At 38.0% G+C, this 106,405-nt stretch overlaps 1 protein-coding gene across 6 annotated transcripts; it reads right to left on the bottom strand.

Annotated features, from left to right (window-relative positions):
* Positions 1 to 233: 233 nt before the first annotated feature.
* On the bottom strand, positions 234 to 74,411 carry ARHGAP29 (Rho GTPase activating protein 29). Of its 6 annotated transcripts, none has more exons than XM_030825025.1 (23): positions 74,214 to 74,411; positions 60,016 to 60,252; positions 49,325 to 49,459; positions 37,691 to 37,787; positions 37,269 to 37,341; positions 34,058 to 34,106; positions 33,497 to 33,634; positions 32,381 to 32,445; positions 31,552 to 31,662; positions 31,371 to 31,451; positions 30,998 to 31,186; positions 30,143 to 30,280; positions 18,386 to 18,543; positions 17,664 to 17,800; positions 17,285 to 17,389; positions 14,935 to 15,033; positions 13,777 to 13,916; positions 13,307 to 13,495; positions 12,584 to 12,721; positions 8,194 to 8,426; positions 6,321 to 6,648; positions 6,081 to 6,189; positions 234 to 3,216 (listed from the first exon to the last, which is right to left on the bottom strand). In XM_030825025.1, the coding sequence occupies exons 2-23, from the start codon at positions 60,218 to 60,220 to the stop codon at positions 2,336 to 2,338; spliced, it is 3,798 nt and encodes a 1,265-aa protein (XP_030680885.1). In that variant the 5' UTR covers positions 60,221 to 60,252; positions 74,214 to 74,411; the 3' UTR covers positions 234 to 2,335. The 6 variants fall into 6 exon arrangements, with proteins under 6 accessions (XP_030680885.1, XP_012355777.1, XP_030680886.1 ...); XM_012500323.2 differs by lacking the exon at positions 74,214 to 74,411 and adding an exon at positions 66,036 to 66,368; XM_030825026.1 differs by lacking the exon at positions 74,214 to 74,411 and adding an exon at positions 66,036 to 66,368 and having other exon boundaries at positions 18,386 to 18,516.
* Positions 74,412 to 106,405: the final 31,994 nt, after the last annotated feature.

Below are 106,405 nucleotides of genomic sequence, written 5' to 3'. Positions count from 1 at the left end.
CTTTCCATGTCGCAAAAAACAACTTCTGGATAAATGATTTCCACCACATTATTAGATAGCACAACACAGTGCACACTGTGGATACTCTAGAAATAGCAACCTCTTCTCAAGAGATACTTGCCTCAGGGCCCCAGGAAACTAGAAAGCATCTAGAGGCTTAAGGCTCTAAGCTGGACGAAGTGCCAGGGAGCCCTAAAGGCAGAAAGGACCCAAAAGTGAAATTCTCATTTTTGAGCTGTGAGGGAAAACAGAGAAATGAGTTTATTACATGATATAACCTTTGTGTGGGCTCCCTCTATTAAAAGAAAACTGAAGAAGTTTAAAAGTACATTTTCTAAGTTTTAGTATAGGATGATGATAATGTTTTGGAGATGAATAGGTACTCATGGTTGCAAAACAATGTGAATATACTTAATGCCACTGAACTATATGCTTAAAAATGGTTCAAACAATATACTTAAAAATGGTAAATGTTATGTGTATTTCACCATAATAAAAAATTTTTAAAGTTGCATTTTCTATTGTTAAAAACTACCAGATATTATTTAGTAATCACCAGTCATTAACAGCACTAACCATCAACATCTGACAGCCCTATGTTTGAGATTTGACTCCACCTGTTACACCTGTGGAACATTGAAGCAAGTCATTTAACTAAGCCTTAGTTTCCTTATCTGTAACACAGAAATAATAACATGCTTACCCACCCATTATAGGTTGCTGCGAACTTGAAATAAAATAATTTATGTAGCAACTTGGCAAAGTTCCTGGCATACAGAGAAGGCTCAATACACATGGGCTCTAATTTTCTTTTTAGGTATTCATAGCAATATGATTATTTTATATTTTGTACAATGAGGACTAAAAACAAGGCTTCAGAAAAAAAAGGGCTGGTTATTGCTCCCTAGACCTTGATGTCACATAGAACTATAAAACAAGTTTCCATAAAATTCATTCCACATTGTAGTCAAGGGATGTATGATCCCAGGTGTTGACTTCTAAGCCAACGGTTAATAACCTTAAGCTCTCGTACTGTAATAGGCAACAATTGAAAAGAAGCCACGAGAACGTGAAATAATTTAACAAGTTGATATATATATATTATCAAGTATAACACAGTCATACAAAAACATTTAGTAGAAATATAATTCACACATAAAAAGTCTACTTATTTTTTGTCCCTTTTATATCCTATTTTAGACAAAATGATAAAACCCAGAAAATAACAGGAATGTACTAGTCCTAAAAACTGGACATTTTATAAATGAAACAGATCCGATCACCTATATCTTCTCTCAAATTCCAAATAATGAGGCTTACTGACCTGTACTCTCAGAATCAACTTAAATAAATTTTAGCTTGATTTGGATGGAATATATACTTTCAGTTGTTGACAATCCAGGTAGAACAAGTACATAAAATGATTCATAAGTCAAAACATTTCATACAAAAGGAATGGTTTTAACCCAGACAAATCAAGAGGAAATGTACTGAATTTAAAAACTTCTGAAACAGGCATTTTTTGGACCATTTATAAAATACTAAAAAGTTCAGAACTGCTGAAAAACAAAAGTTTATATAAAATAAAGCCAAGGGGTGAAAAACTATCAAATGTATTAAAACCATCTAAAGCCAAATACAATAAAACTGAATATGTAATTTAGAAACAGGTTTAAGTGCATTTTCTTTGCACAATTGACTATCACATGTAAAAACTGGCAATTAATTAAAATGCAATTAAATACAGATTTGCAAGCCTTCTGGCCATTATGTAAACATTTAAAAATTAAGTGAATTGCCAATTGAAAAATAAGAGCTTACATATGTATCTTAAAAAAGCACAAATGGTAAAAGATGCACTATAAAATTGTGTGAAAAAACATATTCACACCAACAAAGATCTTTTTAGGCACTTGCATTCAGAAACATTCCTTTTATAAATAAGCACTTATAATAGTTTCACTCCAAAAAATAAACCTGATTTTCCCAAATTGCACCTATTAGTTGAGAACTAGATCATATATTAGGGATGCATTCAAATGGACCATTTGGTAGGGAAAGTCAACTGTACTTTAAAAAATATGAATCCACCTATCTTATTCACAACTTCAAAAATACAGAATTTAAAGATAATTCCAGTGAAGCACAAATGTGACCCTATCAAAACATTCTACCATTCAGTATTACCAACAGAGGATAATACAACAACAAAAGGCAAAACCCATGATTTGGCAGTCCTATACAAAGGGGCCCTGTCAAAACATTCTTTCACAAAACAAGCACAATACCACAAAATAACACAACAACAACAACAAAACCCTGAAATTTGACAACCCTACACAAATTGTGGAATTTCATCTTCGAGGTCTTCAAACTGTTGCATTCGTTTTAGCTTTGGTCTCTGACACGTTGGATTCCCATCAGGCAAACCAAGCTCCTCAGAGTCTTCTTTAGGTTGACCAGTTGCTTGCCCAGGACAAGCTGATGCTTTGTCTGGGTCTGGCATTGACTTCACCCTAAGACCCTGGGGATCATGAGCTGTGCCAGGAGGCACTGCTGCTGAGGGTGAAACTGGCTTCTCCTCATTCCCTCTGATACTGATGGTGGGAGCATGTGGTTTATAAAATGTTGTCCAATGTTGAGGCTGCAGTGTTCTGGGTGCTCTGACAGGAGCGAGAGGGTAGGAATCCGAGGACCGTCTCTCAGATGCCTCTCTCACTGACCTGACTGGCTCTGCATATGGCTTACTGGTTTGAGTGGCATTGATAGGATGGTCCCAACTAATCTGGAGGCTTGTTGTCACTCCTTTTTCCTGGAGTGCACTGGGCATGATCATTGTAGTCTTGGCAGTTAGGCTGTTTTGTTCATACTGTTTGTCCTGAATTTTCTGTAGAGTTTGCTGGTCAAAGCCATTAAATTTGGAACAAACAGTAGTAGCAGTGTCTTTTCTATTAACTCCTTCAAAGGCAGGATTCTTGCAAAACTTTTCTAAATTTACATTTCCCATATTTCTGCCATTTCTCTCATTAGAAGGACTTGCAAGAAGTAGTCTATCTACAGGCAAACTTACAGGTCTAATCTTGGTCCTTGGAGTATGCCTCTCCACATTGTTTGTTGACCTATCAGATTTCAGAGAAAGTGGCTTAGGGGTTTTACCATCTTCTATCTTTTGGAATGCTGATTCAATCTCTTGGTCTAGAAGCAACTGTGCTTTGTCTGAAAATGAAAGAAATCTATTTAAGTTCATGGCACATGGTTAATAAGAGAGTCTGAATGAGTTAGAGATGAACACTCTATCAAGACAATATGAGTCTTACATATTTTTTCCAAAATAATATTTTCAGTTATCTATGTGGAAGAGTTAAACATTTGCACAGTATTAAAGGCATATATTGAATTTAAAAGTTCAAATTTTTTACTCATTTAAATCAATATGAACAGCTACAAAAAACAAAAAAAAAACACTTGCTGAGTAACTTCCTTTTAAGTGCTGTGCATGAACAAGTACTTTCTGGGTCAAAAGACTATCACAATTTCAATAGGCAGACATTGGAAAATTAACCTCAGAAAAGTGACACTGATTTACATACCAACCAGATGTAACTGTGCCCTGAATCCCGAGGATTTTGCCAACTCACTCAATCTGCTTTTCAGTTACACTCAACCCAGTGAGAGCATATCATATTAGATGCCTTTGATGCTCTCCATATCTGATCAACTAATAAAACATAACATCCATTCTGTCAAATGAAGGCTGAATGCTTTTGAGTTAAAAAGTGCCATTTTCCCCATCTGCTCCCAGATTTTCTTTCTTCTATAGTCTGAACCCACAGTCCATGTTTCCTCACTTAGAAGCTTCAGTTCCTGCATCTATCCTAAAAAATTCCAATTCCAGGAATGTTCTAGCCCTCCACTCTTCTGCTTTGCTGTTCACTGCCGAAACACATCCATCAACTCCGTGCCTTGACACCATCCTGACTTTGAGCTACAGCCAGCCCCAAGCACGGCATGCAATCCTTTCTCTGCCACCCAGTCCTTCACCCACATCTCTTAGGCAGTGGTTTGCAGACAGGTGCCCACCAGAGTCACTTTTTGGTCGTCGTCTCATCTGACCTTCTTCCACACCTGGGACTGCTGGCCTCTCTTCCCTGGGTTCCAAGCCTCTTTTTTTGTTCTGTTTTGTTTTTGTTTTTTTGAGACAGAGTCTCACTCTGTCACCCAGGCTGGAGTGCAGTGGCATTATCTTGGCTCACTGCAACCTCTGCCTCCTGGGTTCAGGTGATTCTCTTGCCTCACCCTCCTGAGTAGCTGAGATTACAGGTGCCTGCCACCATGCCCAGAAAATTTTTGTATTTTTAATAGAGACAGGGTTTCACCATGTTGGCCAGGCTGGTCCTGAACTCCTGGCTTCAAGATCCACACACCCCGGCCTCCCAAAGTGCCAGGATTACAGGTGTGAGCCACCACACCTGGCCCAAGGCTCTTTTGATTTGCTTTCCCGGGTCCTCCACACATTTATAGAGCATTCTAAGGGACCTGGTTCCTTGCAATTGGACTCTAAGCACCAACATATATTCTTAAATTTCTGAGGGAAAAACTTCGAGCATAATGGAGAAGAGCACAGACTCTGAAGCACAGTTGCCTGGGTCCTGGCTCAGCCCTGCCTGCCACTTTTGCACTGGGCTAGGCAATCTCACTGTCCTATGTGTCTTCATCTGTGAAATAAGACTCCTGTGTGTATCTATGTTGCTGTGTGATCTAAATGATCTACTAGGAAAAGTGCTTAAAATTATCTTGTATGTAATAAACACTGGAAAGTGACATTTATTATTATTACTGTTCCTAAGAGCTTCATGGGATAGTGAAAAAGGTTAGGTTTAGTAATCAGAACAGGGTTCAAATGTATTAAGAGAACAACCTTTGGCATTACTTAGTCTCTTTCAGATGGTTATGGGCTGAATGAGGATAATGCTATTTACTTTATAGCACAGAACTATTATGAAGATCAAATAGAATCAAACAAATAAGCACAGTGCTTAGCACAGAACAGGCAGGTACCTGGTGAATGTTAGTTCCTTTCTTTTTTTTTTTTTGAGACGGAGTTTCACTTGTCACCCTGGCTGGAGTGCAATGGCACATTCTTGGCTCACTGCAGCCTCTGCCTCTCGGCTTCAAGTGATTCTCCTGCCTCAGCCTCCCGAGTAGCTGGGATTACAGGCGCCCACCACCATGCCTGGCTAATTTTTTGTACTTTTAGTAGACAGGGTTTCACCATGTTGGCCAAGCTGGTCTCAAACTCCTGACCTCAGGTGATCTGCCCACCTCAGCCTCCCAAAGTGCTGGGATTACAGGCATAAGCCACCATGCCCGGCCCTCCTTTCCTTTTTTAGACCCTATGATCACTGATAACTTGATTACACGTTAAATTTAACATATATGTCCGCAATGTAAAAAACTGGAATTTAGCTATAACGATGTAGAAATGACAATACAAATGGAAGCTTTTCCACCAGCTTAACAACTAGCAATGACAGTAACTAATATTATAAAGAGAAAGTAAGTGAATAAAATGACCATAGTCGAGGAAATAAAAAAGACATACACATCTCTGCATTTAATGGGTTAAATGTAGGTCACAGGTAAAAAGCATGTAAAAAAAAAAGTAGGACTCTAAAGTTTTTGAATTTCAGGAGTCTAGTTTGACTCCGTATGAGCAGTTAGTTCAATGCACTGAACTATGGAACCGGAAGATACTAATGAATATCACGTTGCTCAACACATTTCTACCTTGATTCTAGCTGATGGCAAAATGGAAAAACAAAAACAAAATTCAGAAGGAACACAAAAAACATTATAAACTCCAAGATGTCTTATTATAAGAAAGACTTTTACGAAGAATGACATTCATTTAAATGAAAGATACACTAAAAGGCAACTTTCTCAAAGGCTAGCCAAGATTTGTTAACTAATAAAGCTTCATTCTCTGGCTTCCCTCGTCGCCCCTCACCTTGGTTTTAATCATGGTTCTACTGGCAAAGTTTTAAGTCAGCAAACATATTTTTTTTTACATGGCTACTCACCACTGAGACATGCATCACATTTTTCTAACACATTTTGCTTGCGTTCTGATTCCTCAAATGATGTAGCTCGTTCAAAAATTTTGCTTTCACTCTCTGAAGTATGGATATCCTGTTCATGCAAGATAATTTTTAAAATGGAAGAAGTAAAACATAACCTCAAAATAAACAGTTCAAAGATTTTTAACTTATTAACATAAATATTACAAAGTTCTAATATAATTCCATAAAGGTCAAACTCACTTCCTTTGAAGAAAAAAATAATGACTTCACGGAACGTTCAATTTCTCTTTCTTCTGGTGATAACAGAGGCTTTGGAAAACAGCCTTGATCAACCTGAGGTGAAACAACACCTATGCCACACATAACATCTTGTGGTTGTAGGGACCCATCGAAGATCTTCTGTGAGTAAGTAATGAGGAACTCTACCAAGCGTGCTTGATTTGAATACTCTGCAAGGGAGGAGATGGTGATGGGAGCAGTTGTGGGCCTTGGCCTAATGAGACTTGGTCCAAATATCACCCCCAAGTTTTTAGAGTTCATCTTGTTTTCTTCTGCATGATCTACTACCCTGCAAAGCAGAACACATAAAGTTGTATGAGATTTGCCTATTAGAGTTCCTTGACTGTAGTTTACTATGGAATAGAGAGGGTGGAGGGAAAATGAGCTGCACAAAAATACTAGGGGGAAAAAGTCTAGGAAAAGATTATATTTATTTGATTAAAATATTGACCACATGCCAAATAGAGTTTCACAGTTTCACAGTATTGGAATAAATTTCAAGTAAGTAGAAGGAACTACTACAGTTTTACCAGCAGAAAGAAAAAATACCCCTAAAAACTGCTCCCATCTCAGTATATGGTATATCCTCCCAAGTCCTTATACTGGGAACCTAAACATCATTGTCAGTTCTCTCACTACCCATCTCCAGTCTTCAAGTCTAGATGATTCTCCCTTCTGAAGATCTCAGTTCCAACACCATCCCCACTCCTCTGGCCTCACTTCAAGCTCTTACCACCTTTTATTTCTATGATTGTTCAAGGAGATCTGAATTGTAATAAAGGCCTCCTCTCCAACCTAGTTTCCATATTGCTGCCAGAAATATCTAAAAGGCAAATCTGAGCCTGTCAAATTCCTAGCTCAAAATTCTTTAGTGGGTACCGAAGTAAGATGGTCAGCACACCTGCCAGGCATGCAAGACTTTATCTGGCCTCTGCCTGGCTCAGTTTCTGCTACTGCTTGCTGTATTGCAGCCTAACCAATTCACTTATATTTCTCAGATGCACAATGCGCTCGTGTCTCCATGTCTGTGACTTTGTGCCTGGAATGCTCTTCTGTGTAATTTTGCCCACCAAGATGCTACTTTGTTCTGTAAGTCTGATTCAAGGGCTATCTCCTCTGATTTATGCCTCCACCACACAATCTTCCTCTGCATGCTGTACATAGCTGTTAGAACAATGATGCTGTACTCTGTTTGTCTGCAGATCTGTCCCCACAGCTGATGAGATCAACAGATGGCTGAAACCCTATGTTTTCATCCTTGTTTAGCCAGCCAGAGCCTGGCACACAGGAGACATCTGAGGGAACTATGTTGGCTACATGTACATGTATCTTCAATGTCTCCCTTTCCCTTACACAGATTGGAAATGAAATGTTCATAAGTAACACTGCAACAATATGAACACACTTAACACTTAAGAATGGCTAAGAAGTGCCAGGCGCGGTGGCTCATGCCTGTAATCCCAGCACTTTGGGAGCTGAGGCGGGCGGATCATGAGGTCAGGAGTTCGAGACCAGTCTGGCCAATATGTTGAAACCCTGTCTCTACTAAAAATACAAAAATTAGCTGGGTATGGTGGCATGCACCTGTACTCCCAGCTACTCAGGAGGCTGAGGCAGAAGAATCGCTTGAACCCAGGAGGCGAGGTTGCAGTGAGCTGAGATTGTGCCACTGCACTCCAGCCTGGGCAACAGAGCAAGACTCCATCTCAAAAAAAAAAAAAAAAAAAAAAAAGGCTAAGAAGGTAAATTTTGTTATGTGGATTTTACTACAATTAAAAGCAAAAAACAAATCAATTGCCCGTTAATAAATGTTCTAGTTATATAAAATTCTTACCGTTTTAGATGTACTATAAGGAAATGAAGACTGTTAAAATTTGATGCTGGCAATTGTCTTAGAAGGTCTTTGCTTTTTAGAAGAATTCGGTTTATTTCTATACACATATTTGGCCATTTTTTGTCTTCAAGACTATCCTTTTTTGTCTCTTGTTCTTCATTTACATGTTGGATCTCTTTTGCAAGGTCTATAAATTCCTTGTACAATCGAAATAAAATAAATGGTTCTGGGAGCTAAAGAAATAAAATTACATTGGGGTGAGCATTCTATTTTTTTCTGTTAATAATCAACTATTACTAACAGTTACAGAGTGATTTGGCATGTCCCTTTACATTAAGATTTAAAGTCAATCCACATTTAGTAACGCAAATGTTTGCTACAGATGTGGTCTATAAAGTAAACCTAGAATCATCATCATAAATTGTATCTGTATTAAAAACGACTTAACTGATCATCAGTAAAACTAAACCTAAAGCTGCATGATGGAATTTTACAAGTCTGATATATATCCTATAGCAATTACATTCACGACTCCCCCAAAGTTAGTATGATCTTCAACTCTTTTATTGAAATAAAACCCAAGATAATGCACAAAGTAAGTCAAATTAGTTAAAAAAGGTGAATAAACTGAATTTTCTTGATATGAGAGAAACAGCAAGAAGATACTGTCAACATTTTATTTATCTAATTTTTTAATACACCTTGAATTGCCATAAATAGGTCAAAAGAAAAAGTACCTTCTCAAACTAACAAAGGGCATGCCATTTTGATCTGCCCAGTGTCATAAATTAGAATTTCAATGTTTCTACTTGCTCTGTGATGAAACACAGGGTACCTCTGACTACTACCTGAGGTCCTATTTTATTGAGTTAGGAGGTAGGTGCCCCTTTCTCTGGTTTCCTCTGCTGGTCCTAGAGAGGGGCAGCCTTGAGATCAATTTCTACCTACACCACTCTGGGATCTGAAGGAAGTCACTTAACCTCTTGGAGCTGCAGATTTCCTACACAATAAATGAGTAGCATGAAGGCTACTCTCTAACATTGTTTTAAGAATGGAACATGGTTTCCCACATGAAAGTCTTGGTCACATAATATTCCTGAGACAGAATGAGAGCTGATAGTATTGGACCCTATTCATTTCCTCTCCTTGCCTGGCTAGAAGAGATAAAGGATGATTCACTATGAGATTTATAGTCATTCAAAGGTATTTGGCCTCCATTTTTCAGCTGAGAGTCCTGTAAAATGTGATTAAAGATATACCAGTAGTTTCCTGGGCTAACATGGTAGATCCAACAATTATACCCAATTTCTTTTCCTGCAATCCCACTAAAATACAGTAAGACCACAGGACTGCGAGAATAGGAGAGGAGACAAAAACATTACTTCATAAGCTGAAGAGATGAAGAGCAAATGAACAAGTACTGACTTAGCAGCTCTGAGAAAGCTGAAATCTCAAACTGTGAACCAACATGACTGACAGAATCCTAAGGAGACTCAGGGACTGTCAGCACTAGGTCTTCTGATTCTGCTGGAGCGTGGGCTATCTGAGAAGGCTTAGATCTGTAGATCCCTGTTGCCACTTCACGCTTCTGAGCAGCCTCTTCCCGAGAAGTCTCAAGGTTTCTTCTCCGGGCAGTATAAAACAGAGAGTCTCTGGATGGGCAATGTCAAACACAAAGGACAGATGGGCAACTATCTGAAAATGGGGATTTAGTGACTACACATGCCATTCTAAATGTAGAGATCCTGAGGCCTTCTTAGCCAACTTGGCTCTTACAGGACTGGTACCACACTCTAGGCAAGGAAAGACCCTTCTCTGGAGTATCAGACTACCCCAAGAACAGAAACCTATAGAGATAGAGACATCAAGCATTTCCCAAACAGCCCACCTAGATCACCCTACAATAAAGCTCAAAGTCTTCGAAGACTTCATGTGTTCAAGAGCTTCGAAAGAGATTCAATTTTCAACTCTTCCATTTTAAGCAGACAATCATGGAGACAGAAATCAAAATGAGTAGAAAAAAAAAACCATAAAGGTCTAGGACTGTGCGATTAATATGGTGGCCACAAGCCACATGTGGCTACTGAGCCCTGGAAATGTGGCTGGTCTAAACTGAGATGTACTTTAAATGAACAAAACATAGCAGATTTTAAAGACTCAGTAACAAAATGAGGTAAAATTATTTCATTAATAATTTAAAAATACTGATTAAATGTTCAAATGATATTTTTAGTTTAAGTAAAATATTAAACTAATTTCACCTGTTTATGTGGCTACTAGAAAATTTAATATTGTATATGTGGCTCACATTATATTTCTATTGGACAAGGCTAGAGAATAAGCCAAGAAAAGAATCTTAAAAAAAAAAACTAGAAATATCCTCAGATACGGCAGTCATTAAAAAAGGAAGAAAGCTGCAAAAAGAACAAAAACTACAATTCTGGGAAGTTGAAACATGATACCAGGAATGAAATAGTTAATAGCAAGGAAGAAAGATAAAGCTGAGGAAATCTCTTAGAAAGTGTTGTAAGAAAACAAACAAAAAAAAGAAATGAATGATAGAGAAAAGATAAGGGAACTACAGAACCTGTCCAGGTTGTCAAGTATCCAAATAAGAGTTCCAGATGGAAAGCAAAGAGAAAATAAAGGGGAGGAAATGAGCAGCAAAATGGGAAGTTCCAAAGGACTAACCAGGACTGGCAGCGCTCATGGAGTGCCCTGAATAGTGGATAAAATATACCCACATCAAAACACATACTTATAAAATTTTAGGATAATGGGAAAAAAAGATTCTACAAGCTTTCAGAGACAAAATCATAGGCCACATACAAGGAGTTAGAAATGAGAAGGATTTCAGGCTTCAAAGAGAACAAAAAAACACCTTTGAATTTCTGAAGAAAAATAATTTTCAGCCCAGAATATTAGAACCATCCATATTATCAACATTATGACATTTCCATTCAAGAGAGTAGAATATAAAGACATTCATGGATAAACAAAGTTTTAAATATTTACTCCTATTCTACCTTGCTCAAGTAGGGGCATGACCAAAACAGGAGAATACAACAAAACAAAACAAAACAAAACAAAAAAGGGAAGACATGACAGGCATTTCCTCATAAAAGAGGAGAAGGTGGAAAAGATATATCCCAGGATGGCAGCTAGTTACCATTTTTTTAAAAATCCAGTACAAAATTATAGCTAGATAAGGAGGAGTAAGTTCTGGTGTTTTATACCACTGTAAGATGATTGTAGTTAACAATAATATATTGCATACTTTCAAATAACTAAAAGGAGGGTGCTGAATGTTCCCAACACAAAGAAATGATGTTTGAGATGATGGATGGGCTAATTACCCTGATCTGATCATTATGCATTATATATATCAAAACATCACTGTGTACTCTATAAATGTGTACAATTATTATGTCAATTTAAAAAATATTTTTTTTTAAAAAAGGATCCAGTTGGAAGCAACAGAACTGCAGAGATTGATATGTTGAGGACTATAATCGCTATTCTCTCTGACATTATCTCTTCATTTTCACCTGAGGACAGAATAGCAGCTAAGCTTGGCTCAGGTCTTTTTTTGTACTTGTCTCATGACAATGTGCTGATTAAGTTCTTGCAGTTCCTCCATGAGCTGCTGCTTGATGCTACTAGAGCCATTTATTTCATCCCACTGAGTAGGTCTTTGGACCTACTCCTGCAAACTATAGGTTTAACAGCGAGAAAAAAAAAAGGGAGAGCAGTCTACTCCCATATTCCTACTAGAATGTGCAGTACCCAGCTTATAGGACAGTCCTTCCAGATGTTCCAAATGTAGTACATTACGTGTTCCCAGGACGCATTCATCATCTTGGCCACTAACCTATCACAATGGCTATTTTAAAATATCAATGAAGGCAAAGCCAGCCTACGATCCAGGCACTGTTTTATTTACTTCATATAACTGTGTGGATACTGGGATTTCCTTACACAGCTAGATTTATGCTTTCAAGTCAATTTTCCAAAGCTTAACAATACACTGTTTAGGAATAAATAGCAAGTATTAAAACTATTAAGAGAAGAGAGACAGTTATGATTATTAAAGACCTCCTTGGTGGAGTTAGAGGGATGTAACTTGGAAGAAGAACATGGGAGTTTTTTTATAAGGTAGAGTAATACTCTATTTTCTTAAGGTGGGTGATGGGAGATGAGTTTGTTTTTATTTTTCTTTAAAGTGTACATGTATTTCATATACTCTTTGACCTATGCACTAACAATTAGCAAGATATCCATACCGTCTATGCCAATGAAAAAACATGTGTAGCAAATGTTATCAGCAAAATACAAATCATATTTTTGCTGTTTTTAATTTAATGGTGGGTTTCAAGGGTAAAAATTTTACCTGACGAAGGTATAATTTCAAGACGTCACAGATATCATGTGAACTAAATTCTGAAATGTCTACCAAGTGCATTCCATTTTCCAAAGCTTGACACAGTTTTTCAGTTTTTATTTTGTTTCCAGACACACGATAAATTCCCTTCAATAGAAAAGAAAAAAATTTTGCAAAATTCTTCTTCAGTACGAGTGGCTAAATGCAGGTATCTACATATATTTGATTTTCAATCTTTTCACTCTATTTCAAATTTTATTATTATTTTAGAAAAAAACTATTCAAGGCCAAATGAGGTAACATTTCCTATAGAAATCTGAAAAAGATTCAGACTGAAAAAGACTGTGCATTGGCCAGGTGCCTGGGAGGTGGAGGCGGGAAGATCACCTGAGCCTAGAGTTCAAGACCAGCCTGGGCAACCAGGAGACCACATCTCTACAGAAAAAAAAATTTTTTTTTTAATTAGCCAGGCGTGGTAGCACGTGCCTGTGGTTCCAGCTACTTAGGAGGCTGAAGAGCGTGGGTTGCTTGAGCCTGGGAGGTCAAGGCTGCAGTGAGTGATCATGCCACTGTACTCCAGCCTGGGCAACAGAGTGAGACCCTGTCTCAGAAACAAAACAAAACAAAACAAAACAAAACCCCTGAGCATTATGTTCCTTTAAAGTCTCCTTTTCATTAGAATAGGTTACACAGGCATTTATCCTTTTTAAAATTTTAAGAGTTATAACGTACCTGTAGACACAAAGCTCTATTTTCAATCTCTGAGGCACATATTTTGAGTATAAAAGGGATACCATCTGGTTCCTTTTTTGCAACTTGTGTGAATTCTGCTCCAAATAAGTGTACTTTTCCTGGAAGTTTCTGATGACCACAAATAATGACTAAATTTTCCAAACACTTTCGATGACAAACAAGGAGACACTACAAGAAAATGATAGTTTGAAACTAGTTAACTTTAAAACTATTCACAACTGGGCAAACTGAAGGTGGAAGATAACACAGCAAAAATGAGTTTAAGAGGTATTACTTGCGCTATTTGAAATAGATTTAACAACAAAACAAAATATAAAATTATAGAAGGCATACTGTAGTACAATTTATTAAACATATATTTGCAAAAGATCCTAAAAAGCAAAATTAAAAACAAAAAAGTATAAAACAAAAAGCATAAAAGGGTCAACACAATTCCACAAAGATCTTACCTCTTCACATTCAACACCTTGGAACACTACAATGCCTTCACAATCCCTACATTTCGTGGGGGATCTCAATTTGCGAAACTTGTGTGTGAGAGCTGCCTTTGACATCAATGTTTTCTTAAATGTTCCAAGGGAATTGGGTCCTTGAAAGAGAAATAGTTTATAAAAATTGTAAAATTATAGAAAAATTATACCATGTGATATCATATTTTGAATAATCTTTAAACCCTGTAATCATTCATATATTATAAGAAGCTCTGAATCTCTAATACCAAAATAGCTGCTTAGCATCCAATTTATAGGTCCAATTTATAGATCTCTTAAAAGGCACATTTATCAAGCATTTTAGCTATGAGTAAAAATCGTCACCAAGTCACTGCTATGAATAATAACATGACATAACGTTTTCAGAATCAGCATATTTACACTGTTATTAATATGCTCTTTCATAGAGTTGGGAAGTGTGTTCATAGGTGGCATTAGAAAAAGCCCCTCTAAACAAAGAAAAATAGCTGTATGAGGTTAGAGTGTGAGCATTATCTGCATTACAGATAAAGCTATTCTTAATTCACTATAAAATTATAGTTAATGTTAGCTAGTTACATATTAATATTATACTGGAGGTCACATATTCCATTAATTTAGGAAATTGATGCCAAACCAGGTATCTGTAGGCATTAAACACAAAACGAATTTATATGAATCTAATTCAAGTCGTTAAGGTAACTGATTTAACTTTATCCTTCAACATCCACAACTTTCTTGTCCTCAAGAAGTACACTTACTTAGTTTTCTTGCATTGTTTCTTTTGAAGGAGCTTTTTAAAATTTCTTATGCACCACAATCCTTTTAACACTAAGTCACAGTATTAGGTTTATGAAAATGCACAATATCTAGCCTGTTATTTTAGCACCATGCCAATACACTTTACATCCAGTAGTTTTGCTGCCTATTCTTATATTTGTATTTGTAACATTTGATTAATACATTATCAACCCATACTTATACATAATTGTTGGGATATATTTAAGTCATGGTGAATTTTTTTTGTTTAATACACAACAAAGTATTGATTCTTTAAAATTATACTATTTATCTAATATCATGCAGTGCTACTGATTGAGCTGGTTTAGTGGGACTTAATTCAGGTAAATACAATACCAGTTTCTGAAGGGGAAGGTGGCTCTCTTTCATCTAGATCATCTGCAGAGGACATAGTTCCACTGGACGGTGTTCGTGGAAGTTTTCGATGAAAGTCTCCTAGAAGAAAATTGTGGATACAATTACCTGACTATTCATTGTAGAATCTTTGAAACAGGAAATGACAACACTTTTGAAATAACATATGTCATACTATTTTATTAGCTTCAATGTAAAACTTTGCTTCTATTCTCATACTCTGGGTAACCTGGAATTTTGATACTCATTCCTGGGAACAAAAAGAAATTTAACCAAGTCTGACTTTCCCAAACAAATGTAAAACTGAGGCTCACGTAGTCCAATAACACTTTACTGCCAACTTCTGATGGTAAGTATTAGAGATTGTAAACTCCACAAGTATAGCTGATATTTTCCATTCATGTATAATACCTAATATGTGACAGAGTAGCTGGCACAACAGTAAAGTTGTCATTAAATGTTTGCTGAATTAAGTTATAAATGTATACAATTAAACCAAAAGCTTTCTACAATATACAAAAACCTTTGAATATAACAACCCAACAGTAACATCACATTTATGTTACTGGCAAGACTGCCGACTGGGAACCAGGAACAACAGCCCAGTGATACTGGCAGGGAGCTGAGACCACAGGATACAAGCTATGTCAACAAAGGACACTGCCATATGTATCAAAGCATGTTTGGAAGGAGCTCAACTGGGAATGAGGTTTATTTACTCCCTCTGCACAGGCCTATATCTAAGTGGAAGAATTCACCTTAACATAAGGCCTTAAAAGTTTCCAATTCAGAGTTAGAAAAGCCTTTACAAATGATTTTAAAGAACATCCTCTTCAACAAAGGATTTTTCTTCACAATATGCTTAAAGGTAGCTATCTAGTTTTCACTTTGAATGTGCCCCCAATGACTGATAAATCACAAGGTTGTATTGCTCCATTTTATAACTATTCTAATTGTAAAATGCATTTCTTATATTACTGAACAGAAATCTGCCTCCCTATAAATCCCAGCCTTGGTCATATTTTTCCCAAATGGAGGAAACAAGCACTTTAACTTTAATCCCTTTTCACTTCCAGTATTTGAGGACAGCTGACAGGTCTCCAATTTTCCTTTTTCCCAGGCAAGGCATTCCCAAGTTTTCACCCATTTATCAGGTGATGTGGTTTCTAAAATTTTGCCTTTACCACATGAAGTCTTATGGGATCCTAAATAATTTGGGGCTTGCTCTAGATTGGGTCATAATTTCTGGAGCTACCTAGAACCAGTTTGTTGTTACAAAGCTAATTACAAATATTCAGCTCAATATCAGGCTCACACTTCCAGAATTTTCCTTGAACAGTGCTAGTTTTAAAGAAGGCAGCAAAGTGGCAGGTGATAATCAGCCTACAGACCCAGTGCTGCATGAAAATAGTTTCCTAACTTTAAATATAAGAGATTTATCTAAATGAGTAACACTTCTGCAATATGTAAAAGAAGAAAAAGGCCTTGGAATCTGAGATGGCTTAAATCCTATAATCTATTAAGATCCTAGAAGAAAGAAACGTTGCCAGAAAGAACGGGCCTGAAGCAGTCTTTGGTAGAGGTGTAAAGAAAGAATGTTGGATGTAAGAATCTCATGGGTTCAATCGCTACCTTCTTCTCCTGCTAGCTGTATAACCTAGGCAAGTTACTCTCTTAGAAGCCACTAAGGGAGAATTCAAATCGCTTACTCTATTTCTCTCTGGGGATCATGAGATAATCTATATTAAAGTATCTTAAAGCACATTTGTAAAAAATTAACAAGAATAAGTAGTTGCAGGCACAGAAATAGCAAAATGACATTGTTTACTATAGCAATTAAGTACCAAACAGTCCAAAAGATGATAGTTATATTCACAGAATATACAGCAGTGAAAATAAAGACGGCTACCTACATTCACATAGATCTTAAAAAAAAAATACATGCATGAAGTCACAATAGCATAATTCAATTTGTATAACATTCAGAAGAGAGCAAAACTTCACCAGATATAGGTACTAGAAACATTTAAAATAGCTAGGGAATGTTTTTAAAACACTTCAGGATAATGGTTTATCTTGGTGGGAGATAGGGCAATGTTACCAAGGAGGTGTACACAGGGGGCTTCTAATATACTGATAATGATCTATTTCTTAGGCTGGGTGGCGAATATATGAGGGGTTTTTAAAAACTATTTTTTAAACTGTACACTTTCCTCTCTATTATGTGTGAAAGTTCACTATAAAAACAAGGTAGTTAAAAAATACCTAAAAAAGGACTGATCTTTCAAATGAGTTTTCATCGCTAGACTTCTATATTTAAATATAGATGTACCTGGACTTATAGATTCTGAATCCAGAGATCTAGATTCGCTGCTCCCTCCAGTACTCTCAGAGTCACTAAACATCCCAAATGTCCATGATCTTATAAAGGAAGGACCTTTAATAAAAAGAATAAAGTCAAAACTTGGCTACAGGTGGGTTTCATAAGGTAAAATACTGACATTCTATCAAGTGAGACAATTCAAATTTCCTTAACAATAACCAGTTATCAACATTAAGACAGGCACCATGGTAACAACTGTGAATAAGATCTCATAAATTTACAATCTAAGGCCTGATTTTTAAATTCCAGAGCACCAATTAATTTAACAATCACATTCGAACAATCTGACCTTTTATAAATTAGCACTCTCTTTAGTGTGGAAAACTACCTGTTGTATCTGCACTGTTAGAACATCTGTCCTCTTCAATTTTATTAGAACTGTCAGGAAGGCGTACAACATCCTCTAAAGAGTTGGCAGGTCCAAATCCTGAAGTTTGGGAACTATTTAAATGTTTATTTACATTTCTGAAACAACAACAATGACAAAAAACAAAACTCAACACTCCAAAGAATAACTAATAATCAATCTATTTCATTCTATGTTTAGAAAAATCTATTAATTTAACAATCACAGAAGAATTAAACTAAATATTAAAAACAAACCATACTACATTGTTCAGCTTCTTATAGGAGATGTAAATACTTTTTAATTATTTGTGCTTATTACTCTGAAAACATGGGGAGTGAGTAGCAAAAGCATAGTTAATAATTCATGTCATGGCTAAACTTTTCTAGCATGACCTCTGTGAAAAACATAGGTTAAATTTTGTGGACCTACAAAACATGTATGGCCATCATATGCCATTCCCAGAGGATTTTTAATTCTTAAATAAAAGAAGTCTGTGTCAAAATGGAAAGGCTTACTGTTAGTGAATTACATCTATTCTTTAAATAGATCTACTTTGATATCATAAAATAATATTTAAAGAACTCAGAAATTTTTTAAGTTAATTTTGTCAGTTAGAAAAGACACCTCCTTGTACTAGACAGAAGCTTAACAATTAAGTGTTTTATATTTTGAAATAATTTTGCCTGTACATTAATTCTCACCCATCAACCTTTTCTTCTTCAGTTGAATTTGTGGCCTTGACAAATTCACTGTACTCTTGGCCTGGGTCATAGAGTTTGGCACTATCACAGAGAGACTGTAAACTGTCTGCAAGGGAAGCAGCCTGAAGATGCTGCATGTGGAAGAGGTTAACTGTTACCTATGGACACAGAGACAAAAGGCAGAGTAACTCATGACATACAGAATGCTATACAAACATACATTTATTTCAATGACTGCACCAATAAAAATGCCATACAGTGAAGCATACAACACTTAATATCACTCTGAACATACTATGATGCCTGATTTTGCATAATGTCTAGATTGGGGAGAAAAGTAGTTTGAATCTAATATCTAGGAGCAATCATTTCCAGCAAAACTGGCTTTTAGCTGAAAAGTTCAAAAGTAACTTCAAAACTCCATGCCCCAACTGGATCATAATTTTAGGAGATGGATGTGTTTCTGAGGATCCTCATCTCTATATCCTGATGGTCTGATCACAACTGCCTAAACTCTTCAGAGAAAAACATGGGGAAAACACTTCCAATCAAAGAACTGTTATTTAGACTGTTTTCACTTTTTCAATCCTATAAAAACAGAAATGCTTAACTACAGTACTCAGTTCTTAGATATTACCTTGAATCTATTCAAAATACATTATTTCATTGAGTTTCACAAATGCCTAAACATATTATCACTATCATCACTTGTACTAACAACAATAGCAGCAGCTGACAAGTGTGTACAATATGTCATACCCATTCTCAGAGTCTTACATGAATACACTAATCTGACGTTCACAAAAACCTAGGCTTTGGGTATATTACAGCAAACCGATGAGATACTGACCCCCACGGACCTTTACGTTCTCCTGAGGGTGGTATGCAAGAGAAGCAACAAATTATGTAAATAAAATACTTTCTGGTACTGAAAAATGCTATAAATACTACATAAGAATGTCAAATTATGCAGTATGACCAGGTACGTGTTTGTGAAAGGGTATTTCCAACATAGTAAATTAGGGAAGGCATACCTCTCTGAGGAGGTAACATTTGAACTGTGGGCCGACGTACGAAAAGCTTCATGGAGATCAATCCAAACGAAAGGAGGAGGTAGTGCAAATGTGAATGGGAAAGAGCTTGTCATGCTCAAGAAACAGATGAAAGGTCAATATGGTTGAAGCATATGGAAAGAGCTGGAGCTCTGATTTAAGATAAAGCTAAAAAAAGAAGTCGTCGTCTAAACTATGGCAAGGTGTCTGAATTTAAGTGCAACAGGAAGCTGGTGGAGCATTTTACACAAAGCTATAACACGATCTGATTTATTCTTTAAAATGACACTCTGGCTTCTTTGTGGGGAAGGTATTTAAGGGAAGCAATCTGAATAAATGCTAAATTTCGATTAGCTTAATGTCATTTCAAAGACTGCCATGTTTCCTCTTCATCTCTCTTGAAATACCAGATGATAGGATAATTAGCCTCTAAGTCCTTTTCAACGTAGACAGGCATTTCCCTAAGGATACTTGACTCTGCATACATAGTATTTGAAAAGTACAGATAACAGAATAAATAGCTTATTTGTGCCCTAACTCCTTCAAGAAACAAAGAAAATTCAAACTGCATAAGGTACAGTTTAATTCTAGCAACTGGTGTATTAGAGCATTCTCCAGCTAAAGGTAAACTGCTTAATCTCTTGATCCTAAAGGTAACTTGCATGCTAGGTGAGCTTCATCAAGTTATTTATAACTTATTTAAACCAGTGCATTGAAAAAGTTAATGTGCAAATGAATCACCTTGGGGATCTTGTCCAAATGCAGATTATGGTTCTAAGGATCTGTGTTGAAATCCAAGATTCTGCATTCCTCATAGGCTCTCAAAGTAATGGCAATACGACTGGTCAAAGGACCGCATCTTGAGAAGGCTTTCTAAACTTTAATTTTCTCATCAGTAAAATGGAGCTAAAAACTTGATAGGATCTTTGTGAGAATTAAATGAATTAATGTAGACCATGAGCTTAATACACTGGCAGGTACACAGTCAATCTTAGCTATCATTAGCTATTGTTTGAGGTGAAAAGAATTTGTCAAAGGTAAATGGCCTAAATGACTTCTAAGGTAATTTCAAATCCTGGATTTTATAATTCTTTTTTTTTTTTTTTTTTTTTTTTTTCTGACAGAGTCTCGCTCTGTCGCCCAGGCTGGAGTGCAGTGGCGCGATCTCGGCTCACTGCAAGCTCCGCCTCCCCGGTTCATGCCATTCTCCTGCCTCAGCCTCCGGAGTAGCTGGGACTACAGGCGCCCGCCACCATGCCCGGCTAATTTTTTGTATTTTTAGTAGAGACGGGGTTTCACCGTGGTCTCGATCTCCTGACCTCGTGATCCACCCGCCTCGGCCTCCCAAAGTGCTGAGATTACAGGCGTGAGCCACCGCGCCCAGCCAGATTTTATAATTCTTTTAAATCCTTTCATGATTCTTTAAGTAAATAATATATTAATTAATCAAAATTTGGAAAATAAATGAGATACAATTTTAAATACTCAAAAACATTTTAAGGAAGTTTTCTGGTTCAGATGCAGTAAGCTAACTCCCCTGTCTCCCACTGAATTCACCTAAAAATCTGAACAGAATGCACAAATCAAGACTCTGAAAAGTAAATGGAAATAAACTACAATTCAAGGTATGACCAATCCAGTGATAGGTCTACTCCTGCCCTCTTTTCCAGCCCATGCTCAGCTCCTACCCAATTCTCCAATTCCCAAAGTACAAACTGAGTGCAGACAGAAGGAGCTCCAAGAGAGGTCCTTTCTGGCCCAAGGAACAAAAGCGGGGAGGGGTGATGGGAGATGTAACTAAAACAGTAGCAGAAAACTCCCTGGTTTCTTTTGTATATTTATTTTCTCTCCTGCCCCAGACCCCAAGCAAGTCCAAATCCCTAAGACACAATCCTGTGGGAGCAGGAATGATGGTAGTAGCAGCTGCAGAGATGCCAAAACTCTGATGGAAATCCTCGTTTATGACCAGATGAACTGTAGCCTAGAGTGAGAGGGGTCTGAAAATTCTGTTACTTTTTTCTCTTTATCCTCCCCACACTTGGCCCTGGAGAAGAGCGGAATAGGCAGACCTAAGCCCCCAGCCAGAAGATTGGGAACGGAGTCATGCAGAAGCTGGAAAATGAACCTAACTGTATCAAATGGATGCTAAAATTGAAAAAAAAAAATTAATGTTCAATATAGGTTATAAACAGGACCCAGAGTCAATAAAGTAATAGTGAAAATGTCTAAGATATCATTCAAAATTACTTGTCACACAAAGAACCGGGAAAATCTCAACAACTTGCAAGACAAAAGACAATAAAAAGACACCAACCCTGATATGGCTCAGATTTGGGATGATCAGATGAAAACTCTAAAACAACTATTACAAAGGTTTCAAAAAAGTAGAGCAAACAATCTTGAAACATGGAAAAACAGAAGAAGTCTCAGCAAAGAAATGTAAGATATAAAGAAACAAAAGGAAAACTTATTGCTGAAAAATAAAATATCCAGAACAAAAAATTTACTGGACGAACTGTATGAGAGAATGGGGATAACGAAAGGAAAAGAGACTGTGAACTTGAAGACAGATCAACAGAACACTATAAACAATCAAGAGGAAAAAGCTTTGGGGAAAAAATAGAGGACCTCCAGAACTGCGGAAAATTAACAAAAGCTCTAGTGTTTGAGTCACTGTGTGTCAGAGAAAGAGGAAAAAGAATACTACCAAAAAAAAAAAAAAAAATTGAAGAAACAATAGTTGAAAACTCAAATTTTTCAAGAGTCAAACTTGTAGATTCAAGAAGTTCAACCAATCCAAAACAGGAAAAACAGCAAAAACCAGGTCTAGATACGTCTTAAACAGATGAAAACCAAAGACAAAAAAAATCTGACAAAAACAGCCAAAGAAAAACACATGCCACAATTGGGGAATGATAATTCAAATGATTACTGGTATCTCATGAGAAACTGTGGATGCCATAAGGCAGTGGAACAATATTTTTAAAGCAGTGAAAGAACTGATTTCTGTATTTAGAATTCTATATCCAGTGAAAGTGTCCTTCAGAAATGAAGATGAAATAAAGACATTCTCATATGAAACACAACCAAGTGAATCTATTACCAGCAGACCTGCTATAAAATAGTGGTAAAGGAAGTTCTGTATACAAAGTGTTACCAGAGGAAAGATGGAACCACTAGAATACAAGAAGAATGAATAGAAATAGTAAATAATAGACTACTTTTTTCCTCTTAACCTCTTTATAATATGCATGACTTTTAAAAGCAAAAATTATGAGAGTCTGGTGAGGTTTTCAACGTATATGGATGTAATTTACATATATCAAATACAACCCAGATTAGGTAAAGGAACTTCTATGGTGGTGATGCTTCTGTGTTCCACTTGAAGTGGTAAAAAACTAGTTCTAAGTAGACTGTAAAAAAATTAAGCGTATGTATAAATATAGATAAGTGTGCAACCATTTTTATAAACTTGGCTATTTATAGAATAATCTATTTTAGGCTGAATTGTCCCAGTACATGTTTTAATGCATCTAGCATTTTCATATAACTCTGGAAGCCACATTAAATGCTCGGCTTCTTCAACAGTTTTTCACAGTTCATTACTACTTTTTCAGGTAACTAGTAATCTTAGAACTTCTATTTCTGTTCCATGAAAGAGATAATTTTTTTTACCAGAATGCTTATTTTGTATCTTAATGACACAATATCCATTTTCATATATGACAGAATCCATATATGTACTACTACATCTGTATGTTCTTAGTCACATCAGGCTGCTACAACAAAAATACCATAGACAGAGTGACTTAACAAAGATTTATTTCTCACAGTTGTAGAGATTGAGAGATCAAGACCAAGGCACTATCAGATTCAGGGTCTGGTGTGGGCCTCAATTCCTGATGCGTAGACTGTTCTTTTCTCTCTGTGTCCTCACATGATAGAAGGGGAAGGGTTATGAGGGCTCCACCTAGTCACCTCCCAAAGGCCCTACCCTTCAAATATCATCACATCATCACACTGGGGATTAGGAACTCAACATGCTAATTTTGCAGGGGGTGATAAACAGTCCATAGCAACTCAGTTCAATCAAGTCTTAGATAAAAACCAAAGATTCAACCAAGATTGTGAGGTTCTAATGAGAATTTACAATGTTAAATGATCTCAAAAACCATTATGTTTTGATACATGCTGCTTAACTGGTTGACTCTATATGACATAAACAACCAAACACATTTTTTCACTGGTCAAGCGATGTAGTTTTACATTTAGCTTCACTGAGAGTAAATGCAGACAAAAGTAAAAAGTAATAATAGAAGTCTACATGCAACCATTGTGGTTATCAAGGCAATGCAAGTTTCTAAATGATAATTAGAGGGAGATTTTCTCGGGTTATATAAAAAGATAAAAATTCAATTTCCTAACTGCAAGCTGGCCAGGAGTGGTTTGTAACTGCTATATTCTCTTGAAAAAGACACTGTAGTCATTAGAACAAGAGAAGGGAAGGGAAAGAGTTCTACCAAACAAAATCTCAGTTTTGGCTCATTTATTAAACTTTTTTCTCATTTTATAAGAACAAAGGGGAAAAAAACCATTCTGGTGATTGGACCCATGGGCCAGGCAACCCAATATTCAATTGACAGTGAATCCAAGACATTGCAAGCAATATTCCATTTATGACAGTGGTGCCAGGGGAGGTGTTATGAGTATCCACACTATTTTTTCCTTCACAATGTTTTCTTCAGAAAACATTTAGAAGTTAGGAATATAACCTGAGCTACTACAGCTTCTTAATAACACAGATGTGTGCAACCAATTTTTTAAAAAAGGTATATGAAGATACATAATAAAAAACCCAGTAGACAAATTAAAATATATGTCTAGAAAATTATCAATTCATCCAAAAGAAGGCAGCAAAAGGGAAACAGATTAAGGAAAATATCATAAGGCATAAACAAAAAAGAAATAAAATGATAAAACTAAATCTGAACATATATTTACCTTAAATATAAATGGTCTAAACACTCCACTTATAAGATAGTGCCAAAATAGATTTAAAAAAAAATCAAGATAGAAGTATATGCTCTCTATAAGCTATATAAGAAACTCACTTTAAATATGATAAAATTAAAAGAATGATAAAAGACATGCTACACTCAATCGAAAGAAAACTGGAATAACATATCAATATTACATAAAGTAGAATAAAAAGCAAGGGAATTTATCAGTATAAAAAGAGACACATTTCTAGGGATAAAAGGATCAATATACCAAGATCATATAATAACTGTTACTGTGTAAGCAATGGAGCTTCAAAATACATAAAACAAAAACTGATAGAACTAAAAACACACAATATGTTGGAGACTTCAAAACTCCTTTCTCAGTAATTGATAAAAGTAGCAAAAGGTAAATCATCAAGAATACAGAAGAAACAAATTACATCTTAAAACAACAGGAACCAATTGATATTTATAAAACACTCCAGTCAACAGAACACACATGCTTTTCAAGTGTACACATGGAAAATTCATCACTGATCTTTTCAAAGAAACAGCTTTTAGTTTTGATTTTTCCCTATTTTTCTTTTTAAATTTTATTGATTTCTTTTTATTGATTTCTGCTTGTTCATGACTCACATCCTGGGTCATAAAATAAACTACATAACAAATTTAAGAGAAATGTAATCATAACCAGTATTTCTCCCACCATAATATAATTAAACTAAAAATCAGTATCAGGAAGATATCCAGAAAATCCTCAAATACTTGGAAATTAAACAACAGACTTCTACATTATCCACAGATCAAATATGAAGTCTCAAGGGAAATTAGAAAATATTTTGAAATGAATATAAATGAAAATACAAATTTCAAAATTTGTGGGATATACATAAGCAATGCTTAAAGCGGAAAATTTAAAGAATTAAATGTATCAGAAAAGCACAGGAAGGTCTCAATAAACAACATAAGCTTGTGCTTTAAGAAACTTTTTTAAAAAAGCAAAATAAACCCAAAGAAAGTAGAAATAAAGAATAAAATGCAGAAATCAGTAAAACGAAGAAAAAGAAAAACTGATGAAACTAAATGCTATTTCTTTTTTAAAAAGATAATAAGACTTATAAACCTCTTGCCAGATTGACCAAAGAGAGAGAAAGAGAAAAAAGATGCAAATTACCAGTATCGGGGATGAAAGAGAGGTTATTACTACAGCTCACTGAGATATTAAAAGGTAAGAGAATACTACAAGACACACTATGCACATAAATTCAACAACCTAGATAAAAAGGACCAATTCCATGAAAGCCACAAGCTACCAAAAATCACCTAACAAGAAATAATTAACTTGAATAGGCCTATATGAAAATACACTGAATATGCAGTAAAAAAAAATCTTCCAAAAGAGAAAATCCCAAGCCTAGACACTTTCACCGGAGGAATGTTATCAAACTTTTAAAGAAGAAATAACACAAATTTGAAACAGTCTTTTCCAGAAAACAAAATAGGAGGAAGCACTTCCCAATTCATTTTATGAAGCCAGAATCACCCTGACACTTTCAAAACCAAACAAGAACAGTTTTTTTAGACATATCAATCTTTCACTGAGAGAAAAAGAAAAAATACTCAACAAAGTAGCAAACTGAATCCAGCAATATATAAAAGAAAACAATTCCTCATGACCAAGAGGGGCTTATTCCAGGGATGCAAAGCTAGGTCCACACTCATATATTAACATAATCTACTATATTTACAGGCTAAAACAAAACTACATGTATCAAATAATGCAGAAAAACATTTGATAAAATCTAACCTTTATTCATGATAAAACTCTCAGCAAACTAGAAAAAAGAAATTTCTTAACCAGATAAAAGGCATCTTCAAAGAACCTACAGCTATCACCATATTGTATGATGAAAGACTGAGTGCTTTTCCCTTAAGATGGACAATTAGGCCAGGATGTCTTCTCTCACCACCCCTATTTAACAGTGTACTAGAAGCCTTAGTTAGGACAATAAGAAAAAGAAATAAAAGGAATACAGATTGGAAAGGAAGATATAAAACTGTCCCTATTTGCAGGTAACATAATTTTCTATGTACAGAATCCCAAAGGATCTACAAAAAGCTCCCAAAACAAGTAAGTGAGTTTAGCAAGGCTGCAAAATATAAAACCAACATACAAAATAGAGTATATTTCTAAATATTAACAATTAAAACAGACAGCCACAGTGGCTCACGCCTGTAATCCCAGCACTCTGGGGAGCCAAGGTGGGTGGATTCCTTGAGCCCAGGAATTCGACACCAGGCTGGGCAAACATGGCAAAACCCAGTCTCTACAAAAAATACAAAAATTAGCTGGGCATGGTGGCATGCACGTGTAGTCTTAGCTACCTGGGAGGCTGAGGATTGCTTGAGCCCAGGAGGGTGAGGCTGCAGTGAGCTATGATCACGCCACTGCACTCTAGCCTGAGTGATAGAGTAAAACCCTGTCTCAAAAAACAAAAACAAACAAAAAACCCCCCAAACCAACTAACGATGGGAATTTTAAATAAAGGAAATCTATACATATGCACTTATGTGTACATATAGACCATTCACAATACCCCCCCAAATAAACACACACATATATAGGATTAAATCTAACACAACTTATTAAAGGTATGTTGAAAACTACAAAATGCTGATTTTTTTTTTTAATAAAAGACCTAAGTAGTTGGAGAGACATAATATGTTCATGTGTTGGCAACTTTATATTGCTAAGATGCTACATATACAGTCAATGCTCCCCAGTCTGATCTAAAATTTAATATCAATTCCAACCAAAATGTTGGCAAGAGTTTTTTGGAGATATGGACAAGCTGATTGTAACATTTTTATGGAAGGTCAAAGGACCTTAAATACTCAAACAATTCTATAAAAGAATAAAGCTGGAAGACCCACACTATGCACCTGATTTTAAGACTTGCTGTAAAGCAAAAATAACCAAGACACTGGGGCTTTATAAAACGGACAGCGAGAATCAAACACTGCATGCTCTCAATCATAGATGGGAACTGAACAACGAGATCACTTGGACACAGGGCGGGGAACATCACACACTGGGGCCTGTCGGGGCGCTGGGCACTGGGGGAAGGATAGCATCAGGAGAAATACCTAATGTAAATGATGAGTTGATGGGTGCAGCGAACCAACATGGCACATGTATACCTATGTGACAAACCTGCACGTTGTGCACATGTATCCTAGAACTTGAGGTATTAAGAAAAAAAAAAAGACAGCAAGTACTTCAGTGCAACAAAACAGAAAATACAGAAGTAGATAGCTACAAATATGGCCAACTGATTTTTACCAAGATGCAGAGGCAATTTAATGAAAATGGCATAGTATTTTCAACAAATGGTATCAAGACAAGTGGATATCTGCATTTACCATGTTTTTTATTTTCTCTATTTTATGCAGTTTTGACATCTTAAAAAGCATGCTGGCCAGTGAGAGGCTGACTCTCCCTGGGCTAGCTAATTCCTAAAGATAGCCAAGGGCACAGCTAGGATCACAGCTTTCATGTGCAAAGCAACAAGTCTCAAGTCTATAGATCCAGCCACCTCCTTCTCTAACTCTTACACACAAAGCCAATTATTTTCTCTATCCTAAATCACCCCGGGGCCAGGTACCAAACAACTAGAGACCATCCCTACACTCCAAAGTCCATGGAAATTCATACTAGCCAATCCTAAACAGTTTACCTTGCCTTTCCTGAGGAAACCCGAATAAAAACTCTACTCAGCTTTCTTTCATCCTTGCTTATGCTTGCCAAACCTGGTATTTCCCTTGTGGCCCTGTGTGGAATGACGTGTCCCCTTCTCTTGGGAAATTTAAATCCTAAGTTTTTCTTTCAATGGCACTGACCTCTTTGTCTCTTTGTGTCACTCCGATAAAGTAAAATCCTGTGGGTATAATTTTATTATAACATCCATAAGCTAAAAATGAACCTCAATCTGTACCTTAAACCTTACACAAAAATTAACCCCAAATGGATCATATATCTATACGTAAAACTATTGAAATTTTGGTAGAAATCATAGGACAAATCTTTATGATCTTGGGTTAGGTGAAGCACTCTTAGATATAACCAAAAGCATGACCCATAAAAGAAAAAACTGATAAATCGGATTCCAACAAAATTAAAACCTCTTGCTCCCCAAAAGACACTGCTAAAAGAATAAAAAGAGAAGCTCCAGAATGAGAGAAAATATATGCAAGCTCAACAATAAGAAAATAAACAACTCAATTTTTAAAATAGCTAAAACATAGATTGTCAATAAGCCTTTGAAAAGATGCTTAATATTGTTAATCATTTTTAGAAACACAAATTAAAACCACAATTAGATAACACAACTATTGGAACAGCTAACGTTTAAAAACAATGACTGATACATGTCAAGGACACAGAACAACTAAAACTCTCATATACTGCTGGTTAGAATGAAAAATATTACAGCCACTCTGGAAAACAGTTTGGCAGTTTCTTATAAAGGTAACTACACATTTAGCACACCAGCCAGTAATCCCACTCCTGGTATTGACTTGAGAAACAAGAAAACTTATGTTCAACAAGAATGTATAAGAAAATATTCTGTAGCTCTACTCATAATCACCCCAAACTGGTAACAACACAAATGTGCAACTAGTGAATGGATAAATACTGTAGCACAGTCATACAATGGAATTCTGCAATAAAAAGAAACAAACTATTGATACATGCATAACACTGATGAATCTCAAAGGCATTATGCTGAGTAAAATAAACCAGTCAAAAAGTTATATACTATATGATTTCATTTATATGACAATCTGGAAAAGACCAAACTAATAAGAACAGATCAGTACTTGCCAAGGGTTAGGAGTGGGCACAGAGTTGGACTACAAAATAAGTAGCATGAAGGAATCATTTTTAAGTGATAGTATTGTTCTGAATCCTGATTGTGGTGGTACTTAAACAAATCTGTAACTGTTAAAACTTGTGGACTATACATGAAAAAAAGGTTTTGCATGTAATTAATTTTATGAAAAACATTTTAAAGAGTAAATAAAAATACTTCAGGGCAGAATGCTTTGTCTCCAAACAAATAATTTGGTTCAATTTTAATATTTAATTTACTCCAATTCTGAAGAATATATCTCAGAGCACTGGCAGAAGTTTCAAGTGTCAAATCAATTATGTCAGCAAAGCCAAGAAAACTGGTGGCTTAGAGGCAATTTTAAACTCAGCTTTCAATTTTAACCAAACAAATCATCAATCCAGAGAACATGGGGAAAGGCAGATCAAAAGAAATTCAACTGTATATCACTATGAAAAACTGAAAATCAATTTGCAAACTCAACACATTTCATTAATCTCAGAATCTAGATCCCATAAGAACTGTAACTTATGAGGCATACCTTCCCCTTCTGCAGATACAGAGACTTCTCTTTCTTTTCCATCCCTCCTTTCCTTCCTCCCTCCCTTCTTTCCTTCCTTCTCTCTTTCTCGATCACCCACTCTAGAGTGGGTAATCATAATCATAGCTCACTGTAACCTCAAACTTTTGGGCTCAAGTGATCCTCCCACCTCAGCCTCCCAAAGTGCTGGGATTACAGGTGTGAGCCACCAAGCCTTGCCTGATGGTCTTTTCTTCTTGCCTTCAAAATATTGAAGAAAAATTACTTACAGCTTTAAGGGTAAGATCACACTGGAAAACAAGTGTCCGGAGTTGTGTTAAAATTTCTCTTTTGGTATTTTCTAGATCATTTCTTCTTTCTTCAACATTTGTCACACAAACTTTGTAAAGTTCATTTGCTTCTTCTACCTTTACAAATATCACAGAAAAAAAAAACACTAGAATTTATATTTTAAACAAATATTTACTATAGTAAAGCTAAGTTGAAATAACTGAAAATTCTGAAATATTCTGTTTTCAAAATAATACTTCTAAAGTTAATCTGTTCTGGTCAGTGATTCAAAGGCACTTGATTTTAATGGACAGCCATGTACAATTTATAATTAGTACATTGCTTGTCTATAAAATATTTGCTTCCATTTGAAATAGCAATTTTGTATTTATATTTACTATATTCCATATAATCTTACAGAATTTGTTCGTAAAATTACATTTCGTCAATAATACAAAGCTTTTGCCTATCCTTGCTATCAGGTGCCTGAATTAGTACACATATACACACACATTTGCCTAAAAGGTGAAATTTCTTGTCAAGTAAAATATATATTAAACTACTGCCTTCTCTAAGACACTCTTTCACAAACTCCAAAATTCAGGTCTCGGCATAGTGGTTCTCAAAATGTGGATCCTCACCAACAGCATCAGCACGACCTGAGAGCCTGTTAAAAAATGTAACCTGCCTGGGCCCCTCTGTTGACCTACTGAATGAGAAACTCTGGGGGATGGGCTTAGCCATGTTTTAACACGCCTTTCTAGGCAGTCTTGGCAGACACAGAACTTTGACATCAAACTCCTGGCAGATTACTGCTAATTCAACTTGCAAATAAAAAAGAAAAAGATTATTACTTTTTGGAGAGCCTCCTCTTCCAATCTTCGCTTTTTTTCTAGTTGCTTGTTGAGATTTTTTGCTAATCCGCCACTTGAAGACAGATGCTCCTCTTCTGCACGAAACATGGAAGACTTTGCTTTCTCATATTCATCTTGACGTTGCATGCATAATAATTTTGCCTTTTTGAGAGCATTCTCTGCTTCAAGCTACACCGAAAAGAGTATTAAACACAGAATATGAAAGAAATCCTACTGAACAAGTGTCTTTAGCATATTCAGCAAGATAGTTAAGATATATTTAAGAAAAATGAGAGCAAGGAAGGTCAGTATATACTGCAGATTATTTTAAATGTTCACAAATAGGTACATGAAACTCCATTTTAATACTAACCATTTTATTTTGCTCCTGTTTCCAAAGTTCTTTTATTTCTTTCCTTTGTTTTTCCATTTCATTTTTCCTCCCAAGTAGAGGCTGTGAAGGGTATTTAAAATGGAAAAAGAAAAAAGCAATTTTCTAATGGCATGCCATTGTTTTAAAAAAAAGTGTATTATACATATAAATTAATCTTTACCTGCACAAATTTGTTAGCTTGGAGAGCTGCAATTGTTTGTTGTAAAAGGTGACTGCTCTCTATATCATTAAGAAGAGCATTAGTAAACAGAGACTGCAGTGGCATGAACTCCTAAAATTTAAAATTGAAAAGTAAATTTTACAATAGAAATGGCACTAGAATTCCAAACACATCACTACCCTTCTTCAAAAAAGGAAACTAAGTTTAGACCTTTGCCCCCAGAAAAATGACTAGTCATAAACATGACTATGAGAAAAATATAGAAGAAAATTAATTATAATTAATCATAAAACTGGTTAGCAAAAGTAGTAAGCTATCAAGACAATCAGTATTTGTATAAAATTGTAAATTTCTGGCTGGGAATAGTGACTCATGCCTGTAATCCCAACACTCTGGGAGGCCAAGGTGGGTGGATTACTTGAGTTCAGGAGTTTGAGACCAGCCTAGGCAACATGGTGAAACCCCATCTCTACAAAAACATGCAAAAATTAGCCAGGGTATGGTGGGCACCTATAGTCCCAGGTCATCAGGAGGCTGTGGTGGGAGGATCGCTTGAACCTGGGGAGACAGGTTGCAGTGAGCCGAGATCACGCCACTGCATTCCAGCCTGGGTTACAGAGTGAGACCCCATCTTAAGATGAAAAAAAAAGTATATTTCCTAGATTTTTTCATAATGGACATCCATCTAAACTTAAAATAATTTTGTCAATAAAAAGATCAGCATTTAAGTGCTTTCCCATATTAACTGAAATATTCTGATTTTGCAAATTATTGGGAGTTCATGAGTAGTTTCTTATCATAGAACCCCCGAAGTTCACAGAACACTTACCTGAATTCCAATGTTAGTTCTAGTTGCCTCTGCCAACTTGACCATATTTCTAGTGGACTCCAATTCTGAAAAGTTCAAAGAGGGTATCAGAAGGTAAAATCAATTTATTTTTCCCCCTGTATACTCTAAAATTACTTGTAGTAATTCCACAATTAAGAAGTGATCACAAATACTAGTGTGTATCAAGATATAATACAGCAATACCTCTTTCTTCTTCTTCTTTTTTTTTTTTTTTAAAAGAGACATGGTCTCACTATGTTGCCCAGGCTGGTCTCGAACTCCCAGGCTCAAGTGATCTTTCAGCCTCAGCCGCAGGAATAGCTGGGATTACAGGCGTAAGCCACCATGTACAGCTCTTAATGCAGCATTTCTTAATCGTGAGTGCTCATCAGAATCAACTGGGAAACTCTTTTGGAATGTATTTGCCTCCATTTCACCTCTCTGAAGGATAGGACCTAGGCTTGTGTCCTGACCCTCTACAAGACTATTCAGGTGATTCTGATTAGCATTCTCTATTATAAGCAAATAATATAGTAGAAAGAGCACAGGCTTTGGGTAGATTCTATATTTTTCCAGTTATGCTATACGACTTTAAGCAAATCTGCTATATGACCTTAGGAAATCTCCTGTCTTGTCTCTCTCAGCTGTAAAATAGGAAAAACAATTCTTGTCTTGCCTACTTCTCAGAGTTTTTATAAGAAGTAAATAAGATAATGACTATGAAAACATTTTGACAACTGTAAAACACTGGGGAAATATTAGCTATTAAAACGTTTCTTCTCTGCTTCCATTGCTTTCTACTCATACATCTACTGTTGCTATTATCTCCTGACCATATTATCTGACTGCATTTCTTTTTACCCACTAGAGTATGACTTCTTTGAAGGCAGAGACAGTATTCTATTTGTCTTTGTGTCCCTAGGTCTAGTAGTTGGTCCACAGCAAATATTCAATAATTACATCTAGTGTAAGAAGAGTCTTTTCCGGATAATGGTTTTATTCATTATAATGAAACAGGTACTAATTTGGAATTCTATTACTCATAATCTATAAAAAATGAATTAGAAACAATTTAATTATTATACTCTAAATCAGATGCTTTAAAAGGCAACTCACCCAAGTTAAGCTTTTTTTCAACCCATGAAACTATGTTCTTAGTATATTTTGACCAAGTTTTAGCATATGACAAAGCCAGCTCGATAGAGTCAGTGTTCTTTAACAGCACGTTGTCTAGTTCCAAAGGGGAAAAATTTCCTGAAAACAAAAATATCAAGGCAAGTATATGTTAAATGTGATCACATCATAACTCTAAACAAAGAAGCACTCAGATCCTAAGATATTAGTCAATAAAAACTGGTTTTTTAAAAAAATACAAGTGACAAATTTACAATTAAAAGGCCAGAGTTTAAACTTAAAATGGTTTCAAACTATAATGTATTTTTATCTGAAAATATGTTCCTATTATTCATCAAGTTAAAAGCTTTACTGTCTATATCTCATATTATCTATCTATTCTAGCAGGTTATTTCCCTTAAGCTTTATATGTAAAACTTTATATATCATTTTGCATTGAAAATGAATACACTAGGTTACTAAGCAAGAAGAGATTAATCCAGGACATTTATAGAAAGTAACTACAAGAAGTTTGTGAAAAGTTATAAATACCTTGAGCATTACCTTTTTCACTGGATGAGTCCACTGATTCCACAGAAACATTTTCAAATGACTTACAACATGGAAAAAGATAAATTTAAAATTAGAGAACAACACAAATCTTTGCTTCAGAATTTTTTTGCCCCAATTTGTTACTCTGACATAATTCCTGCTAAAGAATTTCAAGTATTTAAAACTTAAAGGGCCTTCGAAGTCTGTTTAAGTGCCAGAACACTTCATCAGAATTTCATAGCTTTTTACAACAGGAGTTCCCAAGATTCAAGAATGAACAACCTCACTATTGTTACTAACAGCATTAGTTAACATTAATGAATCCATTCAAAACTTTAAGTTTTGCAGATAACAAAAATATTAGTCAAGAAGTTAGAGAAGCAATGCAAACATATTGCTACCTAAACAGAACACATAGATCTGTCTCTTCCAGTCATCTTTCATCATTTTACTATATGATAAGCATGTCTCTGAAAGTCTATTAGATAGCTTAGCACAAAACTTTCTATGATGATGGAAGTGTTTTATATCTGTACTGTCCAATAAAGTAGCTAATAGCTCCATGTAGCTACTTGAACATTTAATAAGTGGCCAGTGCGACTAGGAAGTGAATTTTTAATTTAACTATCATCATTAAATTTAAAGAACTACATGTGGCTCGTGCTACTTTACTGCATTGTGCTGGAAAACATCATTTACCAAAATTCTGAGATCTTAAACAATTTAATTGATTTAAGTTGGGCAATACAGGGTATAAAGGGATTCAATGCAAAAATGATCGAGGAGACCTGGGTCTGAAGTCCAGCTCTATTATTACCTGTATGACACTGGGCTACATATTTTAAGTTCGCTAACTTTGTAAGTCCTTCTGTAAAAGAGGGATAAGAACACTACTTTCGAAAGACTGTTTTAAGAATTAAGATGATGTAGGCCTAGCGCAGGGCATGGTACATAGTAACCACTATTAAACATATTGCAACAGGCCAGGTGTGGTGGCTCATACCTGTAATCCCAGAACTTTGGGAGGCTGAGGTGGACGGATCACCTGAGGTCAGGAGCTCGAGGCCAGCCTGGCCAACATGGAGAAACCCCCCATCTCTACTAAAATACAAAAATTAGCCAGGTGTGGTAGCACATGTCTGTGGTCCCAGCTACTTGGGAGGCTGCGGCACAAGAAGTGCTTGAAATCAGAAGATGGAGGTTGCAGTGAGCCGAGATCACACCACTACACTCCAGCCCAGGTGAAGGAGTTCTCACTCTCTCTCAAAAAATATATATGTATTTAATATTTTATATATATAATATATAGTTGCAATATATATATTCAAATGAGGCAAATATATATATACATATATATACATATATATATATAGAGAGAGAGAGCAACTTTTATATATTTATTTATTTATGTATTTTTGAGACAGAGTCTCACTCTGTCACCCAGGGTGGAGTGCAGTGCCACGATCTTGGCTCACTGCAACCTCCACCTTCAGGGTTCAAGTGATTCTCGTACCTCAGCCTCCCAAGTAGCGGGGACTACAGATGCACATCACCCTTCCTGGCTAATATTTGTATTTTTAGTAGAGACTGGGTTTCGCCACGTTGGCCAGGCTGGTCTTGAACTCCTGGCCTCAGGTGATCTGCCCACTTTGCCCTCCCAAAGTAGAGATTACAGGTATCAGCCACCGTGCCCAGGCTGCAGCTATGATTTTTAAAGGGTATTTTTCAAAACCGTTGATCAAAGTAACTTTATTATTAGGATTATATATCATCACAGTTTTTTTATTCCAATCTCTAAAACAAATTAAAACCTTCAAAAAAAAAGTACAAAAGAAAAAAAAAGTATTTTTTCCCGTTAAGAATTAGTATAATATGTATGCACAATAGAGGTACAGAAACAGGAAATATGATTCATACCTAAAATTTAAATTGTTCAGTGTCTTGCCACACAGATAAAATGTGTTATCTTCTGAAGTAGTAGCAACAGTTTGAAAAGATAAAATTTAGGAATAATCATGAATAATAGCAAAATATTTAAACATCTTACAACCTTTCATCATTCTCCTTCATTTGTCAATAGATGGCTTCAGTAACAGTCATAATTTTTGGTAATATTGTAATACATATAACAAATGCCTTAAAGAGTCATTTTTTTTATATAATTTTAAGAAGGACCTGAAGTTTTTATAATAATGTAAGTCCCTGGCACATTTCCAAATATTTATGATTTTTTTTGTTTTTTTGTGTGTGTGTTTTTTTAGAGACAGAGTCGCACTGGCTAGAGAGGAATGACACAATAACAGCTCACTGTAGCCTTGAACTCCTGGGCTCAAGTGAATCCCCCCTCTCAGCTTCCCTTTCAAGTAGCTGGGACTACAGACTTGTGCCACCATGTCTGGCTAATTTTTTGTAGGGACAGGGCCTCAATCATGTTAACCAGGCTGGTCCTGAACTCCTGTCCTCAAGTGATCCTCTCACCATGACCTCTTAAAGTGCTGGGACTATAGGTGTGTGCTACTACACCTGGCTAATTTTTTGTAGGAACAGGGTCTCAATCATGTTAACCAGGATGGTCTTGAACTCCTAGCTTCAAGTGATCCTCCCACCTTGGCCTCTTAATGTGCTGGAACTATAGGCATGAGTCACTATACCTGGTCCCAAATATCTGTTGAAATCCTTTTTAGATTTGATCATCCTTAACAGAAAATGATCAACATAGGTCCCTGATGCAGTTTTTTAAATGTATTTTGTTTGCATTCAGCAAAAATGTTTAGTCAATTAAAAACATTGTTACCATAAACCTTTAAAGAAATATTATCCATACATTCCTCATATTCTGTTATTTCATAGCAATTTTTCTTTTTTATTGGAGACAGAGTTTCACTCTGTCACCTAGGCTGGAGTGCAGTGGTGTGATCTCGACTCACTGCAACCTCCGCCTCCCAGGTTCAAGCAATTCTCCTGCCTCAGCCTCCTGAGTAGCTGGGATTACAGGTGCCCATCACCATGCCCAGCTAATTTTTGTATTATTAGTAGAGACGGGGTTTCACCATGTTGGCCAGGCTGGTCTCAAACTCCTGACCTCAGACAATCCGCCCATCTCGGCCTCCCAAAGTGCTGGGATTACAGGTGTGAGCCACCACCCCCGGCCTAAGATTAGGCAATAGTTGAAATATGAGGTTAAAAACATTAAAGACTTTGCTTTCACACAAACTTAGCTTACCTTAGTTTCTCGAGAAACAGGCAGTCGCAATAATGAATCATTGCCTACATCTCCCATAAGGAAGTTTGTAAGGCTATCCAGAGAGGTTAAAAAAAGAAAGACGAGTCATTACACTTCTTTGTGACAGGGTTTACATTCAACATGTTATCTAAAATAATTTTTTAAAAATAAGAACCTTAGAAATAAACCCCTAGGAATCTGTTCACGTAAACCACAGTCACTTGCAAATGGATGTTGCTTCTAAATAGCTATAAAAATATCTTCGAATATAGTAATAAGGCCATACAGAAGGTAGTTTTTCCAAAGTTGTGATATTTAATACCATTTAATACTTCATTTCCCATGTATCTTACTGGATAATGAAACATACTCTCACTAAGACACCTAAGACCAGTTGCTTTAAATGACAGTTATCTGCTTACATATTTCCAAAGGTAAATGCCAAAGTTTCAATAGAAGAAAACACTTCCTGGAAGAGATCGTTTTTGTTTTCTTCATTAACTTCTGTGAAGTTCACAGCTGTAAGGAAAAGTTGGTTACAATAAGGAAAAACATACTTTAAACTAGATTTATACAGAATCATTTAATCCTTTAAAACTTCATCATTAGTTCAAGAAGCATTAGAAGATTCAGAAATTGAAAAGTCTAACATACAAAATAGACATGATGTTCACATTCTTCATTATGAAATTCATATAAAAGAATCAGTTTGCATAAAAGCAGTCAGCATTCCAAACTGACTACTCCATGGATTACATAATTTGACACATCTAAAAACTGACTCAATGTGAAATCCATCAGTGCTGGAGTCATACAGTCCATGCTACACCACACCTCTCAATTACTAACAGTGTTCTGTACTATTTTTCTCTTCCTTACTGCTTTCTGGCATTTTAAAAAACAGCTAAACACACTGTAGCTCACTGAAGGCAATATGAGGTACATTTTTTAGTATGAATTACCAATAATTAAAGTCATATATATATACACATATACATATATTTGACACAGCATAAAACCTGTAACAAAGCACATCACATTAAAAAAAAAACACCCAGTGATTTGGAAAATTAAAATTCCTATTTACTTATAGCCTTATTTCTTATAACAGGCTCTTGGGCTCTGAGGTCCATGTTAATTGACATACAGCTAGCTGCCTTTTGTTTACAACAGAGATATTCTAATATTTTGCATTTTGTTAAAGCAAATTATGAAACAAAACTGAAAAAGATTTATTTTAACTTCTGTATGCACTCTTGTTAAAAGTCCAAACACGGTTTACCAAGACAAAGTCTGAAAGTGGAACTGGTAATTTTTTTAAAGTAACTGGTGCTACTTGGGCCGGGTATAAAGAGTAACTGGTTCCCTATATGACCCCTCCCTAATATTCTTACCAATAAAGGGAAGGAAAAGAAACCTTTTGAAGAAGTCATCCTCTACTTTAAAACAGACTTGTCTTTAATCTTGGCTGCACATTAGAATTACCTGGGGAGTTTTATTAATAAAAACAAAGTCTGGGTCCCACTAATCAAAGATTCAGATTTCATAGGTATGTGGTGAAGAATATATTTTGGCGCAAGCTCTCTCATGTGATTCTAATATACAACGAGAGTTGGAAAGCAAGAATTCCTAGGTAGGAGTGAATTAAACTTCAAGCCTATAAATCCCATGAAATTGCAACCAAAATTTTATATGCATAAGCCTCTGTAGATTGGCAGGGGGGAGGCTAAGATCCATAACCTTCATCAGATTCTTCTAAATATCACTGATACAAACAAAAAGAAAAAGTTACCATTGCGAATATGGTTCTTAAATAATGGGCATTTAAAAAATATTCTCAGACTTCTGCTCTGGCCACGATGGAGAAACAGATTATACTTCTACCTGAAACAACTAAAAGATACTCAAATAAAATATAAGAAACAGACTGGGTGTGGTGGCTCATGCCTGTAATTCCAGGGCTTTGGGAGGCCAAGGCAGGAGGATCACTTGTGGCCAAGAGTTCAAGACTGCAGTTAGTTATAATTGCACCACTGCACTCCAGCCTGACGGAGCAAAACTCTGTTTCTTATTTAAAAGAAAAAAAAAAGATTTATATACAAAGGACATTACCAGGGATAAAAAGAGTCATTTATACTTATGAAAGAGTCGATTCATCAAAAGGACATAACAGCCAGGCGCGGTGGCTCATGCCTGTAATCCCAGCACTTTGGGAGGCTGAGGTGGGCAGATTGTCTGAGCTCAGAAGTTCAAGCCCAGCCTGGGCAACATGGCAAAACCCCATCTCTACTAAAAATACAAAAAATTAGCCAGGCAATGGTGATGCGTGCTTGTAATCCCAGCTACTGGGGAGGCTGAGGCATGAGAATCACTTGAACCCAGGAGGCAGAGGTTGCAGTAAGCTGAAATCATACCACTGCACTCCAGCCCTCCAGCCTGGGCGACAGAGCAAGGCTCTGTCTCCAAAAAAAAAAAAAAAAAAAAAAAGACACAACAATTCCATATATTTATGTACCTAATGAACAGAGCTTTAAAATACTGAAAAACTGCAACAGAAAAAAACACATAAATTCACAGTTAAAACTGGTGATTTCAATAACCCTTCGCAATAACTGACAGAACGTGTAGATGGAAAATAAGTAAGCATAGGGAAGATGAGAACAACACTATCTGCCACCTTGACAAGACATTTATATGACACCCTACCTGACAAAGCAAAACACATGTTCTTTTCAAATGCACACTGAATATTGTTACCAAGATAGACTACATTATGGGCCATAAAACAAGTCTTGATGAGTTTAAAAGGATTCAAATGAGGCAAAATATTTTTGTGATAACATGAAATTAAATTAGAAACAACAGAAGGATCTCTGGAAAATCTCCAAATATTTAGAAACTAAATAACACACTTTTAAATAACCCAGGTGTCAAAGAAGAAAAAAGGAAATTAAAAAGTATTCTGACCCAGCACTTTGGGAGACTGAGGCGGGAAGATCACCTGAGGTCAGGAGTTCGAGACCAGCCTGGCCAACATGGCGAAACCCCGTCTCTAGTAAAAGTACAAAAATTAGCTGGTGGTAGTGACGCACTCCTGTAATCAATCCCACCTACTCAGGAGGCTGAGGCAGGAGACTGCGGTGGGTTGAGATCACACCACTGCACACCAGCCTGGGTGACAAAGCGAAACTCCATCTCAAAAAATTAAAAAAAGGGATTTTGCAGAATAAAAATGAAAAAACAACATATCAAGATTTGTGAAAGGGGGGACCAAGAGATACAGGTAGAATGATGACAATGTCACGGGAGTATGATGCATATGTCAGAACTTTCAAATTGCACCATTGTTTATTATACAATCATACCTCAATAAAGCTGTTTATAAAAATACATTGTAAAGTAGACTTTAAATAGTAATTTATAATATATACCATCAAAAATGTAAATCCTACTTGTATTTCCTAACTTTAAGCTGTTAAAAAATAGTTTATAACCCTATCCAAAATTATATAATTATTCTTACTAATTTTTTTATCACACTAAACATGACTGGGAGATTAAAAAATAATAATTGTAACAACTGTTGAGTAGTGAAAAGAATAATTGTTGAATCAATTCAACATTTGAACCATCTTATCTTCATCTCTACTTGAGCGAAGTTATAGCCATCTAATGAAAATTCCTATTCCTAATGCCTTTGCCTGACTTCAAAACAGCCCTATATTTCTAATATCTAATATAATTCTCTTTTTTGCTCCTGCTCAGTGTTTCAAAGAAAAGTCTTTGGCTCCTTTCCAATAATAAATATACCTACTCTTTCCTACGTTCTCCAAAACCCTATACCAACTTTACTCCTCCCTCACAGCTTCATTATCTCCTATTCAATTGACATTTTTTCTTATGTTACTAACATACTCAAATCTTTCCTATGTGAAAAAAAATGTTCATTTTACCATATTTCTCATTAAAGCTACCATTCAATCCATTTACCATTTCTTCACTACTGAACTTCTATAAATAGGTCATGCCATGGCCTATATTGCCTTCCTTCCCAAGTTAACCATAAATTCAAGATTTGGCTTTTCACCCACTTTAACGGTTATCAGAGGCTGGAAAACTTTTTCTTTTCTTTTTTCTTGAGACAGAGTCTCGCTCTGTGGCCCAGGCTGGAGTGCAGTGGCGCGATCTTGGCTGACTGCAAGCTCCGCCTCCCGGGTTCACACCATTCTCCTGCCTCAGCCTCCCGAGTAGCTGAGACTACAGGCGCCCGCCACCACGCCCGGCCAATTTTTTTTGTATTTTTTAGTAGAGACGGGGTTTCACCGTGTTAGCCAGGATGGTCTTGATCTCCGGACCTCGTGATCTGCCCGCCTTGGCCTGCCAAAGTGCTAGGATTACAGGCGTGAGCCACCGCACTCGGCCTGGAAAACTTTCTATAAAGGACCAGGTAGTAAATATTTTACACTTTCCAGGCCATACAGTCTGTTACAACTACTCAATTCTGTTGAAAGGGGCCATAGATGATACATAAATGAATAAGACTGTGTTCCAATAAACCTTTATTTACAAAAACAGGCAGCTGGCCAGATTTGGCCCACCAGCCTGTGTGCCAACCCCTGGTAAAGAGGATGGGTTCCGAAGTCAGACTTCTGCCTAAGTTAAATCCTAACTCTCTCTCTTACAATGTTACATAACTTCACTCCTCTGTAACTCAGTTTCCTCATTTATAAAATAGGGATAATTACGTACTTTGAGAACTGTTGCGAAGATTAAATGAACTTAGAACAGAGCCTGTTACATAGAAGATGTTCAAAAATGTTAGCTATTATTATCATATAATAACACAAAACACTGTCAACAATAACCTGTCAGTCAAAATTAGATGTCTTTTTTCTTCTAAGTCTTCAAACTACTAAACCTTTTTGCAAGTTTCAACAACACTACCACTTAATATGTATGTTGGACGAACTTCTCTCTATGCCTCAGTTTCCATATCTGCAAAATGAGAGGTGATATAACAGTAATATATACTGATAAAAGGCTTTGGAGTTCCAGCCCTGAGTTCAAATCTGGTCTCTACTACTTTGTGTGTTAGTCTGGACACATTACCTAACTTCAATTTCCTCATAAGCAAAACAGCATATTATTGAGAGGAATGACTGAGAAAACAAATGTGAAGCACCCAGAGTACAGTGCTTGGATTCAGTAAACACAAGCTCTGTTCCTCTGTTCAATATCTATCTGTACACAATCTGTACTTCATAGAGCTTTCTCCACTTAGCCTCTAAAGCTCTCAACCTTGGCTTTCTTTATATACAGTATCCCTACAGAATCTCATCCACTTCCATACCTTTGAGGGAACAAATTCCTAAACTACCTGTCTAGTTTTAACCTCCGAGCTCCAGATTCACATTTCTAATAGGCTGATATATTTCTTCTCCTACTTTCCACCTGCTATTTTCCATACAATCCTTAGCTCATTGGCTTCACTTTCAAAAATGCCTCTAAAATATTTTTTCTTCCTTTCCATCCCCATTGCCATTGATTTAATTCAAAAGCCCACGTTTTACCTCTAGTCTGAACTATTTAACAACCTAACTGGTGTCTCTGTCTCCACTCCATCCCCTCTAAAATAGTTCTTCAAAAGCTCATTAAATGCTGCTTAAGGTTTAAATAATTGCCTCCCTTGGGTTCCCTATTAAATAACAATACCAAGTCCTAAGACACGTTTAGTATCTCTTCAAGCTACTCATCTGACAAAGGGCTAATATCCAGAATCTACAATGAACTCAAACAAATTTACAAGAAAAAAACAAACAACCCCATCAAAAAGTGGGCAAAGGACATGAACAGACACTTCTCAAAAGAAGACATTTATGCAGCCAAAAAACACATGAAGAAATGCTCATCATCACTGGCCATCAGAGAAATGCAAATCAAAACCACAGTGAGATACCATCTCACACCAGTTAGAATGGCCATCATTAAAAAAGCAGGAAACAACAGGTGCTGGAGAGGATGTGGAGAAATAGGAACACTTTTACACTGTTGGTGGGACTGTAAACTAGTTCAACCATTGTGGAAGTCAGTGTGGCGATTCCTCAGGGATCTAGAACTAGAAATACCATTTGACCCAGCCATCCCATTACTGGGTATATACCCAAAGGACTATAAATCATGCTGCTATAAAGACACATGCACACGTATGTTTATTGCGGCACTATTCACAATAGCAAAGAGTTGGAACCAACCCAAATGTCCAACAACGATAGACTGGATTAAGAAAATGTGGCACATATACACCATGGAATACTATGCAGCCATAAAAAATGATGAGTTCGTGTCCTTTGTAGGGACATGGATGAAACTGGAAAACATCATTCTCAGTAAACTATCACAAGGACAAAAAACCAAACACCGCATGTTCTCACTCATAGGTGGGAATTGAACAATGAGAACTCATGGACACAGGAAGGGGAACATCACATTCCGGGGACTGTTGTGGGGTAGGGGGAGGGGGGAGGGACAGCATTAGGAGATACACCTAATGCTAAATGACGAGTTAATGGGTGCAGGGAAATCAACATGGCACATGGATACATATGTAACAAACCTGCACATTGTGCACATGTACCCTAAAACCTAAAGTATAATAAAAAAAAAAAAAATCACCTGAATAGGTTTCATTCATACAACCTATTAGACCAGTAACTTTCAAATGTTTTTGACCACAACCTCGGGAAAAAATACATATTGCATCATGACTGAGTATTCTATACACACATAATAGTTATATAACACCTATAAAATTTCTGACACACACTTGAGTTTTATATAATGAGTGTTGCTTCTGATTTTTCTTTTCTATTCTCTTTCATTTTTAAAAAATGCTGGTCACAATCCACCAACTTGATGTCATGAGTCAGAGCTCACAGTTCAAAAACCATTCAATTAAAAGATGCAATGGAAGAAAAGCATGAAAAGGAAAGAAAAAAAAAGAAAAGAATAAAATACATAGGGAAAAAAACCAAAAAAGCTACAAGACCTACCTAATGAAAACTTTCAGTTGCTTCTGAGGAACACAAAAGACAACTTCAAGAAACAAAGTACATATTATATTCTTGGATAGAAATACTAAATATGTATATTTTCCTTAATTTAATCTATAAATTTAACTCAAATCATCAAAAAAAAAAAAAAAAAAAACCAGTAGATATTTTTTAGAACCAAACAGCCAATTCAAAAATCTTCATGGAAAAAATAAAATTCTAAACAAGCTATCCCTACCAGATACTAAAATGCCATAAAAACTATAATAAAAACAGTGTGGTCTGGGCATACAACTAAACAAATCAATGGAACAGAATAAGGTCCATAAATAGATACATGTGAGAATGTAGTGTATTTATGATAAAGGTGACATCTCAAATTAGTGGCAAAAAGATGAATTACCTGATAAATTTACTAGACACTTAGATACTTTACAATGTTTCTGAAGACTTAAATTCAACAAATGAAACCATGAAACAACAGAAGAAAAAACATTCAAGAATTCTATTATAATCTCAGAGCAGAGAAGCCTTTCCTAATACTCAAAACCCAGAAACCATAAAAAAGACTGAAAAATGTTAATGCAAAAATAAAAGACAAAAAATGAAGTAAAAAAATTTTTCAACATTAATCAAAGACTAAAGGCTAATTTTACTTATACACAGTTTCTACAAATCGATACTAAAAGAAGACCTACCAGCAAAAGAAAAACAGATAAAAGGTCAATTAACATAAAAGGATGTAAAAACGGTATTGAAACAAATGAAAAGATATTCAACTGTACTCAAAATGAGGGAAATGCAAATCAAACCTAGACTGATAACACTTTTCACTATCACACTGGATAACAGAGTTCTGTTGGCAAAGGTGCAGGAAATCAGCCTCTTCAGCACTGCTATCAGAAGGGCAGAACCTATACTGAGGGCATCTGGTAATATCAAAAAATATAAACACACATGCTTGCTGATTCAGCAATTATTCATCTAGGAATTTGCATGACTATTTATTGAAGCATTGTTTGTAATAGGAAAAAAACTGGAAATGATCCAAACGTCTATTAGTAGTTAACTGATTAAATAAATTATAGTACATCAATATAAGTGATAATCATACAGCTTTGAAAAAACAAATAATAACAAAAGAATGAGGAAACCCTTTATGTGCAGGTAACTCAGGACAATGAGCAAGGAGCAGAACGCTACCATCTGTGCAAAAAAGGTTGTTGCTTATCTAGGTAAAGGAATGAGTGACTAATGGTAAAAGCAACACAGAAACTTCATCATTCAATACACTTTTATACCATTTGGATTCTGTGTGAACTGCCTATTAATAAAATTTAAGTTTTCAAAACAAATACAAGGCTTCTACAATCTTGGAGGCATAATTAAGACTTATTTTTCTTTTTTGTTTACCAATTTTTAAATATAGGGTAAAATGCAGAACATAAAAAACTTAAATTAAGGGTTATTTTCATTTATATTAGAAATAAGATTGACCAAAATAACTGAAAATAATGAAAACAAATAGTACATAATAAATTACTGAGTTCTGAAGATACCTTTATCTCCTTTAAAAATAGGCTGTATCTCTCTTACCATATTGCAAATATTTTGTCAGACTGAATTTCCTGCTTGGAAACAGGAGAACACACAGGAAATACAAATCACTACTAGAATGAATAGGAAAAAAACTAAAGATTTTTCTTTTAAAGTTATTAAAAGATAAACTCCACATTTAAAATAAAAAATATGGGTAAAGATTCTAATTTCTCACTACTTATACAGAGGAAGCAGACACGCTTCATGCATTCAAACCTGTGGTAATACAAATAAGATTACACATCCCTGATTCTAAAGTCATTCTGTGTTTTTTTTTCTACTGTTTGGTAGATTTGAAAAAATGCATTTCATACTTAATGTCTCCAAAGTAAGTCATATACCTAGGTCACTGCTGTTTTTTAAACACAGTCAGAGTTAAAATTAAATGATGGGGCCGGGCGCGGTGGCTCATGCCTGTAATCCCAGCACTTTGGAAGGCCGAGGCAGGCAGATCACTTGAGGTCAAGGTGTTTGAGACTTGCCTGGTCAATATGGTAAAATCTCATCTCTACTAAAAATACAAAAATTAGCTGGGCGTGGTGGCACGTACCTATAATCCTAGCTAGTCAGGAGGTGGAGGCAGGAGAATTGCTTGAACCCAGGAAGTGGAGGCTGCAGTGAGCCGAGATCATGCCACTCCACTCCAGCCTGTGTGACAGAGACACCATCTCAAAAAAAAACACTCAATGATGGACTAGGTGTGGTGGCTCATGCCTGTAATCCCAGCATTTTAGAGGCCAAGGTGGGAGGACTGCTTGAGGCCAGGAGTTCAGGATCAGCCTGGGCAACATAGCAAGACCCTGTCCCTATGAAAAATTTTAGAAATTTAAAAATCAGCTGGGAGAGTAACAGCTCACATCTGTAGCCCCAGCTACTTGAGATGCTGAGGTGGGAGGACTGCTTGTATTCAGGAGTTTAAGATTACAGTGAGCTATGAACATGCTACTGCACTGCAGCCTGGGCAACAGAGTGAGACCCCATCTCTTAAAAAAAAAAAACAAAACTGAAACCTTAAATAATATAAAGGATCTCCATATTCCAGACATCTTTCTGTCCCAGAAACTTTTCCTTTCTGAAATAGCTACTACTGTACATTTACAGGTTTTAAAGCACTTAGACTGGCTGGCACTGAACAGATACTCAAAATGGTTTTTACTTACCCTCTGCCTTTCCAGGTTTTGAAAACTAAATTACTATTAAATGAAATCATTAATTAAGTTGATTTGACCTCAATTTTTCAAGTTGCTGAATATTTTTCAATTGGGGTATCAATATTTTTAAATGGCCTCAAAAGTGAGAGTTGGGGCAGGGAAAGGGGTTTTATTATAAACCATATAAACGTAACACAAAGAAAACACAATATTTAAAGTGTTCTAGTCTCATGGAGTTCTACTGAAACAGAGGAAGTTTCCCAACAACAAAATAATCTTCCCCTTTTAAATGTCATCCAGCACAAAAGTAAAACAGTAACAATAATCCCAAGTGTAAAGATAGTAATAGTGGAAAATAATATTCAGAAGATTGCTTTTCCTCAAAGACAAAAAGATCTTCAAGGTATCTGAGAGAGCACTCTCTTCAAGTTTGTTTCTGGAATGTGGACACCAACTATACACAGGCGCACTCCTTCCCCAGGACATCCTGACTGCACACAATAGCTACTGACAACAATTGAACTAGGTCGCTATTTCCAAGCATGGAAATTTTACTATCTATAGACACAAATTTCCCTATCTAAGTAAAGTTAAATGGTACTTGTAAACAATCTATTTAGAAACAAATTTGGTTACTAAGCACATTTTTAAAAGTCAGGACAGAAGAAGCTATCTATGTTTCCTATTTAAAAATCATCTACATTTTTTTCAGTGTTTGAAATACAGAAAAAAGGAAACCACACAAACATGATAAATCTATGTCAAAAAGTGCTGGCAGGGGTGGTTTCCTTAAGTATATGAACTATATTTTGTAGACAAGGTTTTTATTTTCTTTTCCTGCTTCATCCCTTGACACATGCCCTTTAGCCTCTCCAAATATGATCCTGTTCACCAATTTCATCATGTTCTTCTCACCCAGAGTTTTTGTATCACAGCCCCATCCCCACCCAACCCAGCCCAGTTAATGCCTACTTGACCTTTGCGACTCAGGACCGGTAATCCCTCTCCCCAAAGAAGAGCTTCCTTTCCTCATTCGGCCTAGAGTGAGTTCCTCACTCTGTGCTCCCATGGTGCCTAGGCATACTTCTATCACAGAATGGATCACAGTATTGGTGTTACCTTGTCTGTCTCTGATTGCTACATCACTGCTCCCTAAAGGTCACTTACTGTAGTTTTATTACTTTGAATCCATTTACCTTATCGGTGGCATTTAACACTGATAATCACTTCTTAAAACCCTGCACTTTTAAAATTCCACGTCACCTCCTTGCAGGTCCATCTCCCTACCTGTTAGGTGTTTCTCCAATTCCTCTGTATCTTCTCTCTGTCCCTGGGATCTCACATCAGTCCTCTACTTACTCTGCACACTCAGTTGATGTCATCCTTTTCCACTACCTATACATCAACAATTCCCAAGTCCACACATCTTCAACACTGAACTTCTCCATAACCACTAACATTCAACCGGTGTCGTTCTGTCAAACTGACATCCATTCCTTCTTATATAACATCGCATTCTACCACTACCACACCCCAGCTTCTGCTCATTTAAGCCCTCAGCTTCAACCCTCATCTAGCCCATTATTCCTAACAATCTCCTAATTTCCCTGCCTCCTGTCTCATTTCTTCTCAATTACTCACTTCACTCTCAATCCTTCTTTTATATACTGCAACCCAGAATAATTTTCACAACTTTGAGTGGCAAGTCATTTCATCAGAGGATAATGGTCCAATTCTTCATGCTAAGTTTTAGCACATATATGTTATAGATACACACACACACCCATACATATATATGATAAACTTATTTTACAATTTTAATTTCATTTTCACATTTAAAATAAGGTCCCAATTAAGCCTTCTTTTTCTCCATTTGATGCCCTGTTTTAAGTAGTCACTACAGATTACCACTCTCCAACATCAATTTGTCCTCACATAACAAAGACTTCTTGTACACCAATCACCTCGAAAGAGCATGCGCTCATTCATAAAAAAACTCAAATTTTAAACATCAGTTGTTTGGTTAAAGTTAAGTCTTTTTAAAGTATTTGCTGCCAAATAAAATTAGTTTTTAAAAGGAAGAAAGCTTTAGGTGTGACTTAGTGGGAATATTTCAATATCAAAGTATATAACTCCTTATTAACATACATCACACAAATGCAATGAGAGGAATTGGCTATATATTCACTATAGACCAAAATATGTCACTTGGCTCCTTTTTGCCCACAGCAACCCACTTTTACTATATCTTCCTTACCTTTCACTTTTGCAGTGAGCATTTCTGCAGCATTTTGAAGATCAATAGAATTGAGGTTCTGATGTTTATTCATTACAGACTTTAAAACACAGAGCAGTTCCTCTAGACGTATATGAATAACTTCTTTAAAACAGTCTTTAAAAAGAAAAAAAAAATTATTTATTTCCAGAGCAAAGTTCCACAAATCTAAACTACAAAACATCATCTGAAGCACATTTCAAGTCGAAGCATTGGTTACACAACTTTTGCCTACTACACGTTCATTTCTATCTTCACTGTTGCAATTACATACAATTTAAAAAGCCTTCAGAAAATCCTTAGTCATTTTAATTCATTAAGGATTTCAAAGGCTCTCACAGTTACGGTCAATTTAAGTACTTCATTTTTCAGTTTTCTCAGTCTTAATATGTGCTCCAGACTTCCCTTGAGCCAACTTTATAGGTAAGTTTTTCTTGCCTTATAGTTTTACTATCATATATTTTTTTAACATATCCAGTAACTCTTAGGCATATAAAGATCATCATTTAACCGATACATTTTAAAAATTATGATATAATTTACCTATGATAAAATGTACATAGCTTTAATGAGTTGTGCTTTTTAGAAAAACTGAATTAGTTGTCAGTGATGAAAAATTGAGGGATCATTACACATAGTCTAGATTTTGCCTACTCCTGAAAAATCAAAATCTTTTACACTCAGGGCCACATTCCTCCTTGGCCACAGTAGCTGGAACAGAGCAGTGCTGCTCTCTTAGATAGATGAGTTTCTTCTCAGTGCTCATTCATTTTTCTCCCAGCCTACTCCACTCATTTACATCATCCTAGGTCAGAGCGATGCAGTTTTATTACCCCTTAAATAAGATGACTATATAATTTATCATTCAAACCAAAATACTTTTGCCAGTGGAAAGGGGGATGCTACTCACAGTCATGCTAGCACAACAAACACATTCTAGGATCTTCATTCCAAGTAAATCAGAAAGTATAATCACCCTACCTTTAAAACCCCTGAAGTAATCCTCAAAAGTCTGACAAGACAACCACTTTAAGTACAGTACTCTTATATAATCTTCCTTTCTGTAAACTTACACAGCATTGGTGTTTAATAAGAGTTAATATCTATTAAGCACTTACTATGTGCTAGGCACTATTAAAAACAAAAGGATATTATTTCATTCAATGTGATACTGAATACTGTGATGGGTCATACTCATTCAGTATGACCCATGTATGTATATACACATATTTCTGTATGCAGTCATCTATATTATTTATATAAGTATATATTTTTATACACATTTACATATTTTATACACATTTCTATATGACTACATATAGAAATATTCGTGTATATATTTAAATATATATACATATGTATATATACATACAAATGTATGTGCACATATGTATATATGTATATATAAATATATTCATGAAAATGTACACATAAAATATGTATGTCTATATAAATATCTATATGTAAAAATATACATACATATATATATATTTCTTTGCTTTGTTAGCTGAGAGGGCCTAAAAGAAATGACAGACAGTAGCAACAAGCACACCTAGCATCCAGATCTTGGTTTCTAATACTATCCTTCAATGAAAGTAATCAGGTCTCCTTAGAGAAACAGCTGATTCTAGGACTGGGGCAGAAATGTTCAAGATAAGTAACAAGCATCTTGTAATGCCAGAAAGGAAGGAAGAACTTTAAAAAAAAAAAAAAAAACTAAAACAAACAACAAAAAACACCCCACAGTGAGGAGGGCATGTCAAAGGTGCACAGGAACCAACTGAAAGTTTCCAATGGCCAAAGCTGGAACGATGTGAGCAACAAATAAAGTAGTATTGGATTATAACCTAAAGTATACAACAAATGTCCATGAGTCTATACTGACATAAATGATTGAATACATTAGTAAACAAGGGAAAAGAAACAAATCTCTTGCGTAAAAGAACTGTAAAAAATGTGTGCAAATACTTTGCTCTCAAGAAGGTGAAACATAACTCTCTTACATATGACCTATGCAGACTAACTTCTTCCAAAGAGTGTAGTATGGAAGGGAGGACAAAAAGAGTAACTTGACAGTGGAGAAACTTGACAAACACTACTGAAGACAGGTGACCGAGGTCAACATCAACAGTGACAAATCATGTTCAAGGTAAATATCCTTGATATAAAGTGATGAAAACAACACTTTACATCTGTAATTTTCCTCCCAATATCCCATAACCCCGGTCTAATGAGGAGAAAAACGTCAGGCAAATTCTAATCAAGCGCCATCCTACAGAATACCTAATCAATATTCCTTAAAATAAGAATGAGGAAAGTTTGAGAAGCTTACAGCCAAGGAAGACCTAAGGAGAAAAAACTAAATGTAATATGATAGGATCCTGGAAGATAATAAAAGAATATTAGAGGAAATCTATGGAAATCTGAATACAGACACTAGTTAATAATAATGCATCATTATTACTGATTATCAAACACTGGCTCACTAACTCTAAGAGATGTAAGATGTTAATACAGTGTATAGCACTATATGGGAACTTTGTATTATCTCAATTTTTCTGTAAATCTAAAACTGTTCTAAAAAATAAAGTCTATTTTTAAAATGAAACACAAGTAGGTAAAAGATTTTAGGAATTTTATGTGCTGTTGAAATTTTCCCCATAAACATTATTTTTTTTGTTTGTTTTTTGAGACAGCGTCTCGCTCCGTCGTCCAGGCTGGGGTGCAGTGGCGCGATCTCGGCTCACTACAAGCTCCACCTCCTGGGTTCACGCCATTCTCCTGCCTCAGCCTCCCAAGCAGCTGGGACTACAGGTGCCCGCCACCACGCCCAGCTAATTTTTTTGTATTTTTAGTAGCGACGGGGTTTCACTGTGTTAGCCAGGATGGTCTCGATCTCCTGAACTCGTGATCCACCCGCCTCGGCCTCCCAAAGTGCCAGGATTACAGGCGTGAGCCACCGCGCCCGGACCATAAACATAATTTTAAAACTTCATTTACAATTTTTATAATTCTTAGGGAAAATGTGAATATGCAGTTTAAATACCTGTCTTAATTTAGTAAGTATCACTATCTTTTTTTTTTTTTTTTTTGACGGAGTCTGGTTCTGTCCCCCAGGCTGGAGTGCAATGGCGCGATCTCTCGGCTCACTGCAAGCTCCGCCTCCCCGGTTCACGCCATTCTCCTGCCTCAGCCTCCCGAGTAGCCGGACCACAGGCACCCGCCAGCATGCCCGGCTAATTGTTTGTATTTTTAGTAGAGACGGGGTTTCACCGTGTTAGCCAGGATGGTCTCGATCTCCTGACCATGGAGACCACCCGCCTTGGCCTCCTAAAGTGCTGGGATTACAGGCATGAGCCACCGCGCCCGGCCTATTTTATCTTTTTTATAACTGGTAATGTTAGTTTGGTAGGTTTACTTAGTTGAGGCAATACAGTATAGTGGTTGAAAAGAATAGTCTCTGAAACCAGACTGCCTGACTTTGAATTCTAACTCCATGGCTGAGAAACCTTGGGTGAGTTACTTAGCCCCTCTGTGCCTCAGTTTCCTCAGCTATAAAAAGAAGATAAGGTAGCTAGTTCACAGGGTTGTTGGATTAAATGAATTAAAACACATAAAGAACTTAAAACAGTGGCTGGAACACAGTAGGCTCTTCATAAATGTTTGCAGCTATTTTTAGTTGGTGCAAAAGTAAGTAATTGCAGATTTGGCCACTAAAAAAAATTATATATATACATACATATATTTACATATATATGTATGTATATAGCCAAAACCTCAATTACTTTTGCACAAACATAATACTTTATGCACTAGTAGAAATAGGTTAATTATATAGGTTAGCTCTGAAATGAAATCTAGTAGAAATGAAATAAAGGAAACTTCTGGGAAAATAATATAATTTGAATAGGTGTAAAAAAATTATAAAACCTTCCTTTTTTTTTTTTTCTTTTTGAGTTGGAGTCTTGCTCTGTCACCTGGGCTAGAGTGCCACGGTGCAATCTCGGCTCAATGCAACCTCCGCCTCCTGGGTTCAAGCAATTCTGCCTCAGCCTCCCAGGTAGCTGGGATTACAGGTGCCCGCCACCACACCCGTCTGTTTTTTTTTTTTTTTTCATTTAGTAGAGACAAGGTTTCACTATGTTGGTCAGGCTGGTCTCGAACTCCTGACCTCAGGTGATCCACCCAAAGTGCTGGGATTACAGGTGTGAGCCACCGTGCCCAGCCTATAAAACCTTCCTGATGTGCTATTTTTTTCCCCAGTTTTGTACAGTCATATCTCTTATTTGGCACATATATAACTAAATAAAGCTGGTATATGCTAGTACTTCTGCTGACTTAACCAAAACCAAGGTGGAGTGATTATCATCACAGAGAGTTACATTGCCCTCTTTTTGAAACCTAATAAACGTTAGTCTTAGAAAAGAAAGTTATTTCTATCCCCTATTCTAATGTTTTACAATAAAATCTTCAGGTATTAATAGACTTAGGAAACATTAAATCTCAGGCCAAAAGAGCTTGATTTTCAGAGTGCCAATGACAACCATCAATATTCAAAATTAGTGTTGGGCAAAAACTACAAAATACTAGTGGCCTAAATGCCTACACAAACCAAAGTAATATTGTGGTCTTCTCAGAGTCAAGGAAATTAAACATGTAGAAATCCATATATTTCTAAAATTATTAAATGCTTTTCAATTTTCTCAGTTTTAATTTCTAATAGATACAACCCACATAAAAACTCTTTGGGATCCTCAGTAATTTTTTTTAACAGGGTGAAAAGGTCCTGGGAGTCCCTGCTATAGTTTTTATTAAGAATCACTATATCCAATCTGTCCCTGGATTTCAAGAAAAATAAAAGAAAAAAAAAATCACTGCAACTGCAAAACACTCCAATAACTGGTGGCAGCTCAAGTGGTCTACGAACTTGCAATTCCTTTTTTTCCTACAAGGTAGCCCTAATAAACAGATCTTGAAGTTGTCCCCAACTAACATACTAAAAAAATAGCATCAGAATTATTTTAGTAAGAAGTTTCAGAAGCTCCTTAAGTTGCACTATAAAGAGTTCCAATTCCTGAAATTGAATACACTTCTGAAGCCCACAAATCAAAAGAAATGAACATGATGACCAAATAAAGAAAATGCTAATCACAAAGGTTCATAAACTTTCCTATATATTTGGGCAGAAGGGTAAACTACTAGGTCATGAGCATGTTCTAATAGTATTTCAGTTGGAACTTCATAAATTAGCAAGCCCTCAACTAGTTGTGTCATAAATGGTTTTAAAAAGTTCCATTTTTACCAAAACTGAAGAAAGTTAAGTGGCTGCTTGATGCAGTAAAAAACAATAGATTTAGATAGAGAAACCTGGGTTCCAACCCTTGATCAGCTACTTCCTTGAAATGAACACATACAAAACTCTTAGCTTCTCTGATCTCAGATTCATCCTCAGTAAAAACACAATTGATAATACATGTTTTACCTACCTTATAAGGTTATTGTGAATATCAAATAAGTAGAAATAAAGCTACTTTACAGTCTTAATATACATAAGTGGCAATTATTACTAGTAATTCTGTAAGCCATTCAAACTACTTTTGAAAACAGATTTGCCTCACAATCATGTTCAATAACAAATACATTTATAGCTAGATCCCACAATGTTTTGACTAAGGAAGAAAAGACATTTAAGTTTCAATTTCATTTGCTGTGTAAAATCTAAATTGGTGAATTATCTGAAAATGAAAGTCATTCAGGATATGTTTTATTAAAAATTTCTATACCACTCAAGTTATAGTACTTAATTTAGTCATATAACTAAATACAAGATAATTTTTAAATACCATAGTGGCCATGTTGTAAATGTAATGAAATTTAATTTATACTACAAAGTTATTATAGATGTGAATATAATAAAATTCAACCAAAGTCTTAATATTAGTTATCTAGAATAGTAAAACTCCTGTATCCCAATGTTTGCTTGTTTATCTACTCTCTCTGTAATACAGTAATCTCAATTTTAATTTATTGTTTAACCCATCTGAGCCATTTATTTTCTCCTTCATTCCACTTATCAAGTGAAGACAGATTAGCCAGCTCCACTTTTTGTTCTCATGCATTAACAAAATCCCACAGTGTTTATATTGCCAACACTTCATGGAAATGCCTAAGTAAATAAATGAAAAAACCATGATGTTTTCTTTCATTAAAAAAAAAACCTGACAATAATTTGAAAATCAATCTTGTTAATTCAGCTTAACCTCTTTAGGGAAAGCAATGAAAATAAGGAGAAAAAATGTTTCAGAACTTATCACTAGGAAACTCCTAATTTTTGCTGTAATGGCTTTTGAAGTTACAGGATAAAAGTGAAGCCTGAGAAACAGCAACTTACTTTATTCAGCTACCAGGGATTATGAAAATAATATCAACTGACATTTGAAAATGCTTATTCTAAGAGCTTTACATACATAAACTCATTTAATTGTCACAAAAACCCCATTATCTCCTTTTAATAGACACAGAAACAAGTATAAAGGAAGAAGATAAATAACTTGCCCAGGGCTACAAACAACTAGCAAGTGGGAGAATGAGGATTCCACCTCAGGTATCCTGGGTCTAGAATTTGTGCTCCTAATCACTATGATATATTGCCACATGGTTGAAGAAATTAAGCTTAATGACAAGTACTCTGCGATCTGCAATTTAACAGGCTTTAACTTCCAATGAATATGCTAGTTACTACTATAAACATTGTTAAATGATATAAACCATTCTAAGCAAATGCAGAAAAAGAATCGAATACACCAAGAACTGGTACAGGTGTAATAAATGAGCTACTTGTATTTCATACTTCATTTCTCAAAGATTCATTTCATACCTTCCAGTCACTAAACCATAATCTATTAACATTCACATTAACTTCTAAGTGATATCCATTAGAAATCACTTCTAAAAAGATTTATTTCTAGGATAAGACAGAGCAGTACACATATGAGGCTAGCAGCTTAATGTTTCTAATATTTCACAAAATTTCTGGCACACTGTAAAGTTAAGTAAGAGGCATCAATGGTTAAAGTAGCAATGCAATTTGTCTGAAAAAGAAATTTACACATCCTCCTGTACATTCTCCCTGGGAAAAGAACTGAGTTAATCCACAAGACAGGATTTCAATGAAGACTTTGCAAATTTATGCAGAACCTCTCATAACAGAATATATTATTTAATGGTATTAAACTTTTCATTTTAATGAAAAGTTCAATAAAAACTTTTTATTCAACCTAACTGTTCAATAAAATTTGTTTTAGAAAGTTAACATACCACTTCTGACTATAGTCCTGTAAAAACAATTCATCAGAAGCTATCACTTATGAGGTCAGCATTATTTTCTTTATATATAATATAAGGGTGATACACTCTTAAATTAGAAAGCATCTTTTAAAAATAAGAGAACTTGACTAGTTCATCTGAAATTGGTCATACATTTTTATCTTCCTTTCCAACCTATTTAAAAACCAAACCAAAAAAAAAAAGAAAAAAAGAAAAACAAGGCACCATAGTCACAAACCAAAATATCCATTTTAAAATAGTACTATATAATGAAAAAGCTATAAGAAATTATTAGACTATTGATTTTCCCTCAAATATATTTTTAAATGGCAGTTAATATTTCTAAGCACTGAGTAGCAGAACAATTAGATATTTTATACTATTCTTTCTAGCCCAATTAAAAAGCCTTTACATTTTCCACATTCCCAGATTTTGAGCTTGAGTGATATCCCACATGAAAATGGGGAGGTATGTCACAATGGCAGACTTTAAAAATTATTATATAAACTTGAAAAGCACTTATGAATCTGTTATTTAGAATTTAGAACACATTATTCCATGGGGAGGAAACCATAAACCTGAATTGGTACTTACACTGCACATATATTAATCTACAGTGTTATAATTAAACACAACATGCATATGCATAACTGAGTGCCTTCAGCATTTTCATATAAGATAGAACATTTACTTTGTAATTACTCCTAATGTACCTTAATGACACTGGATAGAGATCTAAAACTTCAAATTCCACATCTGCTACTTGTATAAGACTACAAGGTTACCTCCTCCTGGAGGTTAAGTAATGGAAAGAGAATTACCAAACTCTGTCACTTAACTTACCCCTCAAGAATAGAATATTTTCAGTCCTCTAATCTTCCACATTAAGCTCTCTATTTTAATTTGTAAATTTGAAAATCAGAGATAAACTGTATACATATCTTAACCCTGTTGGGAGTACAGAGCTCTTTGGCAGACATTTATATTTTTTCTAATCAGTTCCTCAATGACGATTACAATATGAGCTTCATATTCTCACTTGGGAAATGTTCATTAAATTTTCGTTAATTTGTTTTCATATAATTTGAAAACAAATACTTGCTGTCTTCTTAGGAATAAACTGCCAACATTCAGAACAATGTATAATCTCCAACTCTAATCAAATTTTGAATCGCAGATTTGTAAAACTGATAGCATCTGGCACAAGTGCCTCATTCTTAACAAAAAAGTAAATGAATTAAGCCACATTCCAAAGCTAGTCAGTAGAACTAGGCCTAGAACCTAAATTCTGATTCTCTTTTCAGAGCTTTTGCTGCCATCCTTCACTACCAGTTTAACCAAACCGTATGCTGGCCATTATTTATCACCAGTAAGATGTTGATGAAATCACATGAGTTATACATACATCTCATCTGTGAAACGGAGCTAAAGGTACCTGCCTTTGAGGGGACTGGGTGATTAAACTTGTTTGTATGACAAAGTACTCTGTAAAATGAAAAGTGCCATATACAATTATATATCATTTCTAACTATTTGGGGAAAGTAAAATGTGGCCATAAACCAATCATGAAGCTGTTTATCTAAGACTAGCCTCAACCTATGATTAAACATCAGAGACAAAAGTCAAGTGACTGCACATTAGTGCTTCAGAACAGATAAAAGTTATTACAGAGAAAATGGTATTCTGATTAAACCAAAAGATGATTTAATTGTATATCTACATTTTTTATTTTTAAGAGCTGCCTTTTCAGCTTAACAATTAACAAACGTGAATTAAAAGGTAATAAACAATGCCAAAAATATGGCATCTTCCTCTTATGTACTGCCTCATTATGTAAAATGAAGATTTTTAAGAGATATAAATCTTTTAAGGAAAATAACTAAAAACAAATAGAAATCCCAACTAGAAATCTTATTTATACTAATAAAAATGCATTTAAATTGATGCATTAAATAAAATCAGGTTTTACACCTTAAATCAAGGTAAATGACTTGTCAACTAATACATCATTTTAAATTTCACCTTAAAAATCAACCCAGTTAATGAATTGTATATCAAGAAGTATACATTTTATTGTTTATAAATTTAAAAAATTAACCTAGTTAAGAACAAATTGTTATTACAAAGCTATGCTTCTTTAAATAAATGGCAAATTTATCATTTTGGTAAATTTACTACCATTATAATACTTAATGTATTTAGGATATCTTTCAACAATAACTTTAGGTAACTTTACTGCCATTTAATCATCCACAATCAGACTTCAAAATCAAGCTATTAAAATGAATGGGAATATGAACAACTTTTCTAATATTTATACATTCTCAAAAGAATCACTTATGTGATTGTTGTTTTAAGGAAAACTCAAATATTACAATTTTGAGGCTTCAATTCCAGTCATTTTGGGCATTTCAACCTGAAAATAACAGATTACAAATAAACTCTTAAATTTAGTACAAGCACAAGATACAATTTTAGTTTTTCAAAATGTCCATCAGAAAATAAGTATTTAACCTATATACATATAGAGAAATATTTATTGAAATCTTACAAATTTCTATAAAGTCCCAAGAGGTCTCATATAAATAACACTGAGAATCTTCATTTTTATATCTAGACATACCATTATGAATATGGAAATGAAACTGCCATTTAGCACAAAAGAATAGGAGCTGTTTTTGTAACTATTTATTATCCTTGCCATCAAATTTAGACCTAAGAGGCACTAAACATTGAAAGACAGGTACTAAGAATAAGCCAGAGATATACAATCTTTTACTTTAGGGGAACAGAGTCTCATGCTCTATTATCCATTTCTAACCAGACAGAGAATTCTGTGATTAGCCCTTAATTCAAGATGTTACAGATCGGCAAAACAGAATTAAGTCTGATTTTTGTTAAAAAGAAAAAAAAGTCTTAAATGCAGTCATTTCAGATACCAAAACTTCATCTGAAATGTGGAAAGGTGAATTTAGGTAACAACAATGTAAATTATAAACATTAGTCTGCTTATTTAAGACCAATCAATGCACTGTGTTACCATTAACAAAAAGGTTAAAATTCCAATGATCTCAAATTTTCCTACGTCAAATGGACCCAACCACAGGAATCAAAGATATTTTTCTTTTCTGTATTTTTATTCCCTCACACTGAAGTTTCTATTAGGTACTACACTATTATCTGATTATAGTTTACACTGTAACCATCAAAGATTTGGGGAAAAAAGCACTAAAATAACTAAAGCAGAATACCCTGTTCCTACCACCGTGTATGAACTTATCTGCTAGGCCAGCATTTAAAATTTTACAAACTATCCAGTAAGAATGCTAATAGAAATGTGACAAACCTGAAAATATGGCTTCTTTCAAATATAGTAACATGTGGGAGAACTTCCTGATATCATTCACCAACTCCTTGATGTAATTCGGATCAAAAATAGAGTTGGAACTTAAGGACTTGAGCCCCATTTCAGAAGATGTAACATCAGTAGAGAGTTGGCCTGATGCCCAAGCACGTTTTTTCTTTGTCTTTTTCTGTTTGTGAGCAATCATCCTTTCATGTAACAGTCAGAAAAACTGAAATCCTTAAGGGGGCAAGAAACAAAACAAAAACAAGCAGGGAGAGAGAAAGAAACACAAACACTAAATCAGCCAGGGAAATATTACACTAGATTTTCACAAACAGCCCACAGCCCACCTTGGTATCCTATTTTTAAATTTTTAAAAATCAAAAATCAATAATCAATCACTGTATTATTGATAATGGCAGTTTCCACTTATTAAATGCCAGTAATTCTGACAACTCTGACATGCAAACTACTGTTCTTTACATTTCACAAATGGGGAACCTGAGGTTTAAAGGTTAAAAATTTGTCTAAGCTCTCAACTGATAATGAACTAGGACTTAAACCTGTATCTGCCTTGATGCCAAAATCCATGCTCTTAATAACTTCCTCTTGATTCCTAAGGTACAGAATTTTATTTAATTGTAAAAGTTGTTCTGAAACATCACTTAGTAGAAGGTCATATTCTCCTTCCATGATATCACCTTCAAAAATAAAGATGAGATATGGGCTTTGAAAAAAGAAATACCTGTTTTTAAAATCCTCTTCTGTCACTTACTATATGATCTACTCATCTCTTTACTTCAGTATGCTCATTTATAAAATGGGAGTAACATCCTGACAACACCTATCTCAGGAGATTATTGCAGGGATTACATGACGCGATGATACAGAAGTGTCAAGAACATAAAAGTTCAATTACAGTTAGTTTTTCCTAATAATGCATATATATACACATACACAGACACACACACATGACATATCCTGGGTTACCAAGTCTCATCAAGGATATTTCTTTGTTGAAAACAATTTACAAGGGTACCCACTAATCTGACATACTCTGACTGGTTAAATAAATAAATGTATGATCATCAGAGCAATATTTCTGATAATCTCAGGATGGTAGTAAAAACGTAATCTTTTGGTATGAGAAAAATTTAGATTTGAATCCTGGCTCTAATATTTTCTAGATATGTGACCAGTATCATTTATTTACAGGCTTGTGTGAGGATTAAAAGGGATCACAAAATTAGAAGACTTCATATGTTAAAACACCTAATACTGGCACATAGCTGGAACTCAAGAAAATCATAGTTATTTTCTTCTTCACCCTCATTTTACCTTTCCAGAATTCAAAGTTCTAATCTTGTTTGTATCTCTGGAAATCAAAAAGGAAATAACTGGAGGAATTAAATTAACTCACATTTTATTATTGACACTTTTTCTCAAGTATTTTGTCTCGAATATTTGGCTACTTTAAAAATGGTAGATGACTAAGGACTTCTATAAAATTTACAGTAGAAAGTTTTTTGGGTTTTTTTTTTTTTTTGAAGGGGGAAGGAGTTGAGTCTGGGTCTCGCTCTGTCACCCAGGTTGGAGTGCAGTGGTCTGATTATAATAGCTCACTGCAGCCTCAAACTCCTGGGCTCGGGCCATGTGCCCGCCCCAGCCACCCATGTAGCTGGGACTCCAGGGGCACAACACCACACCTAGCTAGCTAAAAAAAAAAAAAAAATTTTTTTTTTGTAGAGACACAGTTTCACTCTGTTGCCCAGGTTGGTCTCAAACTCTTAGGCTCAAGTGATCCACCTACCTCAGCCTACCTAAATGCTGGGATTATAAGCATGAGCCACCACGCCTGGCCCACTAGAAAGTTTTATGTAATATCCGTTTCTAGTCGTATGTAAGATATATTATTGTATCATTTACTCCTTCCTATATCTCACCCAACTCCATAGTTCACTTTTCTTTCTGATCTACAGGGTTCTCTAATCAACCCACTTCTCTCTACCGCTACCACACTAGTGAATTACCATCATTTCTTTTCTGAGCTACTATACTACTTTCCTAACGATCTATCTGCATCCATTCTTGTCTCATCACAAATGTAGTGAGTGAACGTTTCGAACATAAATCTCATAATGTCATTTCTCTGCTGAAAACACTTCCAAAGGACAAGTGAGAAGCTATCATGCTCTATAAGACTCAACATGAGATCTGGCTCCTACCTACCTGTGCAATGTCATATGGAGACACACCTGCTGGCTCTCAACACTCCTGCCACACACACACCTCCTTCTCATTCTTCCAACAGTATTTGTTTACGATGACTCTTACCAGGAAATAATTTTACATAATGAGCCAGTATACATGTTAAGTGTATTATGTTTGTGTGTGGCACGGCTTCTGGGTAAGGCTCCACGGGATGTATGTGAGTTTTTAAAAATCCCATCCCATTTCATTTTTAAAAATGCTGGGTGCAACTCACCAACTTGGTTTCATACACGTAATAGGTCACGGGCCTACAGTTTGAAAAACACCAACTGTTCAGCTCAGTGTCCTGTCTATATGTAATTCTATCTGCCTGGAATATTCCTTCTCCTCTGTTTACTCATTCTGATCTCAGCTCAAAGCTTACCTCCTCAAAGAAACGTTCCTGGACCATCCCCATCCCCCAGCAAAACCACTACCACCAAACCAGAGTAGAATCTCCTGTGAGATGTTCTATAGTATCCTCTACTTTTCATCACTGCTCATACCACAGTTCAAATAGATCATGTCTTCCTAGCTAGACTATAATCTCGTGGAAATCGAGACCATGTATGTCTGTTTGCTAACCATGTGTTCTCTGATCACAGCACAATGCTTGGCATATGAGGAATGAACCACTTAGAACTATCTGCAGATAGGCTTATAAACTTATAAAGTTTCAATTAATTTTTATAGAAACAAAAATAACTGGGTTGTTGCAATGTTTTGAAGTGAAAATATAAATTTTTAAAAAACTCTCTAAAATGGTATGTTTCAAAAAGAAAAGCATATGAAGCTGAAGGAATATTACATAAAACTGAAATCAAAGTTGGATTTCTATTATTGCTCCTCCTGATTATTAAACTGGGGACCCCACACTTTATAATTTTTAAAGTTTATTCACTGTTCTTTTGTCAATCTCCAATTATTTCTGAGAATCTAACTTCTACATTTAAACTAGTTTCAAACCTATCTAACATTAATCCTTATATGTGTACATCATTTCTAAAATGAATCTAGGGCAATTTTTGAGCATTATTATTATATCTAAGTCTTCCTTCCCATCAACAAAAACAAAACAGAAATTCAAAGTGTCTTGTTTGGGCAGCTCTTTTACAAATCACTAACCAAAATGCCTATTAGCCTAACAAAACATCACTCTTGCAGTTTACTTAATAAAGTCATTCTGTTTAGTTATGACAGCTTTTAAACTTAGTAAATTAGAAAATTGGTCACTGTCACTGGTAAAGATGGTTACAAAAATTAAAGACATTAACACAATTTACCTATTTTAGCAGAAATAATTTACTTTAAGTAACCACATGTAAAATAGTAACCCAAACTTTTAAAGTGTTTCAAAACTGCTGGAACATTTTTAGACAAGACTTAAAAAATCTGCAAAAAACAAACAACAGCAACAACAACATCAAACACATGGCAAGGAGAAGAGGAACTCTTCTCCTCTTATAAAAAAAGATTATACCCTACCTCTAGCCAGCATTATAATGATTAATGTGCTGATTTTGTTATATATTACTACTTTTCATATTCCAGAGTAAAAAAGGAAACATTACAATTGAAAAAACGTTTAAAATAACAAACTTAACCCAAGCTTTCATAAATCAACTATGATAATGAGAAGCTGAGACAATATACACTTTCCAAGATCATATACACTACTTTCTCATGTGCTAAAATGAATATTCTCTTGTTGGCAGTAACATAAAACGTGGTTACTAACAGACTGCAACGGGCAACTTAATTAGGTAATGATGCATGCAAAGTACTTAGCAGAGTGCTTGGTTCATCATAAAGATGAACCATAAAGAAAAGTCATTATTACTAGCAGTGCTTTATTGTGGGAAATTGTTTTTGAACAAGATGTGGCTTCACTACAATACATTGGTGGATTGTGAGCAAGAAATACAGGACTGGAAACAATTGTAGAAACTCAGCTGACTCTGTGGAAACCTACTAAAAGCTTCCAAGTGAAATCTGAACTGTGCAAATAGACTGTTGTGCAAAATATTTGTGACACACTAATTCTGGTGCATCTCTTTCAACTTCAAACCAACAACATTAAAAACATGTATTATCCACTTCTCAAAGAATTCTGTAGCAAGTAGAAAATTACTGTGCAAAACCACTTTCATTGTATGTTGTAAATCTAAGTATTGTGTGCATTAGAAATGCAGACACAAACTTCCTATCCCCCACGACTTCAGGAGCCTGTGTCAATCAAATGTCCGCTGCCCCACGCATACCCCCTGCCAAATGCACATTACGGCAGTAGTTTCATTTTAGGCTCTCTAATTGAAGTGTAAAACTGCCCCAAATATCTATACTTACTATTTCCCATTTTACCATTTCTTCTTGAGGAAAAATTGCCAGATATTTCAGAAATCTGCTATTTTAGCACAATTTCAGATTTGGCAAGAATCTACTTTAAGATGCTAAAAAGATTAGATGAGCTCATCCTGAAGCGATGATTAAATCTTCATGGTTTTAAAAAGCACTCCCCACAAAAACAGAATAGGGACATGTGAGAAAGAGTTTTATCAATACTATGCAAACAATTTTTAAAGGAAGGTATGCAATACACATGCACTTCGTTTCTGTACAGTTTGAACCTAGCACGCTTTAAAAAGAGGAAGCTGCCCAGCATCCCACGCCTCCAGAATGTCTAGCATTCCTGGCAGGCAGTGCTCTCCTTTGACCAGCCAAAACTACCCTTTGCCAAAGAGCAAGTTCCGCATCTAAGAATTTAAATAAAGAGGGAAGAATGGAGCAACCAAAATGGACAGCCGACGTTGGTAACGACGGACAAAAGATAAACCATAGACAAGAGATACAGTCACAGAGACAGATGGAGAAAAGGGAAGGAGAGCTCAACTCCTGCCATTAGCAGGTAATATCCTGCCCTCCGAAAACATCTGGGGCCAATACCCTCTCAGAAACAGTTTTTAAAAGATCAACATAGAGACAGACAAGAGGCTCGTCAGTCACGAGGGCTCCACCTTGAAACGTCCAACTCCAGCTCACCAGTCCAAAAAACATTTTCTTTAATTAAAACTGTCAAACCCCAAAACACGTCCACAATTGAACTGGGACAAACCTCTGAGACTGAGGAAAACTCTCAACGAAAGACACAGACCAGGAGAAAATGCACCACGGAAATCCTAAAATATCTCAGGAATGAGAGCCCAACTGGAGTGAGGGCTGCAGTCAGGGCAGGTGGGAGCGGGACTAGAATCCAGGCAGGAACACAGACCCATACTGGTCAGGAGCACGGATTCCGGAGCAAAAGCGCCTGGGTTTAGGTCCTGACGCTGCCAACCACTAGTCTGTGTGCTTGGGCAGGTTTTTAACCTCGGTTTCCCCGTGTGAACCGAGTCGAACAATCATGGAGTGTTCTGAACATTAAAAGAGTCAAAATGTGCAAAGCCTTCAGAACAGCAGGCGGACCCGTTGTACGCGATGTGTGCTAACTTTACGATCGTCACCGTCAGCTCCCGGCCACCGCTGGCGTCCTCCCCAGCTCGTCCGCGCCTCCCTCGCCAAGCGCGCCCCTAGCCCCGGCCGGACCCTTCCCGAGGACGCCAGTCCTGGCCCGAGGGCACCCGTTCCCAGCGCAGCCCGCCACCGCTTCCGCTCGGGGCCGCCCCGCGGGCCTCCCGGACCCTGGACGGCAACTCGCGGGCGCTCGCGCGGGCGACCCCAGCCCGGAACCACGACCGCCGCGGCCGGAGCGAGCGCCACCTCCTCACACTCACCACGGCGCTCCATCTCGCGTCCCGGACGCGGACGCCCGCCCCACACCTACGGCCGCAGCCACCGCCGAGGGCTGGAGTTCGCCGCCCCCATCCCCCACGGCCTGCGGACGCCCGGCCAAGCCGCAGCCGCAGCCACAGCCACAGCCACAGCCACAGCCACAGACACCACCACCACTACAGCCGCCGCCGCCCCTGCAGCTACCGCCGCGGCCGCGCTGGCCGCCCGCCCCGCCCCCTGGAGCCCAGCCCATTGGCCCGCGCTCCCGGGGGCGGGGCCGGCGGCTGCCGCAGGTCCGGACCGCAACTAGCTCGCTGGCAGAACACGGCGGTCAGCTGCGCCCGGCCGGACGCTGTCCTAGCATCACGGGCTGCGTTGGCCGCCCTTTTGGCTTGCAGGGGGCAGGCAGAGCGACTCTGAGAAAAGTCACCTAAGGACTAGATGAGGCTAATGGCCAGATGAGCAGCTACATTTCTTATGAGGCACTTCTGTGCATCGCCGTTTTCCTCCCTCTTCCAGGGATTAGGGCCTGGGAAAGGGCGCCACACGTCTGAATGAAGAATGAACTCCTCAAAACCAGCCATCTACTCTGCCCCTCTGCCCTCTGTGGAGGGTAATATTTTCCACTTAGACCTATCTCTATTCTATTTTTTTTTTTTTTTTTTTTGGAGACAGAGTCTCGCTCTGTCGCCCAGACAAGTCCAATGGCGTGATCTCGGCTCACTGCAACCTCCGCCTCCCGGGCTCAATTGATTCTCCCACCTCAGCCATCTGAGTAGCTGGGATTATAGGCACCCACTACCACGCCCACCTAATTTTTGTATTTTTAGTAGAGGCAGGGTTTCGCTATGTTGGCCTAGCTGGTCTCGAATTCCCGACCTCCCGACCTCAGGTGATCCACCCGCCTCAGCCTCCCAAAGTGCTGGGATTAACAAGCATGAGCCACTGTGCCCGGTCCTTTCTTTCTTAGTTGCACTTTCAAACTCACTTCATAATCAGAGAAAAAAAAAAATTCTGAAAAAGATGGAATAATTATAGCAAGCAGGGCTAGAAAGCACATAGCCCCCATATCACACCACTCACTGGAACAAACGATGGCACTTACCTCAGTGCTGGAACATTCAGAAAGAACTCATAGAGAAACAGAGGAAAAAACACAGGGAGGGAGACTGTGGGTAGTGCTGGGGTCTGAGAGAAAAATGACCACACAGGGGAGAAACAGAAAAAGACACAGGAGAATGTGCTGAGGAAAAGTGGAAAGAAAATGAGGTGCAGACACAGGAAAAGGGAGGAAAACCAAGGAAGGCAGAAATAAGTGAAGGCAAAAAGAGAAAATAAGGAAGAAAAATAAAAGGAGAGACTACCCACTTAACAAACAGAAAAAGAAGTGAGCATGACAGAACCAAAAGTAGGGTAGTGGGGCAAGAGAAAAACTCATTGACAAAGAAAGAGGGACATTTTACATAGACATATCTTTGAACCCTTACAGGAAAAACAATGCTAAGAAAATATAACAAATTTGGCTCCTCAGGTGCTACTTAGAAAAGATAAATAAGAAAACTCAGCTCCTTGGTTACTTTGGCACCATACTGGATTTTTTGGACTCAACTTACACAGATTTTCCCCTCAAATCCCCAAAATAATAGTACCAAGGTCCTGCCACAAATAGGAAACCTCAAAAACCAAAATTCCTTCTAATCGTGCTGAAAAAGAAAAATGCACCAAGGACTCTCACCATGGAAACCAATGATGCCTGAACTGAAGCAAACTAATAAGAGGAGACAAAGGAGTCCCCAGGCCAAGAGGAGGCTGAAAAGTGCAACTACGATTCAATCATAAGTAAGGTTTTTGGAAGGAAATTTTTGAGGAAGTCCCTAAACCTCAAACACCCTCTTAAGTCTATTTTAAAATATATTATTTTGCACTTATACACCATTTCCCTTAATAAAGAGGATAGTGTTACTGACTAAAATTGAACTGGACGCATCACTGACAAAATCATGAACAAGTTCCTGATGGAGAGAGAGGGTGTATGGATGGAGGTGGGGGTGTGACAAAGAGAAAGGAGCTCACAAGGAGGAGAGAAAAGCAGGGAAAGAGAGACAAAGGGAGGTGTGAGAAGGAAAGAGAGACAACTATAAAGGAGAAAGAAAGACAAGAGGGAAAGAAGAAAGAAATATGCAGAGACAAGGGGAAGCAGAGAAAGAAAATGAGATGGAGAGAGATAAGGAAGATAAAAGAGACAAACAGAGGTGATAGAGACTACCCACTGATAGAGAAAGGAAAGAGGGTCATTTCTTGCATGCAAACAGTTCTGGGGGAAATGAAGCCAATTAGGCTCTGAGGTTGTTACCTTAAAAACATAAATATAAGAATCCAAGGCTCCTTGATTACCTGCTTCCACAATTATTTTTCAGACTTAATTTTTAAAATTTTTTCCATTAGGCCTCAAACCTAACAGTACTAATATGACGAGCAGTACTGAAGACACCTAAAAAACAAAGACTCCTTCAAACCCCACTGGAGAATGATGCACCATGGACACTCACCCACTGATGACTCAAAACTGAAGGACATCAGTGGGGGATGAAGAAAGAATTCTGAAGGCCAAGGAGAGTGGGGTTGGACAACTCTCAGGGAGCTCAAGGAAGTAAAGTCTGTCCCTCATAGCTGCTCTGGGTTATTCTTAACACCCCCTAAACCAGAACTACCTCTAAACCATCCCAAAACAACCAACTACTGTGCATAGGATCTGACACAGAGTCACAATAGTTGGCTATTTGGGAATCAAGGAATGTTACTTAGATGGTTAAATAAACTATAAGTAAGGTTGTCTAAGGGAAATTTTGAGAAGTCTCTCAATCTCAATCCTCCTCTTAAACCTTTAAAAAAATACATTATCTGCCATCCTTCATCCAGAGGATGATGACATTTGGAAATATTTGCAAAAATGGTAGTTTACTTTTAATTTAAAAGGGTTATTTTATTAATCTCCCCTGACTTGATTTTGTTTGAAGTAATTTATCACACAAATACACTTTAAATATGAAAAGCACATTAATAGATGCAATAATACCTTTCTGCAAGTCCAAAATTCTTGGTCTATAATAAAATTGTAGTGTTCAGAAAAAAAGAGTAAAACCATCAGTATATCTACCGTAGCAGTCCAATATCTTAAGTTTTTCAACAAGTTGCAGAAAAACATTTCAGGAAGCAACATATAATTTGTTTTAAATACTTGTGTTTTTACCATTTATATTACTATTGCCTCTAGTATTTTTTCATTCTCAAACAGAAATTCACATCCTCTATGATACTGTTCAAGTCAGCCATTCGGTGCAGCCTTAACTTTTATATTCCCCAAATCTTCCTCATGTGTTTTCTTCAAAATGTTTGTGGTACCAGACTGCACAGATTAGTATTCTTTCTATCTGCAGTGGTGACATTACCAGTATTGTTAATTTCACTTCATCTTCCTGAAGATAATTCTGTAGTTTAGGTAGCCTACTTTTCATAGCAGAACATGGGTCTAAAAAATTTGACAATATCTGGAGACATTTTTGGTTGTCATAACTGGGGAGGGGGATTCTACTGACATCTAGTGGGCAGAGGCCAGGGATACTGCTAAACTTCCTACACGTATAGGACTGCTCTCATCCCCAACAAAGAATTATCTAGCCCAAAAGGTCAATAGCGCCAAGGTGAAACACCCTGTTCTATATCCAACTACCACTTTATAAAAAACTGTAAGACCTAGGAACATGTTAAATTATGCCACAGTATACACCCAGAAAAAGCTGGACTGTGGGCCATTTTATAGGATAAACATGATTTCTTCAACAAATAAACTGCAGGAAAAAAGATGGAAAGAAAAATCTCTAGATTATCCTTAAAAGATATATCAAATGCAGCCAGGTGCGGTGGCTCACGTCTGTAATCCCAGCACTTTGGGAGGCCGAGGCGGGTGGATCACCTGAGGTCAGGAGTTTGAGACCAGCCTGGCTAATATGGTGAAACCCCATTTCTACTGAAAATACAAAAAATTAGCCGGGCGTGGTGGCGTGCACATGTAATCCCAGCTACTCGGGAGGCTAAGGCAGTAGAACCGCTTGAACCTGGGAGGTGGACGCTGCAGTGAGCCAAGATCACACCACTGCACTCTAGCTTGGGCAACAAGAGCAAACTCCATCTCAAAAAATAATAATAATAAATAAATAAATATATATATATATAAAATCAAATGGAGGAATAAATAAAAACAGACATACTCTTCCACTGTAGTAAACAACTAGAAAAATGGACAAAATATATATTGTTTTCAGACACTGAACTACACACAGCACTGGGCTCAGGGCTGTCATCTCTGAGAGATGGGATCATAAACAAATGAGGTGAGCCCCACAATTACCCCAACTTTTTGCCTAAAGTCACATTCTTGACCATGGCATCCTTGACAAGTTGAAGAGACAGAGATCATAGTTCCAGGAGATTGGAGTCGCCAGAATCTGTAGGACAGAGTACCAGAGACTAAGGATGTAGAAAAAGAAAGAGCTCCAGAAATTTGCATAGGGAATTTCTTAATTATCTTGCTGAACACCAAGATGCACATGTATACAGCAAAACACAACAAGGATTGGCAAAGAATTTCCAGAAAGCTATAGATGGACAATTCCCAGGTTTCCCACAGGGCTGGAAGAACTCCATATTTTCATCAGCCAGAGTAGAGAGACCTACTGAACACCCCAGGGAGATCCCAGGGCATGCCTCATAGTACATCTAACCTAGCTTTAGTGAAAACTATACTCTAGCCACACCCCAACAAAGCTTCAAAACAGGCACATTTTATAATTTTCTTAAAAGCTGATGTTTAAAACAAAGTAGTAACAATATGTTGTGGCATTTATAACATATACAGAAGCAAAATGTATGACAATAGCATAAAGGAGGAGGAAATGAAAGTATACAGTAAGGTCCTTACATTATAGGTAAAATAGTGTAATACTGTTTGAAGGTATACTGTAAGTTTAAAATATATACTCAAATCTCCACAGATAAAGTTAATTAAGCCAATAGTGGGCATAAATAGAATTTCAAAAAAATCAAAAAAAAAAAAAAGGCAGGACAAGAAGAAAAAGGAAACAACAAATGGAACAAATAAAAAAACAAACAGCAAAGTAACAGACTTAAACCCAATCATACCAATAATTACATTAAATATAAATAATCTAAACAGCCCAATAAAAAGGCAGAAATTCTCAGTGAGTAAAAACGTAAGACCCAACTACATTTTTCCTATTAAAACACAGACTTGAAATATAATGACACATATATATGGAAAGTAAAACAACAGAAAAAGACACACCATGCAAATACTAATCATAAGAAAGCCAAAGTAGCTCTATAATATAGGTATCAAAGAATTTTACCAAGGATAAAAAGCAACATTTCATAATGATAAGTGAGTCATTTCATCATAATGACAACAATCCTGAAGGCATCTGTACCTAAAAATAGAGGTCCAGAGTATGAGAAAAAAACTGAGAGAAATGTATGGAAAAAATAGACAAATCCCCAATGACAGTTAAGATTTCAGCATTCTTCTCTCAGTAATTGATAGAATAACAGAAAATCATTAAGGATCATTAAGGACATAAAATACTTGAATAGCACTATCAATCAACTTGACCTGATAGACATTTACAGAAAATTCCACAAAAAAACAGCAGAATATGCATTCGTTTCAAATGTATATGGAATATTCATAAGATAGGCCATATATGGGATAAAAAGAAGTCCCAATGAACTTAAGAGGACTGAAATCACACAGTGTATGTCCTCCAATCAAAACAAAATTAAATTTGAAACTAATAACAGAAAGATAGCCAGGAAATCCACAAATATTTGTAAATTATAAAATATAACTTTAAAATAACCAATGGGTCAAATTTCCACAAGGAAAATTTTAATATATTTTGAACTGAATGAAAATGAAAACTCATTTTCATTTTGTGGTTGTATGTTAAATGCACGTTTCCTGTGTAAGAAACTGCCAGGCTGTTTCACAAAGTGATTGTATACCTTGTATATAGAAGCATGTATTACAGTTACAGTTACCCTACATCCTCACCAACACTTAGTATTTCAGTCCAGCTGAAATTAAAATTTCTTGTGACTATTCAGTAGCATCTCATAGAAGTTGAAATTGCAATAAGCCTTTCATTTCCTCCACTAAAAATAAAAGCATCCCTCTACTTTCCCATTGGACATTCAACATACTTGGGAAACTCATGATATTATACCTTGGGCCCCATCAATATTGTCTATTGCTACCGAAGATGCAAAGGTTCTACAGGACTGTCTACCACAAAATGGGATCAGACTAAATTTTCTTAGTGAATGCTGAATGAATAAGTGATACGAGAATGAAAATTCTTTAGGGTGACTTCTGGGCATGAACTTTGTTCAATGTGGTTATACTAACCCCCGGGACCAAGAGCAGTGGCTATAAAAGCCTATGTTCCTAGGTCAGGCAAGAGCCTTTACATGTGAGGAAGTGAAGGTGCTTACAACTGAGGTAGATATTCTATTCTAAGGAGGTGAGGGGAGCAGTAATGACCAACCACTATACATTCTTGGGCAGCGCTTTTCTACATCTCAGCCAAAGTTCTATTTCCTGCCAAACTGGGGACTGAAACATTTTCTACTCAGGCCTATTCTATTTTCTTCAAGTTCACTCTTAAACTCTTCTCAGAATCATCAGACAAGAACTGTATACATACTGTAAAGCTCATGAAGCTTAAGCATCAGGGTTGCTCACTTACACAGTTCCTGTAACAAGGAGGCATTTTGAAATGGGCCTTTCTGGCAAACTGCGTAAAGAAATCACTACAGAAAGGGACCTAATCTCCAAGACTCCCATAATTTTGTTGTGATTCACTCATTCGGAATATTCACTTCCATATCTAATTTTGAAGTATTTTTCTTGAAAGGGGAATCTCCTCTCCCAAACTGAATGAGGAGGAAGCAAAGCTAATTCCCAAAGATTAATAAAGAAAAAGGTAAATGTAGAACAAAAAGCTACTTAGAACTTTCATAAAACGTCTCCTAACATTCCCCTTCCCCCCGCCAACCCCTCCACCCCCCGCCCAAAAAAGATCCATCTTTAGAAAACAGAGGATGTCAAAGATCCAAAAAACACAATGTGGAACGCCACCCTTGGTCTTTAAAGAGGGGTGGTGGTGGTCAAAAGGTGAGATAAACTCGGACATATTAGAAGGGCTGAAAGACAAGGGAGGAACGTCCTTGGCTGCTCTGTTTAAACCAAGGCAAGATCCCCCCTGGGAACACCAGGTTTCTATCACAGACCGGGTCCTGGGGACACCTAGGGAAACAAACGCACAGGGGTCCGCTCTCTAGGTGGTAGCTGCAATCTCCCAGCTTGTCCCTTCCTATTTTGCAGAGCACACGACTTGCCCTAGAGCCATGGCTGGGAAAAGATGAAAGGGCGAGACCGGGCAGTAATGAGTGGGGTGAGAGAAGAGGAGGAGTAGGGTGGGAGGGAACGACAGAGACGCTCCAGAAGGGGTACACGGTGAGAATGCGCAAGACGGTGCTTTACAACCTTAGATCTCCCTCCCCCAAAGTAATAAATAGCCAGGGTCTAGGTGAGGTGGAGTGCAATAAGAAAAAGTAAATATGGAACATGAGATGTCTGTTTTACTCAGCCTCTGCATGTGTCAGACTGAAATTTCAGAAGACGTCACCAAACTTCCAAAAAGCATCCCCAGTGAGAAAGACGGACTTGAGACCCGGTGAAGAAAACCAATGGGGTAAGGGTAAAGGAGCCCCTGAATTCCGCAGTGAGACGATGAGGGCTGGTGGCTAGCAAAGGGAGCGGGGCTGAGACACGCTCGGGGGGTCCCGTAAGGGGAGGAAAGTCCACCCGGCCAGCTTCTTCCCGGCTGCCCGCCGGCGTCACACAACTCGGAGCGCGTACCCGGGGTCCGCGGCCTACCCGCAGCGCCCGCCCGCGTCCTCTCGCTCGTCCGCGCCTGCCTCGCCGGGCGCGCCCCCAGCCCCGGCCGGACCCTGGACGGCAACTCGCCGGCGCCCGCGCGGACGACCCCAGCCCGGAGCCACCACCGCCGTGGCCGAAGCGAGCGCCACCTCCTCACACTTACCACGGCGCTCCATCCCGCGTCCCGGACGCGGACGGCCGCCCCACACCTACGGCCGCCGCCACCGCCTAGGGCTGGAGCTCGCCGCCCCCATCCCCCACGGCCCGCAGACCTCCGGCCAAGCGGCAGCCGCAGCCACAGACACCACCACCACCACAGCGGCCGCCGCCCTTGCAGCTACCGCCACGGCTGCGCCGGCCGTCTGCCCCGCCTCTTGGAGCCCAGCCCATTGGCCTGGCCCGCGCTCCCGGGGGGCGGAGTCGGCGACCGCGGCAGGTGGGGGCGGCTGCTGGTTCGCGCGCTGATCGCGGCGGTCAGCTGCGCCCGGCCTGAAGTTGTCCCGATATCGCGGGCCGCGTCGGCCGCCCTTTTGACTTGCAGCGGGGCAGGCGGAGCGACTTAGAGGAAAAGTGATTTTTTGTACCCTCCTGCAGGGAGCAGGTTCTCTGTCCTTGTTTAATTAGACATTTCTCAGGTGGACACTTTGAATTCCTTCCAGTCAAGACTCAGGTGTTCAACTTGTTTTGTCGGCCGTCTTCCTCCACCATCCTTCTCCCATTCAAAACAAAAGTACATTTTGTGCTTAACTTTAAAACTCCTCCCACTCTTTTCTGTCTTCAACTGATTGTCACTTTCAGCAAACTAAATAAATTACTCAAAACATCAGCTATTATACAGTCCCCGACACATGGCAGGTGCTCAGTAGATGCTAGTTGATTGCATGTCCCCTAACCACGCTACCTGCTTACCATTAAGTGCTCCTTGAGTCATGGGACTGATCAACACGGTGGGGGAAGCCGCAACCAAAATAAAACATTTATCTAGATGTTGGATCACACATCATATCATGTTTGGAGGAAAACAAAACACTGCATTTATATATAATATATATTAGTAACACTTACCAACTCTACTAAGAATACCTTTCCTGTCACCTGTGCTGACACATAAGCACTCCATGAATATTAGCTGATTAATGGGTAAAATTATGGAAAGGGAATTTGGAAAAATCACTTAATGGCATCTTCCCTTTAAATATTTTTCAAAAAGATTAAATATCTGTCATATTCTTCACCCTTCTTCATTAGGAGAAATATATTTGAAAACATTCTCAAAGAAAGATGGTAGTTTTTGGTTTTGTTTTGTTTTAGAGAGAAACAGGGCCTTGCTCTGTTCTCAGGCTGGAGTGCAGTGGCACAGTCATAGCTCACTGAAGCCTCGAACTCCTGGACTGAAGGAATACTCCCATCTCAGCCTCCTGAGTAGCTGGGACTACAGGCTCGTGTCACCACACCCAGCTATGTTGTTTATTTTTATGTTTTGTAGAGATGGAGTCTTCGCCATGTTGCCCAGGCTGGTCTCAAACTCCTGGCCTCAAGGGATCCTCCTGCCTCATCCTCCCAAAGTGCTGGGATTAGAGGCGTGAGCTACCACACCTGGGTCATTTTTATAAGTAAATATGATTATTAACTGAGAAAGAGTGAATGTCAAACATCTGCTATGTGGGACAAATGGCTGTGTTTGGCAAAGAAACTAAAAAATAAAGGGCAATATCTCCGCCAAATCCTCTAACACTGACTCAGCATGTGCCCTGAATCATCCTTATAAGCCAACTAGGTTTTTTACCTATAAATGTTTCTTCATTCAAGTGGCTCATGATCATGGTTTTGGAGGACGAGGACTAACAGACACACAAACAAGAAATCAAAGGCATAACTGGATAGTGCATTAATAATAAAGCATGTATGACAGATGATGTGGTATTGATTACAGTATATATTAACACATATCCATTCTGCTTATTGAAATATTTTTCATTCCTTCCATGACAGAGAATCCTGCCTCTGCTCTGAAGCCTTTCTGTTCGCTCCAGTGAAAATTAGTCATCCACCAGGCGCAGTGGCTCACACCTGCAATTCCAGCACTTTGGGAGGCCGAGGTGGGTGGATCACTTGAGGTCGGGAGTTCGAGACCAGCCTAACCAGCATGGAGAAACCCCATCTCTAGTAAAAATACAAAAAATTAGCCAGGCATGGTGGCGCATGCCTGTAGTCCCAGCTCTTGGGAGGCAGAGGCAAGAGAATCGCTTGAACCCGGGAGGCAGAGGTTGTGGTGAGCTAAGATTGTGCCATTGCACTCCAGCCTGGGCAACAAGAGTGAAACTCCATCTCAAAAAAAAAAAAAAGAAAATTAGTCATCCTATTTGACATCATATTGTACATAGATACTATTCTTGTGGCACTTATGGTTTTGGTGCCATGGTTTTTGGCAGTGTTTATGCTAATTAGATTGAAAGTTCCACAGTACTACATTAGTTAGGTCTGTATCTAATACAGAATGGGCCCCCACTAAGAATTTTCTGGAGGGATGTCGAGGGCATGATTGGTAGGTCCAGAAGTAAAAATTCTTCCAGTGTGATTTTCTATTTTTTAAATCACAAACTGCACTCAACTTGGTTGTATCTAGTAGAACCAAATATGATGGTCACAAAAACCTCATGTCTAAAGCAAAGCCTATCCCAGATACCCTGTTCCCTGAGGTGAAGGGACTGATCACAAGTGTGCATGTTCCATGTGGGTGGTGGAGGTGGGAGGACAGCCCCACAGGGGAGCAGAGTGGACAGGTGCTCTTGCCCTCTGACACACTTCAACAGCAGTCTGTTTAGGAGGGACCCCCATTGTCCATCATGTCTATTGTATTTTTATTGATTCCACAAATATTTACTGAGTACCTCTAATGTGCCAGACATTGTTCTGAGCACAGGGGATATATCAGGGAATTTTAAATCCACCCTCAGATTCTCCTCACGATGATGAATAATGCCTGGAAGAGGGGAAGAAATAATGGAAACCTGCATGGGTGGCCCCAAGGCAGGCAGTCCCTGGACTCCCTGGACTGCGGCTCTCCTTGACCTCACTGCTGGGGCATGTAAAAGGAACGACTCAGAGCATGACAGGCCACAGTGAGTACAAAGCCTCCAGATTCCAAGGTGGACAAAACTCACCAAGCAGGTTATTAATCTTGATTCCATGATGGTGTAATTGAGAAACAAGGAATCAATTCAGACCTCATGCTGGAAATGAATGTGAAAGACGTTACCAACATCCAAGAATTCTGTGCTGTCATAAGGACAGGAAACTAAGATTGACAAAAATAAAGAAATATTTGAGTATATAGATAAAGATAGTATACTCATGTTAAGTTCAGATTAAGTTACTACATTTCGAACTACAATTTTTAATGTGTTTTAAACTTTCTTATAAGACTTTGATGATATAAACCTCTGTGCTTGAGCCATCACATACCATAACCCTACTTGATATCTTAGTAACATGTATAAGGTAACTCCCCTAATAATTAATGGTCAGTGCCAAAAATAATATTAGCCTTAAAAATGCAATTGTTGATACTACTGTGAATAAAAAGATTATGGTGGTAGTAATAATAACTAGATATTTATACTTTACTCCATGCTAGTAAACTATAAATGGCTAGTTATTGTGCTAGTGATACACTTTTAATTATACTTTACGTTTCATAAATTATTCAGTCCTCACAATAAACTATGAAGTGCTGTTTTTTTGTTTTTTTTTTTTGAGACGAAGTCTCGCTCTGTCACCCAGGCTGGAGTGCAGTGGTGCGATCTTGGCTTACTGCAAGCTCCACCTCCCGGGTTCACGCCATTCTCCTGCCTCAGCCTCCAGAGTAGCTGGGACTACAGGTGCCCGCCACCATGCCCGGATAATTTATTGTATTTTTATTAGAGGCTTGATAAATAATAAATAATTATTTAATCAATAAATTATTTTATTTTATTAAAAATAAATATTTTTTGTATAATAATAAAAAATAATTTATTGTATTTTTAATAGAGGCGGGGTTTGACCTGTGTTAGCCAGGATGGTCTCGGCCCTCCAAAGTGCTGGGATTATGGTGGCATGAGCCACCGTGCCTGGCCTGTCATACCCATTTTATAAATGAAAAGCTGAGACACAGAAGAAGTTCAATGAAGAATTTCTGCTGGACTTTATAGAAATGGACATTAACATGAAGTTAAGTTTGACCACACTTCTCTTAGAAAAAGATATTAGGAAATGACTCCTCTTATTCTACCTCTGCGTCTCTGTCCTTCTTGCTCTTCCCCAGGTACCCCAGAGTCCCTCTTGCCTCAGGACTTTTGCCTTTGCTGTTTCCTCTGCCTGGAATTGGCTTTTCCCATGCATCTACGTGACTTGTTCCTTGCTCCCTTTTCCTTGCTCCTTTCTGGTCTCTCCTCAAATGGTCCAGATTATTGGCATGTTCCTTGACTCCTCCATAAAAACAGCATCCCCCTTTTTGATACTCCCTTTCTTCCTTACTCTTGCTTTAATTTTTGCACTTATCCCTCTACTGACTTGATATAGGTTTATTGGTTTATTTACAGATTTTTTAAATTTCTCCTTACTAGTATGGGCATGTTAAGTTCTATGAAAGAAGGGACTCTGCCTGCTTTGTTCACCACTGTGTTTCCAGCCCCTGGAATGGTACTTGGAATTCATCAACAAATGAAAGATTTAAAGAAAATAACAATAGATATACCCAAACATTAGACTTATCATTTGAAAAGATTAATTTGTTAACATTTTGAAAGTTTTAATCAGATGAGAGAATTATATTACTTTGTTTGAGAATGATTTTACTTTAGCTGCTTGTAACCAATATACTAACATATGACAAGTTTCATGACTTCACCAAATCTTTATCTGAAAGAGCCATAAGTAACTCAAGAATCTTACATTATAAAGTTCTACTTATAGCTTGGTTCCCTTTCTTGGGTTTCTGGGCTCTGCTAGTTTAGAGGCCTTAGTAACTTAAGGAAGAATGCTTCTTCCAAGGAACACAGTTTTATCATAGAAGTAAAAGTGAAGCCTCTGGTCATTTGCCTCTGCTGCTTTCAACAGGCAAATAAAGGAGAGTTACAGTGTTGGCTGGGTGTTTGTCCAAGATCACCCTGGCAGTAGAGGCAGCAGAAGTAGTCCAGGGAGTCCTCAGGCAAACCTGCTGACATTCAGGGGCAGGTTAGTAGATAACAGCAGCCTGACCCTGCCCATGCTACCAAGGGTATACTTACATCAGTAATAAAAGTTGGGATCACACCAAACAGCCTAAACAACCCAATCAGCCAAAGTTTTAGAGTAAGGGAAAGGGAACAAATCCCCATGGCCTCGTAAGTATTCTAATAAAAGTTCTCTAATGAAAAAAAAAAAGAATCTTAAATTATTTCCTTCCTTCTTTAAAGTAGGGGGTAAACATTTTCTGCGATTTTTTTTCTTTCATCGATTCACCAAATGCTGACTAGATAAGAAAGCAAATACTGCTCCCTTTAACCTGTGTATTCTATGATCCTCACAAAATACCTATAAGATAACAAAATAAGATCTGTTTTTCTGATAAAATTTCATAATTTTCAGAATCAAAGGGATCTTAGAGCTTATTTACTTCACTCTCCTTTTTTTTTTTTTTTTTTTTTTGAGACAGAGTCTCAGTCTGTTGCCCAGGCTGGAGTGCAGTGGCGTGATCTCGGCTCACTGCAATCTCTGCCTCCTGGGTTCAAATGATTCTCCTGCCTCAGCCTCCTGAGTAGCTGGGACTACAGGTGCATGCCGCCACACCCAGCTAATTTTTTGTATGTTTAGTAGAGACAGGGTTTCACTGTGTTAGCCAGGATGGTCTTGATCTCCTGAGCTTGTGATCCGCCCACCTCGGCCCCCCAAAGTGCTGGGATTACAGGTGTGAGCCACCGCGCCCGATCCATTCTCTTTTATTTTATAAGGAAATCCCAGCCCAGCTTTCCCAGGGCTTACAGTTAGTCATTGGCCTGACTAGACTGGAACCAAGACCAGGACCCTTTCTACACTAATGTTTTAAAATCTCTGTATATCTATGAAATTAAATGAGAGCACTTGCCTCGATCATTCTTAGTTTAATGAGTAAATGAGTTATACTAACATGTTTAAATATGAAATTTGTTCTACAAATTTACTCCTATTATTTTGGAGGTCTGACTTATTGTTACTAAAAATTAATGGCCCTAAACAATGGATGGCTTAACATAGAACCAGTGAGGAGCGTGGGTTGCTCTTGAAGTAGAAAGTTGTCCGCAGGCATCTGGAACACACACACACACACACACACACGCACACACATGTACACATTAAGGCTTTTCTCTAAGGGAGAAGGCTGGCTGGCTTTAGGAAGGAGTAGAGCCCAATGGAAACATTACTAATCTTTCTTTATCTACCCACTGAGCAAGTACTGCTAAACTCTCTGAGAAACAATGCTACCATTAGTGACTTAGTGACTTCAGTGAGTGTTTATCTTTCTAACTACATATTTATATAGGGGTGGCTGCCTGTGGCATGCTTGCCAGAGAATTGAGAAGTGACTGCTTGTAAAAGTTGGAAAATATTTGGTTTAGAAACCTGTTTTTAAATTCACTCAAGATAAGATTACATTTTATAGCATTAGAAGAACTATTATCATCCAACCATTTAGATACCCGGATTTAAATGATCTTATTCTGAAATTATCTCAATAGCTGACAATGTGTGGCTTAAATTAGAAGAAGGCAAATACAAGACAAAGCAGTACTATGAGTTAATAATTCTATAATATTGGTATCTAGAAATGTCTATAGATGCTTTTACTTCAAAGACCTTCAAAAATATTGATTGTCACTGATGGATTGACACCCTTTACCTTATTCTTCTTGATGACATATTTAGTTTAGGATACTCATGAATGCAATTAAATTTTATCTGGGAGCTACATGGTACTAGAATATATGAGGTCACAGACATAACCATATATCCTACTAGCCAAAAAACTGATGAAATACCTGTTACATAACATCACTGAAACCATCAGCTTAGTAGATTCAGGGTGGAGAACAGATGGAATGGCAAACAAGGCATGAAGACAGTAAGTTGCCTTGCTTGGGAGTTAGCCTGAATTGGCTGCAAGGTGAGAAATGCTTTAGATCTCTTCTGTGAGTCCATGAAGACAATACTGCTTGGCAATCTGACTTCTAGTAACTTCCTCCTGGGTAATGACTAAGGACCAAGAGGAGGCGAAAAAGAGCTCCATTCAGGAAAAATGACTAAAAGGTAAAACAAGCCTGCTAAAAAACCAGAATCTAAGGAAATGCGTAGACCAGCAGGCAAGTGGTCTTATCCAGACCTTGGAGTCGCTTAGTGAGTCAAAAAATAGAAGCATAGGATGTGGGTCAAGGGACAGTGGATTCCAGAAGGACCCTGTGAAGATGTTTCACAGAGAGCTGGCTTTTTAATTTACACAGCTTTTCTTGAACACCAACAAGTCAGTGAAATGGAGCTGCCAGATGCCAATAACAATGTTGTATTCATGAATCAGTATTTGAAGTGCTATAAAAACTCAAGGTGGTTTTTGGTAGTGGGGACAGGACTTTGGGGAAGAGGAAAAGACAAAGGACATAAAGATCACAGCTTAGGGAAAATTTCTTGAGAACAAAGTAGACTACTGATTTATCTAACAATGTGTTATAGGTTGAACTGTGTTTGCCACCCCCACGCCACCAAATTCATATGTTAAAGTCTTAACACCCAGTACCTCAGAATGTGACTATATGGGACATAGGGGCTTCAAATCGGATACTTCAATTAAAATGAGGTCATTAGTGTATGCAGCCCCTAGCCAATGACTAGTGTCTTTACAAAAAGAGGTGATTAGGACACCAACACACACAGAGGGAAGACCATGTGAAGACAGGGAGAGATGGCCATCTATCTACAAGTTGAGAGAGTCCTCAGAAGAAACCAACCATGCTGACACCTTGATGTCAGACTTCTAGCCTCTGGAACTGTAAGAAAATGAATTTCTGTTGTTTAAGCCTCCCAGTCTGCAATACTGTGTTATGGCAGTCCTAGCAGAGTAACACATAAGGCAACACCGTTTAAATTACAGGAATTAAATAATAACAGCACTGATGGGTTCTAGTTGGATCCAAGACCATCCTCTTCGCTTCCCTGTAGAAATGTTAGTCCAACTGTGGCTGAAAATTGCCATTATCCAAGTCGTTAAGTGGGGCATTTCTTCCTAATATTCACAAGTCACAATGAGTCAATATCACTCCTACTCTGGGGTGTGGCCCAGGATAAGGCATCACGTCCATTGTAATACTGTCATTAAAATGAGAAGGCAGGATGTTTACAAGCCTAGGGTTCTGTAAGTAAAGAATTTTCAGTGGGAGGAGATTGATTCATTTCTGCTCAGAGTTGAAGGGATGCCCTGGTATCTAAGAGAGGAAGAGTTAGTGTGGCAGTTTTAGGGATACTGTTGCTGCCATTGCAATTGGTATTGGTGGTTAGTTAATAATACTAATTCCATCACCGTGCTTGGTTTATAATATGAGCTCAATAAGCATTAGCTTACTTTTCTATTCTTTTTTGGTTCTATAGCATTTCACAGTATACAAAGCTCTGCTACACACATTAACTCAGTCTTCAAAACAAGTCTGTGAAATATGAATTATTGTTATCATCCTTATTCAGCTACTAAGAAACCTGTATCTAAAGGAAGGTGAACTTTTACTCAAAATTACACTACAGGTTAATAGAAGAGATTGAACTCAAAGCAAGGTCACCTGTCTCCTCAAGCAGGACTCTCTCCAATACACCCACCAGCTCTAGGTAGTTAGTTCTATTCCTCTCTGTAAGTTTTAAATAATCCATTTTAATCAAGGAATGACATTTTCTGTATTCATCAAATATTCTTGATAATGAAGAGCTTTGATATTTATTACACAGATTGTATCTACCCTACAAATATTACATGAATAAACACTGCACATACAAATGGGCAGAGAAGGAAAATGCCCCCAGAACCCCTTCATAAGTTACCTCCCTTCTACTGAACTTGGGTCAGAATTTCTTAAGAATAATTGCTTAGAAGATACTTTCTCTTACATAAATACAGAGTTCCAATTTAACCAAAACCAGAAATAGATTTAACAGTACTAATCTTTTTTTTTTTTTTTTCTGAGACGGAGTCTCTCTCTGTCTCCCAGGCTGGAGTGCAGTGGCGCGATTCTCGGCTCACTGCAAGCTCCGCCTTCCAGGTTCATGCCATTCTCCTGCCTCAGCCTCCCAAGTGGCTGGGTCTACAGGCGCCCGCCACCATGCCTGGCTAATTTATTGTATTTTTAGTAGAGATGGGGTTTCACCATGTTAGCCAGGATGGTCTCGATCTCCTGACCTCGTGATTCACCTGCCTCGGCCTCTCAAAGTGCTGGGATTACAGGCGTGAGCCACTGCGCCCGGCCAACAGTACTAATCTTTATATATTCTATGGTTTACTTTTTATTTTACTTTGTGTATGTTTGTGTGTGGGATAGGGAAGTAACATTGCTCCTATAGGAATATACTTTTCAGGTTTTTTATGCTAGACTTAGAAGCAAACTTTTTAAAACATAATTCATTCATTGGATGGAGGCTGTTTGAAAATTAAGAATTTTAAAAGAATTGATTTATGATCCTCTCAAACCAATCCTTTTATGATTCAGAAGACACTTCAAGAATCTTGGCTGGGCTGGGCATGGTGGCTCACACCTGTAATCCTAGCACTTTGGGAGGCTGAGGCAGGCAAATCACGAGGTCAGGAGATGGAGATTATCCTGGCCAACATGGTGAAACCCTGTCTCTACTAAAAATGCAAAAATCAGCTGGGCGTGGTGGTGCACGCCTGTAGTCTCAGCTACCCAGGAGGCTGAGGCAGGAGAATCACTTGAACCCTGGAGGCGGAGGTTGCAGTGAGCTGAGATCGCGCCACTGCACTCCAGCCTGGCAACAAAGTGAGACTTTGTCTCAAAAAACAAAAAAAAGAATCTTGGCTGGGTGCAGTAGCTCATGCCTGTAATCTCAGCACTTCAGGAGGCTAAAATGGGAGGACTGCCTGAACCCAGGATTTTGAGACCAGCCTGGGCAACATAGGGAGACCCTGTCTCTACAAAAGTAAAAAAAAAATTAGCTGAGCATAGTGGCACATGCCTGTGGTCCTAGCTACTTGGGAAGCTGAAGTAGGAGGACTGTTTGGCTTGGGAGGTCAAGCTTGCAGTGAGCTGTGATTGTTCCACTGCACTCCAACGTGGGTGACAGCGGGAGATCCTGTCTCAAGAAGAAGGAGAAGGAGAAGAAAAGCTTGCAATGTATCTATGACACATGTGATATTATCCCAATGATATATGCCCTATAAGAGCAGCAAGGACTGGTTAATAGGCACTGGATGATGACAGAGTGTTGCCAACATTGTATAGGTAGTCTGTGCCCTATTGGAAATCTTATCAGAACCCCTGAGAGCACCTGAATGAAGTCCAGCAAATGCGCTGATTTGATAACTCACTCCATACCTTTTCCTTCTTAGAGAAGGAAGATGATGATAGAAGCCCCGATCAGGGATGTTGGATTCTGGTGTTGGAGGACCAAGTATTAGGTATGATATGACAAAGTATTAAAATAGAAGCTGAAAACTCAAAACCCTAGACAAACAGAGAGACAAGACCTCCTGCAGGAAGTATCCATTCCTACTTAGCTCCAGACCACTGGGGTTATGGGTAACATGACCTTTCCTAATTTGCCCTGGACAGTTTCAGTTAACACTAATTGTTCAGGTAAAATCATTAATAGACCCTCCTCTCACTCTCAAAAGTGTGCCAATTTGTACATTACAGTAAATGTGCCCTCTGGTCATAGGAGAACTTATGCTCAGTATTGCCTGGTCTCTCAATTTTTTAAGCCAGAAATTTGGATTTTTATGGAACATTTCTGAATGTTTTAATGTGGGCAATAAATTCCAAATTTTTAAAATCTTCCAGGCCAAATAAAAATCATGAGAGATGGAATCTGGCCTGAGAGCTGCCAGTCTGTCACCTGTAAGTTAGAAACTCTAGCTGATACTACAGGGTTCTTTGCCTTCCCTCTTTGGAGACCTTAGCTCTCATGGGCTGTTGAGAGAGGGTCTTAGGGGGCTCCCACAGGGGAAAGCCTTCTGCTTTAGGCAGTTCCAGTGGTAATCAGGGAAGGGTCCAGGAGACAACAGGCCTGATGGGGCAGTTTAGGCCAGTTGTTCGAGGCCTTAGTAATGATTATAGCTAGCGCTTCCCATGTAGTAAAGTCTTACATAGATTATCTTATTTACTCTTCACAATCACCTATAAGGAAGATATTATGATCTCCATTGCTCTAATGAGGAAACTGAGACTTAAAGAGACTAATTCGTTTGAACAAGGTCACCCAGCTAGTAAGTGGCAAAACCAGGGATCTGAACTCATGTCAGACTTGACTCAAAAAACCCACATCTTTATCCTCTGTGTCTGCTGCTTCCCACTGTAGAGAGATCAAGTTTTTCTTCAATGTGGTGTTTTTAATTTGAGTGAGTCATTTTTGAGCTCTTGTCACCATGGAAAATCATAAAGTCTTGACTCTGAGTCTGCAAGAAGATATTTTCTTGCTTTCATTCAGGTATGTAGAACACAGGCCAAGTGGTTCAGCCCAAATCTCTAGAACGAGGGGGGGTGGGGGCAGGCAGTGGGGTTTAGGGCCAAATTCCCAAGTAGTCATAAGCAGTGTTCTTTTACTAGGTGTCTGTCCCTTTTGCCTAGATTCCTTGGAACTCTGCCAGTGATGGGCAGCTGGTCAAAGATTTGAGGTTTCACAATTCCAGTCATCTCTGTGACCTGTATCCATTTTAGAAATACAAGTAATGAATATACCTCATCCAACAGAGACTAGGAAAAGCATAGCATTTTTGTTCTAGTATTAATTTGACCAAAGATTGGACATGTTATAGTGGATCAAATAATGTCCCCATAAAATGCATGTCTTCCCAGAACTTTAGGATGTGAGCTTGTTTGGAAATAGGGTCTTTGCAGATGTAATTAGTTCTAATGAGGTCATAGTGGATTAGGGTGGGACTAAATCTGGTGACTGTTGTGGGTACAAGAAGAGAAAACAGAGACACAAGAGGAAGATAGCTGTATAAAGGAAGAGGTAGAAATTGGAGCAATGTACCTGTAAGCCGAGGAACACCAAGGATTGCCGGCAACCATCAGAAGCTAGGAAGAAGCAACCAAGGATTCGTCTCTAGGGACTACAGAGGGAGCATGGGCCTGCCTTGCCTCCAGAACTGCGAGAGAATCCATTTCTGTTGTTTTAAGTGATGTAAGTTTGTGGTAGCTTGTTAAAGCAGTCACAGGAAACTAATACACATGATAAAGAAAAAAAATTAAATACTAAAATGCCCTTTCAAGATGGAACTGAAATCTGTGTTGGAAGTTTAAATTTCAAAGCTCCCAAGTCAAAAGTTCAGAAAGCATTTTCTGACTCACTGTTGGCCGAAGAATGAATTTTTCAGAGAGGAAAAGTGTCCTCCCTGCATAATGCGAAAGTCTCTATGGAGTTTCTGTAGAGGACCAGAGGCATTCCGTGTGTTGATTCAAAATGGCTTAGTTCTGATCTAATCTTGAGCAAGACTTGCTTGTGTTTAGGAAGTCCATCTACCAATGTCTACCACGATTTGCCATGTCATCACAAGCCTAAAATCTGTTATGCCTGGGGTGAGCCATGGACATTCGAGTGTGCATTATATGGTAGCCTTTTCCCATTCTCTGCCATGTTTGCCCTGTCTATCTGAGGGGCTTCTGGCTCAGTTTCCCTTTTGAGACTATGATTCTGAAAACCAAACCAGCTTTCGTTTCTCTAAAGACAGATCCCTTCCTTACTCTTATCCCCGGAGGGGCCCTGCCTCAAATCTGATGGACTGTCTGCATTGCAGAGGGATTTCTTACACTTTCAGTTTTGGAATGCCCATAGCAACTCTGAAGAAATCTGGTCACAAGCTCTTATATCCCATCCTCAGCTGATTCAATCAAATTTGGGTGTCTGGTCCTAAAGCATCTCATCTGTAGGCCTGTCAGTGTTCTATGGAGTCATCTGGCAAGGAAGCTTTACTTAATGAAGGAAAGAATAATCAATAGCACCAATAGGACCTTCTGTCTTGGAGAGTTTAAATAGAATCCTTTGTGGAGGTATGAGGGACTTGCTGTTGGTAGTAGGTAGGGAAATTGGAAAGACACACAGAGAAAGAAACCATGTGATAGCAGGCGCCATTAGTGAGCTGAGGCCATGAGACAAAGAAAAATGAAGGAAGTTGGCTGGTAGTGGCAACAGCTGCATCATCATAAAAGTGGCAGAGCATTAAGGCAGCTGATGCTGGTGTCTGAGGGCCCACAAGATAACTCAAACTGCATTGTGTTCTAAAGCAGCTTCTATCTTGTAAATTATGTTCTGGTCTCTGTGAGGCATAGCTGTGCAGCTGTTGAGTGTTTCCTGACTTCCTTACATCCTCCTGTGTATCCCTGCAATGCCACCTTCCTAATTCTGCACCCCCATTAACTAAGGTAAATGTGTCTCTGTTCTTGAAACATTAAAAAACCAGGCCATGAAACCACCATCTCCGCTACTGAATTCCATCAGATTGGACTTCTTGGAAACCATCCAGAGATTCTGAATGTACACTCTCCTCTTAGACATCAACACTTGGAAAGTCCCTTACTATTGCTTGGCCAGACCTTCTTACCTCAGCTCCGTTGCTTCCCCTTTTCCAGTTCGCCTGCTACAGAAGCTCGGACATGCTTTATAAATCAAGGCACATAGGTTACTATAACACTGATCTCATTTAATGTAATTTCATCTCCATAATTGAACATAATGAAGTAATAAACACTTATTTGTGTTTACTATCACAAGTTTGGGTCTCATTTGGCTTTACTGTGTTATGCGTGCAGGTCAAATATAGCTACATCTCAACAAAATTAAGACAATTTTGTAGTTTAGAAGTAAGGTTAAGATTTGGGGTCTTGACGTGATCCTATGCCTAGAAAACTCCATAGTCTTGACCTGAAAGCTCCTTAAGCTGATAAACAATTTCAGCAGTCTCAGGATACAAAATCAACATACAAAAATTACTAGCATTTCTATTCGCCAACAACAGTCAAGCTGAGAACCAAATCAGGAACGCAATTCCATTCACAATTGCCACAAAAATAATAAAATACCTAAGAATACAGCTAACAAGGGAGGTGAAAGGTCTCTACAAGGAGAATTACAAAACACTGCTCAAAGAAATCAGAGATGACACAAACAAATGGAAAAACATCTCATGCTCATGGATAAGAAGAATCAAAATCATTAAAAAGGCCATATTGCCTAAAGCGATTTATAGATTCAATGCTATTCTTATCAAACTACTGATAATGTTCTTCACAACTAGGAAAAACTATTTTAAACTTCATATGGAACCATAAAAAGAGCCTGAATAAGCAAGGCAATCCTAAGCAAAAAGAAGAATGCTGGAGGCATCACACTAGCCAACTTCAAACTATGCTACGGGGCTTCAGAAACCAAAACAGCATGGAACTGTTACAAAAACAGACACATAGACCAATGGAACAGACAGATTGCTGAGAAAAAAGGCCACACACCTACAACCATCTGATCTTTGACAAAGCAAGCTGACAAAAACAAGCAGTGAGGAAAGGACTCCCTAGTAAATAAATGGTTCTGGGATAACTGGCTAGCCATATGCAGAAGATTGAAACTGGACCCCTTCCTTATACCGTATACAAAAATCAACTAAGGATGGATTAAAGACTTAAATGTAAAACCCAAAACTATGAAAACCCTGGAAGACAATGTAGGCAATACCATTCTAGATATAGGAGAGGGAAAAGATTTCATGACAAAGATGACAAAAGCTATTGCAACAAAAGCAAAACTTGACAAATGGAAATTAAACTAAAGAGCTTCTATACAGCAAAATAAACTATCAATAGAGTAAACAGAACCTACAGAATGGAAGAAAATGTTTGCAAACTATACATCTGACAAAGGTCTGATATCCAGCATCTATAAGGAACTTAAGAAATTTACAACAAAAAAACCAATAACCCACTTAAAAAGTGGGCAAAGAACATGAACAGACATTTCAGAAAAAGATATACATGCAGCCAATAAGTATATGAAAAAAAGCTTAACATCACTGATCACTAGAGAAATGCAAATCAAAACCACAATGAGATAACCATCTCACACCAGTCAGAATGGCTATTACTAAAAAGTCAAAAAAATGACAACTGCTGGCAAGGTTGCAGAGAAAAAGAAACACTTGTGCATTGTTGGTGGGAGTGTAAATTAGTTCAGCCATTGTGGAAGACAATTTCTATAAGATCTAAAAACAGAACTACCATTCAACCCGGCAATTCCATTACTGGGTATACACCCAAAGGAATATAAATTGTTCTACCATAAAGACACATGCACACGTGTTCATGTGCAGCACTAGTCACAATAGCAAAGACATGGAATCAACCTAAATGCCCATCAACGGTAATCTGGATAAAGAAAATGTGGTACATATACACCAAGAATACTATGCAGCCATAAAAAAGAACAAGATCATGTCCTTTGCAGGAACATGGATGGAGCTGAAGGCCATTATCCTTAGCAAAGTAACATAGGAACAGAAAATCAAATCCTGCATGTTCTCACTTATAAGTGGGAGCTAAATGATGAGAACACATGGACACATAGAGGAAAACAACAGACACAGGGGCCTATTGGAAGGTGGAGGTTGAGAGGAGGGAGAAGATCAGGAAAAATAAATAGGTAGTAGACTTAATACCTGGGTGATGAAATGATCTGTAAAACAAACCCCTGTGACACAAATTTACCTATATAACAAACCTGCACATGTACTCCTGAACTTAAAAGTGAAAAAAAAAAAAGGTTTGGGGTCTTGTGCATCTGGTTTTCATCTGCAATCAGAAAGTGCAGTGCTCTAATGATGTTAGACATCATGCAGACCATGTACTCATGCATAATTATGAAATATCACATGAGGAGGCAGAGCCCTTCAGTGTAATGAATTCCATTCCCTTCCCTATTTCCCCTTGAGTTTTACATAATATGTTTATGTTTTCTGCTTATAATAATACAAGATTCATTTTAGAAAATTGGTTAGAATTCTAAAATAATATATAATATCACTATCCGTGATAGTGACTATTAATACCTCAGTATTTTTCCTTTCAGTCAATGTTTTCTCCTGTGTGGATATATGTAAATTTTTCACAAAATTGAAATTATTCCATATATGCCACTATGTACTTTGGTTTGTTCTGTCATTTTTCACTTAGCTTTTTATAATATAAACATTTTCCCATGCCATTCAAGAGCATGATTTAACGTGGCCACTTAATAGTTCATTTTCTAGAAGTTCCTTATTTTAGCCAGTTAAAAGTTCTCTACTATTGAGTGCTTGTATTGTTCCCAATGTTCTTTGGGTATAAGTAACACAGTGGTGAGCATCCTTGTAATAAAACCGAGTTGCATCAATCCTATTTCCCTAGTTGAGATCCCTAGAAGTGTAAGTTTTGGGTCAAAGCCTGGGTATATTTTTATAACTCTTCATACGTAATGCCTAATTGATCTCCAGAAAGAACAAACTTATTCACAATCTTGGCAGTAGCATATTGGCAGTAGCTGTAGTGAGATGGCGGTAGAATGGCCATCTGACTATGGCAGCCCTTGATTTCTTTCTTCCATGATTTAGCACAATTCTCATTGAGCCTCAGGAGTTCTTTGGTTCCTCTGTGAGTCTTTCTGCATTAGATTCTGTGTTAATTCTCATCTCATCTCCATTGTTCATGGTTGGTGCTCAATCATCCAAAGCCTGCACCTTCTGTCCCAAGACTGAGAAGACTCCATTTGGGAAGAACATCAACAGCCGTCCCCTACTAGTCAGTAGGGGTCTAGAAATGGTCTTTGGCTCACAGGCTGAAACCTAAGACACAGATGCTTTGGTGTGTTTGGGCAGTGGTTCTCCCTAATGCCCCTGGATGCCCATCTGTGGCTGCCTTCCACTTGCTTCTTTTGGGCTCTTGAGTTCACTCAGGGGAGTCCCATCCTATGTTCTGCCATCAAGCTGATAGCTGCTTTTTCTGCATCATCTCAGCCTGCCTTATTACTTGGGGCTGGGTCACCTGGTCATCTCTTGCTCTTCTCCACCTTCTACTAGATAGACTTCCCTGGATGATTTAGCTTTGCATGTCACAATCCTCCATCTCACCCCATCCCCGGTCTTTGCCAAGGCCACTGAGGCCATTCCCTTATGCTGATCTCCTGTATTAGTTGTTGCTTTGACTTTTACACCTGTGAAATGGGGCTATATTTTCTATGCATTTGTTTAATCTTGGTCTCTTATTGCCACCCCCTCCTTTGGGTTGCCACTTCTGCCCTAGCTTTGCCCCTGACTCTGGTGACTCCCCTTCACTTTGGCTCAAGGCTTTACTATTCCCAGCATGCCCTGGCCCATATGTTACAAGCCCAGTGTGAAACTGATACTTCAAGACTTTGCTTCAGAATATGCAAGGAGTGTATTAATTATGCATAGAAGGGCCATGGCAGTTTGCCAGCTGCATCTTAACGAACTCTATTCCACTCCCCAGACATCCCAGCCCTTCCCTACTTCTGTTAGGTCCTTCCTGACTCATTTTATTGAAGCTCCATCTCTGGCTTCAGCATCTTGACTTGCCTTCTGACCTCTGGCCCACCATATGATATCTCAGTGCCCAGTTTGGCTCCCCTTCTGCCTTGGCATTGCTGACCGGGTCTGGCTTCCCTGTGAGCTGAATCTGAAAGCTGCCCTGGCAGGCATGACCTTGCATTCCTGATAGGCCTGCTTCCTCCTTGGCTCTGGCCGTGCTCCAGAAGCTATGTGGATAGGATATTTTAACCCCGCCAATTTCAGTTTTCTCCTGGGAATGTGGGGCCTAATATGTGAGTATGGGCAGACCAGACTCAGACCATCCTTTTTCCAGCAAATCCTTTCCAGGGATATGCCTTGGGAAGGAAAGTGGATAATAGGGGCAGCCACTCAGAACTGAAGAAACTCTAAGAAATAAACCAGCAATTATTGCCTGGAATGCCCTGATCATCCCTCTATAGCATGTTCTTACCCAGTTCTATGTTACCAATTTTGAAAAGCTACCAAGGTGCTTTTATCTAACAGTTGCAGGGGTCTCCCACCTTGCTACTGCTTCTGCTCCCCAGACTCCAGTGACTTTTTCCTTAGACCTATTACTGAATGTCTGAATCACCCTGCTTCAAGGGTGGGGGTGACTGGTCACCTTAGTGGGTTCTACAAGGTGAGAGGCTGTGGGGGCTATTTCACCAGAGGGAATGGGGGAGCACCAAAATCAAAAGAGTGAGGAGATGTTTCTTGGTTCATAGGAGCCAAAGTCCAAAAATCCATGAGTGTCTGGTGCCCCTCCACTCTAGCAGCTGCTATAGACTTGGCATAGAACAAGCATGTGGATGCAGGGAGACTGGGAAAAAACATTGCTTTTGTTTCTGGCCTATTTTATGAGCCAGCAGGGCAAGGCACATGGTGGTGTTCTTTCTGGTCAAGCTGCATTTGATTAAAGGAAACCGAAACCTACTTAGGGTTCAGGCGATTGGAATAAAACGAAGAGCTGGCCTTTCTACAGCAATGCTAGCAGGAAAATAGAAAATGACAGGCAAATGGACTGGCATGTCCAGAGCAGTGAGTCAGCCAGGCTCAAAAGCCAGGCATTGAATGAACACTGGTCACTGTCATTCTGCTCCTTCTATGGCATGCTTATTCGTTGGTTTCCTCCTGATTACAAAAAGACTAGAAACTCCTGGGGCCCATGCTAGTCCAGAAACTCCTCTCAACAAATCAGTATTCTCTCACCTCCAAATTATGTTGGGGAGTTATCAGAGCTTTGAATGGAGTTCTGAGTCTCGCTTCCTGATAGGGACTAATTTTTTCTGAATAGTGTGCTCACTGTGCTAACTGAAGAGCTAACTCCTTACCTCTTCCATCCCTTCTCTCCTTCCCCCTTCATGAACTGAGCCCCTTCATACTATGGCCTTTGCTTCTTTTCACCTGCATTATGGTGGGGCTCAGGGTGTAGAACACAGAGAGAGGCTGGGAGAACCAACTCATTCCCATAACTCTGGTTCTAAAGAAAACCATTCAGGTGGAGTACCTGTTAATCCATCCTTATTAAATTCATAGTAACTTACCTCTTAGTATTCATAGCCTCTCTAGCACTGAAGTTTTCCATCATAAGTGTCTTGAATCAAACTTTCTGATTGCCTTCACGTTCCAGAGACACATACACAAATCAACTATTTGCGAAAACCAATCATTATCTCCTAAAGGAGGCACACCCATTGACATTCTTAAAGCTTTACAACTTTGGACATCTTACATGTGAGGAAACCAAGGCTCAATGAGGCGAAGTGACTTACTTGCCCAAGGTCACATGAGTTAATGGTAGAACCAGGACAAGAAATCAGATCTGCTCTCAATCCAGGGATCTTTCTATTATGCTACCATGCCTTCCTCAGGATTTTGCTCATCTTTGGCTTATGCAACACTATATCTTAAGTTGAAATTACTCCCATAGCTTAGAAATAGGACATTTGCCTCATTAGCATTTTCTTTCTGCCTTTCTACAAAGGAGTCTCAAAATACTATGGACTGTTAAAGTAGAAAACTAGGAACTTATGGGGCCATCTTAGCTCCTCAACAGGTGTGTTAGTAATCCCAAATTCTGGAAAGTCATTGCTGGTGTGTTCTCAGTTAAGATGTGGTCTACAGTTTTGGCTTCCAAAGGCTACAGTGTCACAAGTCTTGCATATGGATTGTGGCCATGAATATCCTTGAGTGACCTATGTTAAGTACTGGGGTCAGGTAAAAGTGCAACGTGACTGTCAAATCCTATTTTCATTTTTCTTTCTCTCACTCAGTTTTCTCATTCATAAAATGAGTGTTATTTGAGATCACTGTATGAAATAATCCAGGAAAAAGGCTTAACACTGAGCATATCTAATAGTCAATGCCTCCCAAATAATAGTTGTGAGTGAAAATTTAACTCACCTATGTTTAATCTTCCATTGTATACATGAATGTAACAATAAAACATTGTGGAGAGGTAGCATAACATAAATAATGAAATAGTGGGCTCCAGTGCCAAACAAATCTGGAATCATATCCTGACCTGGCCACTTGCTAACTGTGTGATCACAGGTAAATTACATAACTTTTCCAAGACTCAGTTTTCTCATTCATAAAATGAGTATTACTTGAGATCACTATATGAAATAATCCAGGAAAAAGGCTTAACACTGAGCATATCTAATAGCCAATGCCTCCCAGATAATAGTTGCATTATTGCATTCCTTTGAACTACCCCAGTCTTCACTACATAATAAGAGACCTTGGATGCTCAAGCTGCTAGATGAAATAACTATATTTTTTTGGCATATTGGTGGTGCTAATATTTGCTCTGTTACTTTTTTCCCCTTTCTGTAGCTCTCTTCATTATTTTCACATGGTAAACATAAACTTCTTCTGATAAACAAAAAAGCTAGTAAATTTCATTATGGTTCTGTTTAATACATTTATTTTTAAAATTAAGTGTGTCTGTTTTAATTCAGATATTCATTTTGAATATAGCCCTTGAAACTCTTAGTTTAATTTAAATATTTGTATTACATGGCAAGACCCATAGACAATATTCAATACATTGTTTTCAAAGATATCTGCTTTACTAAGTCCCTTCTCTTCTTTAAGTTTGTTCAAATGTTACCTTCTTAACAAAGCTTAATCTGATCATCCTATTCTGCAAGCTTCTGCCTTCTCCTACACCTACCACTCCCCAGTTCCAGGAACTTTCACTCTCCCCTACTCCTGCCACATCCCCCCAGCACACACACACATTGGCATCACTGAACCTGCTTTATTCTGCTCAATTTTTTTTTTCCACAGCACTTACCACTGTCTAATATACTGCATAATTTTTATTGTTTATTGTATGTTTCCACATGGGTAAGGGTTTTTGTCTCTCTCTGTTTCTCTTCATTAATACTTTCAAGTGACTAGAATAGTGCCAGGGACATAGTAAGACCCCTAAGTAAAATAAGTATTGGTTGAATGTTTGTTGAATGAATACACTGGCATATTTATTAAACTAGATCTTCTTAAATTATCAAATGACTATCTTCTTCTTCTTCTTTTTAGAAACGGGGTCTTGCTCTGTCTATATATATACACACACACACGTATGGTATATGTGGAGAGAGACAAATCCCTGAGCCATTAACTTCTATTTGTCTTCCTGCTAAGCCTAACTAAACTTTAGTAATGACTATTTGTGTAGGTATGTATGTATATACACACATGTATACATATATAATATGCATATGAAGGCACATCCATATGCATATGTAAGAAGGTTATATTTTTTAATGGTGCCATAACTTTTAAATCTCTCAACCAGTATAGTATTTTTCCTCTTTTCTATTTTGAGGGAATGTTTATTTCTAAAGAAATAGCTATTTCATCACATATTCCACAGAGTAATGAGTGCCCTAGGATTTCTCTGTTTTTACCTAAATTAAACTTGTTAGTTGCTGCTTAAACCTGACTGGATTCATTCGATTGATTGATTTGTGAGCATTCATGTAATTAACTTATTCACGTCCCATTATTTGTCAGGCATTGTGCTAGGTTCTGCTTATATATGATGAAAGGACAAAGTTCCTTCCTTTAAAGAATCTAATCTAGGGGAAGTAACAGACAAGTTTAAACCGCGATTATAATGTAGTGTAAGTGTCTCATAGCTGACAACAGGATGCTAAAGGAACACAAGCAGTTAGGAGATATGGATAGTCTGTAAGTAATCTAGACCACTGCCAAGTTCACCTTGAGACAGTCAGGTTTTCAGGATAGGACCATCCATTTTGTCTGCTCTGAGATGGTGATTGTTTGTGGTCAGAAACAGAGGGAGCAAAATATATCATTATTATTATTACTATTAATATATTTGTAATAACGATGATGGTAAGGAAAAGGCAGTTTACAGAATAAGAAATTCAATCTTACTCATCATTGCAATAATGCAAATTAAAATAATAATGCAATAGATTCATTCAATTATTGAGCATCTACTGTGTGCCAGGCATTGTTAAAGGTGCTGGGGGGATAGTAGGGACCAAAACTGATGAAATCATGGTTCTCAAAGAGCTTATATTCTAGTTGGGGAGACATAAAGTCAACAAATGAATAAATAATAGGTAAGTGCATGAGCTTATAATTAGAGTCCTGGTTGAAGCTCCGTTTACTGGGGGGGCCACTGGGCCCATGAATCCAGATAGAGGTCATTTTCGTAGTCCCCAGTTATAAAATTGAGATCAACATACATGAAAATTGGAGAAAATCAATGAGATGGACAACAATATTACAGTTTTGCTCCAGGCTATGTTAACTATCCTAATCATTTGTCATAAAATATTCTGAAAAAGAGAGCTGCACAATCCAGACTTCCCTCAAAACACTATGACATTGATAACTTCATGCTGATCAGGCAAAAAAACAAGAGGTGGTTAGCATGCTGGAGACCTTGGTCAGATACATACACTCTAGAATGTGGAAAATAAACTCTATCAATATTCAGGGATCTGCCACTTCAATAAACTTTTTGGGGTCCAGTGGTCATAGGTGTCCTGGGATTGCCTCCAAAGCAAGAGATATAGCATTACATCTTACCTTCTCTACTCTTTAGGAAGCAAAGAGTCTGATGAGCCTTTTGGGTTCTGGAAGTAACATATTTCACATCTAGGAATATTGCACCACCCATATACCAGTGTCATAGAAGGCTGCCAGCTTTTACTGGGGTCCAGAGCAAAAAAAAATGCTCTGCAACAGGTCCGATACAAGCAGCCCTACTGCTTGGGCCATAACTTCTGGCAGAGCTGTAATGGTGGACATGTTGGTGCTGGGAAAGTGGAGCTGATGGTAAGTCCCAGGAAGAGAATCACAATGAAGGCCCCTGAAGTTGTAGAGCATTGCTATGCCATCTGCAGTGAAACATTATGCACTTTTTGAGAAATAGCTCTTGATGTGTGTAACTGTGCCCTGGCAGACATGGAATGTGTGACCATGGGATACTAGATACCCAGAACTAGCCATTTTGAGTTGGGTTATTTTGGCGCTGCCATATCATACAGTCAGACATTCCCAGCAATAGTCCATTAAAAGATGAAACTGGTACATCCAGTATCCAGCCCAAGCAGCACCAGAGGGCCAAGTAAACTTCATGAGCAGGTGGCCCAGGACCTCATGACCACAGCTACACCAGCAGTTGGCACCTATGCCATGCAGGGATCCCTACATGATCAGCTTAAACAGAAGGAAAATGCCTAAGGTTAGGTTATAAACAGATGAGCTTGGCATGTGGAAGCAAGTAAAAAATGGACAGCAGCTTCCTTACTGCTACCATCAGAGACGAACTTGAAAGACAACAAAGAAAGTAAATTTTCCCAATGGGCAGAGCTGCCAAGCAGTGTACTTGAATACCCACTTTGTGAAGACAGAAAATGGCCCAAAATGGGAATATATATTAGTCATCTATTGCTGCATTACAAATTACTTTAAAATGTACTTTAAAATGAAATAACACATAACTCACTGTTCCTGTGTGTTAGAAATCCAGGTGTGGCTTGGCTGGACCCGCAGCTCAGGGGCTTTCACAAGGCTGCAACCAAGATGTTGGCTGAGCTGGAGACATCTCCAGGCTCAACTGAGGGAGAGGATCTGCAACCAAGCTCTCTCATGTGATTGTTAATGGGATTCAGTGTCTCACATGATGTTAGACTGAGCGACTTGGTTCCTTGCTGTCTGTTGGCCAGAGGCCTCCTTCAATTGCTTGGGTCTCTATAGGATAGCTTGCTATATGGCAGCTGGTTTCTATGACAGTAAGCAAGTAAGAGAATAAGAGAGGATAAGCAAGATGGAACCAAAGCCATTTTGTAACTAATCTCAGAAATGATGTCCCATTACTTTTGCTTTGTTCTATTTGTTAGAAGTAAGTCACTAGGTCCAGTCCACACTCAAGGGTAGGTGATTACATAAGGACACCAATATTAGTAAGATAAGATTATTATTTTTTTCGTTATTTGATAGATGCATTTATTTTCTATTGCTTCATTTTTGTTTCTCCACATTAAGAGAAGATTATTAGGAGCCAGATTAGAAACTGTCTACCACAAAACAGATTCCTGGGCAATGACCAGTAGCAGTGGCCCATTAAAACATTGGAATGGCCTACTGAACACACAGTTCAAGTGCCAATTTGGTGGCAATATCCTACAGATGGAGTACCATCCTTCAGGACAAAGGACCTCTTTATGAGACTGTATCCCCTCTATGAAGAATACAAAAGGTGGAACAGGAGTAGTCTCACTCACCATTACTCTGAATGACTCATTCTGGTAATTTTGGACTCTTCAGGATTCGAAGTTCTGGTCCCCAAAGGAAGTACTGTCTTACTTCCTTTGAAGTAAGGGGACAGAGCAAAGACTTCCACTGAAGTACAAGGTACAGCTTCTACCTGCACACTTTGGAACCTTTGTGTCCAGAGGCAAGTAGGCAAGAAGTGCCCCCATCTTGGCAGGAGTAATTAATCCTGATCAGCAAGAGAAATGGAGCTGCTTTTAGACAATGGGGGCAGGGATGAGCCCAGGTTATCCACTTGGGGACCTTTTGATAATCCCTCACTCAATTGTAACTGTGAAAGGTCACAGACAGCAGTCCTGGTGTAGGAAGGCTATGAACACCAAGAGCTCAGATCCCTCGGAGAAGAGGGTTAGGGTTAACCACCAGAAGAGCCACCAATGCCTGTTGAAGTAAAGGTTGAGGGTAAGAGAGACTTAGCCTGGATAGTAGAGGAAGGAGAGGGTGAGTGTCACTTTGGCTCTAAGACTAACTGTGGAGATGGGACTATAGTTTGTCCCACTAACCTCATTTTTCTAAGATTCTCTTCAGGAATACAGGACTATGGGAACCATGGTGGAGCTGCTCCTTGAACTTGTGTGGAGAAGGGGATCTGTGAGGTGAAGGCTAGACTGTGGTGACCATGAAAGTGTGTTGCTCAGATCTCCCTTCTGGAGAACTGGGTGCAAGGAGGTAGGCAACCAACAGTCTCCAGCTGCTGCATCTTTGAATATATCCAAGCATTCACTTCAAGGTCACAGTCTACCTAGGCTGGTCCAAGCCAATGATTGAAATGGGAAGTACTACAGCTGGGTCATTTATGCCTAATATGACACTCCTCTGATGAATAATCTCAGCTCTGGAGCTCTCCACTGGCCTGGCTGAGACTTGTGGCAAGTTGCATTGCAGTCTGAGGTTCCTTCTTCACAATTCTCCTTCCCCTTCTCTCCTTCCACGGAGGTCAGACCTGCATCACAGTCTGAAGTCTCTTCCCACCTACACCTGCTCCCTTGCCCCTGTATCCTTCATGGGCTTTGTCCCCAGTAGATCTCATGCATGTCTAATTCCTTTTTGGTGACTGCTTCTTGGAGGACACGAAATGACCCAGAGCAGAGGGACCTTATTTCTTGGAGTCGAAGATAAAATTCCAGAAAAAAATATCTTCAATGTAGATAGATTCTAACTCAACATGTAAATGTCCCAATTATACAAATCCAGACTGCAGTGTAACTTTTGGAGAATAGATTTATACATTAACAAACACTGTAAATTCTTGTTGCTATGGTCAGTGGGACACTGTGACCAAGCAGGTAACTCCTCAGATGGATAGATGAGTACTTAAAGGAGTGAAAGTAGGAGTTGCCTCCTGCTGTCAATTCCTGTAAGACAGAGTCTTGATCAATGCCAAGACTTTGGAAATCCTGAATACTAAAGGGAAAACTGTAACTCCATTTAAGCTCCATGAGTAGAATGAGAAATAAGTAAATAAAATATCAAATGAGTCAGAATGCTCTCCTCCTTTGCACGAGCTACTCTGCAGTACTCTGCAGGACGTTTTTCTGATTAAAGGGCGTAAGCAATTTATTTTAACAAAAGTGGTCAGTAAGCTTTCCAGCAATCAAAGTTGCAAGTTAAGCAAAAGATACCCTTGGAAATTCTTGGCTTGGTCTCTTATTTATCACTCAGAACTTTCTTGATACAAAAAACCATTTGATATTTTCAGTGTTTCCTCCCACACTACTCCACCCTCTGCATTTTTTCAAAGAAATTTAATAGAACTGCTTTGGCCTTTTGGTTTCAGAGGCAATTGAAATAATATGTAAGGTAGATACACAATTAGGGGATAAATGTAAAAGAAGTCAAGTCCTATTTCTGTTTATTATGACTGAAGCTTGTGCAAAACAAACATCTCATATCACAGCATGTTTATTAAACATCTAAAAGATCTTGCCTTGGATTTTTTTTTTATAGAATTAGAGAAGTTTTTAGTCTTTTTTTTCTAAGAAACTGAATAGTTTAGCCACCAAAACCTAATTGAACCCTAAGTTCTTTCAAATGTCAGTGCCTCCATTAAGGCTAGGGAATGCTCTGGCTTTATTTTGATTAAAAATTTAAAGAGCAGATGAGCAGTAGCATTTTAAAAAAAAGACAAGAAAGAATGTAGGCAAATTTTTTAAAGTTATAAAAATAACAGTTAATAGTTACTGAACACCTAGTATGGGCAGGTTTATAGAGATTATCCCATTTATTCCAAAAAAGAACCCTGTAAGACAGGGTGTCATTATTATCCCCACTATCCAAATAAGAAAACCAAGATTTAGAGACGCTAAGCAGTGTGCCCAACATGTCACACAGTCAGTTCCACATGATTCTAGGGCAGGAGTTGGCAAACCCTTCTGTAAAGAACCAGATGTAATATTTTCAGCTGTGCAGGCCTTACAGTCTCTGGGTCTTCATTGCAACTACCAACTCTGTTGTCGTATCGTGAAAGCAGCTATCAATGATAACACAAATGAACGAGCATGACTGTGTTCCAGTAAGACTTAGTTTACAAAAACAGGCCAGCTAGATTTGGTTAGTGGGCCTAATCACTGTGAATGTTTCTTGTTCTTAGGTGGGACCGTGTTTTAAATTGCAAAGCACATAAGTTGCTTTCAAAGTAAGTGTATTTTAAATCCTACAGAGAAATTCTAACCGAGTTGAATCTAACTAAGCTACAAAACTTATTCATTCAGCAAATACCAGCTGAGTGCTTATTGCTGGGATGTTGGCAATATGGGGTCACAGAAACCTTAATAGAGTCTAATGTGGGAAAAAAGACAAGTAAATAGAGAGGTATTGTTTCCATACACTGTGATAAATGCTATATTATGGGGCAGGGATTGGGATACCAAGAAAACATAGCAAAAGGGCAACAAACCTGGCCTGGGCAATTAGGAGGCCTCTGGCAGTACAGGCCAGTGGTCCTTTGCCAACTCTCTGCTCCCACCACCCAGCTCCACTCTCCAGGAGCAAAGGCTAAACAACAACAGCTGGAGCAAGGCTTCAGCTTGCTGTCCAGTCTCCATGGGCTTCAAGCTCAGGCCCTTTACAGTCTCATGAACCAGGGCCTGCCAATGTCACCTGGAGATCTGTTCAAAGAAATCACCAGTTCGTTTTTAAGGGTCTTGTTTTCTCTAGCTTTGCCTTGAATCCTGACCCTCTCTAAGAGGCCATAGTGCTCAAACTCAGTTGTCATCTACTCACCCAAAGAGCAGCATGCAGAGCAAGTGGGGAAGCCTGGATTAACCTACCAGGGGTTCTGAAATCTGACTGTCTATGAGCTACTTACTTGAATAGCATTCTAGAACTCTGAGCCTAGATTTAGAAAGTACTTGTTAAGTGGATGAGAATCCAACTTTTAAACAAGCTCCACAAGTGTGTCTGGTGTGCATGAACCATGTTTGGAAACTGCTGGCTGGGAGGATTTCTAAAGATGCATTTAGCCTTTCCAGCCAACTGTTTATTGCCATGGCTACATTTACAAACATCTTACTAAGAAGGAAGGGAAAATCGAAATGGTTGTAGGGATGTTTACCATGACTTTTACCTTCCCATCACTACCATGTAAAGACAATGGTTTGTTTGATAGGCTGACGTGTGGGAGTCAACTTTGTTGCTCCAATATGTTGAAGAATGGTCAGGAGTTCCTCTTTGTTAGGTAACAGAACAAAAATGTGAATCTTGGATGGATGATGCCTGTATGCTCAATTCAGGCATGCTTTACACAGTAAAAGAGCAGTAGCTGTGCATAAATCGAGCCTAGCAAAACACAGTAGAATTCTTCGTGCCTTCAGGTTCAGGACAGGTACTGGTTGGCAGTCTTCTTAGCCCCAGCGTTGGTTTAAACTAGTGTCCAGTAGAGTTACTGAGTTCCAGCTGGCAAATGTTATAAGCAAAGGAAGGAAAAGGGTTAAAAAAAAAAAAAAAGGAACATATGAACATATAAGAGTGTGTTAGAAAGCAATAAGGAAGAAAAGATATGTTGGAGTGGTAGAAATTTTCCTATTTCCTGATTATGCTTTAAAAATTAGGTGAGTTTTTGGGTTTTGAGTTTTTTGTTACTCCAAAGACCTAGAATTCTCGGCTTCTATCACAAATCAGGGCATTTGGGTAGAAACAGAGCAACAAGATTAGCAGAAAGGTTTTCAACCTTAGAAAAAAAAGTTTTGGGGCCAGGATTGGTGGCTCATGCCTGTAATCCTAACATTTTGGGAGGCTGATGTGGGCAGATTTCTTGAGGCCAGGAGTTTGAGACCAGCCTAGCCAACATGGCAAAACCCATCTCTACTAAAAAATACAAAAATTAGCTGGGTGTAATGGGGCATGCCTGTAATCTCAGCTACTTGGGAAGATGAGGCATGAGAATCATTTGAATCTGGGAGGCAGAGGTTGCAGTTGAGATCACACCTCTCCACTCCAACCTGAGTGACCGAGCGAGACTGTCTCAAAAACAAAAAAGTTTTGGAAGCCATCTGGATATTAATTTATGTTTAACTTCAGAGCATAGGATAGGGGAGCATCTTGTTAGACTGCAGAGATAATTAATAAGATGGTCTGATGGGGCACTCTCAGAGATATCAAAAGATATTAAGCTATCATTGTTCGTATATAGAGCTGGTTTTTAGATTTTTTTTTTTTTTTTTTTGAAGATAGAAGCATTAGAAAGTCCTGAGTCTCAAGCTGGGCGTGGTAGTTCACACCTGTAATCACCTGCCTGTAATCAAAGCACTTTGGGAGGCTGTGGCAGGCAGATCACTTTAGCCCAGGAGTTTGAGACCAGCCTGGGCAACATGGCAAAATCCCATCTCTACAAAAAATTCAAAAATTAGCTGGGCATGGTGGCATGTGTCTGTAGTCCCAGCTACTCAGGAGGCTGAGGTGGGAAGATCACCTGAGCCCAGGAGTTTGAGGCTACAGTGAGCTATGATTGTGCCACTGCACTCCAGCCTGGGTGACAGAGCAAGACCCTCTCTCAAAAAAAAAAAAAAAAAAAAAGTACTGTGTCCCAATTCTCCATTCACTGTAGTTCCTATTACTAGCATATTGGAAAAAAGTTCTCACCCTGTATGTTCCTTAATTTCTTTTTTATAAAATGTGTTACCTGGCTCCTGGGCACTGCAAAGGGCCAGCTTACTTTACCTAACAAATATGACTTAAGCGTCATATTTATCCAGCCTGTGGGTGTAACTCCCCATAGCTATGACCCCAAAATTGTTACCGAGGCCTTTATGAATACTGCAATGGAAAACAGGCCTCCTTCTAGCCAGTTTCAACACAGCAGGAACTTTCACAAATAGTACGTTGGCTGTGGAGCAGAGTGCACTTTTTCATCTTACTTTGGAATGTATTTTTATTCTAACATTGAATATGGATTCTCTAAAATGCTGGGAATTCAAATGGACTTTAAATAAAATAGTGTTACCATTCTCGGAAGATCTTGTTCCTAGGAAATTGGAAAGCAGGCCAACTTCTCATTCTTAAAGATGAGTTAAATATGCAGAGGGAGGAAGTAATGTCACAAAGAAACTGAAAGGCAGATTTGTCATGGATTTGGACGATCAATATTTGGCTGTACTGAATGAGACAGTTCAGACCTTATTTTCCCTCAGATCATGCTCCCTTCCACATTACTGCTCAAGGTAAAAGCAAATGCCTACTTTTACCATTTTAAATTTATTATAAAAAGTATATGTAAGGAGTATTTTAAATATATTATGAAAGCTACTTTTTGAAAGTACCAATTATTTTGTAGGTGGATCAGATTCACCATTAGTATGGAAGAGGAAAAAAATAGAGAATTATACTACCCAAGTCTGACTGGGAAGGAGGAGGACCATTCTATTTTAACATATGAAGAAGTTAATATTTTAATTTTCCTCTTTCCTTGTCTCTGCAATTCCCTCCTCCTTCTCCATCAAGGTAAATTTTCCATGATGGGATTGGCCTGACACAGTGATGGAAGAAAGGAAGAAGAATAGGCTAGTGTTTTGCTTTTCCCTAAGTCTAAGATCTTTATTGGAGGGAGGCAGATTGGTGACAGATAGTCTCCATCAATTGCTGATGGGTTCTCCAAGGTATAGCTACTGAAGGGAAAACAATTCAAACCCTCAGAAGCAAAGGGGCTAAGTAGTTTTTGAAAAATAGACACATCTCAGTAGCTTTGGATTACCTACACATTTTGTTGGTATATCGGCCAGTTAATAAAACCTTTCAAGTAGGCCGGATGCAGTGGCTCATGCCTGTAATTCCAGAGCTTTGGGAGGCCAAGGTTGGAGAAGTGCTTGAGGCCAGGAGTTTGAGACCAGCCTGGCCAACATAGCAAAACCCTATCTCTACAAAAATAAAAATTTTTAAAAGCGAAGGGTGGTGGCACACAGTTGTAGTCCTAGTTACCCAGGAGGCTGAAGCAGAGGGATAATTTCAGCCCAGGAGTTGATTATAGTGGGCTATGATCATGGCGCTGCATTCCAGTGTAGGCAACAGAACAAGACCCTGTCTCTAAAAAAATAATAATTATTATTAAATTTTAATTTTAACTTTAAGAAACTCTTTCAAGGAATATTTCTGCATACTGATAACATACCCAATTCTAATTCTACTACTTGCACAAAGCCATCAGACTGTTTGAGATTCATGAAATGAGATTCATGTAAACATGTCTTTTATGGAGAAGGAAAGAATAACCCAGAGATACTCAGTGATTTTACCAAGGTTACACAGTTAGTAGCTGGCAAATCAAAGGCTAAAATCCACACCTGGTGCACGTGTATGCATGTGTGTTTCTCACCACATCTAGGGAAGAAATGTCTTGAGAGACATTCTGAAACTCATTAAAAAATTAACCTAATGGAGGTTGAAGTTGAGGATGTCTTAATTAGTTATTAAATTTATTAAACCAAAGTCTCTGCTGAGGTCCCTCAGGATACATTCACATTAAAATATTTCAAGCCATATAAAATCCTGCTTTAATTACTAAGTATGCATGCCAGCCTGGAAAGATGGGTTTTGGATCAACCCAGCTGTCAATAAATACAAGCAAATGCTTAACAGCTCCAAGCATTAGGGCTTCTCCCCTGGTATAAGTCCTGTTCCTCCTTTGGTTTAGAGAAATGCACAAATATGATTTCAGTGATCGTTAGGAAAAGTACTAACATATGATGCATAGGAGAATAACCTGGTATTGATCAATTTACCCTTGTGAGGAATCAAAGTAGTGACTAACAACTTGTTATTAATCTGGCTAACATTCATCTATAGGTGTCAGACGACAGTGTCCTACTTTCTAGCTTCTTTGATCCTTTTGGCTAGGTTCACTATAACACTTCTCATGGTTTCCTTTTGTCCATTAACATGGTGGTTCCCAACAAGCAGCTGTGAAGATCCTCCAGATGGTTAATCTCCAGCAGCATTAGTATTTCTGTGCAGTTAGTGGACAGCTGCTTATAGTATGAAGCAATGCTTTACTAGCTGTGCAAGTCCATGCCCCTTTGTCTGTGCTAGACCCTCTGCCTGGAATGCCCTGCCTCTCTTCTCTAACTTCCCTGACAAGTTTCTACTTCCAAGAGTAGATTTAAATGTCATCTCCTCCATGAAGTTTCTTCCTGACTCCCAAGAGGTGGCACTAATTTCTCCTTCCAGTATGTTCCATTGCATTTAACACACAATTTCTGTTACAGTACTTTTCAGATCATATCAAAATCACTAATTTAACTTTCTACCTC

This window comes from Nomascus leucogenys, chromosome 12 (assembly GCF_006542625.1).
Source record: "Nomascus leucogenys isolate Asia chromosome 12, Asia_NLE_v1, whole genome shotgun sequence".
Lineage (NCBI taxonomy): Eukaryota > Metazoa > Chordata > Mammalia > Primates > Hylobatidae > Nomascus > Nomascus leucogenys.
This window is presented reverse-complemented; position numbering and strand designations above follow the sequence as displayed.

Excerpts from the sequence above, each read along its gene's own strand:
- ARHGAP29 (XM_030825023.1), bottom strand. The coding sequence starts at position 60,220 with ATGATTGCTCACAAACAGAAAAAGACAAAGAAAAAACGTGCTTGGGCA. Across the intron at positions 31,663-32,380 it reads GAACTAACATTGGAATTCAG|GAGTTCATGCCACTGCAGTC; the intron begins GTAAGTGTTCTG and ends TTTAAATTTTAG. Across the intron at positions 31,452-31,551 it reads AAGCTAACAAATTTGTGCAG|CCTCTACTTGGGAGGAAAAA; the intron begins GTAAAGATTAAT and ends TACCCTTCACAG.